Source organism: Notamacropus eugenii, chromosome 5 (genome assembly GCF_028372415.1).
Source record: "Notamacropus eugenii isolate mMacEug1 chromosome 5, mMacEug1.pri_v2, whole genome shotgun sequence".
Classification (NCBI taxonomy): Eukaryota; Metazoa; Chordata; class Mammalia; order Diprotodontia; family Macropodidae; genus Notamacropus; species Notamacropus eugenii.
In genome coordinates, this window is record NC_092876.1 from 88345386 (window position 1) to 88459824 (window position 114439).

The 114439-nt window shown below is 38.0% G+C and overlaps 1 pseudogene; it reads right to left on the reverse strand.

The window, feature by feature from the left end:
- Window positions 1–7250: 7250 nt before the first annotated feature.
- LOC140504796 (interferon-induced very large GTPase 1-like) lies at window positions 7251–96427 on the reverse strand (annotated as a pseudogene).
- Between the last annotated feature and the right edge of the window lie 18012 nt (window positions 96428–114439).

Here is a 114439-nt window from a genome sequence, read left to right on the forward strand (position 1 = left end):
ATCTGGCCTAATTTCCCAAATGCAATCAGTTACATTTCCCCTTTAGGGCCCTGATCAAAGGTCAGTTGCATCTCCCCTTTAGGGTTTGGGGTATTTTTCTACAATGCTGCTTTCAAGCCCTAATTTTGGCATTCTTCCCCCCACTCCAGCAGTGAGGTTCCAGTGATAACCACACCATTTGCTTTTAACTAGTTTACATTTGTTATCTCAATGGATAAATGCTCAAAACATATGAAAAAACAGTTTCCTAAGGAATCAAAGCTATCTATACTCATACTAAAAAATGTTCTAAATTGCTATTGATGAGAGAAATGCAAATCAAAACTACTCTGAAATGCTACCTCACCCCTGTCAGATTGGTTAATATGGCAGAAAAGTAAAATGACAAATATTGGATGGGATGTGGGAAAATTAAAACGCTGCTGTACTATTGCTGAAGGTGCATCCTGACTCAACCATTCTGGACAGCAATTTGGAACTGTGCCCAAATGGTAACAAAGTCATGCACACCCATTGACCAAGCAATCCCACTAAAACATGGAAAGATTTCCATGAACTAATGAAAAGTGAAATGAGAAGCACCAGGAGAACACCGTACAAAGTAACAGCAATGTTGTGTGATGATCTGCAGTGAATAACTTCGCTATTCTCAGCAATACAATGACTCAAGACAATTCTGTAGGATTTATGGAGAAAGATCCTGTCCATCTCTAGACAAAGGACTGGTAGAACCTTAATGAGAATCAAAGAAATTTTTACTTTACTTTATTTTTCTTGGGTTTTTTGCTTGTTTGTTTTTCTTTCACAGAATGCCTTGCATGGAAATATGTTTTGCATAACTGTACAAGTATAACCTATGACAAATTGTTTGCCTTCTCAGTGCAGGGGAAGGGTTCAAGAAGTGCAGAGAGGAATACAACATCAACCTCAAAATTTGAAAGAAAAAAAGGATGTTAAAATTGTCTTTACACGTAATGGGGAAAAAATAAAATATTAAATAAGATTTTAAAAATGCAAGTTTATTTCCAGAAGTGGTGTGAGGTATGGGTGCATGAGTGTGTATCTCTGCTACTTCTGGGCTAAGTTAAACACGTTCTTTTGAGAAACTCATTCCACACCATGTGACTTCTAACATATCTTGCCATGTATTCAAACTTCTAAATTGGTGTATCACAGTCCCTCTATACTTGATATACATCACTCTAGTCCTTTTACATTCTCAAAAGCATATCTATTTCCAATCTTAATCTAAACTTGCCAAGAACAAATCCAAAGAGGCCAAGGACCAAGACTTATATTCATTGACTGAATGATGATCTCACATGAAGAAGACTTGAGACACCTATACTAAAACATTGTCTTTTTCAGTGAGATACAAGTACGTAGGAAAGAGATATACCAAGAGCAAGGCACAGTCTGACCAGTGTCTTTGGAGCATACCCCTGATTGAGTTACAGAGCCAGTCAATGGGCTGTATTCGCATCAAAAGATTAGCAAACTGGAATCAACAGCTGAATATCTACATATGTTCCAAGTATTGGAGCAAGGCACTTCCATTATATATTAGCATACATTTTTAGAAGAAAGTATTAATTGTATGGATTTCTGTTTCTTGATTGTTACTTTTTGTTTTAATTGATAGTATCCTCGTAGTCCATTTGATTGCTTTTTATAACACTGTGAAGTTTTTTTAAAAATTCAAATATTGAACTGTTTAGTAACAAAGACAGAGAATAGTTATATTTATTCATTTTCGTTTTATCATTATAAAATGTCACAATTTGACTCCAATTCTCTTCTAAACTGAATTCTACTTGGTCAGATAGCATTATAGTTCCTCCTGCTTTTTCACACTTGCCTCTTAATAACACATTTTACACCAGCACTTCAATGTTAGTCTAACTATGGCTCCCTCTTTAAAATGTGTTTTCTGCATTCAATAATTAATGGGCTTTCCTGTTTGATTCTTTCCAGAGCTCTTTTTCCTTTAATGGGAGAAATCAGATCACTCACATTTCCTGCTCTGTCTAATAAATAAGTTTTCTGCCACTTCCTTATCATTACTCTTGTTGATACCTGAAGACAGTGAAATTTCTCTAATCCTTCAATAAATATTTCCACTTTTTTAAAAAAATAGACATAAGATTTCATTGGTATGGGAAATTCCCTGGGAAGAAATCTCATGACAAAAGATAAATGGCATGTACTTTGTGATTTATTCTGAGGGAGCTGCATGTGGACACTTGGAAATTAAATGCTATGCACAGTCAGCAGGTAGAAGAGGCAGGATCCGATCTAAGATGTTGCTGGCTTAGGTCAGATCTGCCCCTCATCAAATGAATTTTGCTATTAAAATCTAAAGAAGAATACACCCAATTTCCATCTTTAACCTTTTTGCATCCTTTAGTCTCACTCCCTCCCATTATACTTAGAATTTTGCCTTTTACGTGTCCTGCTTTTGTCCCTTTTTCTCTTACTTTTTTCTCATCTTACTGAAGTACCTTTTTGTTAGAAAAAATGGTTGTATTTTAATGTTTTTCATACCTGTTTCTATTAATCATAATATACATTTTGTCCCAAAGGCTACTTTGATTGTTTGTCACTCCTTTAAAAGGTTGCATACCTTAATAATACACCTCCAATCATGACCAAAAGGAGCGGCAGGGTTGAAACCTATTGTCTTCAGTGCATCACTTCCCTTGGGTTTCTCCCTGTCCTGATTTAAATTTTCTTCTCTGTTGTGAATGGTTTATAAACTTTTCTGGACATGCGTAGTGATAGTGTCTCTCCCCTCAGTAAAAGAGTGCATGCTATCAGTTTTCTGTTCCAGGCCTGCTCCAAAAATGTGGGAATGAAATACAGTGAGCTTGCCAACTTTTTGTTCCAGGGTGTAGCTGGCTAGCCAGGGAGCACAAGGTCCCAGCATTGTTAATAAGCTAACATTTATTAAACCCCTGCAATGTGTCAGGCATGGTGCTAAGATCTAAAACCACAGCAGCAGGAGCACCAGTAGCAGAAGAGTAGAAGCCTGGGATGGGCTCTTTTTGGGATCTACAGATTCAAAAATTTGTCTGGAAAAGCAAGACCTGGCAATGTACCAAAATCCTGGAAAGATGATGAGGAGAATGTACCAACTAAATATTGTCTGCAGCTGAGCAGGTGGGAGCAGGCATTCTGCAGCACACAGAATGTTCTCTCAATTTTATCTCCTCTTGATGTTGACGTCTTCAGCCATCACTCTCCTTTTACTGCCTCAGATAGTTAATTTTCGGTAGTCCCATCAGTTTGTGATCTGAATAAGGAAATTCTCCTTACTCAAATTTCATTCAAGCCTGGTATCTATGGGTGACCTGGAGAACTTTTCCACCACATCTGGGTCTGATTAGGAATGATCCCTCCTACCTTATACCTATCATACTGTCTAACACGATAGAAAAGGAAAGCAAGAAATGTTCAAGATGTTGAAAAATAGGTACAATATTGCACTGTCGGTGGAGAAGTGAATTGGTGTAACCATTCAGGAGGACAATTTGGATGTATTAGCAAAGATTTATAAAACTGTGTTTACTCTTTGACCCAGCAATACTCTCCTGGATCAGTTTCCCAAAGAGATCAAAGAAAAAGGTAAAGAACCTGTGTGAAAAAAATATGTATAACACCTGTTTTTGTGACAGAAAAGAATTAGAAATTGGTAAGATGTCCTTCGACTGGGGAATGGCTAGACAAGTTGAGGCTTAGGACAGTGATAGAATACTGCTGTGCACTTCATTAAAAAATGATGGGGTAATGGTTTCAGAAAAACCTAGGAAGATTTATGTGAACTGAGGCAAAATGAAGTGAACAGGACCAGAAGAACACTGTACACCGTAACAGAAATATTGTAACAGTAATGAACTGTGCCTCGGGTACTCTAAACAATACAATGATACAACAAATTTACAAAGGGTTCATGAAGAAAAATGCTGTATAAAACTGAAGACAGAACTGATGAACTCTGAGTGTGGTTAAAAGTATTTTTTATTTTATTTTTCATGTTTTTTTAATAATAGGACTGATATGGAAATATGTTTGGCATGACTTGCCATATGCAATTAAAATAATATTGCTTATTCTCTCAGTGTGTGTAAAGGGGGAGGAAGGGAAGAAAAACTGAGAAGTCAAAATTTTTTAATGAATATTTAAATATATAACATATATTTATACTTCAGTAAAAATGCTCCCTTGTACAACTTGCACTAATCATTTCTTCTCCGCCAAGCCTGTTCTTAGGGTTTATAATTTTGTCACCTGAACCACAACTTTGAGTACATTCCCTCCCCAACTTGTCGCCCTAACCCTCTGACTCAGGTGAGTTTCTTGTTTGCAGGAAAAAACTGTCTGTATTGCCATTGTGTGTGTGTGTGTGTGTGTGTGTGTGTGTGTGTGTGCGTATGTGTGTGTGTGTGCGTCTCTGTGTGTGTGTATATATATATATATATATATATATACACACACACACGCACACACACATATATGTTTTGCCCGTTGTTGTTCCTTGTAACAATCAAGTTTGTGATTGAATTATTTTCCTAAGTACTAATTTTCTGGAAATTCTCCACCCTAGGTAATTTTTTTAATCCAAGGTGTGTGGGCAAATACAGCAATTGTTTGTTCAATAATTAAAACCATTTGTTGAAAGGAAAATCTGACCCTAAAGCCAGGAAGACCCAAGATTAAATACCACTTCTACTATATGTTGGCAATGTGACCTTGGGTAAGTCATTTAGTCTCTCCTTGCTCCCAGGAAACTCCCTTTAAAACATGTAAAACAGATGTCAATCATCAGTGACAAGGAGTTATCTATAACAGTGAAGTCTTACGTCTCCTTTTTAAAAAAATAGAAATATTTATGGAACATTAAGATCAATTTCACTCTCTTCTGTCGTCAAAAAGAGTAATAAAAAGGAAGTCACAGAAAATATATCAAGTTTATTAGATATACCAATATATTTAAGTGACGTTAATTCTCCCATTAAAGGAGTAAGTATAATAGAATGAATTAAGAAACAAAACTCATCAATATGTCACTTATAGGAAATACATTTTTTTTAAATGGCTGATTCAAAATTAAAACACTACAGTAAAATATACAATGAAATTGCAAGAGTAAAAAAGGATGGGTCATAATAAAATGAAATTCAAGTTAGAAAATATTTTAAAGAGACAAAAGAGGTCACTATATTAAAGTGAAAGTAAAAATGAACACTAGAAAATGTAACCACTCTGAATTTACACTCATCAAACAGTTCAATAGTTCAATTCATAAAAGGTAGATAGTAGTATGAAAAGAAATAAGTGTAAAAATGAAGGTTTGTTTTATCAACATGCTATGAGTATGACAAATTAAAAGAAATATAACAACAATGAAACAATAAACCCACATTTCATCTACCAGCTTCTGGACATGCCTGGTGATGTGTGATGGCAGGGTCTTTGCTTTCCACTTTGGAACGTGTGCAGACTGCAGCTGTCTCTGGTATCCTATCATTTGATGAGAACAGAGACAAATGATTGGCTGTGTCATCAGGCCTGGGGTACACTTCAAAAGCATTTGTCACCCCGGGACTTGCTCTTTGTCAATCTTCTTCCTACCTGCTTGCACGACATTGAGAGAGACAGTGCTGTAAGGGGAGAACTCTTCGACCTGAGACGAATATTTGTCCTGTGAATACAGGCCTAGGTACTCTTTGCATTTGTCCTTTTCTTTTTTAGATGGAGATTAGAAATGGCTATGACCTTGTGAACTGACAAAGTCAGGCATATTAAATACTAGAATCTGGAGGTTGGAATTCATATCAGAAGATACAAAGTGAGGTGTGAGGTTCTAAGCAACTTAATTGCCCTAGGCCAGCAGGAGCAGAGATCTGCATCTCCTCCATTGCCCATACCACATCTGGAAACTTACTACTATGATAGTTATGTAGAAACTTAGTTAAGAGTGATGCCTCTCTGCCCACACGTAGTATGTGTCCACGCTTTGGGAGAAGGGGTTGGTGAGAAGAGGAATGCTTGTACTTCTGTTTTACCTGTTATTTAAAAGTGAATATCCCTTTGCAAAAGCAAGTCTATAATAATTGGAGTAACTGGTGTGCTTATCACTGGGTGCTAACTGCTGAAACGGAACTAAGGATAGACCAGAATGAGGGCTTGAGACAACAGCATTGCTGGAAGTCATCCCTAAAAGGGAGATATAGCTGACCACCCCCTAGAATCATGAAGAGCAAGTATAACTCATCTAATTGTGGAACAGAAAGGCCAAAGTATCACCACAATTTTATGGATCATAATAATTTGTTGGGTTTTGGTTGTTTGTTTTTTCATGGCTAAACCACTCTATTCATGTACCACAATTTCTTGCAATTCCCTAATTAGTGTGCGTTTTCTGAATTCTTTGCTACACAAAAATGTATTACTATAAATAATTTGATAATGTCTAGGATACAATATATCGTTTTATCATTGCCTGTCTTATGGTATATGCCTAGCAATAAGATCTCTGGGTCACCAGAGATGGTGAGAAATATTCGTTTACTTCTCATCATAATTCCAAATTGTTTTCTTGACTGGGAGACCATTTCAAAACTCTACCTGCAGTGTATTAGATTTCCTCTTTCCAAAGTATATGTAGAATTTACTTTTCTCATCTTTAATAATCATTATCAATTTGCTTTGTTTGAGGTAAAATATAAGAGGTCTTCTGATTAACATTTTATTTATTTTTAGGTATAGAATTTTTGTAGATTTTTTTTCAAAATCACCTGGATTTCTGCGCTGTATATTAATTACCTCCTCTCCTCTCTCAGAGCATCACCTTTTGGAATAAAAAATAGTTTTAAGAAAAAGAGGAAAGAAAAATTCAAAGTAACCAATGAATACATTGAAAATATCTGAAAATATATTCCTGTAGACCACTGCCCACCTCTCCTAAGGAATGGGGAGAGATATATTGCATGTTTGCTTTGGACCATTGAAAATTTGAAATATTGATTTTGATTTTCATATCATTTTTTCCATTTCCATTGTCACTGCACACATATACGTGTCTGCATGTGTATGTATACACATATATACTCATTATAGTTTTCAACACAAAACTTTATATCACTTCATAAACTCTATGATTCTCTGTTTTCGGCATGATTGTCATTTTTATAGCACTACTAGATTAAGATTAAAATCTATGAATAAAGAAAATTGAGGCAAAAAAACCCTGAAGAACAATCACTTTATTAGCCATCCCTAGCAGTTTGCCAATAAAATGGTCCAAGACCACCTCAGTTGGTACAGGGACCCTGAACTGAGTTTACAGAGAACTTTTAGACACAGATGAGAAGCATCAGAATGAGGAACATTAACACTGAGGAACATTTATCCCAAACTGAGGGACATGATATTGATTCTCATAGAGATTTACATTTCTGCTTGCTTGGGGTGCTTGTGTACAGTTTAGTATCATCACAAAAGTCTTTCTTGGGAAGAATAGGGAATTTTGAGAATTGGGAACTTTGACAGGTAAGCAATATTCATGAGAGTTTCCATCTTCATGTGACTTATATTTGATCATGGAGTGATTATCACTACAGTCTATGCAAGGCTCTTAATAGAAATAACAAGTTTAACTGGACAAAGGCCTTTAATGGAAATGAGAATTTTGGTTAATAAGAAAGCTAACTGGAGCCAATGCACTGTCAGGCTGCACAGAATCTCATACACATTTCTTAATCAATTATGAGTCATAAGAGCTAAATTATGTGTACTTAAAGAATATGATTAAAGTAAATAATTGATCTATAACTGATTAATATTTCACAATAATAGATCATTATATTCATGCACCACAATTTGTTCAGCCATTATGCTAATGATAGATTCTATTTGCTTTCCAGTTTCTTGCTTCTATAAAAAGTGGTATTACAACTATTTTTGTGCAGAAGAAACCTTCCTTTGTGCTTCATGACTTCATCAGGACTTATGCCTCTCAACAGAATCACTGGATCAAGGGGTCAGGATATTTTAGCCACTTCATTTCCATAATTTAAAATTGCATTCTAGAATAGCTGTGTGCATACAAAGTCCCACCAACGATGATTTAGTGCAACATGTCAAACTCAAATAGAAAGGCAGATCAATAAGCCATAAATGTCCTTCTCTATAGGTACGTATTAATTTAGGAAACAAAATATTAACATTATTTGTCTTTTATTGTATTTCATTTATTTGGCTAAATGTTTCCCAATTCCATTTTCATCTGGTTATTTTACTGTATCTGCCTGTCCACAATACCTCGCATCAAAAATTAAATTTTGATTATTGCTCTCTGTTGTCATCTATTCCAGTGGGCTGGATGTGATGGAATGCTCTGCATTGTTTTGATTCCGATTTCTCTTAGTAGTGGTTTTAAGGATTTTTTCTTATGGTACCTAACAGTTTACAACTTTTCTTTTGAACACTGTTTATTTTCATCCTTTCTATAATTAAGCATCAGACAATGGACCTTTTTTGCTTATGGATTTGTTAATTGCCTCTGTTTTGTATCCTTGTCCAAGACATTTCATACAAACGTTTTTCCCATTTTAATACTACTCCTCTTATGCTAGCAATGCCATTTTTTCTTGTGTAAAATGTCTTCCATTTCACGTGCTCTTATGTTTTAACTGTCAGTCTTTCTTGTTTATTTAAGTTTTGCACTCCTGGGCATGGATAAGAAAAGTACCTATTTGATTTCTTTCCTAATTTTCTAGTGATATGAACTTTAAACATCGAGATAACATATTCCCTTTTACTTACACAAGTATTTTGTGTTACCTGGTACTCTAAAACTAATTTCCATGAAGCTCCTTTAGAGATTTTCCAACAATTCTTGCAAACAGTACTTCTTGCGGAAATAATTTATATTCTTGCTTATTGAAAACTGAGAGATTAAAATCAAGTGTTTCTGGTTCTTTCTCCACTCTATGTCACTAAATCTCGTTTTATTTATTTTTTAAGCAGTGATACAAAGTTTTGATGATTACTGTATAATAATATGTACCTCCAAACATTCATATTTGAAAAAATCATTTCTGAAAGAACAGGTTCTTGAAATGCTCTACAATCAGGTTCACTTAGAATTATTACTTATTCAGGTCATTCAGCACATCTTGCTTGGTGATTTGGAACCATGCCTGAGGAATCTGACCTCTTCCCTTGAATCTGAGATTATAACGCTCTTCTAATTGTGACCTGAAGCGACATATAAACCATTTCCAGTATGGCTGAGCAGATGTATCTGAAGTGATGTTCCATGTGGCATATTCACCACCTGCCTGACGATAAGTCTTGTAAGGGATTTCCCTACCATCCTTAAAGATAAACTGAGAATCACTTGCCACATAGCTGGTACAGAAATCAATTGCAAACTCATCATTCTTGTGCCACCTCATACCTGTGACAGCCTGAGAACGATGAAAAGGAACACTGTGGTCCTCAGAATGATTTCTGGCTGTATTTGTACAAATTGCTTTGCAAAATGGACATTGTTTCCAGCAGCCACTTAAGTGATCAGAGAGCATGGCCTGAATCTCAGGTACAAATTTCTTTGTAGATGTAATTTCACGGGACTCTCCTACCTTTTTGATTCTGGTATCCAGGAGTTCACTCATGGTTTCCTTGAGGAATTCGATGTCCGCTATCTCCTGGTGTTCAATGATTATTAAGTCTCCTCTTGGAAGGGTCAAGTGACACCCAAGGTGATTACACAATGAGTCTAGCCATACAGACGCAGAATTGTTTTGGTCCTTAGCAACCAGAGTTGATTCCTGAATAGCAGAAAGGATGACTTTCTTAAAAAAATCCAAGGTATTACTTAAAAAATTCTTCAGTTTCTCATTTTCTTTACTTATATATGTTTCAATCTCTTTCTCAAGGTAATGCTTAAAATATAATTCTGGTGTATGTATGTATTGCTGATAATTCTCAAAGTTTTCTTCCTTAGCCAGAGAGATGAGAATGTGTTTCTCCAGATTGGAACGGTTTCCATTGAAGGCAGGGCAGTTAGCCCTTATCTCCCCAGCTAGGTCAAGGGCTATCTTTTTCTGGATGGCTACAAGTAGGGAAGTAGTGAGCTTGCCCCACAGGAAGTCAACAAATGCTGTGATAGAAGTTGCACCTTGGCAGGAAATCTTAAAACTCATAAAGAAGTCCTCTTTCTTGTTTTCTAGATATGTGACAGGATCATGTGCTCTCTTGAATGCTTTGTGCATATCCCAAAATGTAGCAACCGCTCTATGGCATAAATATAAGGACAAATCTATTTTATATTCGTTTGTGAATGTGTACCGTTCCTCCTCAGATGCCAAATCAGTGTTCTTGTCGATCAACCAGAGTATTTCATGGAAGTAACCTTTATTATAATCCATTCCCATTCTCAACTTAGATTCAATCTTTTCAGTGACCAATGAGATAATGTTTTCAGTAGTCTGCCCTATGGTGTTCTTAGCACTCTCTTCTATAGAGGGCCTGTAAAGTCGGAATTTTGTCTTCCTTATGACATGTTTCTTATAATTAAGGAAAAACTTTTTTGTTCTGGAATGATCTTGAAGTTTGCCTACCATGTTGTGCTCTTGTTTAAAATATTCCAAAAAGACATTCTCCAAATCGACATCAATATTGGGATCTTCAGCAGGAGGCGATGTTGAGGACACTTCATAGACCCACTTTGTCCAAAGCTGACTGAATATCTCTCTCAGCTGCTCCTCACTTAATTCTTTACCCATTAAGGAAAGAGCCACACCTCTGCTGTTTAACAACAGCTGTTTTTCATACTCTGCTTTTTTATTAAACAATTTATCTTGACGTTTCCTGGAACTAAGGAAATCACTGGACTTTCTAATGATATCTGAAACAACTTCCTCCTTAAGACCTTTCAGTTTGTTCTCAAAGTTTCCCTTCCACTGAGTAACGATTTCATTCTCTTGATCTTCATCAAAATATCTTTGAAGCTCTTGCTTGATGGCGTCATATTTTTCTGCAATGTTAGCTTCACTAGAACTTCTTGGCAAATCCTGAATTTCCCCATTCTGAATCTGATTGGTCACTTGGTTCTGCAAACTCAACACATGACTTCTTAGATTCCAGGTCCAGTTGTTATACATTGTCTCAAGCTTTATCATGGCCATGATCTCTCGGGTATTCCTAAAACTGAACATGAAGTTTTCATTCACCAAGACTTTCCACAAATCATGGATCCGGACTTTCACCTCAGACATCTTCAGGATACTGCCTTTGGATTCTTTTTTGGCAGCCATGAGAATTCCTCTTTTTAGTTCCTGGATGTTGTGACTATAACTAGGGTGAGGAGGGGCCATTGGAGGATCCCCTTCCCATAGATGAGCAAAGTAATGGACATGGGTGTTGACATCAAACTGAATGACATCACTGAAGCGAGTAATACCAGAATATTGTTCCTGTTCTGCAGCTATGACTGCCATTTCATCCAGTCTCTGCTGTAGTCGCCTTCTTCCTTCCATGTTTTGATCTTTAGCAGTGATTTCTCCCACATTCTGATGTACAAAGAGACAGCTTGGGGAAATGTTCATTTGTTTCATTCTCAGAAAGGCCTGGACAGCAATTTGCAAGATATCTTGCATTTCTGAAGGATTTTCTCCAAATATATTGATCAAGGTAAAGTTTCCAAGTCCAATAACAAAAGTGACCAAGTCATTGTCCCGATTCTGTGATTCACCAGTGAATTCTGGGGCCCTCAGTCCTTCTGTGTCAACCACGAGGACAAAGCCAAAGCCTAGCTCCTCCCACAGTGTCTCCTCCACTTTCAGTAACTGCATGTAAGCTCCTTGTGTACATCGCCCTGCACTGACATTAAATTGCAGGCCAAACATAGCATTCAGCAGAGTAGATTTCCCTGTGCTTTGGAGGCCAAGAACAGAGAGAACAAAGAGCTTATGGTCTCCAATTTTCTAAATCAATCTGTCAAAAACAGCTGCCACCCACTTCAGAGGTACGTAGGAAGCATCCCCATCCATCACTTCAAGGGGATATCCAGAGATCATCAGGTCAGCAGCAATTCGAGGAAGGGAGAAGAACACAGTGTTCATTTCAGATGAAGTTTCTTCCAAAGCTTCATAGATCTGGCCAATCTCTCTCAGGAGATGTTCAATACCCAAAGAAGAATTCCTCATCTCCTTGGACACAGCTTCTAGTTCCACTTGGTGGCATTTCAAGGAGCCATTCTTGGTTTCCTTTTGATTTTCTGCCAGCACCAGGGACCACAAGTGGCTGTACCTCTTCTGGAGTTTTTCCAGGTGACCTCTGGTCAGGTTGTCCATGAATGTACTTAGCCACTGTAGGAAGTACAGCTCAGTGCTATTGTCTTTCTCTGAGTGAGACTGGAGGATTTCAAGCACAGATCTCATCAAGTCATTGAGAGGAAATGCCCTCCATAGCTGTATTTGTCTAATTATTTGCTTTTCTGTCTCAATCTCACTCTTGTGCTGTTCAAGGCTGCTGTTCCCCTTCTCTCTAAGGTGACAAAGCTCCCTGTCCTTCTTACACCACTGGTGCCAAAGCTCTCCTTGAAGGGGGAGTAATCTCTCCTTCATTTCAGACAATTTCATCTCTTCCATGATGGCCAGCAAAGCCTGTGCCTTTCCCTTAGCCTCCTGACACTCCTTCTTGTCCACATCTACAAGAAAGCCATGGTGCCGAGCAACGTCAGCACACTGTTCCAGACTGAGAAAGCGACCTGAAGACTTCAGCAAGTGATTGAGGACACTCATGAGTTCATCCATTAATTCAGCCTCATTTCTATTCCTAATCCCAATCCTCACTTTCTGACCAGAATGATTGAATGCATTCTCATCTTTGTCATCAAATAAATAAACCAAAGGTTTTGTTGATTTCCACAGGTCCCGAAGCATTTGGACAGTCCTCTCACTTTTATCGGAAGCAGACACAAGAACTACTGTGACAGAAGCAATTTCCTGGAGAAATTTGAACTGTTTCTCATAATCTTTGGCATCTCCACGGAGATTGGTGAATGCTACACACCTTTCAAATCTGTCCTCATATCTTCCCCCTGGACAGAACCAGGAGATCTCTACCATCCCTCCCATTAAGAGGCAGGATTTGCTGCTGCCTTGGCAGTGACGGTGAAAAAAAGCATCATGTTTGTGCTTACTCAGCAGAGAGTTCAAAATCTGAGATTTGGAAGAAGAAGCAGAACTCACAACTCTTATAAAGGACACAATAGGGATGGGTGCCTGGCAGATGAGTTGGTTATTAAAATTAAGGACTCTGTCTTCTCCTGATGATTTCTCCACCTGTCTCCAGCTTCTCTTGATTTGGCTGAGAGACCACAGGGGGAATTCTATTACAGAAGTGCAGGGATTGGGCACCACAAGGGGAAGAGCAAATTGACAAATGGAAAGTTTGTTTGAAATGTATTGTCTCATGAAATCATCAGCACAGTGAAAAATCATCATCTGGGTGTCCATTGGGTGAATGTGGGGTGGGCCTGTGGACAAGAGAAGAGAGGGTGTGATCCTGTCATCAGATAAATCATCATAAGGATCTGAAGTGTCATCCTCAAGATTTGTCAGAGTCAGTGCCCCACTGCACCTTGTGTCTCCATCACTTTTACAGGTCAGGTATCTCAGTCGGGAATCCAGCATCAACAGCTTCTGTAGGAAATAAAATGGCAATTGTTTTTCTGTATCTGGCTGACTGTCATGTATAGAGGCCTTGTGAATCAGATGGAAATTGTCACGGCATATCATCCTTGGGTAGTAATGCTCCAGACCAAGTCTCTTGGCTAGCTCTATAAACTGAGAATTTTTTATCACTTCCTTATGTGTGGTGGTATTTGGTTCTGCTTCAGAGCTCTATTTCTTTCTCTGAGAAACACTGTCCTGTTCTTTCTTCACCTGATCCATCTGTATACAGTTCATTGTAGCTTCATAGTCTCCAGTGATGAGGAAAGTCATATCTTTCTCCAGAGTTTCCCAATCATGACTGATCCTAGCTTTGAAGAGGACAGAAAGTACTTCTTTGGACCATGACTGTCCCATGTGAGATTCCATCCGCATAAAACGTTGTATTTTTTCTTCTGCAGACACAGCCATAGGTCCAGGAGTTACTGTGAGCCCTGTGAACAATAGGAATGTTTGAGCCCTATGGTCACATTCCTTTTTAAGGTAAAAGTATTTTTCATGGGCTTCTTTCATTTCACATAACAGGAAATTTATTTCTTCATATCCTAGGAGATGGTGGAAGGTTTGGTTTTCCTCCTTGTACCCTGCACCAGCTGCAATGGAAAGTAGCAGCAGGTGTGTGCCTGTCTCCCCTGCCTGTTTCAGGGCCTTTAGAAAGGAGCTGAGAGATGAACTGATTTCATAGGTAACCTTTATTTGAGTTTCTTTCATTTTTCCTAAGGAATTTGAGTTGTAATTTAATTCAAAAAGATTATTCTTTGCCTTTTCTAGGAGCTGAATGAAGTTAACAAACTCTGTGACACAGATATCCTGTTGTTCCTTTGCTGAGTGGAAAACCCACTGCATAATTGAGTGACCCTGTGGGAAGTCTTTCACTTGATAGACATGAGGATACAGAAGGCTACGCAACTGGGATTTAATGAATTTGCTTTCATGAACTGAGAAGTCCTTGCAAAAATTGACAATGTTCACCAAGAACTGCTGCAGAACTAAATTTTTGAGACAGATATTAATCCAGGTGTTAGAGTTCTCAGTTCTTTCCCTCAGCTTTTGCTTGAAGTCAAGGAGTTTCATCAGTTTCTCTTTAGGCTCAGTGATTTCCCAGGATTTCACTTCTTCTACAAAAGACCTGGCATCCTCCATGACACTCAATAACTCCTCTCCATCCTGGATCCTTGCACATTGGCCATTCAGGGCTGTGTAAACGTCCATTAGGCAGTGAGTCAATCCAAGAGGATCCTGAAAATCTTGTCTATGGTTAGACAGAATTATGTCCCAGACAGGCACTAGGTGATGACCTCGGTCAATGACACACCAGGTGTGGTTACTGGCCACAAGAACAGCTTTCCATTGTGGGAGAGAATCCACCTCTGGGGGACCTCCTGTTTGGTACACAGATATTTGGAATTTTGCTAGCAAGTTAGTGGAGTTTCTTTTGTGAGAAGCCATTTGGGACTGAGAGTTCAATGCATTTACTGTGGCTGTAGCTGTCACTCTAAATCCACTGTAGCTTCCTCCAATGTACATATCAAGTACCTCTGAGGCTTGTTGCTTCACATCTTGCAGATCCTCTGACCTGAAGCCCTCAGCTACAGCTTTCCACCAGAACACTCCTCCCAAGTGCAATGGGCCCTGGTTCACATGAGAGCCAAACCTTTGGAAAAATGCCTCACATCTATGCTTCAGCAGTTGATGGGTTTCTGCACCACTGGAGTGATTCAGAAGATGCTCCAGCTGTTTTAACTCTTGAAGAGCTGACCTGGACAGATGGAGCTGGTCCTGTGAAAAGTGGCAGGAGGCCAATGGGATATAGCAGAACCTGGTGGTACAGCTATAAGTATGCTCACAGCATGACTTATGGACCTCTCTAGAGTCAGAAGATCTGGTGTCATTGGTGCTGGCCTCCAGGTTAAATCCCCAACCTCCACCTTTACCCAAGAAGCTCACACTGAAGCCTAGTTTCTCCATGCTTTCAATAAACATAGCTTCTTTCTGAGGAGACAAAAATTCCTTTGTTTCCATCCTTGTGCCCTGGGCTGGCCTAAGCAGGAAGAAGTTCTCTGGGAGGCTGAGCAGTTCTTCTCTCTTCCCCAAAAGATCCTCAGCATGGTTGGTTTGGTAAATGCCCTGCAGGGCAAGGCCTCCTGACACCCTTTTGAGGAGCTCCCTGTGAGGAAGATTCTCCTTTTGAGAGAGTGTGCCTTTCATGAGACTGAGGTATCTCTCCATGTATTCTATGAACTCCATTAGGGGTTTCTCAGGGAGTGGCCAGTGCTTGGGTGGGATCTCCATGACCTGCCTCAGTTCCTCTTCTTTCACCCTCACAATCTCCTCCTGGCGGCTTTTACCAGTTGCCTGCATCTCCCTCAGCTCCTTCAAGACTGACTGTGCCCACTCTTGTCTCTCCTTCACTGTCACAAAGTGTTTCTCTCCCATCTTCTCTGAGCACAGGCCACCAGATAAATAAAGCAGTTTCTCCAATGCCCTTTTCTCCCAAGGATGATTTGCCTGGAATTTTAGTGTCAGGATTTCCCTCTGTTGTAGGTGTTGTAAAGCTTGGGCAGAGGTCACACCTAGGTATTCCTAGGGCTTAGGTCCCCAATACTGGACATCTAGGCCCAATTCTCTCAGCTTCTCCTTCAGTTCACTTCTTCCTGGGTCTCTGTGGGTTGGTTCTTCACCATTATCCCCTGGAGTTGACATGGCTGCAGGAGAAGACAAGCACACTGTTAATCATGTTTCCATAGACTAAGGTTGGGCTGTATCTGAGCTACTATAATAAAATGTGTGTTAGATTTAAGCTATTGAACCTAAAATTAAATTCTTTCTATACCTTAAACAACTTAGTAAATGGGTATTAGATCTTTTTATCTGCCTATTACTACCTATGTATGTACCTCTATGAAATAAAATCCTTATATGTTTCAAAATGATGTAAGAATAATTGGATATTGGTACAATTGACTGAGGGACCTCACTTTTATTCTAGTAATTACTGATAATAAATCAGAAATATCTTTAGTTTGCTTTGGAAAAAGAATTTCAATGCAATCAATTTTCTTAAAGGAAGTAACTTATGAAATAAAAGTATAAACATTTTACTACAAACAACTTATTGATGTGCACTGTTTTAGAATTATTACTTAAAGTGTCCTCCCCAGTCTTTTGTTACAACTGGAGTAAGTTAACATCAGAAGCAAATTCATTTGGATAACTCTTGAACCCTGGGGTGGAAAGCTCCTACCTGCAAAAGTGTTGTTACTTATATTTTCATGTATGAGGTTGGATCCTCAGTAGCATCAGATTCTCCTAAAGGAATTTAAATCAGTATGGAAACATTTTGGGAAAGTAACAAGATCAGATAATCCTGTGTGTCAAAGTAAATACGGCACCATGGGGCTCTTGGTTTCTTTCTCCATAATTCTGGGGCCCTGCATATAAACGTCCCTATCAGATTTCTGACTTCCAGACAACAAGCGATTCACCTACAGGTGGAAGCCCATACTCACCCATTGTCCCCTGAATATGGCCTATGCTGAGTTTCAATCAACCTCATCCTCAGAACTCATCAAAACAGGGACAGGTCTTTGTCCCTTTCAGCCTGAAGAAGCTACAGAAGCCTAGACCTTCCTCTGGTTTCACAAATGAATTTTGGTGCCATATCTTTAAGCAGGGAGTGATAGAAACCTAATAAAACTTCTCCCAGCTCCAATATTCCCACTTCCTTATGCGCCCCCACTGAACAACAAGGATGTACTGATTTAACCACACCATCTGGCTTTGATCACACTACAGGCCCCCAGATTCAATATAGCCATTGTCCCTCAGATCAGGTATATTCTTGTACTCAAGCACAATCACATCATCCATTTAGCACAAGACAGGACTTAACTGTATAGCACAATACCTAATTATCCATCTTGACCAAGGAAGACCACAATAATTAGCCAGTCAGAAAGCAGCACAACCAGGATGTTTGACCACCAAACCATAGAAGAGACCCACCCCCTCCTCCATTATGTAATTCCTTAACAAATCCTTCCTGTCTTTTTTATATTCATGATTTCTGCTGTGCAATCATCATCATTACATTCCAAAAATGCCTAGCTTTTCTTACTAAGTTACTGGTTCTCTTGGAACTCAGGCTGCTTCTTGAGAGGTGTCAATTTCTGTAAATGCCTATACTTGGATTAGAGGTGGTCTGACTGAATTCTTTTGATGGTCCTGACACAATAGACATAAAACCATAACACACCTGCTCATCATTTATTTTGGATTAATAGTATTCCATTACATTCATATACTATAACTTCTTCAACCATTCCCCAATTCATGGATGTCCCCTCAATTTCCAATTTTTTGCCACCACAAAAATATTTTTGTATAAGTGGGTCCTTTTCCTTTTTTTATGATCTCTTTTTTATATAGACCAATTAGTGATTATAGCTGGATCAAAAGTGTAAACAGTTTTACAGTCTTTCAGTATAGTTCCAAATTGCTGTCTAGAATGGTTGGATCAGTTCACAATTCCACCAACAAAGCATTGGTGTTGCAATTTTCCCACAGCCTCTCCAACATTTCTCATTTTCCTGTTTTTTCACGTTAACCATTCTGATAGGTGTGATATGGTACCTCCACTGACCATTATCCAATTCCAGGTCACAGGTACAAGATGGAGAGGATTGCTTGTAATCACAAAGTAAAAGGACCAGGACACAAAGAGAGGGTACTAATTCCTAGTAGTAGTCCTAGGGCTAAGAAAGGAGTGGTGAGAGGTCAAGGAAGGACCAGAACAGAGACCAGCAGAGCAGTGACTATACTTTTCACTAGATCACTTATCTTGAAAGCACCAAAAACTTAAAGACCTCCCAGAACTGTCTGTGAAAACAGCAGGGCAAAAAAGCTTGAAGCTTGGGATAGTGACCACAATCTCCAATCAGAGGTGAGCAGAACCCACCTCCAACACTAATTTAAAGTCAAGAAATAGGGTGGAAAATGAGCAAGAACAACAACAATAAAAAAACCCTGGTAATAAAGAGCTATTATTTTGACAGGAACCCATAAGACATCAACTCAGAAGAAAGCTAAAGAAGAAAACATCTACAAACAAAATCAGAAAGGAAAAACACAGATTAGACACAACCCCAAAAAGAATTCATAGAAGAGATAAATAAAGAGATTTTTTATTTTCTTCAGCATTTGGGGGAGGGGGTCTCCTTTAGCAAGCTGTTGACTCACTTTTCATGATTTTCATCACTCTCATTCCTCTTCCTAATTTTTCCTCCACCTCTCTTACTTCATTTTCAAAATCTTTCTGAGTTCTTCCATGGTCTGAGACCATTGCATAATTTTTTGGAGGTTTTGGATGTCAAAGCTTTGACTTTTATGTCTTCCTCTGATGATATGCTTTGTTCTTCATCATCCAAAAGGATGGAAGAAAATACCTCTTCACCAAGAAACTAAACATCTATAGTCTTATTTTTTTCCCCTTTTGGAGCAGTTTTCCAGCCAGTTTTTTCAATTTTGAATCTTTTGTCAAATGGAGGGTATACTCTAGGGACCTGTAAGTTCTCAGTTCCTCCAAGGTGGCACAATCAAGGGAAAGAAGTTTACTCCTTTCCTGGCCTGCTCTCTGGTCTGGAAGGAGCAAGCACTTTTTCTGCCTTGGAACTGTGAGTAGGATTCCTTCCCCAAAGCTTCCACTAGATCCACCACATCAGTGCTCCTTTTCACCCCAGGACTGCCACTCACAACTGAGACCCAGACCAGCCACTTCTTGATTCCCTCAGGTTCTTTAGTCTCAGGAATCCAAAATTGAAAACTGCTGTGGCAATGGCTTCTGCTGCCCTGGACCTGGAGTTGAGACAGAGTTTTCTCACTAACCTCTAAAACTGTCTTTGGTATTTATGGATTGAGAAATCTGGGAACTGCAGCAGCTGCCCATGATTTCATGCCCTTTAGCCTTCTCCAGTCCTGTCCTTGCTGGGCTGTGCCTGCAAGGCTGGACTGCACTCCACTCTGAGCCCAGTGTGATAGCTCTTTCCTTTTGGCTTTCCTGGTTGTCTTGGGCTGGAAATCTCTTTCACTCTGTCGTTTTGTGGCTTCTGCTGCTCTAGAATTTGTTTAGTTATTTTTACAGTTATTTTAGGGGTATAGCTACAGCATGTCCATCTTTCTACTCCACCATATTGGCTCTGCCCCCAAAAGACATTTTTCAAAAAGCAAAAAAAAAAAAAAAAAATGTTACAAATAAAATCAGTGTAATAGAAGAAAAATTGGGCAAAAAATGAAAGCAACACAAGAAAATTATGAAAAAAGAATTAAGAGACAATAAAAGAGGCAAAAACCTGAAGAAAATGAATTCTTGAAAAGAAGAGCTGATTAGATGTAAAAATAAGAATAAAAGCTCGTTAAAAAAAGAGTTCCTCAAAAACTAGAAGTGGGCAAGTGTAAGCTAAGGATTTAATGAGACTTCAAAAACAATAAGACAAAGTCCAAAGAATGAAAAAATAGAAGAAAAAGTGAACCATTTCATCAGATAAACAAACAACCTAGAAAAGATATTGGAGGGAGATAATCTAAGCATCACTGGGCTAGCCTAAACACATTATCAAAGAAAGCATATACAGGACACCTTTCAAGTAACTATAAAGGAAAACTGCCACAATACACTGGGAACCAGAGGGTAAAATAGAAATTGAAAGAATTCTCTGATGACCACCTAAAAGAGATTGCAAAATGAAAACTCTCAGTAATATTAAAATCAAGTTTCATATCCCTCAGAACAAGTAAAAAATACTTCAGGCATCCAGAAAATAAAAAAAAACCACATTCAAATAATGTGGAGCCATAATCAGGTTCACAAAAGTGTCAGTAGTTACCACTATAAAGGAGCAGAAGGCAAAGGAGGTCAGATTATTAGCAAGAACATCATGCCCAACAAAATTGAGGTAATCCTTCAAGGGAATTAAAAGTTGATATTCAATGAAATGAAGGAATTGTAAGCATTCTAGATGAAAAAACTAGAGTTGAATAGAAATTTAGACTTTCAAACACAAGACTCAAGAGGAGCATTAAAAGGTAAATGAGTGAGAAATCACAAGGAACTTAACAAAGTTAAAATATTTACATTCCCAAATGAGATGAGACTTTGGAAAATTATAAGTATTAAGAAAGAAGAACTTTACATAGACAGAGAGCATGAATGTGAACCGATTATATTAGAATAATCTCAAAAAAAAAATGAATGGAAGGGTGGGAAATGAAGATACTCTGCAAGAAAAGGGAAGGAAGAAGAGAAATAGGTAAATTTTTTTCCCACATAAAAGAGGCATTAAAGGAAGAGTATTTACAGTTGAGAGGAAAATAGGGTGAAATGGGCAATGTCTGAAATTTACTTTCATGTGAACTGGTTCAAAGAGAGAACAATATGTTTAAATATGGATATACACACAATTACTCAATTACATATGTATATATAGATATACATATACACTCAGTTGGATATAGAAATCTATTTGAATGAAATGGGAAGTAAAAGGTAATGGGTCTAAGATAGAGTGAGGAGAGGTAATAACAGATTAAGGGAAGCAATGATCAGAAGCAAAACAGAATTTTAAGGAGAGACAGAATAAATGAGGGACAGAGAGAGGGAGGGAGAGAGAGAGAGAAAATATTCAAATTCTTAAAGGAAAAGTTAGATTGTTCATAGAGGAAATAAAAGGTAAACTATAGCTCTGGGGAGGGGGCTCAATTTGCACCTTTCAAAACTAGAGAAATCTAACCATAAAATAAAGAAGAAAGAATTTAAGGAAATGAAAGACTTCTAGAAAAGTTAGAGATGATAGGCTTCTGAAGAAAATGAAATGGGAACAGAAATGAGTATGCCTTTTTCTCAGTTATATATGACATCTTCATAAAACATTTACTATGCATGGCACATAAAATCCTCAGAAACAAATGCAGAAAATGGAAATATTAAATTCATTCTTTTTGGACCATAATACAATAAAACTTATATTCAATAAAGCTCCTTGGAGGCTTAAATTAAAAATCCATTCAGTCATTCATTCAGTCATTCATTTAATCTAATCTTAAATCTATGGAAACAATCACTAATTTCATTAAATACAAAACAATGACACAACATACCAAAATTAAGGGAGAAATATGTTTGTATGTATGTATGTATATATGTGTCTGTGAGGGGGGTGTTAGTGGGGTAGGTGTGCATGCTTACATCAATAAAAAAGTGAAAGGACAGATTAGTCAATTAGCCATACAATTTTTAAAAATTAGAAAAAGAAGGAAATAAAAATCCACATTAAACACCAAAAAAAATTAGAAATAAAAGAAAAATTAGTACTTTTTGAAATAAATAGACCACTGAAGTAATAAAAAAAAAACTAGCAGACATTTTTATTGAGGAAATAGAGAAACACCAGTTCACATTAATTTTTGGAAAAGAAAAGAAAATATTGTAAATATCAAAAAGTGACAAGGTTAATGCACCAAAAAGGCAAATGAAATTAAAGTAATATTTGTTAGCTATTTTGTCCAGTTATGTGTAAAAAAAAAAAAAAAAGTAAAAAACAAGCTAAGTAAAATGGGTGAGTATTTATAAAAATATAAATTCCGGGATGGAGAGGAGCACTTGTTGTCAGTCACAGGGGAGCAAGGTACCTAGTTCCAGTTCTAAAGAAAAGAGGAGCATTAGCACTTGTGACTGCAGAATATAAATGAACTAGTCATAGTTCCAGAACCAAGCACTCACTCACACATGTTGGTAGAAGGGAGCAAGGATCCTTCATGGGTAAAGACCAGAGCACAAACCCTACCTCTCCCCAGACCACACCATGTTGGAAACACCAAAAACTTGTAGATGCCCAAAACTAGTTCTGAAAATAGCAGCATGCAAAAACTTAAAGCTTGGGACAATGCCTCCCCAAGGCCAGGACACCAGAGTCCAACTTTAGCACAAAGTTCAAAGTCAAGAAATAGGTTGGAAAAATGATCACACAACACCAAGGAAAAGAAGGCAACCATAAAATCTTAGTATGGCAGCAGGAGAAATCAAGGCACACTAAGATGAAGACAACAATGTGAAAACAGCTACAAGCAAACCCTCAAAGAAATATCCTAATTGGAAACAAGCCCAACAAGAATTCCTGAGAGAATTAAAGAAAGAAATGAGTGATAGAGGGGGAAAATGGGAAAATAATTTTAATGACATAAGAAAATGATGAAAAGAGAATTAATAGCTTAGTAAGAGAGGCACAAAAATACTGAAGAAAATGACACACCTTAAAAAAGTGGAATTGGTCTAATGGTAAAAGAGACACAAAAATTCACCAAAGAAAAGAAATTCTTAAAAAGCACAGTTGACCAAATTGAAAAAAAAAAAGAGGTAGAAGAACTCACTGAAGAAAATAATTCCTTAAAAATTAAAATTGGCCAAGGGGAAGCTAATGACTATGAGACATCAAGAAATGATAAAAATAAAGTCCAAAAGAAAGGAAAAACAGGAAAAAAATGTGACATATCTCATTGGAAATGCAATTGACTCGAAAAATTGATTAAGGAGAGATAATTTAAGAATTGTTGGACTACCTCAAAGCCATGATCAAAAATGTAGCCTAGTCATCATATTTCAAGGAATTAAAGAAAAAACTGTCATGATGTTGTAGATTCAGAAGGTAAAACAGAAATTGGAAGAATAAATTGCTCTGAAAGAGATCTCAAAATGAAATCTCCCAGGAATGTTATAACCAAATTCCAGAGTTTCCAGGAAAAAGGGACAATATTTCAAGGAGCCAAAAAAAGCTTCCAAATAATGTGGAGCCACTGTCAGGATCATGGAACATTTAGCAACTACCATCTTAAAGGACCAGTGGCCCTAGAATATTATATTTCAGAAGGCAAGGGAGCTAAAATTACAACTAAACAATAATACATCAAGCAAAACTGAGTATAATCTTTCAGAAGGAAAAAACCAGACACATTGAAATAGAAGGTATGAAAACATTCCTGATGAAATCCCCAGAAATGAATAAAAAACTTCAAACACAATATTCAAAGAAGCATGAAAAAAGTAAACATGAAAGAGTATCATAGCATAAAAGAGTAATCATAAGATATTCAATAAAGTCAAACTGTTTACATTTCCATACAGGAAAAAAAGGTATTTGTAACTCCCAAAAACTTTATCATTATTCAGGCATTGTGAAGGGGTATACATAAATAAAGGGCATGAAAGCGAGTCATTATACTAGGAAGATCTCACAAAAATGAAAAAAAATAAAGGGGGAGAACAGAGGGATACACTGTGAGAAGGGGAAATGCAGAATAAGGTAATTTTTTTTCTTGCGTTAAAGAGAGATGCAAGAAATATCTTTCACAGTGGATGGGAAAATGGGGGTAATGGCAGGAAATGCTTGAATCTTGTCCTTATTGTAATTGGTTCAAAAAGGGAAGAATACGAGGGCGGAGCCAAGATGGTGGAGTAGAAAGACTCACATACACATAGCTCCGAACCCACAACCCACAGAACGGCTACAGGGGAGTAACTCACGGCGAATTCTGCACCCAGAGGCCACGGAATATTGGAGCGAGGGAGATTTCTGTTCCGGAGGGACCTGCAAACCTCTCGCGGGGGGTCCTTCGCACTGCGGACTGCGCGCCAGGACTGGGAGCTGAGGGCAGCCCTGCCGCAGCCGCGGCACCGAGAGAAAAAGATCCGAGCAGGCTTCGGGGACGGGATCTCCAGCGGCCACGCGAGTCCCTCCACCCAGAGAGGGACCTGCAAACCTCTCGCAAAAGGTCCGTCGCGCTGCAGACGTGGAGCCCAGCCCAGCCCAGACCCGCTGCGGCCACGGCACCAAGAGAAACAGACCCAAGCAGGCTTCAGGGACGGGATCTCCAGTGGCCACACAAGTCCCTCTGCCCACAGGTGACGGGGGTCGGTGAGAGAGTCTCTTTGGCAGGTCGAGAGGGGAGTGGGGTGCCCCCATGATTCGGGCCCCCCACCCCGGGAGGTAGAAGCTGAGAGGCGGCTGCAGACCGGGGCTCCCCAAGCGGGCAGGAGCCTGAATCCATTGTGGAAGGTTTGTGCATAAACCCTCTGAGGGAACTGAGCCTGAGAGGCGGCCCTGCCCCAACCTGACCACCTGAACTTAATTCTCACACTGAATAGCAGCCCTGCCCCTGCCAAAAGCCCTAAGGCTGGAAGCAGCATTTGAATCTCAGTCCCCAAACGCTGGCTGGGAGGATCAGGAGGCGAGGGGGGTGTGAGGAGAATATTCAGAGGTCAAGTCACTGGCCGGGAAAATGCCCAGAAAAGGGAAAAGAAATAAGACTATAGAAGGCTACTTTCTTGGAGAACAGACATTTCCTCCCTTCTTTTCTGATGAGGAAGAACAATGCTTACCATCAGGCAAAGACACAGAAATCAAGGCTTCTGTGTCCCAGCCCACACAATGGGCTCAGGCCATGGAAGAGCTCAAAAAGAATTTTGAAAATCAGGTTAGACAGGTGGAGGAAAAACTGGGAAGAGAAATGAGAGAGAAGAAAGAAAAGCATGAAAAGCAGATCCGCTCCCTGCTAAAGGAGACCCAAAAAAATGTTGAAGAAATTAACACCTTGAAAAATAGCCTAACTCAATTGGCAAAAGAGGTTCAAAAAGCCAATGAGGAGAAGAATGCTTTCAAAAGCAGAATTAGCCAAATGGAAAAGGAGATTCAAAAGCTCACTGAAGAAAATAGTTCTTTCAAAACTAGAATGGCACAAATGGAGGCTAAGGACTTTGTGAGAAAGCATGATATCACAATACAAAACCAAAAGAATGGAAAAATGGAAGATAATGTGAAATATCTCATTGGAAAAACAACTGACCTGGAAAATAGATTCAGGAGAGACAATTTAAAAATTTTTGGACTACCTGAAAGCCATGATCAAAAGAAGAGCCTAGACATCATCTTCCATGAAATTATCAAGGAAAACTGCCCTGAGATTCTAGAACCAGAGGGCAAAATAAATATTCAAGGAATCCACAGAACACCACATGAAAGAGATCCAAAAAGAGAAACTCCTAGGAACATTGTGGCCAAATTCCAGAGTTCCCAGGTCAAGGAGAAAATATTACAAGCAGCTAGAAAAAAACAATTCAAGTACTGTGGAAATACAATCAGGATAACACAAGATTTAGCAGCCTCTACATTAAGGGATTGAAGGGCATGGAATAGGATATTCCAGAAGTCAAAGGAACTAGGACTAAAACCAAGAATCACCTACCCAGCAAAACTGAGTATAATACTTCAGGGGAAAAAATGGTCTTTCAACGAAATAGAGGATTTTCAAACATTCTTGATGAAAAGACCAGAGCTGAAAAGAAAATTTGACTTTCAAACACAAGAATGAAGAGAACCATGAAAAGGTGAACAGAAAAGAGAAGTCATAAGGGACTTACTAAAGTTGAACTGTTTACATTCCTACATGGAAAGACTATATTTGTAACTCTTGAAACATTTCAGTATCTGGGTACTGGGTGGGAGTACACACACACACATGCACACATGCACACATACATAGAGACAGAGTGCACAGAGTGAATTGAAGAGGATGGGATCATATCTTAAAAAAAAAATGAAATCAAGCAGTGAGAGAGAAATATATTGGGAGGAGAAAGGGAAAAATTGAATGGGGCAAACTATCTCTCATAAAAGAGGCAAGCAAAAGACTCATTAGTGGAGGGATAAAGAGGGGAGGTGAGAGAAAAACATGAAGTCTACTCTCATCACATTCCACTAAAGGGAAGAATAAAATGCACACTCATTTTGGTAGGAAAACCTATCTCACAATACAGGAAAGTGGGGGACAAGGGGACAAGCAGGGTGGGGGGGATGATAGAAGGGAGGGCATGGGGAGGAGAGTGCAATTCGAGGTCAACACTCATGGGGAGGGATAGGATCAAAAGAGAATAGAAGTAATGGGGGACAGGATAGGATGGAGGGAAATATAGTTAGTCCTATACAACACAACTATTATGGAAGTCATTTGCAAAACTACACAGATTTGGCCTATATTGAATTGCTTGCCTTCCAAAGGGAAGGGGTGGAGAGGGAGGGAGGTAAAGAAGTTGGAACTCAAAGTGTTAGGATCAACTGTAATGTTCTTACTACTGGGAAATAAGAAATACAGGTAAAGGGGTATAGAAAGCTATCTGCCCCTACAGGACAAAAGAGAAGACGGAGACAAGGGCAGAGAGGGATGATAGAAGAGAGAGCAGATTGGTCATAGGGGCAATTAGAATGCTTGGTGTTTGGGGGGGAGGGATAAAAGGGGAGAAAATTTGTAACCCAAAATTTTGTGAAAATGAATGTTGAAAGTTAAATAAATAAATAGATAGATAGATAGATAAACAAATAAATAAATAAAAAGAAGAAAGCATTCAGGTACTTGTAACAAATGCTTAGAAGAATTTCTATCCAAGACAGATTTTTTTTTTAAATTAGATAATTCTAACCACATAAGATGTGTACGTTTGAATAAAATAAATGAAGGTCAAATTAGAAATTATAGAGTAGAGAATATATAAAATATTACATTAAAATGAACAAGGAAAGTCATTTGTATTCAAGATATTGAGAAAACCAACACTCAGGTGTACCAGGAGCCACTGGCAACAGATGAGTGCTGGAAGTTTTCCAAAGTCTTAAATAACCATAAATGACATAAGTTCCAAAACACTGATAAAAAGCTAGTCATATGAAAATAATTTTGCCATCTCAAGTCATGCCTTCAAAATCAGTGAGAATGGAAAAAGAAAACCAATAACTGATTTTTGAAAAATTTTGAAATTCATGAATGTGAAATAAAAGGGCCATCTTATATAAATCATAAAATAGAAAGAAAAAAGAGGATTGTACATGAAACAAATTCTAACATACATAGCATGACTTTATTTTTGAATAATGAAAATTCAACATGACACTTTCAAATCCGTTCTCATTCCTTCTGACCTTCCTTCTCTTTAAAAAAAAAAAAAAAGGGAAGAATACATAAACACACTCAGCTGGATACAGAAATCTATCTTACCCAATAGGGAAACGGGAATGTAAGGGGATAGGGGACTTGAGAGGGGGGGAGCTGATAAAAAGTAGGCAACATACAATTTATAGAAGCAAATATATATATATAAATATTGTAATGTCATATTTGACAAAAATAAAGACAAGATTTGGGGATAAAAAATTGTTATTTGGTAAAAATTGTTGGAAACACTGGAAAGCACTGTGGCAGAAATTAGGCAGAAACCAATATCTTACTCCATTTACCAAGATAATGTAAAAATGAATAGATGACTAGATGTAAAGGGAGTAACTGTAAGAAAATTTAAAGAATATGGAACATATTACTCATCAGACTTATAGATAAGTGAATAATTTATGAATAAACAATAGAGAGCAAAATCAGGTATAAAATGGATAATTTCAATTACATTAAATTGAAAAGGAATTGTAAAAGTAAAGTAAATATATCCAAGATCAACAGGAAAGAAAACAATTGAGGGAAAAAATTTATAGCCCTTCACAAACTGAAGGGAGTAGAAGCAGTAAAACAATACAGAGTAACAGCAATATAGTTAGAACAACCAACTGTGAAAGACTTAGCTACTTTCATCAATACAATGGTCCACCACCATGCCGAAGGACTCATGATATAAAATGCTGTCTTCTTCTAGGTAGAGAACAGAGATCAGTTTTGTGCAATTATATATTTATATTGAATATATTTTAAGTATTTCTTACCTTCTCAAAGTATGAGGGAGGGGGCAAAGAGAGAGAGAGAGAATGTGGAACTGAAAATAATATTTTTTTAAAAAGAATGTAAAGATGGTGGAAATTGCCTGGCTTTCCCAAATTCTCCCATAAATAATTTAAAATATTGCATCAAAGTGAACTTCAGAGTGGTAGAAATGATTACAAGTCAAAATAAGTAGCTGTACAACCTAAAACAATTTGCAAGGCTAAGAAAGACCTGAATTCCAGGAGTAGTGGCCTAGCCTGATTGAAGCTAGGCAGATAATTGTGTTCATCCTTCATTGCTGAAGAAGACCAAGCCATCAGAGAAATGATGACATGACTTGCAATTGACTTTGTTTTGAGTGAGGGAGTCACCAGCCTCACTTCTCCTCCAGAGCCATCTGGATCCAGTGATCAGATATTCATCAGGATGACTGGAGATGACCCAGGGTGCACTGCGAGACCTTGGGTCCTTTAGGTCAAGGTCTTTGCAGGTACTCACTTAGGGTGAAGCAACGCCCATTCATTGAATAAGCCTGTTTAAGAAGTAGCCAGGGCATGGCCCCTTTAATGAGGCCTAGAAAAAGAAAGACTTCAGGCTAGGAGGGAAACAACAACAGTTACTATTGATAATCACTCTAAATCTAGGATGGTCCAGAAGAGCCCTTAGGCAGAGGACCATTAGTGTCCCAGCTTCAGAGTCCGTAGATTTAAGGTTTTGGGACAGGACAGGACAGGGAAAAGGGAAGGGAAGGGAAGGGGAGGGGAGGGAAAGGGAGGGAAGGAGCCAGTAAAACCCAAGTCACCTGGGCATCTTTTGGCCGTTCAAATTTACTTTCCTTTGGAGAGGAGAAGGAAGGGGAAGGGGAAGCAGACAGGAAAGGAGAAGTTGAGTTACCCAGTTAGCTGGGTCCCCATTCAGTGGGCTGCATCTGCTCACATGACTGTGTTCATCCTTTTTTGCCAAAGAAGACTATGCCATCAGAGAAATGATGACATGACTTGACCTTGACTTTGTTTTGAGTGAGGGAAGGCTGTGCAGGTCACCAGCCTCTCTTCTCCTCCAGAGTCATCTCAGGCAAATAATACCAAATCAACAAATAACAAGCCCTGGGGGTGTCTGTGTAGGAGGCAGCTTCAGTTGCAAGAACTTTTACCCCATGATCAATGTAGGGGTCAGGGAAAAGACTGCACGGCACTACACTTTCTAGTGTTGGACCTAGGATGTATGTGCACTGATGAGATGCAGTCCCAGGCTGTGGCAGTGGTCAAGGAGGAAAAAGTACACACTGGTGAATGTAGCTGGAGAAGAGTGAGACTCTGATGGCTGTGGTCACTTACAAGAGAGTGGAGTTACTGGTTCTGATTCCAGGGCAAAGGGTGAGGTGAAGCCATGAGCTGCTGAAGGGAAGCACAGGGATTAAGAATATTTGTGTTGACAGCATTGCTGAGGGCCCTGGTTGCTGCTCAGGGACAGAAAAGAGCACATGAGGTTACTTATAGAAAATGCTGTGAGCTGGAGGAACACTGACTATACCTGGCCCTGGATTCTAAAACATTCAAGAACCAAGAGATGAAAGGCCCCCAGATAGAGCTCAGAAAACAACAGCCCAAAAATCCTGAAGCCTGAGACATTATCCCCCACACCTCAGGACTACAGCCTGACTCTAACATAAAGTAAACAGCCAAAAAAATAGACCACTAAAAAAATGGGTAAGCAAAGGAAAAAGAATCAAACCATAGATAGCTACTCTGGTGATATAAAAGATCAGGAATCGAACTCAGAAGGCAGAGAAGCCAAAAGGTCTACTTCTAAAGTTTCAGAGAAAAATATAAAATGGTCAGAAGCCCAAAAAGAGTTCTTGGAAAAATTTTTAAAGCACTGTGATATTCAGAGAAGTTGAGAAAAATTAGAGGAAAAAATAAGAAAATCAAGATAATTATGAAAGTCAACTAATTGGAAAGGGAGATCCAAAAACTTAAAGAAGAAAATAATTTTTAAAATTTGAATTGAGGAAGATAAGAACTAATGGCTTCATATGCTAATGACCCCAAGAAATACCAAAATGAAATGAAAAGAATACATAGAAGAACATGTGAAATATCTCATCACAAAAACAACTGATCTGAAAAATAGATCAAGGACAGACAAATTAAGAATTGTTGAACATCCTGAAGGTTATGATTAAAAATAACTTAGACACTCTACTTCAATAAATTATTAAGAAATATTACCCAGAAGTGTCAGAACTAGACAGTAAAATAGAAGTTGAAAAAAATCCACTGAAAGTGACCACCACCTGAAAGTGATCCCAAAATGAAAACCCACAGGAACATTGTAGCTTAGTTCTGCAGCTCCCAGGTCAAGGAGAAAATAATACCAGAGGAAAAAATTGAAATACTGTGGAACTTCAGCCAAGATAACAAAGATTTAGCAGCTTCTATGTTAAAAGATCAAAAGACATGAAACTGGGTTTGCCACCAAGAATAACTTCACCAACAAAGCTGAGTGTAATCCTGTAAGGGAAAAATGGACATTTATTAAATTAAAGGACTTTCAGGTAGCCTTGAAGAAAACACAAGAACTAAACAGAGAGTTTGACCTACAAGAATCAGAAGAAACACAAAAAGGTAAAGATGAAAATTATAAGAGGTTTTATTTCTTATATGGGAAAAAGTCATCTGTAATTTCTAAAAATTATCATTACTAGGATTGTTTGAAAGGGCATGCATAGAAGTCTTGGAGTTGAGTTGACTATGATGTGATGAACCTAAAAATAAAATTGGGTAAGAAAAAGTAATTATCTCATAAAAACAAGACGTTTTGGAAGAACTCTTATACTGGAAGGTAGAAGGGGGTGGAGGGCTAGTAGTGCTACAACCTTATTCTCATCAGAACTGGGTTAAAGAGGGAACAACATATTCCTCTAGAAGGGTATAAAAGTCTTCTTACCTTACAGGGAAATGGAAAGGCAAAGGAATAGAATAAGGGAGGGTGTCTTAGAAGGAGAACAGATGCTGGAGGCAGTGATCAGAAGTAAATTTAGATGTGTGGTGTGTGCATACTATGGTTTTATATAAACATGCATGTGTGTGTGTGTGTGTGTGTGTGAGAGAGAGAGAGAGAGAAAGAGAGAGAGAGAGAGAGAGAGAGAGAGAGAAATGGTTGCCATCTCAAATATAGAGTGAGGAAGGAGGAAGAAAGAGAGTTCAGAATTTTAAAGAGAACTAAAAAAATTTAAAATAAATTTTAAAAAAGGGAATATGAACTCCCTGAGAAGAGGAATTGGCTTGCTTTTCACTTTCCATCCCAAGCTCTATGTGTTTTGCCAATAGTAAGTGATTATTATCTGCATTATTCATTCACTCATTGCATGCATATATGTGTATATATACATGTGCAAACACACACAAATACACACACACACACACACGGTGCCCAAAAGCAAAATCTTGGTACAGTTTTAAGGTTAAATAATTTATATGTGCATAAATATTTGTGTGTGTATATATGTATAGTCAGCATTTACATAGCACATTGAGGTTTGCAAAGTGGTTTCCATATGTTAACTTGGGTGATCCTTACAACAACCACATGAGGTGGGTTCTTTAACTATCCATATTTTCTATGTGAGGGAGACAAAGAGAAGTTAAGTATGATTTGACCAGGGTCAGAGCCATAGAAAGAGTTTGAAGCAGGATTTGAATTAGTCTTTTCCTGACTCCACACCCATCACTCTCTCCACTTAACCACCTTTGTACCTCCCTCTCTCTATCTCTTCCTAGCTCTATATCTCTAGTCTATATCTTTACTACTTTCTGTTTCTGTTTCTCTCTCATGCTCACTGACTCTAGAGGTGTCCCTCTATTTCCCTGTGTACATTAGTGGGTCTCCACCCTGCTCTTTGTCTCTTGCCATCTCTGTCTCTCTATAAGCCCTCACTCCACCAACACCTCATTTTGTGAGCTGAACAAGCCACTTTTCCTCTCAGGGACCCTGTACCATCAGGAGGTGGAAAGAGATCCATCGTATGCCCCCGTTCCTCTTAACATGCCAGGGAGTTAATGTCAGGCTCTTTCTCAAACCAGACAAAAGAGAGTTCTGCAGAATTTAAAGCTCTGTATCACTGTCAGGCTTGCTATGCTTGTTACTCTTTCAATAAATGACTCAGTCTAACAGATATGCATACAAGCCTTCTGCAGCCCATGTAATGGGAAGCAACTGTATTACTATTTGTCAAAGATGTGTTGATGTTGTTCTCATCAGTAAGATGCAAATTCATTTGGGAGCATCACTGAGTTCACTGTAGCTTTTTACCATCGTGCATTTTCTTAATCACTAGATATTCAAAGCATAACAACTATTATGGGGCTTAATGATGTTTTTCAAAACCAAATGGGAGTCTTCATTCTCAAAAAGGCTGGAAAACCACCAAACTAGAAGGAAGGGGGAGGAATGGGGAATATCTGTGATGATCTGCCCACCCTTTCCCCTCCTGTTATATACTCCACTCCCATAACAACAAGCACAAGTCCTGGTTTGAAGATAGGAGTTGCATGCCTATATGCAGTCAAACTCCACAAACACAGAGATTTTATTCTTTTTTTCAGACTCCCTCTCTTTCCCAGACGGGGCAGCAGAGGACATGGCATCAGAGGAAATACATGAAACTAGTCTGACAAGGCGAACCAAGAAAGAAAGGACCAAAGATAACTTTCCTGGATGAAGGGAGAGCAGCAAAGCACCGCAGAACCACCCATAAGTGAATCTCCCATGGAAGCATTGTAAAGGTGTGAGTCTGGGTGCGGAGGAGAGAGAAAAATGGAAGAGAGAATACAATGATACTCTACCTGAAAGTCAGCTAGGTGCCCCAGTGTCCCCTGAAGCATATGCCTTCCTTGAAGCCTGTGACCCAGGTTCCCTGAACCACTTGATTCCCCCAAACATTTTGACCTCCCTCCTTCCCTGATTATTCTGACTCCAATACAATTCCACTCTGAGTCCTTTTTCTTTCTTTCTCTCAGCTTTTTGCAACCTGACCATCACTCTCTTTGTTTTCTTTCTAGGCTACATTTCTGTTTCTGCTAATGTTTTTCTGTCTGTCACTCTCTCTCTGTCTCTGCTTTTCATTCTTTTGCCCCACCTCATTCTGCATCTCCCCCTAATCCCCAGAACATTTTTCCAAACCCATTTTTATCTCTGTCTCACTTTCTTATGCATCCCTCATGCCAGGCTCCTGACCTACGTGTCTCTCCCCTTTGTTCTATCTTCTTGTCTCTTTTTCTCACTTTCTCCCTGAAGCACAGACTCTTTCACTATTGCCTGTGTCTCCCTAACACACAGCACTGTGCCTGGCACACAGCAGGTGCCTAATAAATGTTTAATGATAGATTAACTGTGCCACCTTTGTTCTCTCTCTGTTTCTTTCTCTTATGCTGAATCCTGGCTCGACTATTAATGCAACCTAAGTCCCTTTTCTTCTCTGAAACTTGATTTCCCCATTGTCACGATGAACAGATTGACCTAGATTGTCCCTAAGGTCCCTCCCAGGAGTCCCTTTCACTCCTACTATAGTTCCCGTAGTTTCAGCTCCATCCTCTCTCTGTTTCTTCCCTCCTCCATGCCTGAAGCCCTTTAATCCCCATCAATCTTACTCTCCAGGCCACATGTTGTCTCCGCGCCCTCTCAGATGCAGGAGCTTATCCAAGCCCCTCTGTCTTCAGAGATGCTGGCTACAGCTAGCGTTCCACAGGACAGTAGTTTCCTTTTCCTGAAGTCTGAAGTCCACAACACTGAAGAGACTTTATAAAGGTGAGGCAGGGCACATGATGAAGAGAAAGCAAAAGCATTTTCAAAGAAACAGAAAGGAATATTAAGAGAAACTTACAGGAAAAGAAAAACAAGGAGGAAAGTGCAACTTGTACCACCACCACTCAAAGTATAAAGTGCTAATTAGCCAGACTTTGAGACACCATAATTTTTTTTTTTAAACGATCAAAGAAAGGTAGTCCAGATTTAGAGCCAAGGGCATACAGCTTTCATAATAATAATAATTTTTTTCCACACCAGTGACTCAATTTTTATAGAGAGCTCCCTCCACCAGTAAAGAGCTACCTTTAATGTGCAATTTTTATTCATGCAGTGTTGCCTTGGAATTAGAGAAGTTTGGGGACTTACCTAAGATAATACAGACAATTTGTATCTGAGGCAGGACTTTCATCTTCTGGGCTCTTCAGGTGGTTCTCTTTCTGCTATACTTCCATAGTTCCCATATATTTAATGATTGTGTCCAAGCTGAAAACTACCAAATCTTTATTTCTAGCCTTGGTCTCTCTCCTGACCTCCAAACTCACATCAGGAACTGCCTAACATTCATTTAGAATAATTCATTTAGATAACTGCTTGGCTTCATTTTCAACTTTACAGGGTGTCAGATTATATACAAACATGAACTCTCATTCCTACAAACACAGACATATATACAGACAATGAAAGGAAGAATCCAAAAGTTCAGAGAAGATTGTCAGAAATCCTCTGCAGAAATCAGATACTTTTGCTAGGTTCTCCAGATCATAATGGAGCCCAGGTAAAACACTCTTTAAGGCCTTGGAGACCAAGTTTTTTTTCTACCTGTTGTCTAAGAGATATCCTATGGGTGAATGGGGGGAGAGAGGTTTGGACCATCCTTTTACCTGTAAGCCTTAGAGATGGGTGTAGAAGGAAAGATAAAGGTACCAATAGAGCTCCTATAGTCCTTCCCTCCTAGCATCCTAAGGAGGGACTGAAACACTAATATTCCCAAAATAAGGCATTTCTTGTCAAGAGGGAAGTATCCCAGAGCCTGTTGAAGGTTCCTCCCAAATCACAGGAAGCTTTCCTAGGTACTTAAGGGGTGAACCTCAACTACAGGGCTTGAGGAGAGGGGAAGTTTGGGAAGCTTAAGGGAAAAGGGAAGCTTGGAGGAGAAGAGAAGACAGGGGAAGCTTACCTTGACTTCAAGAATGCCTGAGACCTCAGGCTGTGCCCCACATTGGGCACCAGAAATATGATGAAAGCTAGGAAAGTACAGGAACCCCAAGACTGGCATTCCCTGGGTGGCCTGTCTGGAAAAGAATTCAAGGACTCAAGCATTCTCGCAGTCAAGGTGGTAAAGATTTATTACATTTTTCAGTGAGCAAGAGTTCTTAGGGACTCTACAACCTTAGAAGGGTACAGGTTAAGGATTATGTAAAGAACATGTGCTGAGTATGCTAACTAGGTGATTCAGGGTGGGATTAGGGAGTGGTTAAGGAGTGCTTGGTTCTTAAAGGAAGATGCACTTTTAGTATCTACTGCACAGGTATTTTACCCAGATTTCTTCAGGAAATAGACCAAGGCGGGCTGCATGGAGGTCTGGTTTTAAGCCTCAGAGGACACTAAGTCAACTAATGATCAAGGCTGACTAAGGAATACCCAAGTTGCTCCTATGGATGTCTTGTTAGACAAGATAAACATGAGGGAGTATGTACTAAATCTAGGATACATATGACTGCTCAGTGAGTAGTAAATGTCATTACAACCCAGTACACAGCCAGTTCAGTCAGTACATAACTGATTCAAATTAACAAATTCTGTAGGTGCAGCTGGCTTTTGTATCAGGAAGAGAGATCTAGGGCAGGCTGTACTTGAGCTGGGGAGAAACTGCCTGGGACAGTGTTTTGAGTCTGGGGAGAAATGTGATTTTGAGACAGAAATGTCATTTTTGAACTGAGGTCCAAACATGGGCAACCAAGCACCCCATCAGAGCCAGGTGATGTTGAGGGCCACAATGACAGGGCAGTAAAGAGGAATAAACTGGGATGGGCTGGTGCCTCAAGACTGCAAAAGGGACTGGGTGCTGTGGGAAAGTTCAGGGGGGTTGTTTTTGGGGGTCTACACTACAATGACAGGTTATTTTCCTTTTAGGGGTTCAGATCCCATCCCCATCAATCACAACATGCTTGGACTGTTTCATGATGGTTGGTTTCCCTCCCTTAAATCTCTTCACATTCCAAGGATCCTCCACTCAGCTTCCAAATTAATTTTCTTAAAGTGCAACTCTTACCATATCACCTCAACCTCTGCTCTCACTCAATCAACTGCAATGGCTCCATGTTGCCCATAGGACCAAATGTAAAATCTATTTTGCACAAAATTCTTCACAACCTGGCCCACTCCTACCTCTGCAGTTTTCTTTCATCTTCTCACCAAATACTGCCATCCAGTAACTCTGAGCTCATTGTTTTCCTCCTGATTGTTCCTCGAGCAAAAGTGTCCATCCTCATAAGCCAGGCATATTCACTGGCTATCCCACATGCCTGGAACTCTCTCTCTCCTCATTTCAGTCTCCTCTCTATTCTGGTTTCTAACTAAAAGCTAAAATCCCACTTTCAAGGAGAAGCCCTTCCTGATCCCCTTTAAAGCTAGTGGTGTCTTTGTCTCTCTCCCCCCTTTCCTCTTCCCGATTTCTCTCTCTCTGTCTCTCTCTCTGTCTCTCTCTCTCTCTCTCTCTCTCTCTCTCTCTCTCTCTCTCTCTCTCTCTCTCTCTCTCTCTCTCCTCGCTCTCTCTCTCTCTCTCTCCTTTTTCTCTCTTTTTCTCTCTCCTCTCCCCTCCCACTTTCCCATCATTCTTTTCCCTTCTCTTTCCCTCCTGTGAATTTTTTCTTGCTCCATGCTGAGGAGAAAAATCAAAATTCATTCCCAGCGTGGGTACCCCATTGGGTACCATGCATTGAACCAAGGAGGGGAAGTGACATTCTTGCCTTTCTCTCCCTCTCTTTTACTTCTGGTCACTGAGGGATATTTGTTTCTCTTTGGTATCAATTGTCAGCAGTTTTGGGTGCCACGGGTGATCCCAAACCATCTTTCAGTTACTTTTGGGAGCTGAAGTAATGACAATAAAATTGCAGGTAAGGTAGTGCAGCCAACCAGGTTGCCAGGAAAGCCCAGAGAAACAAGGACAAGTAGAATTGGAGCTTGTTTATTCACTAGCTGACTACACTTGTTTTTTTTAAGGGTATATGGGATTCAACATGATAGTAAAACACAAAACCTGATCTCCTTCTCTGGATTTCATTTGCTGTGATGCCATGTCTCCCTACACACTGATAGCAGTCTGTATTTGTTGACTGAACAGTATCTGCTGCTAGACTAGCAATTCTAGGAAAGAGAAGACTAAGAAAAGAAACAGATAGTTGGCTTCCTTTGTGGATGATAGAGGGAGGCAAGGCAAATCAGTGAGTGGGTGTGTTTACTTAATTTAGTTTGTTTCTCCCTCTGTGAATGTGCCTGTATATTAAAACCTCTGTGACTCATAACAGACTATATCTCCATGTCCATCAGATAGGGCTGTTCCCACAAGCCTCCACATCAACTTATATACACAAAGGAGAGTGGACAGGAAAGGCAAAAGAGAGGGCATTCTTGCAGTCCTCAACCCACCAGCTGAAACCCGATCATCCTAATCTTTTTCCTTCAATTTCCCCAAAGGAGTCAGAGGGGTAAAGCCTAAAATGAAATGGCTTTTTTTTCCATACCTTAAACCATTCACTACCTCAGCTTGACCTGGTTTGGATGAGACCCTGGGGAAGGTATTTGATTCCATAGGAAACACATCTGGGGCCTGCAATCCTGGAGCCTGAGTGAGCAGAGGCAGAAAACCTAGAGGCCAGGGTAGAAAATAGGAAGTAGAAAGAGAAGGATCAATGGAGGAGAGAAACAGAAAAGAAAGAAAACAGAAAAAAGAGTGGAAGAGAAGTGATAGAAACAGAGAAAAAATTAAGGAGAAAAGAAGGGCTTTACCATTAGTGCAAAAGGACTACAGTAGTGTTAAAGCTCACAAGTTCCCACTCAGTCAGATATAATTAGCTTTTCCAAAGTTATTTAGTAAGCAAATATAAAAGGAAAAATTGATATGAACAGTTATAAAACTGCAGGAGGAGCTAGGTGCTACACTGGATGAAGTGATATACCTGAATTCAGGAGGATCTCACTTCTAATCCAGTCTCAGATACTTACTAAAAGTGTAACTGGAGGAAAAACACTTAAATTCTATTTGCCTCAGTTTTTTTTCTTCATCAGTAAAATGGGGATAATAATTGCACCTGCTTAAACAGAGAAGAGTACTGGAATAAGAACTAGGATAACTACAAGGAGAATGTGGAGGAAAATGTCTTGAACCACAAAGGAGCTAAACAAAGTACATAAGAATGATGGGGCTCTGAGGAAAATGTGACTGAATTCTGAGATACCGAGACACTATTTCTCATTTTCTATCCCAATAGTTTCTCACAGAGAAAAAGAGAAAAATCTAAGAAACTATCAAAGATAATACTCTTATCTTCCTCAGTCTCCCTTTGTTCCTTCAGTCTCATCCTGAATCCCTTCTACTGCCCTCATCCATGAACACATATAATTTTTTAAAAGTATCTAACAAGGACTTTACAAAAGTGTACAACAAAATGACTTGAGAAGTCAAACTTTAGGCAGAAGATTGTAATTCAGATGATACCCCACTGGAATGTCCCAGGCATCTGACTTCAATTCTGTGCTCTTCAACATTTTGTCAGAGACTTGTTAGACACAACTTTGTCAGAAATGAAGATGATCCAAAAGTAGGAAGTAGTTAACACGGTGGATGGCAGACAAATCAAACCCAGATGCTGGAGGCACAATCAATGTGGCAGAGTGAGAGCAACTACTCACCTGAGCTCCAAGACAAACATCTTCAGATACCTCTAAAAAGAGAATTTGAACAAACCTTTGAGTGGCCAAATTCAAGAGAAGAGTGTGGCAGATTTTCAACCCAAGACAGACTGAAAGATCGATGGGAAGGATCTGTTTCACAGGGCTGGAGGAGCACACAGTGCACAGGCTGTACCAGCACAGACCCTGCCATAAGAAAGGCCAGCAGGAAGCCCTGGGGAGTCTAAAGCAGTAGCACTGCAGACTCTCAAACATATCAGCCCAGGAATGGAGTCCAGTGGGACTGAGTGAGAGAGAACAGCAGAAACCCAGGTAATTGCAGCAGATGCTCCTGAGCTATTGGCCCACAAATTCAATGTCTGTAAGTGATCTATTTGAACTTCTGGGAGCTAAGATGATGGAGTGATTGGTAAATGCTCTACTTCTCCCTTTTCCAAATTCCAGAACTATCAAGTGAAAGAGAAAATATTACAGGTAGCCAGAAATAAACAATCCAAATATTGAGGAGCTACAGTTAGTGTCACACAGGATCTTACAGCTTCTACATTAAAAGACTGGAGAGATTGGAATATGATATTCCAAAAGGCAAAGGAGCTGGGACTACAATCAAGGATCAATTACCCAGGAAAACTGAGCATAATATTTTAGGCAAGGAGATGGATATTCAATGAAATAAGGGATTTCTAGATCTTCCTGATGAAAAGGTTAGAGCTCAATAGAAAATTTGATCTTCAAACACAAGTCTCAAGAAAGGCATAAAAAGGTAAACAGGGGAAGAAAATAACTTGCTATTCTATATGGGCAAACTGTTTACAGACCTAGAAGAGAAGGTGATACTTTTTAACCTTGAAAATTACATATTTATTATGTTATATAAAAGGGAAATACATTGGTAGAGGGCGTGGCTACAAAGGAAATGATGTGAAAATAAAACTGTGATTTAAAGGTGCAAAAGGATTGTAATAGGAGATGTCAAAAGGAGGAGGCAGAAAAAGGTAAATTACATCACAATAAGAGGAAAAGAAACATATTACAGAAGAGGGAGAGAAGGGAGGGAGATGAGTACTGTTTAAGATTTACTCTCATCTTATTTGGTTCAAAGAGGGAACAGCAAACTCAGGTAAGTATGGAAACCTAACTAGTTTTACAGGCAATAGGAGGGGAAAGGGGAAAGCAAAGGGAGGGGAGGATAAAAAAGAGGGAAGAAGTAATGAGGGGAAAGCTTAGTAAAAAGGAAGGGGCCTAAAAGAAGAGAGAGAAGACTGAGGGAGGCAGTGGTCAAAAATTAAAACTCTTTTGTGAAGGGGAAGGGAGACAGGAGAACTAAAACATAAATGGGGGAAAGAGGATGGAGGGAAAGACACAGATAGGAATCATAACTGTGAATAAGGATGGGATGAACTCTCTCATAAAACAGAGGCAGATAGCATAATGGGATTCAAAACCATAATCCAACAACATGTTTACAAGAAACACATTTGAAACAAGACACACACAGGGTAAAGGTAAAAAGTTGGAGAATATGCTGTGCTTCAATTGATGTAAAAAATAGCAGGAGTAGCAATCGTAATCTCAGACAAATCAAATGCAGAAATAGACTGAAACAAAAGAAATAAGTATGAAATCTATATCGTGCTACAAGGCACCATAGACAACGAAGCAATATCATTACTAAACATATATGCTCCAAGTGGTATAGCATCCACATTTTTAGAGGAGAAGTTATGGAAGTCACAGGAAGAAATATACAGCAAAACTATACTAGCGGGGGACCTCACATCCCCCTCTCTGAATTTGATAAATCTAGCCTCAAAATAAACAAAAAAGTAGTTAAGGAGGTGAGTAGAACTCGGGATAACATGGAAATGATAAATCTCTGGAGAAAATTGCATGGGGAAAGAAAGGAATATATCTTTTTCTCAGCAGTACATGGCACATATGCAAAAATTGACCATGTACTAGAGCATAAAAACCTCACAATCCTATGAACAAAGGCAGAGATAATCAATACATCCTTCTAAGACCATAAGGTAATAAAAATTATTTGTAATAAAAGGCCATGGACAGCAACTTATAATGTGAATAATACATTATGATCAGGTAGGATTTATACCAGGAATGCAGGGCTGGTTCAATATTAGGAAAACTATCAGCATCATAGATCATACCAATCATAAAACTAACAGAAACTATATGATTATCTCAATAGATGCAGAAAAAGCCTACAACAAAATACAACACCCATTCCTATTGAAAACACTGGAGAGCATAGAAATAAATGAAGCCTTCCATAAAATAATAAGCAGTATCTACCTGAAAGTATTACATGTAATGGGGATAAAATGGATGCATTTCCAATAAGATCAAGGGTGAAACAAGGATGTCTGCTATCAGCATTGTTATTCAATATGGTTCTAGAAATTGTAGTTTTAGCAATAAGAGAAGAAAATGATAGTGAAGGAATAAAAATTGTCAAAGAAGAAACTAAGTTATCACTCTTTGCACATGATATGGTGTTATACTTAGAGAATCCCAGAGAATCAAGTGAAAAACTACTTGAAATAATAAACAACTTTGGAAAAGTTGCAGGTTACAAAATAAACCCACATAAATCATCTATCTTTCTACATATTACTTACAAAGCCCAAGAGCAAGAGCTAGAAAGAGAAATTCCAATTGAATCCTATTTATATATCATAATAAAGATAAAATATCTGGGAGTCTACCTGCCAATAAAAAAACAGGGTCTATATGAACACAATCACAAAACATTTTTCACACAAATAAAATAAGATCTAAATAAGTGGGAAAACATCAGATGCTAGTGGATAGGCTGAGTTAATATAACAAAAATGACAATTCTACCTGAATTAATTTATTTATTCTGTGCCATACCAAACAAACTACGAGATAATTACTTTCTAGAGGTACAAAAAATAATATCAAAATTCATCTGGAAGAACAAAAGGTCCAGAATATCAAGCAAACTATTGAAAAGTAATGCTAGGGAAGGTGGCGTAGCCCTACTAGATACCAAATTGTATTATAAAGAAGAAATCATCAAAACCACTTGGTACTGGCTAAAAAATACAGGGGTAGACCAGTGGAATAGGTTAGGGACTCAAGACATAATAGTCAACCAATATAGCAATATACTATTTGATAATCTCAAGGACTCCAACTTCTCTGAAAAGAACTCACTGTTTGACAAAAATTGCTGGGAAAACTATAACTGGGCATAGACCAATGCTTAACTCTGTATACAACAATAAAGTTCAAATGGATACATGATCTAGATAAAAAGAATGACATTATATAAAAATTAGGGGAGCAAGGATTAGTGTATTTGTCAGATTTATGAAGAATGGAGAACCTTTTCACTAAACAAGAGATAGACAACAATATGAAGTGCAAAATAGACCATTTTAATTACACTAAACTGAAAAGTTTTTGCACAAGCAAACCCAATGCAAACAAGATTAGGAGGGAAGCAAAAAACTGGGAAATCATTTTTGCATCTGGAGTCTGTGATAAAGGTCTCATTTCTAAAATAAATAGAGAGTCAAATTTACAAGAACACAAGTCATTCACCAATTGATAAATGGTCAAAGGATATGAACAGGCAGTTTTCAGAGGGAGAAAATAAAACTATTTATAGTCATACGAAAAATGCTCTAAATCACTACTGATTACAGAGATGCAAATCAAAACAACTCTCAGGTACCACATCACACCTCTCATACTGGCTAACAGGACAAAACAAGAAGATGATAAATGTTGGAGAAGATGTGGAAAAGTTGGAACACTAATTCGTTGTTGGTAGAGCAATGAGCTGATCCAACCACTCTGGAGAGCAGTTTGAAACTATGCCCAAAGGGCTACAAAAATCTGCATACCCTTTGACACAGTAATATCACTTCTAGGACTGTATCCCAAAGGCACCATAAAAATGGCAAAGGGTCCCACAAGTACAAAAATATTTGTAGCAGTTCTCTTTTAAGTGGCTAAGAACTGGAAATGGAGGGAATGCCCATCAATTGGGGAATGACTGAACAAGTTGTCACATATGAATGTAATGGAGAACTATTGTGCTATAAAAAATGATGAAGAGGAAGACCTCAGAGAGGCCTGAAAGGAATTATGTGAACTGATACTGAGTGAAAGGAGCAGAACCAGGAGAACTGGTTCAACCACAGTGTGGGAGAAATTTTTCTGGTAGACTAAACCCTTCGCAACAAGGTAAGGAACTAAAAAATTCCCAATGGACTCTTAAGGCAAAATGCCTTCCACATCCAGAGAAAGAACTGTGCAATTGGATTGCACAATGAAACAGATCATTTTCTCTTCTGTTCTGTTTTGTTTTGTTTTCATGGTTTCTCACATTCATTTTAATTCTTCTATGCAACATGACTAAGGTGAAAATGTATTTAATAAGAATGTATGTGTCGAACCTATGAAAGATAGCATGCTGTCTTGGAAAGGAAAGGGGAAGGGAGAGGGGATGGTGGGGAAGGAAGAAGGAAAAATCTAAGATATATGGAAGTGATTGTAGAAAACTGAAAACAAAGTAATCAATTAATTTTTTAAAAAAAAGCAGAGGTCAACAGACTAAGGTGACCACAGGTAGCACTGCTTGGAACTATCATGATGTTATTAAATAACAAAGACCAATATCTGGGAGACCTTTTTACACACTGGAGATTCTGGTGCATTCTGCCAAACAGAAATGTTGGACAGGCGCTATGTTTTCTAAGATTCTCAGATAATGGATCAACTTCTATCCCTCAGATCCAACTCCCTGTGTGTGACCACACAGATGTGATACCTTAACAGGTAGATGGGAATGATATTTACCATGGATTGACCCAATCAGAAACAGTTCCAAGTCCCATGGCACCTGAATACCCCTTGGTTCCTTTCACTGACACTTATTCACATGGCCCTGGTCTAATGTAATGGAGCCCAGGCAGAAATGAATAGTGATACTTTGATACACTTTACTCAGTATTGAATCAATAAAGGCAATTTGAGAAAACCTATAAAGAAGCTTGTACTATATATATCACCCCTCTAAGACCCAGAGGACCCCAGGTCATGCACATACTGTTAGAAACCCAGGAATTTCAGGAAAATAATAATTTGGTTTGCTAAACCTCCTACAGCTACTTCTCCAAATAGGCAAAGGAATGTAAACAGTAGAATATAACCTATAAATTATGTTGAACCCTTGATTCCTGTGGAATTGGTTTTTAGATGAAGATTCAGCAACTTGAGTCCAGGTCTCAATTTCTCCTCATGGCACAGGGCAAGGATACAGTTTCTAGTGCTCTAAATGTTCAGTATCTTTCTAATGACATAGACCTTCAAATGCTTCTTTTCACTCAGCTAATCCCGTCTGGAAGAGTAGGTGAATTCAAGAAAAGAATCCAGAAAGGTGAGCTGTGTCACAGACCACAATCTTACACCAGCATTGCTCTGTCCATGCAACAGACATTAGAAGGTATCCAGATGAGGGTGAAAAACACCGGAAGATTTTACGTTACACTGGAAATGCTAAAATAGGAGCACTGATTGAAAGAACTAAAGAGAGTAGGGATTAATGCCTAGAGAACAAAAAGACAAGGGGATATGGATATGACCGTGGTCTTCAAGAGTTTAAAGGGCCAAGACGTGCAAGACACATTATATTTCTGTCCTTGACCTCTTGGACAGAACTATGAGCAAAGGATAAGACTAGAAGAGAAATCGCTTTAAGATTAGGAAAAGAAACAGAGGTAGTATAAAGAATAGTTCTCTAATAACAAAGTCTTCTCAAAAAGGACCAGAACTTTGTGTTGATGCATGTTATAGGTGGACATCGAGGACCTTCTGGGAGAGGACAAACAGGAAATTCTACCTACATGTAAGGAAATGTAATGATGAATTTAAAGCATAATTTCATAGTAAATCTCTAGTCAGGAATGCTTACTACCCTTTGAAGAAGCCTATTCCCCTTTCTATCAGTCTGAATTGTCAGCAAGTCTCTATTTGCAACAACCCCAATCTGGACTCTTAGCAACTTCCATGAACAGCCCACCTCCTAGGTCCTGCCCCTTGGACAAAGCAAAATATACCTTATCCTTCTCCCACAGCACAGACATTCTAACGCTTGAAAATATTTAGAAGTCCCTTCTTTTACCCCAAGCCTGTCTACCCTCATTTCCTTCAAACAGTCTTTCTATGTCATGATCTCAAGATATATCCGCATCTTGATATTTTGCTGTGTGCATTCCAATCTAGCAATGTCCATTTCCCACATTTCCCAACTGGCTGCTCTCCTTTAGACTTCATTATGTTCCCCACAGACTGTGCCTTCCTCCAAGATCACATCAGTTCTGGAACTCACACCTCCTTATGCCTCCCTGATCCTAGGGCCCCTTCCTTCCTCTGATTGGCGAGGCTGAGGATGCAGAAAAGAAAGCTCCTTTCACAACCTCCATTTAAAGAAGGTGCCCAAGCCACCCATCAATTCATTTCTCACATTTCCTGTTTGCCTGTTCTCTTCCCAATTTCATCATTCCTCCAGCACGGGGCACCCCAGCACCACTTCTTTCAGTTTATTTGTCATTGTTGTCTTTCCCTAGTAGTTCCTTAATGCCTTGGCAAAAATTGTGTTAAACTTCTCTCAATTTAAACCACTACTGGTAAAGTTTAGTAGGAAAACAGATTTGGGGATATTGTCCACATGATTATTATGGATCATTGCTATATACGATTATTAGAGAGAAGGTCTGGAACAGATAAAGAAATTACATGATAATCACTGTAACCTCTAGTTATAATGGGAGAAGTGAGATTATGAAAACAGATGATTACCTTGCCAAAGTCAAAGGTATTACAGGAGTCTTGGTCTGAGTAATACCGAAGGGATGAGATGGTAGAGGTGTACTAACAGCTAACAAGACAGACTGCATCTTGGCATACTGTTCTCCCTAGGACATATTGATCTTAAACAAAATGTAGTCTCTCCTTAGGGAGGTAAAAGTTACTGGTCTAGGGCTGGTCCAGTTTATCAAGCTTCTCTTTGGGGCTTCCAAGATACAGTGAGTTACAGTGATAACTCTAAGTCTCCATGTCAAGGATGAGGCAAACTCAGATCTTGGTTGTAGGATGGTGCCATTCTCTGTGACATGGACAGTTTCCCATGGATCCGGGTCCCCTTGGTATACGTCATGACACAGCCAATTCCCAGGAAATCCAATAGCTTTAAGGTGCCACAGAATCTGCCCTACCTCACCATGTAGTTTAGTAATAGCATTAAGCCTTTTTCAGTTCTCATGGGAAGAATGAATTGGGAAGGAAATACAAGCAGAATAATGGAAAACAAGCAAAGTGAAAGCATGGAGAAGCAATGTGAGCTTTCACATGGTAGCAATATATCCAGGAATGCTTTTTCCACAATTTTGATTGTAGTCCGTGTAGTTAGTAGTACTTGCAAAGGGCCTTCCCAAATAGGCTAAGTTCTCTTGGTCTACTGAAAGTTCTTGATATAGACCTTATCTCCAGGATGAAAATTGTGTATTGAGAAGTCCAAAGGCCCAGTCTGTACTGCAGCTTCTGCATTATGAAGTTCCCCCTCAGGTATTTTCTAGTTCCTGTGTATGAGAAGCAACAAAAGTATCTCCTCTCAGTAACAATGTATCTATGAGGGAGTAAGGAGTCACTTTTATAGGAGGGTGGCCAGAAAGCATTTCCTAAGGAGAAGCTTTCAGAAAGCAAGAGTAAGTACATTAGGCCAAGGAAGGTGGATTTCACAACACAATTTACCAATCAGGGTCCTAAGGTCCTTCTGTTCATAAGTACAACCACACCTGAACTCTGAGAGTAATAAGGACTGTAAAACCTAGGAGTCACCCTGAGACTAGAATAAATTTGGGAGACAACTGGGGTCAAGGAAATGAGACCTTTTGTCTGAGTCCATGCAAACAGGAAAGCTAAAGCAGGACACAGTTTCTTTAAGAATAATTTTAGCCACAAAACCCTCAATGCCTTGGAACCAGACAAGACCACAATCCAAGGAGAGAGCTGATCTAAGATAATGAAGCAGACCCTACAGTGGCCCTCATCTCTCAAAGAGCCAATAATAGGTCAAATACCTTCAATAGTTTCCCTTGACAAAGGATACTGAGGAAGGCTGGTGACAGGAACAGCAGAATTTGACAATCGCATTTCTGAAGGGGAAGTAGCATAGTTAGACACGCTAGGATAGAACATTGCCCCTCTTTAAACCTGGGCTTACTCTCACATAAATGCATCTAGATTCAGTGGAAAGAAGAGGAACTCATAGGAATAATAAACATGGGATTCAAAGGTATGGAACACACTTGGTTAGGACACACAGAGTACATGTATGGGGGGATCACTTGTGCCTCTCTAATGGTGCAGAACCAGAAAGTTCCCCTGTGATTCCTACTGGTCCTGCAGGAATTTTATGGGTTGGAGTCAGTCAGGTGTTACCCCGCATCCACCTTCTGGGTCCATCTCTTCCTTTCCCATGACAGTTCCTTTCCTGAAGAAATTATTACTTTACACTCCCACGGGTGGAGGATGGATTGATGGAGATAAGGGGGAGAATCTTCTCTGAAATGCACACTAGTATCCTCTGATATGTTCATAGACTTTCTTAAGATTCACACCCTGCTTGTATATGAGCTCTCAGACAAGGTCATGGACCTTCTTGAAACTATGCCTGTGCCCTGACAGGATGTGAACTACATCCTGTATGAATCATCCTGAATGCATCAGGATCCCAAGGCTCCCAATCAGATTTCGACCAAAGGCCACCAGCAGGCACCTAGGGACCACAGTTCAGCCCTGGAGTCAGGAAAATTCATCTCCCTGAGTTCAAATATGGCTTCAGGGGTTTACCAGCTATGTGACCCTGTGCAAGACACTCTGCCCTGCTTGCTTCAGTTTCCTCATCTGTAAAAGAAGCTAGAGAAAGAAATGGCAAACACTCCTGTATCTTAAATGAAGAGTTGGTAACAACTGAAAAAACAAAACACCCCAACAACGCTGTTATATCATAGATAAAAGCTTGTATTTGTGGAGGATTTGGGGGAAAGGCAGTTTGGTCACAAGAACCTGTTCTGGCCTGATGAATTCTGGGAAATGGATGGACCATCTCTCAGAAGTATTTTCGAGTTTGGCGTGGAGAGGGGGACACCCAGTGGAGTACTGAAGCAAATAAAGGGATAGTTTTCTTAAGATTTGAATAGGAACTGAAAGAACCTTTAGTTCAGTTTCCCAATGAGGAAATAAAGGACTAGAGAATCAAGGTGCCTTGGCCAAGGAGTCTGGGAACACATTTACAAATGAAAACAAGGTCTCTCTCTCTCTCTCTCCCCCCTTTTCCCCCCTCTTCTCTCTCCACATATATGGGTGGATGTATATGTGTGTGCATATAACTATATGTACATACACATACATTTGTCTGCATATATGTGTATAGATAGTATGTGTATATATATACATATATGGATATACATAAACATATATATATATAAATCTAGATATATTCACATAAATATATGTGTAAATATATGTATATTTTTACATAGCTATATACCAAAAAGCAGTAGAAAAGTTTTGGGGATGTATATTCAGCATTCAACAGAACACACAATAGTGTTACATATATAAAACAAAAAGGGGGAAATCCTCATGAACTTTAAGATGTCTTAACAAGGTGAAATAACCATCACAGCATTTGCTGACTACTTTTGGAGAAAACTAACTACTGTCCTTCCTACAGTCATCTGGAAAAAGATAGTTCTTAACCTGACCTGAGAATTTTGAATTAACTGCCCAGCTTTCTTTGACAATGGAACCAACCAGCACAGTCTGGTATAGTTAAAGAGAATTACAAGGAATATATTCAATCTTAAAAAAAAATTACTTGTTGAGAATTGCACTGAGTTATCAAATTGGGTATCATAACCCCAAAAAAGTGAAATGATAAATGCTGGAGAGGATGTGGGACATTTGAGACACTAATCTATTGTTGGTAGAGTTGTGGACTGATTCAATCATTCTGGAGAGTAATTTGGAACTATGCCCAAAGGACAATCAAACTCTGCATACTATTTGATCCAGCAATACCACTACTATACCTGTATCAAAAAGAGATCATTAAAAAGGCAGGAGAAGGGTGGAATGAGTGGGTGTGGTGAGGACCTACATGAACAAAAGGTATAGCATGTCTTTTTGTAGTGGTAAAAAATCAGAAATTGAGGGGGTGTTTATCAAATTGGAGAATGGCTGAACAAGTTCTGATTATATGAATGGAAAAGAATCTTATTGTGTAATAGGAAATGATAGGCAGATTGCAGAAAATGTTGAAAAGACTTGTATGAACTAATACAAAGGGAAATGAGGAGAATGAAGAAAACATTGTGCACAGTAACAGCAACATTGTGGGATGATCAGCTATGAATGGCTTAGCTCTTCTCAGCGATACGATGATCCAGAACAATTACAAAAGACTCATATTGGAAAATGCTATCCACATTCACAGAAAGAACGTATGGACTCTGGGTGCAGGTCAAAGCATACTATTTTCACTTCCTTATTTTTGTGGGTTTTTTTCCCTTTAGTCTCTTACTTCTTTCACAACTGTGACTAATATGGAAATATGATTTAAATGATTATACATAAGTAAACTGTATCAAATTGCTTGCCATTTTAGGAAGAGAGGATGGAAGAGAGAGGGAAAAAAACTCGGAACTCAAAATTCTGTAAAAATGAATGCTAAACGTTGTCTTTACATATAATTGAAAAAATAAATACTATTAAAAATGTTTAATTACACTGAAAAACATGTTAAAGAATATTGTTGAAATAGAGAAAATGAAGAAATTTTTGACCAAAATTCAATTTTTTCCAAGAAAGTCATTCTCCTTACTATTCACAAGAGGTCAACACTGACTATGGACCAAAATAAATCTGTGTCTGTATGGTTGAAAAAATGTATTCATTTGACCCTACGAAAAAACAATTTTGTATTTGTATGGCTGGACGTATTGTGTAGTCACCTGGGAAGTCATTTGACCCTTCCAAAAAGAAAGTTTGAGAACCAGTAAACACCAGGAAACAACAGTCATCAAATTCCTCTTGGAAGCCAAGAATGGAAAGCTGGATACCTAAATCTAGAAGGAAGATTGTAGAGCATTGTCTTTAACCAACTAGCATCAGGTAACTTTTATAAAGTGATATTCACTTGGCAGATATTATAAGAATAGAAGTACAAATATTTCTCCAAAACAACTAGAGACATACCACATTGTCACATGAGGAAAGTGGGATCAGTCTATTATCTCTTTCTCTGAAAATAGGTAGAAAGCTGCATCATGAATCCCCTGGAATTGTGATTATTCATTGGGTTGATTGGAGCTCCTAAGTATTTCAAAGTAATCTTTAAAATATTGTTTTTATTGCATAAATTATCCTCTTGAGTCTGCTCTTTTAATTTTATATCACTTTATATATGTCTTTTCAGTTTCCTCTAAAACAAATCCCCTCATCATTTCTTATAACACCATAATAATTTGTCATGTTCATCACACAGAAACTGATCAGAAATTGACAAGTTGAAAGGTACCGCCTCCATTTCTAATCTTTACAACCACCAAAAAGAGCTGCTATTCGTATTTTTTACATATGTGTCAATTTCCTCTTTCTTGAATTTCTTTAAGAAACAGACTTAGTAGCAACATTGCTGAGTCCAAGACTATGAACATTTTAGTAGCTTTTTGGATTCAGTTCCAATTGCTTTCCAATATTGCTGGACCAGTTCCTACTGTAAACAGTATTGCATTAATGGTACTATTTTTCAACAGCCCTTCTAGCATTTCTCATTGTCCTTCTTTGAAATGTTCCAGTCTAATTAGTATGGGGTCATACATCACAGTTGATTTAATGTATTTTATCTAATTATCTAAGATTTAAAGCAATTTTCATATTGCAATTGATGGATTGGATTTCTTTCTCTGAAATGTGTCAATTCTTAACCTTTGACCATTTATCAATCAAGAAGTGACTCCTATTCTTATAAATTTAAATATATTACCTACATCTTTTACAAATAAGACCTTTTTAAGAAAAACTTGCTGCAAAGATATTTTTTCCTAATTCACTGCTTCTCTTTTCATTCTAACTGAATTCATTTTGCTTGTGCACAAACATTTTTAATTCCATGCAATCAAAATCATCTATTTTACCTTTAATGAACCTCCCTATCTCTTGCCCAGTTGTGAATTTTCCACCTAACCAAAGATCTAAAACTTATTTTTCCAATATTTTATAGTTTGTCTGTGATTTTACCCTTTACACCTAAGTCATGTTTCCATATGGAGCTTGTCTTTACATACAGTGTGAGATTTTGATCTGTACTTCTTTTTTGTCAGACTGCATTCCAGTTTTCCCAGCAGCTTTTGTTCAATGGTAAGATATTTTTCCAAATAGCTGGGGTCTTTGGCTTTACCAAAAACTGTCACATTCTACTCAATTGTTGCTCTATATTGAATCTATTCCATTGTTCTGCCACTCTATTTCTTGTCCTGTACCAAAGAATTTGGATGATTATGGTCATAGTATACTTTGAAATCTGGTACTCTAGCTTTCATTTGTTTCTGCTTCTAAAAGTTAATTTCCTTGATATTTCTAACCTTTTATTCCTCCAAAAGAATCGTTTTCTTTCTAACTCTACGAAGTAATCTTTTGCTAGTTTAATTGGTATGACAGTTCTTAGATTTATTTATTAATCCAACAGATTTTCTTTTCTTTTCCTTTCAGTGTGTATCTGGCCTAACTTTCCCAAATGCAATCAGTTACATTTCCCCTTTAGGGCCCTGATCAAAGATCAGTTACATCTCTCCTTTAGGATTTGGGGTATTTTTCTACAATGTTTTCAATTCCTAATTTTGGCATTCTTCCCCCCACTCCAACAGTGTGGTTCCAGTGATAACCACACCATTTGCTTTTAACTAGTTTACATTTATTACCTCAATTGATAAATGGTCAAAACATATGAAAAAATAGTTTTCAAAGTAATCAAAGCTATCTATAGTCATACTAAAAAATGTTCTAAATTGTTATTGATAAGAGAAATGAAAATTAAAACTACTCTGAAATACTACCTCACACCTGTCAGATTGGCTAATATGACAGAAATGTAAAATGACAAATGTTGGATGGGATGTGGGAAAATTAAAACGCTGCTGTACTATTAGTGCATCCTGATTCAGTCCTTCTGGAGAGTGATTTGGAACTGTGCCCAAACGGCTATAAAGCCATGCATACTCCTTGACCAAGAAATCCCACTAGAACAAGGAAAGATTTTCATGAACTGATGCGAAGTGAAATGAGAAGCAACAGGAGAATACGGTACAAAGTAACAGCAATATTGTGTGGTGATCTGCAGTGAATAACTTCACTATTCTCAGCAATACAATGATCCAAGACAATTCTGCAGGATTTATGGTGAAAGGTCCTGTGCATCTCTAGGCAAAGGACTGGTAGAATCTTAGTGAGGATGAAAGAAACTTTTACTTTACTTTATTTTTCCTGGGTTTTTTGGCTGTTTGTTTTTCTTTCACAGAATGCCTTACATGGAAATATGTTTTGCATAATTGTACATGTATAACCTATGTTAAATTGTTTGCCTTCTCAGTGCGGGGGGGGGCGGGGAAGGGACCAAGAAGTGCAGAGAGGAATACAACATCAACCTCAAAATTTGAAAGGAAAAAAGAATGTCAAAATTGTCTATACAAGTAATTGGGAAAAATGAAATATTAAATATGATTTTAAAAATACAAGTATACTTCCAGAAGTGGTGTGAGGTATGGATGCATGAGTATGTATCTCTGCTACTTCTGGGCTAAGTCAAACAAGTTCTTCGAGAAACTCATTCCTCACCATGTGGCTTCTAACAAATCTTGTCATGTATTTAAACTTCTAAACTGGTGTATCACAGTCCCTACATAATCAATATACTTGATATACTTTACTTTAGTGTTTTGTTTGTTTGTTTTTTTAATTTATTTATCTAACTTTTAACTTTCATTTTCACAAAATTTTGAGTCCTAAATTTTCTCCTGATTTGTCCCCTCCCCCACCCCAAAACACCGAGCATTCTGATTGACCCTATCACCAACCTGCCCTCTCTTCTATCATCCCTCCCTTCCCTTGTCCCCATCTTCTTTTTTGTCCTGTAGGGCCTGATAATTTTCTATATCCAATTACCTGTACTTCTTATTTCCTAGTAGCAAGAACAGTACTTGACAGTTCCTAAAACTTTGAGTTCCAACTTCTCTTCATTCCTCCCTCCCCACCCATTTCCTTTGGGAAGGCAAACAATTCAATATAGGCCATATCTGGGTAGTTTTGCAAATGACTTCCATCATAGTCTTGTTGTGTAAGACTAATTATATTTCCCTCCATCCTATCCTGCCCCCCATTGCTTCTATTCTCTCTTTTGATCCTGTCCCTCCCCAACAATGTTGACTTCAAATTGCTCCCTCCTCCCCATGCCCTCCCTTCCATCATCCCCCCCACCCTGCTTATCCCCTTCTCCCCCATTTTCTTGTGTTGTAAGATAGGTTTTCATACCAAAATGAGTGTTCATTTTATTCCTTCCTTTAGTCGAATGTGATGAGAGTAAACTTCATGTTTTTCTCTCACCTTCCCTCTTTGTCCCTCCACTAAAAAGTCTTTTGCTTGCCTCTTTTATGAGAGATAATTTACCCCATTCCATTTCTCCCTTTCTCCTCCCAACATATTTCTCTCTCACCGCTTAATATCATTTTTTTAAGATATGATCCCATCCTATTCAATTCATTCGGTGCTCTGTGTGTGTGCATGTGTGTGTAATCCCACCAACTACCCAGATACTGAAAAGTTTCAAGAGTTACAAATATTGTCTTTCCATAGGAATGTAAACAGTTCAACTTTAGTAAGTCCCTTATGACTTCTCTTTGCTGTTTACCTTTTCATGCTTCTCTTCATTCTTGTGTTTGAAAGTCAAATTTTCTTTTCAGCTCTGGTCTTTTCATCAAGAATGCTTGAAAGTCCTCTATTTCATTGAAAGACATGTTTTCCTCTGAAGTATTATACTCAGTTTTGCTGGGTAGATGATTCTTGGTTTTAGTCCTAGTTCCTTTGACTTCTGGAATATCCTCTTCCATGCCCTTCGATCTCTGAATGTAGAAGCTGCTAGATCTTCTGTTATCCTGATTGTATTTCCACAATACTTGAATTGCTTCTTTCTAGCTCCTTGCAACATTTTCTCCCTGACCAGGGAACTCTGGAATTTGGCCACAATGTTCCTAGGAGTTTCTCTTTTTGGATCTCTTTCAGGAGGTGATTGGTGGATTCCTTGAATACTTATTTTGCCCTCTGGTTCTAGAATCTCAGGGCAATTTTCCTGGATAATTTCATGAAAGATGATGTCTAGGCTCTTTCTTTGATCATGGCTTTCAGGTAGTCTCATAATTTTTAAATTGTCTCTCCTGGATCTATTTTCCAGGTCAGTTGTTTTTCCAATGAGATATTGCACATTATCTTCCATTTTTTCATTCTTTTGGTTTTCTTTTGTGATTTCTTGGTTTCTCCTAAAGTCATTAGCCTCCATCTGTTTCATTCTAATTTTGAAAGAACTATTTTCTTCAGTGAGCTTTTGAACCTCCTTTTCCATTTGCCAATTCTGCTTTTGAAAGCATTCTTCTCCTCATTGGCTTTTTGAACCTCTTTTGCCAATTGAGTTAGCCTATTTTTAAAGATGCTATTTTCTTCAGCATTTTTGGGGTCCCCTTTATCAAGGTATTTACCTGCTTTTCATGCTTTTCTTGCATCTCTCTCATTTCTCTTTCCAGTTTTTCCTCCACCTCTCTAACTTGATTTTCAAAATCCTTTTTGAGCTCTTCCATGGCCTGAGCCCATTGAATATTTATTTTGGATGTTTGGGATAGAGAAGCCTTGATTTCTATGTCTTTCCCTGATGGTAAGCATTGTTCTTCCTCATCAGAAAGGATGGGAGGAGATATCTGTTCCCCAAGAAAGCAACCTTCTATGGCCTTATTTTTTTTCCCTTTTCTGGGCATTTTCCCAGCCAGTTACTTGACTTCTGAGTTTCCTCTCCACACCCACCTGGCCTCCAGTTCTGCCCAGCTAGATCTTGGGGGCTGAGATTCAAATGCTGCTTCCAAGTCTCAGGGCTTTCGTCAAGGACAGGGCTGCTATTCAGTGTGAGATTGAGTTCAGGTGCTCAGGTGGGGACAGGGCCACCACATGGGGCTTAGTTCCTTTAGGGGGTTTATGCCAAGACCTTCGACAATGGATCCAGGCTCCTGCCTGCTTTAGGAGCCCTTGTCCACTGCTGCCTCCGCTGCTGCCTCCTGAGGGGGCCTGAGCTATGAAGACACCCTGCTCCCCTCTCAGCAAGCTGAAAAGACCCTCTCACTGACCTTTGGCACCTGTGGGTGAAGGGACCTGCGTGGTCACTGGAGATTCTGTCCCTGAAGCCTGCTCAGATCTGCTCCTCTTGGTGCCATGCAGCCAAGGCAGGGCTGGGCTCTGCTCTGGGTCCGGTGAGCAATGGAACTTTCATGTCAGTTTTTCAGGTCTCTCTGGAACAGAAATCTCTTCCACTCTGTTGTTCTGTGGCTTCTGCTGCTCCAGAATTTGTTGGGAGTTCTTCTTTACAGGTATTTTATGGGCTGTGGGTTAGGAGCTAGCATATGTGTACCTTTCTACTCCACCATCTTGGCTCCTCCCCATCTTTTTACATTCTCAAAATCATATCCTTGTCTAATCTTCATCTAAACTTGGCAAGAACAAATCCAAAGAGGGCAAGAACCAGGACTTATATTCATTGACCGAATGTTGATTTCATATCATGAAGACCTGAGACACATATACTAAAACATTGTCCCTCTCAGTGAGATACAAGCAACTAGGAAAGAGATATACCAAAACCAAGACGCAGTCTGACTGGTGTCTTTGGAGCATACCCCTGATTTAGTTACATAGCCAGTCAATGGGCTGTATTCTCATCAAAAGATAAGCAAACTGGAATCAACAGCTAAATATTTACATATGTTCCAAATCTAAGAGTAAAGCACTTCCATTCTCTACTAGCATACATTTCCAGAAACAAGAATTAGTTGCATGAATTTTTGTTTCTTGATTGTTATGTTTTGTTTTAATTGATAATATTCTGATAGTCCATTTGATTTCTTTATATAACACTGAAGTTTTTTTTGAAAATTCAAATATTGAGCTGTTTAGTTACAAAGATAGAGAATAGTTGTATTTATTCATTTTTCTTTTATCATTACAAAATGTCACAATTTGTCTCTAATTTTTTCTAGACTGAATTCTACTTGGTCAGATAGCATTATAGTTCCTCCTGCTTTTTTACACTTACCTTTTAGTAACACATTTTACACTAGCACTTTAATGTTAGTCTAACTAGGGCTACCTCTTTAAAATATGTTTTCTGCATGCAACCTATTAATGGGCTTTCCTGTTTGATTCTTTCTAGAACTCTTTTTCCTTTAATGGGAGAAATCAGATCACTCACATTTCCTGCTCTAATAAATAAGTTTTCTTCCACTTCCTTATCATTACTCTTGTTGATACCTGAAGACAGTGAAATTTCTCTAAACCTTCAATAACTATGTCCACTTTAAAAAAAAAAAAAAACAGACGTAAGATTTCATTGGTATGGGAGAGTCCCTGGGAAGAAATCTCATGACAAAAGATAATAGGCATCTATTTTGTAATTTATTCTTAGGGAGCTGCATGTGGATACTTGCAAATTAAATGTTATGCACAAGGTCACACAATCAGCAGGTAGAAGAGGCAGGATCTGATCTAAGATCTTCCTGGCTTAGGTCAGATCTGCCTCTCATCAAATGAATTTTGCTATTAAAATCTAAAGAGGAATACACCCAATTTCCATCTCTAACCTTTTTGCATCCTTTAGTCTCACCTCCTCCCTTTATACTTAGAATTTTGCCTTTTACGTGTCCTGCTTTTGTCCTTTTTTCTCTTACTTTTTTCTCATCCTACTGAAGTACCTTTTTGTTAGAAAAAATGATTGTGTTTTAATGTTTTTCATACCTGTTTCTATTAATCATAATATACATTTTGTTCCAAAGGCTACTTTGATTGTTTGTCACTCCTTTAAAAGTTTACATACCTTAGTGATACACCTCCAAACATAACTAAAAGGAGCAACAGGCTTGAAGCCTGTTGTCTTCAGTGCATCACTTACCGTTCAGTCACCTTGGGTTTCTCCCTGTCCTGATTGAAATTTTCTTTTCTGTTGTGAATGGTTTATAAATTATTCTGGGCATGCATAGCCTCTCTCACCGCAGTAAAAGCATGAAAAGCAGCAGTTTGCTGGGCCAAGCCTGCTCCAAAAATGTGGGAATGAAATACAGTGAGTTTGCCGACTTTTTGTTCCAGGGTGTAGCTGGCTAGCCAGGGAGCGCAAGGTCCCAGCATTAAGTTAATCAACTAGCATTTATTAAACCCATGCTATGTGCCAGACATTGTGCTAGGATCTAAAACAACAGCAGCAGGAGCACCAATAGCAGAAGAGTAGAAGCCTGGGATGGGCTCTTTTTGGCATCTACACATCCACTAATTTGTCTGGGAAAGCTGGACCTGGAAATGTACCAAAATCCTGGAAAGTTGATGAGGAGAATGTACCAACTAAATAGTGTCTAGAGCTGAGCAGGGCATTCTGCAGTATACAGAGTATTCTCTTTTTTTCTCTCAATTTTATCTCCAATTGTTGTGGTTGGTCCTTCATTCAGAACAGAGGGCGACTGCAGTCATCACCTATTCTACCTTTTAACTGAAAACTAATCAGCTCTACATTATGCTCTATAAATAATCATTTGTTGCTCTCATTTAAGCTTAATTCTCAAAGAGGACCAATGACATTATCAGTGACACCTTGACTTGAACATGAAGTGGAAGTAAGTGAGCAGTGATCACACTTACTCTCCCTTCCAGAGTCATAGAAATCCAGTGGCAAGACAAAAGGGAGGATACTCTCAATGGCTTAGGATGCAGTGAATGACTTTGGTATTTTTGATGTCTGACAATGCTCTATGCACACCACAGAGTGGCTATGGAAAAAGAAAAGTCTCAGTCTGCCATTTGAGTACACTACTAAGTACTGTGAAATTGGAAATTGATACCCCACCTTATTTAGTATTACTTATTCATTGATGGAGAAGTTTATCTAATCAGTGTATCAACACTAATAGATCAATTTTGGACTTAATTATATACGTTTCATTGGTGACAGACTTTGTCTGACCTGGAGACTTGTTGGTTGGGACATTCAAGAGATCTTTACCAGTCTACTTTCATGTTTGGGATCAATTTTTCTGGATTCTACATGTGGGGGTACTCCAGCTAAACTACTATTGTAAGAGATTGCTATTCTGATATAATTGCTTTTTGTGTGCAATTGCCACTAAATTTCTTTGGCAATATCTCCAAGTCAAAATTCTTAAGGATTCTGTTTTTTTCTTTGTTTCAGTCATATCTGACTCTTGTGAAGCCATTTATGGTTTTATTGATAAAGATATTGGAATGGTTTGCCATTATCTGTGCCAGCTCATTTTATGGACAGGGAAACTGAGGCAAACAGGGTAAAGTGACTTTCTTAATCTCACAAAGCTAGTAAATGTCTAAGGCCAGATTTGAGCTCAGGAAGATGAGTCTTGCTGACTTCAAGCCCAACACTACACCACCTAGAGATCCAGGGATTTCTACCACTAAACTATTAGTAAAATGTGACATGTATGAGCCTATTGTTGCTAGTTTACTGGTCATTAAGGTCAAGGAGTGGATTGTGATAATTGTCAACCTTGGCTGGACAACTAGGTGATGCAGTGGGTAGAGATCTATGCTTGGTGTCAGGAAGACTCATCTTCCTGAGTTCAAATATGGCCTCAGACACTAGCTTTGACCCTCAGCAAGTTACTAAATCCTCTTTGCCTCAGTTTCTCAATCTTTAAAATGAGCTGAAGACGAAAATGACAAGAAAATCTCAAATGGGGTTACGAAGAGTCAAACACAACTAAAATGACCCAACAACAACAAAAACTGTTATGGTTTGATAGCATAGATTCCTAGTGATTGGACTTCAATGTTGAGTCACTTAGATTAAGTGGTCCTAATATCTATAGAAGGTTAGCTGAAACAATTTGTATTTTTTCTTCTCTTAACTCTGTGTCAGATAGATAAGACTTGCAACCTTTGATTAGATAAATTCTTGATCTATTGCAGAGGTCTTTAGTCATCATTCTCCTTGTACTGTCTCAGATAGTTAATTTTGGATAGTTCCATCAGTCTGTGGTCCAAATAAGGAAATTCTCCATACCAAACTTCATTCAAGCCTGGTATCTATGGGTGACCTGGAGAACTTTTCCACCACATCCAGGTCTGATTAGGAATGGTCCCTTCTACCTTAAACCCATCATACTGTCTAACACAATAGAAAAGGAAAACAAGAAATGTTCAAGATGTTGAAAAATAGGTACAAGATTGCACTGTTGGTGGAGAAGTGAATTGGTGTAACCATTCAGGAGGACAATTTGGATCTCTTATCAAAGATTTATAAAACTGTGTGTACTCTTTGACCCAGCAATACTCTCCTGGATCAGTATCCCAAAGAGAGCAAAGGAAAAGGTAAAGGACCTATATGAACAAAAATATGTATAACAGATTTTTTTGTGGTAGAAAAGAATTAGAAATTGGTAAGATGCCCTTCAATTGGGGAATGGTTAGACAAGTTGAGGCTTAGGACAGTGATGGAATATTACTGTATACATCATTAAAAAATGATGGGATAATGGTTTCAGAAAAACCCAGGAAGATTTATGTGAACTGAGGCAAAATGAAGTGAACAGGACCAGAAGAACACTGTACACAGTAACAGAAATATTGTAACAGTAATGAACTGTGACTCGGGGACTCTAAACAATACAATAATACAAGAAATTTACAAAGGGTTCAGGAAGAAAAACATTATATAAATCCAAAGAGAGAACTGATGAGCTCTGAGTGCAGATAGAAGTATTTTTTACTTTATTTTTCCTGCTTTTTTTTAATAAGGGGACTGATATGGAAATATGTTTGGCATGACTTGCCATATATAATTAAAATAATACTGCCTACTTTCTCAGTGGGTGTAAAGGGGGAGGAAGGGAAGAAAAACTGAGAAGTCAAAATTTTTAAATGAATATTTAAATATATAACATATATTTATACTTGAGTAAAAATGCTCCCTTGTCCAACTGGCACTAATCATTTCTTCTCAGTCAAGCCTATTCTTAGGGTTTATAATTTTGTCACCTGAACCACAACTTTGACTATGTTCCCTCCACAACTTGTCTCCCTAACCCTCTGACTCAGGTGATTTTCTTGTATGCAGGAAAAAACTGTCTGTATTACCATTGTCTATATATGTATATATATGTATGTATGTATGTATATACACACACATATACATGTATATATACATATATATATATATATGTTTTGCCTGCTGTTATGCCTTATAATAATAAAGTTTGCGATTGAACTATTTTCCTAAGTGCTAATTTTCTGGAAATTCTCCACCCTAGGTATTTGCTTTAATCCAAGGTGTGAGGCCAAATAAAACAACCGTTTTTTCAATAATTAAAACCATTTGTTGAAAGGAAAATCTGACCTTAAAGCCAGGAAGACCCAAGATTAAATACCACTTCTACTATATGTTGGTAATGTGACCTTGGGTAAGTAATTTATTCTCTCCTTGCTCCCAGGAAAATCCCTTTAAAAAATGTTGAACAGATGCCAATTATCATTGACAAGGGGTTATCTATACCAACGAAGTCTTGTGTCTCCTTTTTTAAAAATAGAGATATTTATGGAACATTAAGATAAATTTCATTATCTTCTGTCCTCAAAAAGAGTAATAAAAAGGAAGTCACAGAAATTATATCATTAATTAGATAAAACAATATATTTCAGTGACACTGATTCTCTCGTTAAAGGAATAAGTATAATAGAATGAATTAAGAAACAAAATTCATCAATATGTTGCTTCTAGGAAAAACCTTTTTTTCAAATGGCTGATTCAAAATTAAAACATTACAGTAAAACATACAATGAAATTGCAAGAGCGAAAAACGATGGGCCACGATAAAATGAAATTCAGTTTAGAAAATATTTTGAAGAGACAAAAAGCAAAAATAAACATAAAAAAAATGCAACCACTCTGAATTTATACTCATTGAACAATACAATAGTTCAATTCATAAAAGCCAGATAGTAGTATGAAAAGAAATAAAAGTGTAAAAACGAAGGTTTGTTTTATCAACATGCTATGAGTATGACAAATTAAAAGAAATATAACAACAATGAAACAATAAACCCACATTTCATCTACCTGCTTCTGGACATGCCTGGTGATGTGTGATGGCAGGGTCTTTGCTTTCCACTTTGGAGTGTGCAGACTGCAGCTGTCTCTAGCATACTATCATTTGATGAGGACAGAGACAAATGATTGGCTGTTCTCATCAGGCCTGGGGTACCCTTCAAATGCATTTGTCACCCCGGGACTTGCTCTTTGTCCATCTTCTTCCTACCTGGTTGCATGGCATTGAGAGAGACAGTGCTGTAAGGGAAGAACTCTTCAACCTGAGACGAATATTTGTCCAGTGAATACAGGCCTAAGTACTCTTTGCATTTGTCCTTTTCTTTTTTAGATGGAGATTAGAAATGGCTATGATTTTGTGAACTGACAAAGTCAGGCATATTAAATACCAGAGTCTGGAGGCTGGAATTCATATCAGAAGATACAAGGCGAGGTGTGAGGTCCTAAGCAGCTTAATTGCCCTAGGCCATCAGGAGCAGAGATCTGCATCTCCTCCATTACTCATACCACATCTGGAAACTTACTACTATGATAGTTATGTAGAAACTTAGTTAAGAGTGATGCCTCTCTGCCCACACGTAGTATGTGTCCCCACTTTGGGAGAAGGGGTTGGTGAGAAGAGGAATGCTTGTACTTCTGTTTTATCTATTATCTAAAAGTGAATATCCCTTTGCAAAAACAAGTCTATAATAATTGGAGTAACTGGTGTGCTTATCACTGGGTGCTAACTGCTGAAACGGGACTCAGGATAGACCAGAATGAGGGCTTGAGACAACAGCATTGCTGGAAGTCATCCCTAAAAGGGAGATATAGCTGACCACCCCCTAGAATCATGAAGAGCAAGTATAACTCATCTAATTGTGGGACAGGAAGGACAAAATATCACCACAATTTTATGGATCATAATCATTAGTTGGGTTTTAGTTGTTTGTTTCTTCATGGCTAAACCATTCAATTCATGTACCACAATTTCTTGTCATTCCCTAATTAGTGTCCATTTTACTTTTTTGAATTCTTTGCTACTACAAAAAAAGTAGTACTATAAATAATTTGATAATGTGTAGGATACAATATATCTTCTTGTCTTTGCCTGTCTTATGGTATATGCCTAGCAATAAGATCTCTGGGTCACCAGATACGGTGAGAAATATTCATTTATTTCTCATCATAATTCCAAATTGTTTTCCAGACTGGGAGACCATTTCAAAGCTCTATCCACAGTGTACTGGGTTTTTTCTTTCCACAATACATGTAGAATTTAATTTTCTCATCTTTTATAATCATTATCAATTTTCTTTGTTTGAGGTAAAATATAAGAAGTGTTCTGATCACCATTTTGGGTTTTTTTAAGTATATAATTTTTGCATGTCTTTTTCAAAATCACCTAGATTTCTGCCCTGTATATTACTTCCTATCCCATCTCAGAGCATCACCTCTTGGAAAAAAAAATAATTTTAAGAAAAAAAGGAAAGAAAAATCCAAAGTAATCAATGAATACCTTGAAAATATCTGAAATTATATTCCTGTGGACCACTGCCCACCTGTCCTAAGGATTGGGGAGAGATATAGTACATGCTTGATTTGGACCGCTGGAAATTTGCAATATTCATTTTGATTTTTTTGTGGTTGTTTTTTTTTTCCATTTCCATTGTCACTACACACACATATGTGTGTGTGTATTACAGCTTTCAACACCAAACTTTACATTATATCAATTCATAAACCTTTCTATGATTCTCTGTATTCAGAATGGTTGTCATTTTTATACCACTACACTGTTAGGATTAAAATATGTGAATAAAGAAAATTGAGGCAAAAAAATTGAAGAACAATCACTTTATTAGCCATCCCTAGCAGTTTGCCAATAAAACGGTCCAAGGCCACCTCAGTTGGTACAGAGACCCTGAAGTGAGTTTATGGAGAACTTTTAGACACAAATGAGAAACATCAGAATGGGGAACATAATCAGTGAGGAAAATTAATCCCAAATTGAGGGACATGATATTGATTCTCGTAGAGATTTACATTTCTACTTGGTTGGGGTACTTGCGTACAGTCCAGTGTCATCATAGAAGTCTATCCTGAGAAGAACAGGGAATTTTCATGAGAATGGGGAATTTTGATTGGTGAGCAATATTCATGGGAGTTTCCATCCTCATGTGACTTATATTTGATCATGGGGTAACTATCACTATAGTTTACAGTAAGGCTCTTAATAGAAATAAAAAGCTCAACTGGACAAAGGCATATAATAGAAATGAGAATTTTGGTTAATAAGAAAGCTAGCTGGAGCCAATGCCCTGTCAGCCTGCACAGAATCTCATACACACTTTTTAATCACCTGTGATTCATAAGAGCTAAATTATATGTAATTAAAGAATATGATTAAAAATAAATGATTGATCGATAACTGATTAATATTTTACAATGATACATTATTATATTCATGTACCACAATTTGTTCAGCCATTCTGCTAATCATAGATTCTACTTGCTTTCTGGTTTCTTGCTTCCATAAAACGTGGTGTTATACCTATTTTTGTGCACAAGAAACCTTCCTTTGTGCTTCATGACTTCATCAGGACTTACGCCTCTCAACAGAATCACTGGATCAAGGGGTAAGGATATTTTAGCCACTTCATTTCCATAATTTAAAATTGCATTCTAGAATGGCTGTGTGCATACACAGTTCCAACAACTATGACTTAGTGCAATGTTTCAAACTCAAATAGAAAGGCAGATCAATAAGCCATAAATACCCTTCTGCATGGGAACACATTAATTTAGGAAACAAAATATTAACGTTATTTGTCTTTTATTGTATTTTCATTTATATGGTTAAATATTTTCCAATTACATTTTAATCTGGTTATTTAACTGTATCTGCACGCCCACAATACCTCCTACCAAAAATTAAATTTTAATTCTTGCTATCTATTGTCATCTATTGCACCTGGCTGGATGTGATGAAAAGCTCTACATTGTCTTGATTCTGATTTCACTTAGTAGTGGCTTTAAGGATTTTTTTTTTATGATTCCTAACAGTTCACAACTTTTCTTTTGAACCCTATTTATTTCTATCCTTTTATTCCTATCTAATTAAACATTAGAAAATGGACTTTTTTTGCTTATGTATTTGTTAATTGTCTCTGTATTGTATCCTTCTCCGAGACATTTGATCCAAATGTTTTTCCCATTTTAATGCTAATCTTTTTACATTAATAATACTATTTTTTCTTGTTCAAAATGTCTTCCATTTAATATACTCTATGTTTTAACTGTCAGTCTCTCTTGTTTATTTAAGATGTGCACCCCTGGACATGGATAAGATAGATACCTATGAGGTTTCTTTTCTAATTTTCTAATGATATTACCTTTCATTATAGAAGTAGCATCTTCCTTTTTACTTACACAAGTATTTTGTGTTATCTGGTAGTCTAAACCTAATTTCCATGAAACTGCTTTAGAGATTTTCCAAGAACTCTTGCAAACAGTGCTTCTTCTGGAAATAATTTATATTCCTGCTTATTGAAAACTGAGAGATTAAGAACAAGTGTTTTTGGTTCTCCTTTGTCCAGTCTGTGTCAATAAATCTCATTTTATTTATTTTTTAACCAGTGATACAAAGTTTTGATGATTACTATATTATAATAAGTGCCTCCAACATTCATATTTGAAAAAATCATTTCTGAAAGAACAGGTTCTTGAAATGCTCTACAGTCAGGTTCACTGAGAATTATTAGTTATTCAGGTCATTCAGCACATCTTGCTTGGTGATTTGGAACCATGTCTGAGGAATCTGACCTGTTCCCTTGAATCTGAAATTATAACGTTCCTCTAATTGTGACCTGAAGCGACATACAAACCATTTCCAGTATGGCTGGGCAGATATATCTGGAGTGATGTTCTATGTGGCGTATTCACCACCTGCCTGATGATAAGTCTTGTAAGGGATTCTGCTATCATCATTCAGAACGAAAAGAACATCACTTGCCACATAGCTGGTACAAAAATCAATTGCAAACTCATCAGTCTTGTACCAGTTTCTATCTATGAGAGCCTTAGGATGGTGAAAAGAAATACTGTGGTCCTCAGAGTGATTTCTAGATGTATTTGTACAAATTGCTTTGCAAAATGGACATTTCTTCCAGCAGTCACTGAAGTTATCAGAGAACATGGCCTGAATCTCAGGTACAACTTTCTTTATAGATGTAATTTCACAGGACTCTCCTACTTTTTGGATTCTGGTATCCAAGAGTTCGTTCATGGCTTCCTTGAGGAATTCGATGTCAGCTATCACCTGATTTTCAACGCTTATTAAGTTTCTTCTTGAAAGGGTCAAATGAAGTGCAAGGTGATTACAAAATGAGTCTAGCCATACAGACACAGAAATTGTTTTGGTCCTTAGAAGCCAGAGTTGATTTCTGAAGAGCAGAGAGGTGACTTTCTTTAAAAAAATTCTTCAATTTCTCATTTTCTTTACTTATATATGTTTCAATCTCTTTCTCAAGGTAATTTTAAAAAATATTCTGGTTTCTTTATGTATTGCCAATAATTCTCAAAGTATTCTTCCTTACCCAGAGAGACGAGAATGTGTTTCTCCAGATTGGAATGGTTTCCATTGAAGGCAGGACAGTTAGCCCTTATCTCCCCAGCTAGGTCAAGGGCTATCTTTTTTACAGATGTTTATAAGTAGGGAAGCAGTAAGCTTGCCCCACAGGAAGTCAGCAAATACTGTGATAGAAGTTGCACCTTGGCAGGAAATCTTAAAACTCGTAAAGAAATGCTCTCTCCTGTTTTCTAGATATATGAGAGGATTATGTGCTCTCTTAAATGCTTGTGCATATCCTTAAAAATAGCAACTGCTCTATGGCATAAATATAAGGACAAATCTATTTTACATTCATTTGTAAATGTGTACCGTGCCTCAACAGAAGCAGAATCAGTTTTCTCGTCAGTTAGTCGTAGAATTTCATGGAAGTAACTTACTTATATTATAATCCATTCCCATTCTCAACTTAGATTCAATATTTTCATTGACCAATGAGATAATGTTTTTGGTAGTCTGTCCTGTGGTGTTCTTATACAGCTGATAGGTCAAGAGGTCAGTCTAAAGGAAATGCATGATTCACAAAAGAGTGAATGTTGTAAAGGAGAAGAAAGTGGAGATGACAAGTAATGTCTATGCCTTCCCTTCAAGTATCAATCAAGAGACAAAAAACACACTACCACTTTAGATAGCTCATTGTATTTTTAAACAGTCAGCAATGGTTAGGAAACTCTTTCAAATTTGTCTTCCTCTGAGAGAAATAAGGCACTGCTCAGTGGAGCAGTAGAGAGAGTACTGGACCTGGAATTCAGGATTCAGGAAGACTTGTTCTTCATGAATTCAAATCTGACCTCAAATGCTTAGTAAGCTGTGTGAATCTGGGCAAGTCCCTTAACATTGTTTGCCTCCATTTTCTCATCTGTAAAGTGAACTACAAAAGGAAATGTCAAACTACTCCAGCATCTTTGCCAGGAAAAACCCAACTGGGGTCATGAAGAGTTAGACATGACTGAAAAATGACAGAACAAAATATTAGTACATTGATCTTTCTTCTTCACTCACAGATGAATGGTTAGATAACCAATACTGTGTAACACAAAAGGGAAGAGAATGTAAAGGTGATCAATAATGTTATGTATGATGGAGAGATTAGGGAGTGTGAAGATTATGAAGAGGTATTTTAATTTATGGATTGTGTGATCACTAGTGATTTATTTGGTGAGACCAACTTCCACAGTATAGTGTATAAAAATGCCAGCTTTCAGGAACCTCAAGAATAAGTAGACTGGTAAAGTAGTGAAGGCAGCAAATAAGGAGAGATTGCTGTTTATGGAGGTTGGGCAGAGAAAGATAGAATTTTAATAGGATAGTAGGTTAAGGGGAAATAATGACCATTGAAAGTTTGCTGTAGGGAGGTGAAGCCAAGCTGGAGCAATAAAGGGAGCTCCAGTTGAACTTTCTCAATATTCCCCTCCAAACAACTTTAAATTAGTGCATCAAATCAAATTCTTGAGTGATACAGCTGACAAAAGATTGGAGTGAGATATTCTTCCAGTTCAAGACAACTTAATAGGTTAAAAGGAAAGACCTTTCCCACTGAGGAGGAGACTAGCATAGATCACAGTATGGAGTAGTGGACGAGTCAGAAAGAGTTTACAAGGGACAGTGCAGACACTGAGCACAGGACTGGGTGTTCTTGGATGTGCTTAGCAACTCCATTGACCATTATCCAATGGCAGGTCACAGTTCCAGGGTGGAGAAGAGTGCTGGCAGTCATAAGGGAACAATTTTAAGGCATAAAAACAGCAGGGGCACCAGTTGCTGGTAGTAGTTTTAGGGCTGAGAAAGGAGCACTAGCCACTTTAGTGGAGAGGGAACAGGCCTTCCCTGTGTAAGGACTAGAGAGCAGTGACTACAATTTTCCCTAGATCACCCACCTTGGAAGCACCAAAAACTTAAAGACCCCCAGAACTAGCTATGAAAATAGAAAAACAGCCTGAAGCTTGGAATAATGACCACACCCTCCAATCAGAAGTAAGCAGAACTCAGTTTCAACACAAATTTAAAAGTCAAGAAGTAGAATGGAAAAACGAGCAAAGAACAACAAAAACCTGATCATAAATGGCTACTATGGTGACAGGGCCATGTAACATACAAACTCCGAAGAAGGTAATGGCATGAAAACATCTTCAAGCAAAGCCTTAAAGGAAAAATGCAGATTGGACACAAGCCCAACAAGAATTCCTAGAAGAGATACATAAAGATATAAAAAGAGCAAAAAATTATTTTATACATCAAATCAGTGCAATAGGAGAAAAAATTAGGAAAAGAAATGACAGCAATGCCAGAAAATTATTAAAACAGAATTCACAGATAGGTAAAAGTGGAATATATAACTGATGAAAAAGAATTCTTGAAAAGCAGAAATAGCCAGACATAAAAAGAGGGATAAAAGCTCACTGAAGAAAATGAATCCTTAAAAACTAGAATCAGCAAGTGGAAGTTAATGATTCTATGAGACATCAAGAAACAATAAAACAAAATCCAAAGAAGAAAAAAATATAAAATATGAACTATTTCATCAGATAAACAACCAATGTAGAAAAGAGATTGAGGGGAGATAATTTAAGTATGGGTTGACTAACTAAAAGTCATTATCAAAGGAATCACATAGACAACATATTTCAAGGAACTATAAAGGAAAGCTACCACAATACCCTAGATGCCAAAGCATAAAATAGAAATTGAAAGAATTCACTGATGATCACCTAAAAGAAATTCCAGAATAAAAACTGCCAATAATATTATAACCAAAGTCCAAAGTTCCTAGGGAAAGGAAAAAAATACTTCAGGCATCTCGAAAGAAAGCATTCAAACAGTGTGGAGCTGCAGTCAGGTTCACAAAAGATTTAGCAGTTAACACAATAAAGGAGTAGAAGGCTTGGAATATGATATTCCAGGAAAAAAAAAGAAACTGAGATTATAACCAACAATATCCTACCCACCAAAACTGAGTGTAATCCTTCAAGAGCATAAAAAAGTCAACATTCAATGAAATAGAAGAATTTCAAGCATTCTAAATGAAAAGACCAGAGCTGAATAGAAATTTTGATTTTCAAACACAAGACTCAAGAGAAGCATTAAAAGGTAAACATGAGTGGGAAATCACAAGGAACTGAATAAGGTTAGAATGTTTGCATTCCAAAATGAGAAGGTGAGACTTTAGAACTTTATGATTACAAGAGCAGTTGAAAGCACTGTACATAGACAGAGGGCATGGGTATGAGTTGTGTTCAGATGATCTCAAGAAAAGAATGAAAGGGTGAGAAATGAAGATGCACTGAAAGAAAAGGGAAGGAAGAAGAAGAATTGGGAAATTTTTCTCATATAAAAGAGGCATAGAAGGAAGAATATTTACAGTTGAGAGAAAAAAAGGTTAGCAATGTTTGAACTTCACTCTCATCTGAGTTGAGAGAACAATATGTATAAACATATATATATATATATATATATATATATATATATATATATATATATATATATATATATATATATATATATATATATATATATACATACACACACATATACTCAGTTACATACATATACACATACACTCACTTGGGTATGGAAATCTGACAACCTGGAAGTAAAAAGTAATGTGTCTCAGATAGAGTGGGAGGAGGCAATAAGAACAGATTAAGGGAAGTAATGATCAGAAGCTAAACAGAGTTTTGAGGAGGGACAGAATAAATTTGTGTGTGAGAGACAGACAGAGACAGGAAGAGACAAAGAGAACATCTAGATTCTTAAGAGAAAACGTAAAATAGTTAATAGAGAAAATAGAAAGTAAAACTATACTAGTGGGAGACCTCAGTTTACCCCTCTCAGAACTAGATAATCTAACCATAAAATAAAAATGAGAGAAATTAAGGAGATGAATAGAATTTTAGAAAAGTTAGAGATAATATGTTTATGAAGAAAAACAAAGGGAAGAGAAAGGAGTATTCTCATCTATTTTTCTCAGCTATTCATGATACCTTCACAAAAAAATTTACCATTATTAGAACATAAAAGCCTCAGAAACAAATGCAGAAGAGCAGAAATAGTTGCATTCTTTTGGGACCATAATACAATAAAACTTACATTCAATAAAGCACCTCAGAAGCATAGATTAAAATTTCATTCATTCTCATTCTAATTCACCTCCAGGGAGAGAACTGATGAATTGAATGAATTCATTCTTGTTAATTCTATAGAAACCATCAATAATATATAAAAACAATAAGATTAGATGATATATAGCTAGAGAGACATATAGATCGATATAGATATATGTATGTGAATGTACGTATATACATATTTGTATGCATGTATGTATGCTTACATAAATTAAAACTAGAAAGAACAGATCAGTGATCTGGGCATTCAATTTTTTCAAAAATTGAAAAAGGGCAAAATAAAAATCCACAATTGAATACCAAAAATATTTTTAGAAATAAAAGGAATGGTTAAAAATTAAATTAAAATAATAAATAAAACTAGAAGATGTTTTTATGGGAGAAATAGAGGAACAGTTGATTAACTGAAATTTTTGAAAAAGAGAAGAAAAATATTATCCAAATCAACAATGAAAAAGATGAAGATGCCACCAAGGGAGATGAAATTAAAGCAATAGTTTGTAGCTATTTTTTACAGTTACCTGCCAATAAAAATAGCAAGCTAAATGAAATAAGTGAACATTTACAAAAATATAAACTGCAAAAATAAACAGAAAAGAAATAAATTTTTAAAATAATCCTATCTTAGAAAAAGAAATAGAACAAGCTATAAATCAGTTTCCTAAGAAAATAGATGTACTTAAAAATGAATTCTATCAAGCAATTAATTCCAATACTATATAAACTATTTGGGAAAAATAGGTAAACTAGAAGTCTTACCAAATTCTTACCATAGTATAAATATGTTTAAAGCAGACTATATGTTTATACCAGAAAGAAGACTACAGATATGTTTCTCTAATGGATATTGGTGCAAATTTTTTTAAATGGCAAGGAAATTACAACCACCACAAAGATGATGAAATATGATCAGGTGGAATTTAAATTAGAAATGGAAGGCTGCTTCACTATTGGGGAAAACTTAGGCATAACTGACCATGTCAAAAAATAAAAACAATAACAATTATGTGATTACTTGAACAAATAAAGGAAAAGGCTTTTGACAAAATATAACACCTATTCCTGTAAAAACTTTGTGTATGTGTGTGTGTGTGTGTGTGTGTGTGTTCATCCTTCGTTCCCAAAGAAGACCATGCCATCAGAGAAATGATGACATGACTTGTATTTGACTTTGTTTTCAGGGAGGGAGGGCTGTGCAGGTTACCAGTCTCACTTCTCCTCCAGAGCCATCTTAAACCAGTGACCAGATACTCATCAGGCTAACTGGGGATGACCCAGTATGAGGCAATTGGGGTTAAGTGACTTGCCCAAGGTCACACAGCTAGTGAGTGTCAAGTGTCTGAGATCAGATTTGAACTCATGAAGATGAACCTTTCTAGCTCCAGGTTCAGCATTCTATTCACTGTGTCATCTACCTGCCCCTGTAAAAATCTTAGAAATTATATGAATAATTGGAACTTTTCTTAATATGATAAGTAGCATCTTTAAAATAAGGAGCAGGCATCATTGGTATTGGGGATGAATTAGATGCCTTCCCAATAAGATCAGGGGGTATCCATTATCACAATTAGTATTCAATATTGTATTAGGAATGAGAGCTGTAGCAATAAGAGTATGGAAGGAATAAGAATTGGCAATGAGGAAACAAAACTATTACTCTTTGCAGATGATATGATAGTGTGGAGAATGAATTTGAAAAACAAGTTGAAGCATTATCAACTTTAGGAAAATTTCAGGGTAAAAAATAAACCCACATAAACTTTGAAACATCACTATGTTACCAAGAAAACCAAACAGAAAGAGATAGAAGATAAGTTCCATTTAAATTAACTGAAAAAAAAAAACTTAAAATACTTGAGAGTATTCCTGCCAAGACACATCAAGGAACTATATGAAGGCAATTACATAAATAAAAACAGATCCAAAGAATTTGAGAAATATTAATTGCTCATGAGTGGGCCAAGCCAATATAATAAAAATGATAATTCTATCTAAATTTATTTACTTATTCAATGCCATACTATTCAAACTACCAAAACAATTACAAACCTGGGAAAAAATAACAAATCCTTCTGGAAGAAAAGAGATGAAGAATTTCAAAGAAATTAATGAAAAAAGTATGAAGGAAGTACCAGATTTTGAACTATATTTCCAAGTGATAATCATTAAAACAATGTGATATTGACTAATAAGTAGAGTAGTTGATCAGTGGAATAGATTAGGTACATAATATATGGAGGCAAATGACCAACATAAACTCTTTTTGTTATGTCCAAAGGTCCAGATTTTAGGGGTAACAACACACCATTTAACAAAAATTGCTGGGGGAAAAATAGAGTATAGTTTGACAGAAACTAGGCATAAACCAATATTTCACACCATATACCAAGCTAAGGTACACATAGGTATGAGATTTAGACATGACAGGTTATCTCATAAGGAAATTAGTGAAACATGAGGGGAAAAATCTGGTCAAATCTATGGATGAGGAAAGATTTTATGCCCAAATAGAGTGGATCATGGGAAGCAAAGTAGATAATTTTGGTTACATAAAATTAGAAAATATTTCAGAAAAAACAAATGCAAAGAAAATTGGAAGGGATGTAGGAAATGAAGGAGAAATTTTACAGAGAGTTTCTCTAATAAAAGTCAAATTTATAAGAATAAGAGCCATTCTCTAGTTGATAAATGATCAAAGGATATGAACAAGTAGTTTCAGAAGAAAAATTCTAAGCTACCAATAGTCATATTTAAAAAGCTCTAAAAAACTGAAACAATGCTGAGATACCACCTCACACCTGTCAGATTAGCTAACATGACAGAAAAGGAAAATGACAGAAGCTGGAGGTGATGTGAAAAAAAAAAAACTGGCACATTTTGCATTGCTGGTGGAGTTGTGAACTGCTCCAACCATAATGGAGAACAGTTTCAAACTATAGCAAAAGAGTTATAAAACTGTGTATACCCTTTGACCTAGCAATACTTCTGCTAGATCTGTATCCCAAAGAGATATATAATTTTAAAAAAGGACATATATGTAGTATATGTACAAAAATACTTATAGCAGCTATTTTTGTGGTGGCAAAGAAATGGAGATTGAGAGGATACTCCTCAGTTGAGGTATAGACAAAGAAGTTGTGGTACACAATTGTGATGGATTACTATTGTGCTATAAAAATGACAACCAAGACAATTTCAGAAAAACTTGGGAAAACCTATATGAATTGATGCAGAGTAAAGTGAGTAAAACCAGTAGAACACTGCTCACAATAATAGCAACATCGTAATGATGATTTAGTGTGAAAGACTTAGCTACTTTTATCCATGACAGTTCTTAAAAGCCCTATAATAAAGAATGCTGTCCACCTCCAGAAACAGAACTTATGAATTCTGAATGCAGATTGAAGCAGATTGGGTTTTTTTCTTTTTTTCTTGCTTTTCCTTTTCTTGTAATATGGCTGATATGGCTGATATGTTTTGCATGACTTACAAGTTTAATGAGTATCATACTGCTTACCTTCTCAATGCATAAAGGAGGAGACAGAAGAAGGGAGAGAATTTGGAATACAAAATAAAACAATGAATGTTTTATTAAAAAAAAAAACTAAGGAAAATTTACTGTGTAATAGAGGAGATCTGAGCATGCTTGTAATCACAGAAGGAAGAATCAAAGGAGAGGAGAGATTGAAAATGGATGATGGAAAGTTGATTGCTGGAGCAAGGTTCCAGAGGGAAAAAGAGGCATTGAGATCAAAAGAACAGATGAAGTGATTAGCTTTGAAATGACTCTGAGTATAGAGGAGATGGTAGAAGACTAGTCAACCACTTCTGAATATGCTTAACTTAACTGTTCTTTTATATATAAAACATTTCTCCACTGAAAAGATATTATGAAAGCCTTTGTAAAATGCTTTGATGAAATGTAGATATTGTCGTAGATGCTAATAAGATTAAATTTGAAAAGAATATGAATAAATTACTCTATTTGACTTCAAAAAACTCACCTAATAAAAGTACGGGAAGGGTTGGTCCACAATACTATGAAAAAGACTTGGATGTTTTAGTGCATGCTAAACTGAGTACCAGTAAATAGTGAGGTATGGTAATAAGAGAAGGTGGTGTGTTCTTTTCAATGCCCTAACACTAGTAAGGCCAAGAAAAGAGGAGATTTTGAGCTCTCTACTTTCTGTCCTTTGGAATACTATATCTGGAATATTATGTTCAATTTGGGACAGCATATTTACAGTATAAAGAGATATTGACAAGCTATAGAACGTTCAGGGGAAGGTGAATGCAGTGGTCAATGTTAGAGGAAATAGGATGGTTATCTCCAAATATTTGAAGGACTGTTCTGTGGAAGAGGACTTAAACTTTTTTTTTCTTCTTGGCCCCAAGAAAAAATGCTGGGGAAAAAATTGTAGGGACAAAGATCTTGGTTCAATAGAAGAAAAATAGTCCTAACATGCCTACCAAAAACTAGAATGAATTGCTTCTGAGGTTGCAGTTACCTAGTGGAGAAATTCAGTTAGAAGTTGGATAACTGCTTGGTGAAGATATTTTGATGCAAAATATGTGTAGAAGTGAGCATAGTTAGAAGGATCCCTTACAACTCTGGAATTCTACACCTTTAAGATTGTGTTACTTTTTATGTAAGCCATGGCCCAGAATGGAGGCTGTAAGTTTATATGGACTGGGTTCATACCTGGGGGTTTCTCCCTTTTGACCCCAGCTAAGGTTTCCCTTGGGAACATTTGTATTTGAATCATATCTATATCTCCATCACTAAAGGGAAAAGGTCTTCAGGTTTCATGAGTATTAATGAAAACAATACATCAAATATAGAACAAACTTTATTTTATCCAACCAAATATATAAGATTCAATGGTGAACACAAGTAGTCAAGACCATATTCCCTTACTATACAATGGGCTTCTACCTTCCTAAAGACGTTTTAATCTTCCAAAATAACATCATCACTCTGGATAGATCCCCTCCCAAAGGAGAAAGAATTAGAAGATGATGGCTGATCCCTTTTTCCTCAAATAAGCTGCATTCCCAGAGATCTAACAGTCATCCAGCCTTAAGAGAACTACTTTGATGTCCCTGAAAGCATGTTCAAGATTAATCTCTTTCTGATATGTCATGAACATATCTCACAGGATTAATTGAAAATAAGGTCTTGGCTGCAGAGAATCACAAATTTTGAGAAATAGAACAGAGCCATTGTCCAATTAGTCCAGCACATACATAAAAGGAAACTTCATTATAATATACCCAATAATTGATTATTTATCCTCTGCTGGAAGACTACCAAAAAGGAGAACCCACAGCTTTTCCAAGAAGCTCATGCTGCCTTTGGATAGCTCTAATTGTTAGGAAGTTTTCTGTGACATCAACATTAAATTAGAGGGTGGAGTGAAACCAAGATGGCAGAATACAACCAGCAACCCAGCTGAACTCTTCCAACATTCCCCTTCAAACAACTTTAAAAATAACTCCTCAACTTATATTTTGGAATATCAGAACTAACAAGAGGTCAGTGACATATTTCTCCAAGATAACTTGGGAGGTCAGCAGGAGAAGTGTATAACACAAGGCTAGAATCCTGTCCAGAGCACATATGGTAGCAGCAATAGTGGTGGCAGTACAGCTGGCAATGATTGGCAACTGTATTGCCCAAACACAGTTCTGGAACACAGTTCTGGATCACAGTTCCAGGAGAGAGAGAGGAGCACTTGAAGTCAATCACAAGGAGCAGGGTACTTGGTCTCAGTTCCCAAGCAAAGAGGAGTGCTAGCACTTGTGACCTCGGGACAACAGGGGACCTGGTCACAGTTCCAGTCAAGCACTTGCACTTGTGGCTACGGGGATGAAAGGACCCTTACTGGGTAAATACCACAGAACAGACCACAAGATCAGGGACCACACCTCTCCCCAGAATACACTGTCTTGGAAACACCAAAAACTTGCAGACCCTTCAGAACTAGTTCTGAAAATAGCAGCATGAAAAAGCCAGAAGTTTGAAACAATGACTCCCCCAAGCCCAGGTCGACAGACTTTAACTTCAACACAAAGTTCAAAGTCAAGAAATTGGTTGGAAAAATGATCACACAAAAGCACCAACAAATAATTTAACCATAAAAACCTAGTGTGGTAGCAGGGAAAAACAAGACACAAACTCAGATGAAGATAACAATGTGAAAATAATTATGAGCAAAGCCTCAAGAAATATGCTAATTGGACACAAGCTTAAAAAGAATTCTTGGGAGAACTAAAGAAAAAATAAGCGGTAGAGGAAAAATGGAAAAAGATATTACAATTATGTAATAAAATTATGAAAAGAATTAACAGCTTGGTACAAGAGGCACCAAAAATACTAAATAAAATACCTTTAAAAACAGAACTGGCCCAATGGTTAAAAAAAAAGAGAGAGAGAGAGAGACAAAAATTTACTGAAGAATTCCTTAATAGAAAAGACCAAATGGAATAGAAGATATAAGAATTTACTGAAGAAAAGAAAGTCTTAAAAGTACAATTGACCAAATGGGAAAAGAGGTACAAAAGCTTACTGAGGAAAATAATTTCTTAAAAATTAGAATTGGCCAAGGGGAAGCTAATAACTCTATGAGACATCAAGAAATCTTAAAAAAAATTAAGTCAAATAAATGAAAAAGAAATAGAAGAAAATGTGAAATACCTCATTGGAAAAGCAACTGACATGGAAAAATGATTGAGGAGAGATAATTTAAGAATTATTAGATTACCTGAAAGCCATGATCAAAAAAGAAACCTAGACATCATATTTCAAGGAATTGTAGAGAAAAACTACCATGATATATTAGATTCAGAAGGTAAAACAGAAATTGAAAGAATACACTAATCTGAAGGAGATCCCCAAAATGAAAACTCCCAGAAATGTTACAACCAAATTCCAGAACTTTCAAGTCAATGAGAAAATATTGCAAGAAGCCAGAAAAAAAAGATACATTCAAATAATGTAGAACCACCATCAGGAGCATGAAAGATTTAGCAACTACCACCTTAAAGGACCAGTGGGCTTAGAATATGATATTCTAGAAGACAAAGGAGCTAGGATTACAACCAAAAATAATCTACCCAGCAAAACTGAATATAATTCTTCAGAAGAAAAAAATGGACATTTACTGAATTAGAGAACTTTCAGGCATTACTGATGAAAAGCTAAGAGATGAACTAAAAAAACTGCCATTCAAACACAAGGTTTAACAGAAGCATAAAAAGGCAAACATGAAAGAGTAATCATTAGGGACTCAATAAAGTTAAACTGCTTACATTCTTATATGGATAAAATATACTTGTAACTCCAAAGGATTTTATCATTATTCAAGTAGTTTATTAGTAGATTATTCAAGTAGCCCATAAATAGCGGGCATGAATATAAGTCATTATATTAGGATGATCTCACAAAAATGAAAAAATATAAAGGAGCAAGATAGAGAGATGCACTAGGTGAAGGGGAAAGGCAGAAGTAGAAGAGGAAAATCTTTCTTATTTAAGAGGTGAGCAAGGAAGAGCTTTTGTAGAGGATGGAGAAATGGAGGCAATGGCAGACAATGCTTGAATCTCACTCTTATTGGAATTGTTTCAAAGAGAGCAGAAAATATAAATACACTCAGCTGGGTATAGAAGCCTATCTTACTCATTAGGGAAATAGGAGGGGAAGGGGATAAGAGATATTGGGGGGCACCGATAAAATGTAGGGCAACATGCAACTTACAGAAACAAAAAAACATATACAAATGAATATAACAACCTCAGACTCAAAAAATGTATAGACAAGATTTTGGAATAAGAATTCATTATTCAGTAAAAATTGCTGGGAATACTGGAAATAAGTATGGCAGAAATTAAGTATAGGCCAATATCTTACACCATTTACCAAGATAATGTAAAAATGAAAACATGACATAGATACAAAGAGAGATATTATAAGAAAATTTAAAGAACATGGAATATATTACTTATCAGACTTATAAATAGATGAACAATTTATGAATAAGCAAGAGATAGAGAGCAGAATGAGGTGCAAAATGTATATTTTCAGTTAAATTAAAAAGGATTTGCACAAATAAAACAAATATAGCCAAGATCAGAAGAAAGGAGGGGAAAAAATGTATAGCCTTTCATAAACTGAAGTGAGCAGAATGAGGAGAACAAGACACAGTAACAGCAATATTGCAAGAATAACCAACTGTGAAAGACTTACTGTGAAAGGTACTTTGATCAATACAATGGTCCACCACAACTCCAAAGGACTCATGATATAAAATGCCATCCCCTTTCAGGTAAAGAACTGATGGATTCAGAGTGCAGATTTATTTTTCAAAACACAGCTAATATGTCTTGCATAACTATAGTAAGTATATTTGAAGTACTTCTTACCTTCTCAAGGTATGAGGGAAGGGTCAAAGGGAGAGAGGGAATGTGGAACTGAAAATAAAAATAATGTTTTTTTAAAAAGAATATAGGAAGAAATAGCAGAAATTACCTGACTTTCCCAAATTGCCCCACAAATAATTTAAAATAATGCCTCCAAATGAACTTCAGAAGAGTGATAGAAATAATTAAAATTCAAAATAAAGCAGTTATCCAACCTAAGGCAACTTGGGAGGACTAGGAAAGACCTGACCTCCAGGGGTAGTGGTCAGGCCTCATTGAAGCACAGATATGTCCAGGCAGATAATGCTCAAATAATAAATAACAAGCCCTGGGGGCAAGTGTTTAGAAGGCAGCCTCAGCTTCCAGAATTTTTACCCCACTGTGTGGGGGCCAGACAGATAATCAGAGAAAGAGGAGGGCCCTTCATTGGCTGGTGCTAGACCTGGGTCCCATGGGCACTGACCAGATACAGTCCCAGACTGTGACTGTCAGTAAAGATGAACAAGTAGACATTGGTGAGTGTAGTTGCAGAAAAGTGAGGCCCTGATGGCTGTGGTCACTCACAGGAGAGTGGAGTCCTGGTTCTGGCTCCACGTCAAAGGGTGAAGTGAAGTTTACAGTTTCTGGAGGGACCAAAGGGAGTAAGTGGCATTTGTGGTATTGCTAGGGGCCCTAGCTGTATCTCAGGGGCAGAGAAAAGTGCATGAGTTTGCTCTTAGACAATGGTATGAGCTGGAGGAACAGTGAGCATACCTGGCCTTGGATTATAAAACACTGGAAGAACAAGAGATCAAAGGCCCCCAGACAGAGCTCAGTAAAGAAAAGTACAAAAAAACTGAAGCCTGAAACATTTTCCTCCATACCTCTGGACTAGATCTTAAATCTAACATAAAGTTAACAGTCAGGAAATAGGCCACTAATGGGTAAACAAAGGCTAAAGAACCAAATAATAGATAGTTACTATGGTGATAGAGAAGATCAGGGATCAAACTCAAAAGACAGTGAAGTCAAAACATCTACATCTAAAGATTTAAAGAAAAATGTAAAGTAATATGTAAAAATGTAAAGTAATATGTAAAAATGTAAAGTAATATGTAAAGCCCTAAAGAGATCTCTGAAGAACTTTAAAGGGACTTTTAAAAGCAGAGAGGTTAAATAAGAAAATCAAGGAAATTATGAAAAGAAAGTCAATTAGTTAGAAAAGGAGATCCAAAAACTTATGGAAGAAAATAATTTTTAAAATTAAAATTGGGCAAGGGGAGGCAAATGACTTCATATACTAATGACACCAAGAAATAATAAAACCAAAAGAATGAAGATAGAAAAAAATGTGAAGTCTCATCACAAAACAATAGACTGAGGAGACAATATAAGAATTGATGAACTACCTGAAGGTTATGATGAAAAAGAGTTTAGATACTACACTACAAGAAATTATTAAGGAAAGTTGCCCTGAAGAAAACTAAAGGGCAAAATAGAAATTGAAAAAATCCACTGATCACCACCCGAAAGAGACCCCAAGAGGAAAACTCACAGGAACATTATAGCTAAGTTTTGAAACTCCCAGGTCAAGGAGAAAATATTACTAGGGAAAAAAAGTTAAAACTCCAGTCAAGATACAAGATTTAGCAGCTTCTACATTAAAAAAACCAAAGGTCCAAAGGGGTGTGTATGTGTGTGTGTGTGTGTGTGTGTTTGTGTGTGTGTGTAACAAAATTAAAATTTTAATTTAAAAAAATTTAATTAAAAAAAAAAAGAACGTGTACTCCTTGAGAACAGGGATTGAGTCACTTTTCACTCTGTATCCTAAGCTCTATGAGCTTTACCCATAGTAAGTGATTATTTTATGCATTTGATGCTGTTTATACCTTCGATATATCTGTATATACAAATTTACACATACACATACGATCCCAAAAAAAGTCTTCGTGCAGTTTTAAGGTTTAATAATTTGTATGTGTACAAATATGTGTGTGCATATCCATATAGTCAGCACTTCCATAACACTTTAGATTTGCAAAGTGTTTCCATATGTTAACTCATTTGGTCCTTACAACAACCCTATGAGATAGTCTCTTTTACCATCAATATTTTCTATATGAGGGAGACAAAGAGAAGTTAAATATGACTTGATAAGGGTCACAGACATAGGAAGAGTCTGAAGCAGGATTTGAATTCATGTCTTCCTGACTCTGTGGCCTCTCCACTTAACCATCTTCCTGCCTCCCTCTATCTATCTCTTTCTAGCTCTATATTTCTAGTCTATACCTTTACTGCTTTCTGTCTCTGTTCCTCTCTCATGCTCACAGACTCGGCGTCCCTCAATTTCCCTGTGCATGTTAGTGGGGCTCCATCTTGCTCTTTGTCTCTTGCCATCTCTGTCTCTCTATAAGTCCTGTCTCCACCAACATCTCATTTTGTGAGTTGAACAAGTCAATTTCCCTCTAAGGGACCATGTACCATCAGGAGGTTGGAGTAGTTCCATCGTCTGCACCCTCCGTGCCTCTTAACAAGCCAGGGAGTTATTGCTGTGGCTCTTTCTCAAATCAGATGAAAGACAATATGTACCACACCCTGAAGAATTTAAAACTCTACATTACTGTCAAGTTTGTTATTCTTGTTACACTCTTAATAAATGACTCAGTCTAACAGATATGTAAGCAAGTCTTCTGTAGTCCAAGTAATGGCAAGCAACTGTATTACCCTTTTTCAAAGATATATCAATGTTGTTATCATCAGTAACATACAAGTTATTTTGGCAGTATCACTGAATTCCTTGTAGCTTTTTGCCGTCATAGATTAATTATTAGATATTCAAAGCACAACAACTATTGTGGGGCTTGATGTTGTTTTTCAAAACCAAATGGGAGTATTCCTTCTGGAAAAGGTGAGGAAACCAACAAAATGTACATGCAAGGTGTTCCACTCCCATAACAAACATCAGTCCTGGTTTGGAGACAGGAATTGCATGCCTATATACAGGTAAATTCCAAACACACAGAGATTTTATTCCTTTTTTCAGATTTCCTCTACTTCTCTGAAGAGGCAGAAGAGGACACAGCATCAGAAGAAATACATGAACCTATTCTGACAAGCCCAACTGAGCAAGAAAGGATCAGAGATAACTTTCCTGGATGAAGGGGAGCCCAGCAAAGCCCTGATGAGCCACCCATAAGTGAATCTCCCATGGAAAGACTTTAGAGGTGTGGGTCCCAGTAAAGGGGAGAGTGGGAAATGGAAGAGAGAATGCCCTGGCTTGTTAAAAGAGGTGCCCCAGTGCCCCCCTGAAGCGTATGCCTTTCTAAAAGCCTTGAAGTCTGTGACTCGGGATCCCTGCACCACCTGATCTCCCTAAACATTCTGATCTCCCTCATTCTCAGATTAATCAGACTCCAAGAAAACCCTGAATATTTTTGTCTCTCTGTCTCTCTTTTTTCTGTCTTTCTCTCTGCCTTTTGCTACCTGTTCTTTTGTCTTCTTTCTTTACTACATTTCTATCTCTGCTAATGTTCTTTCTCTCTGTCTCTTTCTCATTCTCTCCCCGCCACTTCTTTCCACATCTTCTTCCACCAGTCCCTTGCCCCCCAAGCATTCCCCCTGCCCCTGCCTTCTCCCCACTCAATTTTTGTCTTATCGCTTCTCTTTCTGTTTGTATAGATGTCATCCCAAGCTCAAAACTTATGTTTCTCTCCCTTTCCTTCTATGTTCTGATTTCTTTTTTCTCACTTTGTCTCTCAAACAGATTCTTTCACTATTGCCTGTATCTACCTAGAATATAGCACAGTGCCTGGAACACAGCAGGTGCCTAATAAATGCTTAATGGTTGATTAACTATGCCTCCTTTGGTCCCTTTCTGATCCTTTGTCTCTCTTGCTCTGAATCTTGGCTCCACTATTAATGCAACAAAAGTCCCTTTTCTCATTTTCACAATGAACAGATTGGCCTAGATTGTCCCTAAGGTCCCTTCCAGGAGTCTCTTTCACTCCTCCCATGGCTCACTTAGTCTCAACTCCATCATCTCTCTGTTTCTCCCCTTTCTCAGGATGCCTGCATCCCTCCACTTCCCACCAACCTTGTTCTCCTGACCACATGTTGTCTGCTCTCCCTTTCAGATGAAGGGGTTTATCCAAGTCAATCTGTCTTCAAAGATACCAGCTGCAGCTAGCCTTCCACTGGACTGAAGCTTTGTCTGCCTGGAGTCTGAAACACATAACACTGGGCAGACCCTTTAATGGTGAGGCAGGGCAGCCTGAAGGACAGAAAGTGAAAGCATTTTCATGTAAATAGAGGTGTCCATTAAGAGATACTTATAGGAAAAGACAAACAAGGAGAAAAGTGGGACTTGTCCTACCATCACTGAAATGATAGCCTTAAGGGATAATCAGCCCGATTTTGGGACACTTAATAAAAATATTTTAAAAGATCAAAGAAAGGTAGTCCAGATTTAAGGTCAAGGGCATACAGCTGTAATAATAACAATATTTTTATTTTTCCAAGACCAGTGAGTCAAATGTTATACAGAACTCCCTCCACCAATAAAGAGCTACCTTTAATCTGCAACTTTTATTCATACAGAGTTGCCCTTAGAGACTAAGAGGTTAAAGGAACTGTGTAAGGTAATATAGACAGTTTGTATCTGAAGCAGGACTTGAACTCTGATCTGGGCTTTTCAGTTGGCTCTCCTTCTACTATATTTTAATAGTTCCCATATGTTTAATGATTCTATCCAAGCTGACAACTACCAAGTCTTTATTTCCAGCCTTAGCTTCTCTTTTGACCTCCCACCCCACATCATGAATTGCTTACTACTCATTTAGAATTTGATGTCCCACATACACTTCAAACTCAACATTTTTAAAACTACCCTCATTATCCTACCCCACTCCTCTTCTGATCTTCCATTTTTTCTGTTGAGGGTATCAGCATGCTGCCAGTTAACCAAGGTCACAACCTCAGTGTCATGCTCAACTCTACCTTGTCGCTCACCCAATGTGCCCACTCAGTTGCCAGATCTAGTGGTTTCTTTCTCCCCAGTATCTCTCATAGGAGACCCCCTTCCCCCCCTTTACACATACAGCCCCAGTTCATCACCCATCATCTGGACTATTACAGTAGTATCCTCATTGGACTCACAGATTCATCCCTCTTCCCTCCCATCCATTATCTGTACAACAACCAAAGGGATTATTCTCAGGTCCAAGGCTGACCATGACACTTCTCTACTCAGTAAACTGGACTACATCCTTATTACCTAGAGGTTCAAATACAAACTCTGCTGTCTTTTCATTTAAAGGCTCTTGATATAAATAGAAACTCTTTGACTGAGTGACTGACAAACGAGGCCTGAATGACCTTTTGAAGGCACAATAAAAGTCAGAATAAGATGTTAGCTTTACAACCTCATTGTCATTCCTAACTCCTCACTGACACTTACCTCATATGCCACGCGGTTGCCAGATCTCATGGCTTTTCTCTTTTTATGCTGGCTTGCAAATTTCATATTGAAAAGTGTTTGGTCTTAATACACAAAATGGCACTTCGAACCATAAAAAAAAATATTCAAACCAAGGCAACATTTAAAAAAATTTCTTTCCTCCCAACATTACTTTGCCTCATCCAAAATAAAGAGCGCAAGATGGGAGAGGGAGCTCTGTTGTCTTCTTTTTTATTAATTTATTTTAAACAAATACAAAACAAGAAAAGGAAAAAAGCATTGCCACGTGCACAGCAGAGCATAAGAGAGGATTCAAAATATACAGCGATAAATTTCCATATCCAGTAGCCTATATCATAAATACTACACATTGTGTTCAGAGCTTTCTATCTTTTTATTCGATTACTTGTAAATTTTCTTTTGTTCTCTGATGTGTACTTTTTACTTCATTCTTTTTTTCCCCTCCTCCCCCAAGAAGGCTACAATTAAGGAGTGATAGATAGATATAGACATAAATACATACATACATACATATATATATACACATATATACAAATACACACATATACATATACATACATATACATACAAGCACATATATTCATACACATATACATACATGCACACTCTTGCATCCACATACATATACTCATGAGTATAATCATAGTCATATGTTGACATATACATTCATATGCATCTATGCAAGACTACGTGTACTATACTTGTTTGTCCTCTGTTTCTCTGAGGGTAGATGATTCAGAGGTTCAAGTCTTTCCATATTTTTCGAAGTCTACCAACTCATCATTTCCTATACCACAACAATATTCCGAACTTATACTGTCTAGTTGTTTTAAATAGTCTAAAACAATGCTGACATATAATGTAGTTTCCCTATTTCTCTCTTTTAATGATTTTGTTTTAAACTGACAAATCTAAAGTGGTAAATCTTTTTATCCAGAAATAATTTCACTGCTCTAATTCTTACAAATCACTTAAACATATCATTTAATTAAGATTTTAGCATATATACACAAATATATATACATATATATATATTATATATATATATATACATATACAAACACAACTGGATTGACAATTTTTACTCCAGTGTACTCTGTAGGGTCACAAGGATTGGCAGTGTGTTCCTCCCTGGGGTCTTCCCTTTGACTCAAAGCCAGTATTCCTACTATAGGCACAGCAGGAAATAGGACCAGGACAGTACTCAAGTGACCCAAGTGTATTGGGAGGAGGGAGGGAAGGGAGTCTCCAGGAACACCGAAACCAGCACAATCACTAACATGTCACTCTTTCCTTCCTCTGTAATTCCCAACTGGAAGCTGACTTTTCTCTTGTTGTGACCCTAAGTGGCCACATGGTTCAGGGCTATCCTCAGAATCAGACAAGTGATTACAGCAGAAAGTGAGGCTTGTTCTCAGCTGTCCCATCAATAAGTGTAGGACAATGTCAGACTACACAGGGAAAAGGAAGAAATGACCTGCCTATCCTACACAATAGTACAAGCCTGGTCCTGGCACAAAATCATAATCCAGGAACTGAAGTTATAGATATGAGTAAACAGAAGACAGCTCTGAATATAATGAAGAGATACCATGAGTTAAGAGAACCCCAAGAGCTGAACCCAGAAAAGAATAACACAAAAAGGATAAGGCACATAGGTGATAAGGTAGATTCTACATAGAATCAAGAAGTCCTGAGTTCAAATATGGTGTCAGATATGTAACCCTGGGCAAAGTCATTTATCATCTTTATGCTTTTTTGTTATTGTTCAATCATCTCCAACTCTTCATGACCTCATTTGGAGTTTTCTTGGCAAAGATATTGGAGTGGTTTGCCATTTCCTTCTCCAGCTCATTTTACAAATGAGGTAACTGAGGCCAACAAGGTTAAGTGATTTGACCAGGGCCACACAGTTAGTCAATGTTTGAGGCCAGATTTGAACTCAGGAAGATGAGTCTTCCTGACTCCAGACCCAGCACTCTATCTACTGTGCCACCTAGCTGCCCCTAGCTACCTTAATTTCCTCAAATGTAAAAAGGGCATGATAATAGCACCTCTCCCAGAAGGGTTGTGAGGATCAAATGAAATAAGACTTGTAAAGTGTACAGCACACTGTCAGGCACAACATTGGTCCTTAATAAATTCACCCTTCCTTCCTTCCTTCCTTCCTTCCTTCCTTCCTTCCTTCCTATAAGTAAAGCCTTAGAGAAAAGAATGGCTAGGCCATAAGGACATCAAGAATGACCCAAAGAAACAAAGCAATACCTTATTTTTAAAATATGTAGAGAATTGAGTCAAATTTATAAGATTATAAGTCATTCCCTAATATAAACAGGCAGTTTTCAGATGAAGAGATTAAAGATATGTATAGTCTTATATGAATGCTCTAAATCATTACCGATTAGAGAAATGCATATTAAAATAACTCTGAGGTACCACATCACACCTATCAGATTGACTACTATGACAAAAAAGGAAAATGACAAATGCTAATGCATAGTTGGTGAAGTTGTCAATAGATCCAACCAATCTGGAGAACAATTTGGAACTATGCCCAAAGGGCTACAAAACTGTGCATAACCTATGATCTAACGATACCATTACTATTGTCTATATCCCAAAGCGATCATAAAAAAGAAACAGGTTACATATGTACAAAATTATTTGTAGCAGCTCTTTCTGTGGTAGCAAAGAACTGGAAATTGAAGGGATGCCCATTGACTGGGGAACAACTGAACAAATTGTGGTATATGAATGGAATGGAATGCTATTATTTTACAAGAAACGATGAGCACATGGATTTCAGAAACACCTGGAAAGATTTACAAGAACTGATGCTGAACGAGTGAGCAGAATGAAGAGGACGCTGTACACAGTAAGAGTCACAAGTAAGATAGTGCGTGTGTGTGTCCGTCCTTTGTTGCCAAAGAAGACCATGCCATCAGAGAAATAAGGACATGACTTGCACTTGACTTTGTTTTGAGTGAGGAAGAGCTGTGCAGGTCACCAGCCTCACTTCCCCTCTGGAGTCATCTGGATCCAGTGACCAGATATTCATCAGGATGACTGGAGATGACCCAGGATGAGGCAGTTGGGGTTAAGTGACTTGCCCAAGGTCACATAGCTAGTGAGTGTCAAGTATCTGAGATGAGATTTGAACTCAGGTCCTCCTGACTCCTGCACTGGTGGTCTATCCATTGCACCACCTAGCTGTCCCCCAAGACAGTATAACCTGTAGGAAAGAGAAACCAGCGCACCTAAGATTGGAGTCCAAGGAAGAGTTTTGGACTTGGAACACAGGGCTGCTCTTTATAAGAACTGAACTAAGCAGTGAACCTAATCTCCACCCCTTCCTAGAGATCAAGGTGGTAAAAGAGAAAGATTACGCCTTCCATGTGTTGGGAATCTATTTGTATGTTTGTTATTATACATTTTGAAGTAAATATTTGAAAGCTAAACTGTTAGTGAGTAAATGAAACTGGAGTGCATAAAATGATCCCTACAATCAAAGAGAACCTCTATTAGGACTATAGCCATTGACAGAGAGCCCAGGCTACCCCAATACCCTAAAAAGTACTAGAGAACCCTGTGGGAGTGGTACAATAAAACTTCCCAGGCCCACAGGCAGTTAGGGCAAGAGTAGCCAATGTTATGTGATTATCTACAATTTATCTTGAATGTATCTTACTGGTACATAGTTGTTTTTATATTAGAGAGTGTTAGAAAGAACTCATTAAGAAGAGAGGCTGTTTTCTGTCTTTCTTTGTATCCACAAAACTGATGAAGTCTGAATGCAGATCAAAGCATACTATTTTCTCTCTTTTTTTCTTTCTCATGGTTTTTCCCTTTTGTTCTGATTCTTCCTTCACAACTTGACTAAGGCAGAAATATGTCTAGTAGGATTGCACATGTATGGCCCATATCAGATTGAGGAGAAGAGAGGGAAAAAAAAAATTAGAACTCAAAAAAAGTGAATGTTGAAAATTATCTTTGTATGCAATCAGAAAAAATAAAATACTATTAAGTGGGTGATGAGGGTAGAAATAAAGCCAGAGCAAAGGAAGCCAGATGAAATTAGAGCTGCTGGGAAAAAAAGAAATTGGAAAGAAAATAGATTAGAACCGAAGATAGAGACCATTGCTTAAGCAGTGCACTCCCTGAAGAAATTCCAAATGCAGGGCCTAGGTATAGCTTATTCTGTTTTATTACTTTTAAGAGATAAAATAAAAGGGAATTTTAAAATGGCCTAAGAAGGGCATAGGAACTTACTATTTCTGACAATTGAAGTGCTTGAGAAAACAAATATACCAAGATGAAAAATCAAAAAAGGATGTGGACATCTCATGTGTGTAAGATCAACCTTCATTGAATTGGGAAAGAAAGGGTCTCATATATGCACATAGAGTTTGTTGTACAAATACATAAAAATGCAGCAGGAGAGCAGTCAAGGAGAGGAAGAAAGAAGGAAAGGTTGGCATCAGGAATAGGGAAACGGTAAGGGGTCTCAGGTATGGGACTTAGAGAGCTAAGTACTCAGAGAGAAAAATACAGTCCTACATACAAGCACACTGTACTTGCATACTTTACTCAGAACCCAGTAAACTGGGTGTCAGGTTCATTTTACTTTCATTTTCCAGAATACTATTGTGTCCCCAAATTAATCCATTCAGCAACAATACCACAGATCAGATGCTTAAGGGCCTTGTCTTCAACATCATTCAAAAGTGGCATCAGAGGAAATATAAAAGAGCCTCTTGGTCTTGATTCTTTGGGTTAAAGAAAGATCCTACTCCATTGTCTTTCTGACTATATTCTTCAGAACTGTGAGTGTGTGAATGCATGCAGGGGCAGCTCTAAAACAGTTTTATATTTCACAGATATTCCATTCTAAGACCCTCCCATTTTGACTGAGGAAGATAAAAAACTCCCAGGTAGTGACTGAATGAGTCTAATAGCAAGGGAGAGTGTGTATAATCCAATGAGCCTGGGTGAAAGGAAAGCTTTCTTTATCCTTTCTATAGGGTTGGGAAGCAGATGTGTAAAGCTAAACCTCTGAGGAGAAACTTAATTGCTCCTAGCCAACATGAGAAAATTCATGAAGACTCTCAACTAGGTAAAAGTGATAAAGCTGAAATTTTACAAAATGTTTTGTAGTTGATTTTGAGGTTCTTATCACCCTGTGTTCTTTGTTTAGATGTGTAATAGTCTAAGGATTTATCTTAATCAGTAGATCCTGCACAGTAAAGGAAGGCGGGACCAAGAGATCACAAAGAATTCTCCCAGAAGTGCTTGATTTCTTACTCAGGAGACCCATCCTTCTGGTCATTTTGGAGTACTTGACACATACTGGTCAATGGACGTTCCTACCTGAATGTTGGTGATTAAAAGAAGTGAATCCTCAGGAACGGGAAACATATTTCGAAATGTATCTACATGACTAGGTTCCCTACTATAGGTAATGGAAATAGAATTGGGCTCCTGTTGGTCGATGGGAATTTAAAACAAATGATGAGGTCAGTCCTGAGCACTGCACTTGAGAAAAGTCAGGGAACATCACATTGAGGAACAGCGAATTGAACAATGTCTCTGTCCTTGACAAGATGGCATTAAATTCTTCCCCACTAGATAAATGGACCATTTAAATATTTGGATAAAATGACTTGGCTGAACTTTTTCTTCTATAGAATCCTTGAGTATCTTGAAGAAGAATATATGCTGTGGATTTTTCTGAATTAATATTGTCAGCAACGTAAATGTTTGTACTTATCTTTTCTGTGAGGTTCTGTTGATATCTGTCCAGGTAAACAGCCCTCAGTCAGTAAACAGTTTAAATGGAACCTAATTGAAAAGTACTTTTCCTCCAGTAACTCTGAAGAGGAAGAAAACAAGTGGTCTCAAAGTTAAGCCCTACCTGACATTCTCTTCTCTTTTACTTGAATTATGTTGAGCAAAGTTTAAACTGAACTGAGACTTTTCCTCAGAAAAGTTAAATAAAGTAATTTTTCAGGGGAAGGCAGAATTTCATTTTTAGGAATTTGGTTGAGCTAATCAGCATGAGCTTCTGGTTTATTTGCAGGATTTAATTGCCTAAGTAAATCAGAAATAAATCATCTAGAAGGAATTAGGATAGACTATGTATTGGAAAGTTCTTAAGGAAAATAATAAACCTGAAAAGGTTTACATGGAAAAATGAAAAACTTTCTGGAAACCTATAAGTTTCAGCTCTGATCATCTAAAAGTAAAAGTTGCAAAGAATTCTACATCACACCTTCTAAAAGCTGAAATGCCCAGCACTTTGTCATGAGGGCTCTTTCTCTTCTCCCTCAATACTATTTTACCTTGGTGATCCCATCAGCTCCCACCAATTCAATTATCATCTCTTTGATAATGATTATTAGATCTATTTATCCGGCCCTAACTTCTCAATTAACCTGCAGACTAATCTCCAACTGCTTGTCGGACATCTTGAAATGGACATCCTGTACATATCTGAAACTCAACATATCCAAAACTGAACTCATTTTCTTTCCCACAAACCCTCTCTTCTTGCCTTTCCTATTTCTGTTGAGTACACCACTATGCTGCTAATCACCAGGCTAGCAGTCCAGGTGTCATCCTCAGCTCCTCACTTTCTCTCTCACTCCTCCTTCCCCCTTCCAGTCTGTTGCCAAGTTTACCTTCTTTACCTTCACAACATGTCTCATCTCTGCCCTTCTCTCCTTTGACACTAATACCACCCAAGTTCAGGCCTTCATTACATCATGCTTGGACTATTAATCTTCCTTAAATCACTACCTAATCTAAAACATTCTCCACTCAGCTGTCAAATTAATTTTCATAAAGTGTACATCTTACCATGTCATCTCAAACTCTACTCTTACTCAATCAACTCCATTGGCTCTGTGTTGCCTGCAAGATCAAATATAAAATCCACTATTATTCAAAAACCTTCACAACTTGGCCCACTACTATCTCTGCAGTTTTTTTCACCTCATTCCTCACCAAGTACTCTGCCATCCAGAGACACTGAACTCCTTGTTTGCCTCCTTGTTGTTCCTTAAACAAAAAGCTACATCTTCACACTCCAGGCATTTTCACTGCCTATACCCCATGCCTGAAACTCTCTCCCTCCTAATTTCAGTCTCTAAGTTGTAGCTAAAATCCCATCTTTAAGGAGAAGGCTTTCCTGATGCCCCTAAATGCTAGTAACCACTCTCTTCTTCTTCTTCTTTTTCTTCTTCTTCTTCTTCTTCTTCTTCTTCTTCTTCTTCTTCTTCTTCTCTCTCTCTCTCTCTCTCTCTCTCTCTCTCTCTCTCTCTCTCTCTCTCTCTCTCTCTCTCTCTCTCTCTCTTTCTCTCTCTCCCTCTCTCTCACTGTTTCCCTTTCTCTTTTCCCCTCCTCTCATGCAAACTCTTTCCTGCTCCATGCTGAGGAGAAAGATCACAGTTCATTCCCAGCATGGGTACCCCATTGGGTACCACGAATTGAACCAGGGAGGGGAAGTGACATCCTTGCCTTTCTCTCTTTGACCTCATTTGTCAGCAGTTTTAGGTGCCAGTGGTGATCCCCATCCATCTTGTAGTTAGTTTTCAGAACTGAAACCATGGCAATGATTGCAGGTAAGATAGTGTAGCCAACCAGCTTGCCAGGAAAGCCTAGAGAAACCAGAACACCTAATACTAGAGCCCAAACAGATGTTTTGGACTCAGAACTTAGGGTTGCTCTTTATAAGAACTGAGCTAAGCAGTGAACCTAATCCCCATCCCTCTCCAGAGACCAAGGTGCTATATAAGAAAGATTATGTCTTCCATGTGTTGGGAATCTGTTTGTATGTTTGTTATTAGACATTTTGAATTAAATATTCCTTTGAAAGGTTAAACTGTTAGTAGCTACATGAAACTGGGGTGCATGAAATTATCCCAACATTCAAAGGGAAAAACATCTGTTGGGACTATAGCCACTGACAGAGAACACAGGCAACCCCAACACCCTTAAGGGTACTAGAGACCCTGTAGTAGTGGTGAAATAAAATCTCCCAGGCCCTCAGGCAGTTAGGGCCAGGGCAGCCAATGTTATGTGATTATCTACAATTTATCTTTGTATGTATCTTATTGGTACATAGTTTTGTGTTTTTTTCATGTTAGATAACATTAGAAGGAGCTTCTTAAGAAGAAAGGCTGTTTTCTGCTTTTCTTTGTGTGAAGAATGCCTGACACATAGTAGGCCCTTGATAAATACTTGGTGACTGATTGACTAGCTGACTGACAATGAATTTGAGATATATAAGAATACTGGGGTTATTTGCAAAGGAGATTCAATTGAATAAAAGGAAATTAGACTTCAGAAGAATCTGAAACATGGTTTGCGAGCAAAAAGCATAAGGCTAAGAAATTTACCATGTTTGAAAGAAAGTGAACTATTGAATCAACATATAAAGAGAAGCAAAATTCTGTGATTTGCAGAGATTGGTTGGGGGTAAGCAGGCTTAGTGACTGAAAGGCAATTTAAAAAATTACTGACAAACTGTAGACATGAAGCTCAGTCAACAGATAACAAGAAATGTCCAAAGGTGCTCTTCAAAGCAAAAAGCAAATTCTAAAAAAGTAAATGCAGAAAGTAGAATTAACTCATTTGGAATCCTGAGAAATAGTTTCCATTTCCAATTCCTCAACAGGAATCACTCAAGACAAAACCATGTGAGGGCCTCATTTTTACCAGAGGTCAAAGTCTCCAGCCAGGGTCAACTTTAAAAAAGGGCAGAGGAAAAGAAAATCTGGGGGTTTCTGAAAGGAGCAATCAGTACATGATGAAGATAATTGTAGATCTTGTTATGATAATAGGAGAATAGTGAGACTGATGTGCCTGGAAATCTGTAAAAGGCATAGGGGAAAATTCTTACTTCCTCCTCAGAGTCACAGTTTTTATCAAGTTTCCAACCTGAATTTTAGATTCTCATAACCTTGAGGATGCAGAAAAGTGACATAACCTAAGAGACTTGGTCTGTCCTGCCTCCCATGTCCTCTCAGATCCCACTGCACAGACTACTGGCTGTTTCTTGCGTAGGATGCCCCATCTCCTGTCCCTTTTCCTGGCCACTGGGTTGTCTATCCCCTGTGCCTAGAAGACTCTCTCTCCTTGTCTCCATCTCTGGCTTCCTTGAAGACAACTCAAATCTCACCTTCTGCAGCACTCCATTCCTGATTTCCTCTTGTCCCTTTCTCCATCTGCTCCATCCTTTCCTTCTGAGATTACTTTCTGCCTTCCCTAGATATCACTTAGACATATCCAGATCTTGGACATTCTGTCTCTCCCATTAAAATAACAATTCCTTGAGGGCGGGAAACATTGACCTTGTGTGTGTGTGTGTGTGTGTGTCTCTGTGTGTGTGTGCGCATGCGTGTGTGTGTGTGTGTGTGTGTGTGTATCCACAGCTCTTAGCAGAATGCCTAGCACTGAGTCAACAACAGTTAAGTAATGCTTGTTCATGGGCTGGCTGACTGCAATTCAGTTTTTTAAGTGTATATGAGATTGAACATAATAGTAAAACACAAAACCTGCTATGATGCCATATCTCCCTGCACTCTGGCAGCAGTCTGTATTTGACTGAACAGTAACAGCTGCTAGAAGAACAATTCCAGGAAAGAGAAGACTAAGAAAAGAAACAGAAAGTTGACTTTCTTTATGGATGATAGAGGAAGGCAGGGAAACTCAGCAAGTGGGTGTGTTTACCGACTTTGATTTGTTTCTCCCTGTGTGACTGTGCCTGCATATTAACCTCTCTGTGACCAATAAGCCAGACTCTATTGCCATGTCCTTCAGATACGGCTGTTCCCACAAGCCTCCAGATCAACTTATTTACACAAAGGAGAGGGGAAAGGCAGAAGAGAGGGCATTCTTACAATCATCAGCCCTCCAACTCAAACCTGCCCATCCTCATCTTTTTCCTTCAATTTAGTCAAAGACGTTGGAGGGGCAAAGCCTAAAATGAAATGGCTATCTGTTCCACATTTTAAGCCCTCCTCTACCTCAGCTTGACCTGGGTGGAGTGAGACCCTGGGGAAGGTATTTCATCCCATAGGAAACACATCTGAGGCTGGCAATCCTGGAGCCTGAGTGAGCAAAGGCAGAAAATGTAGAGGCCAGAGCAGAGAATAAATTGGAGAGAAAGAGAGGGAGAGAGAGAGAGGAAGAGAAGAGAGAAAGAGAAAAGAAAGAAAGCAGAAAAAAGAGTGGAAGAGGAGAGAAACAAACAGAAAATAAAAGAGAGAGTGGAGGGACTTTACTGTTAATGCATTATGGTTCACAAGTCCCCACTGGTACGCTCCTTGTTAACAATCACTCAGACATATTAGCTTTTCAAAAGTTATTTAATAAGCAAATATAATAGGAAAAGTTGGCATAAACAGGAGTAAAACAGCAAGAGGAACTAAGTGCTTCAGTGGATGGAGTGATATACCTGAAGTCAGGATCCAGTCTCAGATACTTACTAGATGAGTGACCCTAGGCAAGTCACTTAAATTCTGTTTGCCTCAATTTTTTTATCTGTAAAATGGGGATAATAATTGCATCTGTGAGAGAGGATCTCTCAGAAGTGAAGCCTCCTCAAAGACTTAACTGTTTCTTGTACTGTTGAAGCATACTCCCTTGAAAAACTACATCTGCAACCAGCTGACCTTGTAGAGAAGCACACTTTGTAATAGATCTTGTACTGTGCCCAACTCCCCCTTGGTCCTGACCTTGTTTCAGACACATAGTTTGTTGAGGAAGATTTCTGCGAATAGATGGTACCCCCTGAAGCCCAGTCAATGGGATAAGGGGAAGGAGGTTACGGAGGGGGAGCTCCCGTTAGCGTATAATAGACCTTGCTTTCTGTACTCCCTTGTACTCCCCTGGCCATGCTATTGGTGCTGGGGGGGGGGGGGAGATGCCCTTTCTCATGAGAAAGCAATAAACTCCTTTTTTGCCTTTCTTAAGACAAGTCTCTGAACGATTAGTTTCGGGGCTCTCAAGACCCATATCACACACACACCTACCTCCCAGAAGTAACCTAAATGGAGAAAAATACTGGAAGAGGACTTAGGATAACTACAAGGAGAGTCAAAGGTAATGAAGCTGACCCTAGAGGGGCCGTGATCCCTCAGAGAGCCGATAACAGGTGAAATACCTTCTAAGCTTCCCTTGACAAAGGACAATGAGCAATGGATGGCAGGGTGGTGCCAGGAAGAGCAGAACGTGACAGTCGAACATCTGAAGATGAAGCAGCAGCTGGACACGTCTGGATCGAACGCTGCCCCCCCTTAAACCTGGGCTTACTCTCACATAAAAGCATGAAGACTCCGTGGAAAGAAGGGCCACTCAGAGGAAGAACACCCGCGGGACCCAAAGGTGGGGAACACACGTGGTTAGGACACACCGAGTGCATGCGTGGGGGGCCCACTCGTGCCTCTGATGCTGCAGAACCAGCAAGTTCTCCTGCGATTCCTGCGGCTCCTACGGGAGTTTTCTGGGGTGCAGTCCGTCACGTGTTCCCCGCCCCCATCTCCTGGGTCCATCTCTTCGTTTCCCAGGACAGCTCCTTTCCTGGAGATATTACTACTTTACATTCACACACGCTCCTCCGGGCGCAGCATGGGGTGGCGGCGACGAGGGGGAGGGAATCTTCTCTGACATGCGCACTAGCGTTCTCCGATCTGCTCACCAAGCGTCCTCAGGGCACCCTCCACGGTCTGCCAGTTCTCAGACGAGAGCCCCGATCTGCTTGAAACTGCGCCTGCGCCCTGACAGAATCTGAACTACATTTCCCAGAATGCATCAGGATCCCAAGATTCCCAAGAATTCTTCCAAAGGCCACCAGAGGGCAGCTAGGGACCGCTGTGAATACAGCGCCCGCTATGGAGTTAGGGAGATTCATCTTCCTGAGTTCAAATATGGCGTCAGAAGCCTACCAGCTGTGTGACCCTGCGCAAGCCACTCAACCCTGTTTGCCTCAGTTTCCTCATCTGTAACATGAGCTGGAGAAAGAAATGGCACACACTCCTGTACCTGAAATGAAGAGTTGGAAACAACTGAAATGACCAAACCACCCCAACAACGCTGTTACGTCATAGACAAAAACTTGTATTTGTGGGAGAATTGGGGGCAAGGCAGGCTGGTCACCGGAACCTGGTCTGGCCCGATGAATTCTGGGAAGTGACTGGAGCATCTCTCAGAAGTGGTTGAGTTTGGCGGGGAGAGGGCGCCACCCAGCGGAGCAGGAAGCAAATAAAGGGATAGTTTTCATGGGCTTTGAATGGGAACTGGAAGAGCCTTGAGTTCAGTTTCCCCCTGAGGAAATGAAGGCCTGGAGAGTCAAGGTGCCTTGGTCAAGGAGCCTGGGAACACGTTTACAGAGGAAGACAACCTGCTCTCTCTCCCTCTCTCCTGCCTGTCTGTCTGTCCATCTCTCTCTCTCTCTCTCTCTCTCTCTCTCCTTTTCCCACCTTCATATATATGCATGTATGTCTACATGTATATACACATACACAATGTACATACACATACATATGTGTGTATGTGTGTACACATACATATACCAAGATATATACATGTGTGCATGTATACATATGTAGAGATATACAAACACGCATGCATCACACATATGAATATACATGTAGTGTGTGCATGTGCATGTATGTATATACATATATGCAAAAAAGCAATAGAGAAGTTTGGGGAATATGTTCAAGAGAAGGAACAATTTTATCACATATATAGAAAACAAAAAGGAGGATTTACGCATGAACTTTAAGATTTCCTACATTGGTGCAATCTTCCACACAGCACTTGCTGACTTCCTTTGGAGAAAACTAACTGCTCTCCTCCATACAGCCATTTGGAAGAAGATAGTTCTTGACTTGACCTGGGAATTTTGGACTAATTACCCAGCCTTCTTTGGCTATAGAGCCAACTTCAAGAAAGACAGTCTCATCCATATAGTTGAAAAGAATTACCAGCAGTATATTCAAGGAAAAAAAAAATTTTAAGAATTACACTGATCTGGCTAATATAACCAAAAAAAAAAAAAAAAAAGAAAGGAAAATGATTAATTCTGAAGAGGATATGGGAAAGTTGGGACACTAATTCATTGTTGGATGAGTTGTAGACTAATCCAACCATTTTGGAGAGCAACTTGGAACTATGCCCAAAGGACAATCAAAGTGTGTATACCCTTTGATCCAGCAATACCACTACTAGGCCTGTATCCCAAAGAGATCATTAAAGGGGGTGCCTAGGAGGGGGCACACGAGAATCTACATGAGTATAGCAGTTCTTTTTGTGGTGGCAAAAATTAGAAATTGAGGGTATGTTCATCAGTTGTGGAATGGCTAAACAAGCTGTGGTCTGTAAAAGTAACCAAATGCTATTGTGCAATAAGAACTGATAGATTTCAAAAAGTGCTGAAAAGATTTGCATGAACTAATGCAAAGGGAAATGAGCAGAACCAGGAAAATGTTGTACATAGTAACAGCAACATTGTGTGATGATCAGCTATGAACGACTTAGTTCTTCTCAGCAATACAATGATCCAAAACAATTACAAAGGACACATCCAGAGAAAGAACTGATGGACCTTGGATGCAGATCAGAGCATACTATTTTCACTTTATTTTTATTTGTGGAGCTTTTTCCCTTTGTTCTGTTTCTTCTTTCACAACTTTGACTAATGTGGAAGTATGATTTGCATGACTATATCATGCTTGTCATATTAGGAAGAGGTGAGGGAAGAGAAGAAGGGAAAAAAATTGGAACTCAAAATTTTGTAAAAATGAATGTTATAAATTGCCTACATATAATTGGAAAAATTCCAATAAATAGATGTCAAAGAATATTGTTGAAATAGAGCAAATGAGAAAATGGAGACATTTTTAAACAAAAGTTTACATTTTTTCAAGAAAGTCATTCTCCCTGCTATTCATGAGAGGACCACAGTGGCTGAGGACGAAAACAAATCTGTGTCTGTATGATTGAAAGCCTGTGTAATCATCCAGGGTATTCATTTGACTCTACCAAAAAAACTGAACATCATGAGATAATGGACATCAAATTCCTCTAAGAAGTCATGAATGGATGCCTGGATATCAAAATCTAGAGGGAAGATTGTAGAACATTGTCTTTAATCAACTAGCAGCTGGGTTTTACAAAGTAATAATCACTTAGCAGATATTGGAAGAACAGAGTACAAACATTTCTCCCCAACAACTGAATACATAATCCATACTATACCACATTGTTACATGAGGAGAATGAGGTGTCTACTATCTCTTTCTCTAAAAATAGGTAGAATGCCTCATCATAAATCCTCTGGGATTGTCATTATTCACTATGTTGATTAGAGTTTCTAAGTATCTCAAAGTTGTTTGTCTTTAAAATATTGTTTTTATTATATAAATTGTTTCCTTGGGTCTGCTCTCCTAACTTTTCATCACTTTATATATGTCTTCCCAGCTTTTTATGAAACCATCTCCCTCATCATTTCTTACAACACAACAGTAATGTGTCTTCCAACACAATAGCAATTCATTGACTGCAACTTGTTCAAGAATCTCCCAATTGAGAGATAAGTCCTCAGTTTCTAATCTTTACAACCACAAGAAATAACTACTTTTGATATTTTCTACATATTTATGGTTTTCCTCTTTCTTCAATTTCTTTGAAAAACAGATTTAGGAGCAGCATTGCTCAGTCAAAGATTATGCACATTTTAATACTTTGGGAGTTCAGTTCTAAAATGCTTTCAAGCATGGCTGAACCAGCTCACACTGACATCAGCATTGCATTAATGGTGCTATTTTCCAGCAGCCCTTCCAGTATTTCCCATTTTCCTTTTTTGAAATTTTCCAGTCTGATAAGTATGAGGTCATACCTCACAATTGTTTTAATTTACTTTTCTCTGACAATTGATAGCTTGGGATGCTTTCTTTAAAAAGTGTCGATTCTTAAACTTTGACCATTTATCAATCAGGAAATGACTCTTATTCTTACAAATTTAAATATATTTCCTATATATTTTACAGATGAGACCTGTATTAGAAAAGCTTGCTGCAAAGATTTTTTTCCTAATTTTCCGCTTCTCTTTTAATTCTAATTATTGTACTCATTTTTTTAAAATTCCATATAATCAAAATCATTCATTTTACCGTTAGTGAATCTCCCTATCTCTTGTCTGGTTATGAATTCTCCTCCTAGCCAAAAATCAAAGTATTTTTTTCCAGGATCTTCTAACTTGTTTATGATGTCACACTTTATGCCTAAATCATGTCAAAATTTGAAGTTTCTTTTAGTACACAGTGTGAAATTTTGATCTAAACTTCATTTTTGCCAGATTTCTTTCCAGTTTTCCCAACAGTTTTTGTTCAATAGTAAGTATTTTTCTCAATAACTGGGATCTTTGGGTTTATCAAAAACTCGGTTACATTCTGCTCATTTCTTTCTCTATATTAAATACCTAAGCTGTTTCATTGATCCACCATCCTATTTTTCATCCTGTGTGAAACTGTTTGGATTATTATGGCTTTGTAGTATAGTTTGAAATCTGGTTCTCTAGGTCCTATTTATTCCTATTTTGAAAAGTTAATTCTCCTGATATTCCTGATCTTTTATTCCTCCAGATGAATCACTTTATTGTTTTTTTCCTCGCTCTGTGAAGTAACCCCTTGATAACTTGTTGGGTATGACAATACCTAGTTTTATTTATTAACCCAATAGGTTTTATTTACTTTTCATTTTTACTTACTTTGGTTGTTTTTTTTTTTTTTTTGGTTTCAGTGCTGTTCTTCTTGTCTAAATTTCCCAATTGCAATCACTTACATTTACCTTTGAGGGCCCTGATGGGAGGCCAGTTACCTCTCCCCTTTAGGGTTTGAGGTTTTTCTATATTGCTCTTTTCAAGCCCTAATTATGGCATTCTTCCCCCCATTCCTACTGTTAGCCCCAGTGATAAGCATACCAGCTGCTTTTAACCAATTCACATTTATTACCTTTCACAAAATGACTTTATAAATATTGAAAACAATGAATGCTAACATTAAGCCTCAACTGAAGACACCCTCTGCACTGTACTATCTCGATACATGGTAAGAGTAGGATCATACTTGATTCAGTTTCTATATATCATTCACAATACCGAGTACATATGTCCAGAGAGAGAACTGATAAACTCTGACTACAAATTAAAAAGCAATTTTTTTCACTTTCCTTGTTTTTCTTACTTGTTATTTATTTATTTGCAACATAGCTAATGTTGGAAATAACATGGATATAAAATTTACATTAAAAGAAAACCAAAGGGGAGCCAAGATGGTAGAATAAAAGTAGGGACTGACCTGAGCTCTCCCACAAACCCCTCCAAATTCTTTTAGATAATGACTAAATTAATTCTAGAGTAGCAGAATGCACAGAAAGACTGAATGAAACAACTTTCTAGCCCAAGACAACTTGTAAGGTCAGTAGGAAATATCTGTTGCAACACGGTAAGAGAAATTTCAGTCCAGCACAGACTGAGCCAGTGTAGAACCGTCCAGCCGAAACTGGGGCCCCAGCAAACCAGGAGCAGTCCTCAGGGTGACTAAGTCAGTAACAGCATTGGCGGTCTCTAGACCTTCCTGCCCACAGATGATAAGAAGATGAAACAATGGGTCAAAATATTTACAGGGGTCCCTTTTGAGGCCTGAGCGCAGGACTCTGTTGCATTGCCTATACTTAGATCTGGATCACAGTCCTGGGACTTAGTCCAAGTACAACAAAGTGCACTATCATACCAGAGCTTGCAGGCTTCAGGGGAACAGGGAACTTGGTCACAGTTCCAGGACTGAAAAGAGTAGCTTGTGATAGCTCACAGACCAGTGCACAGTACAGGAGAGTAGTAAATACACCTCTCTCTAGATCATACCACCTTTCTTGAAAGAGCCAAAAACTAACATCCTCAGAATTACCTCTGAAAACAGCTGCACAAAAAACCTAAAGCTTGGGACAGTGCTCCTCCCTCTTTAACACAGAGTTAAAAATAAAGAAATAGGCAGGAAAACGGGTAAACAACAGAAAGTTGGTGACAAATAAGATCAAAACACACACTCAGAAGAAGACAGCAAAGTTAAAACTCTAACATCCAAAGGCTCAGAGAAAACTATGAATTAGTCTCAGGTCATGATAGAAGTCAAAAAGGATTTTTAAAATCAAAGAAAAGAGGTACAGGAAAAAATAGGAAGAGAAATGAGAGTCATGTGAGAAAATCTTGAAAAAAGTCAACCGAAGATGGCAGAGTGAGAGCATGTACTCACCTAAGCTCTAAGAAAAACTCCTTCAGATACCTCTAAAAATAATCAGAACAAATTTTAGAGTGGCAGAATACAATAGGAGACAAAGTGTGGCAGATTTCCAACCCAGGACAGACTGGAAGGTCGACAGGAAGGATCTGTTGCACAAGGTTGGAGTAGCACACAGCAGGCTGTACCAGTGCAGACCCCACCATAGCAAAACCAAGCAGGAAATCATAGGCAGTCTGAAGTAGCTGCAGCACTGCAGATTCTCAAACATATCAGCCCAGGATGGCAGTCCAGGGGAAACGAGTGAGAGAGAACCACAGAACCCCAGGTAACAGTAACAACCTCTCCTGAGACTATCATCCTGCAGATTAAATATCTGTAAGTAATTTGCTTGAACTTCTGGGAGCCGAGATGATGGAGTGATCAGGAAAGGCTATCCCCCTCCCCTTGTTGACCTTGAAAAATCCAGAGAATAATTCCCCAGGAAAAATCCTGGAACAGTGGGAACAGCCAAAGGGGTAAACAGTCTCTTAGCCTGTGAGGCTAGGAAAATCACAAAGGGGAATCCCTCCTACTGTGGCTGAAGGAGAACAGTGCAGGACCAGAACTGTCCCAGACAACCCCACCTCAGCGAACCTGGAAAAGATCTTGAGCCCCAGGGGAATGGATCACATAATTGCCAACATTAGGACCCTAGGCATGCCTCAGCACAATCAAGGGAATGGAGAAGATGAGTACAAAAACATCTGAGCTTGCCTATTCCCTAGCTAAGGAGACTAGACCTCCTGCAGCCAGATTACCTCTCCCCCACACAATGCAGCTAACTCCAGGGAAACTCAACAAGACTTCATCTGGCCTCTTTTTTGGCACACCAGATGGCTCAGTACCAGGTAAACTGCAGAATTTTAGTTTCTAGCTGAAAGAACCAGAGGCCACAATACACAAAGCCTCAAGTTCCAAGCACAAGAATCATGGAACAGAGCCCCCTGTCACTCAGAAGCAGAGATCCACTTTAAAAACCAGGAAAATTATGATCATCATGGGCAAGAAGCAAACCAAAAAAAAAAAAAAAAAAGACCATAGAATCTTTTTATGGGGACAAGGACCAAAACACAAATACAAAAGAGGTCAGCACTGAGACTGCACTCCCATTTGAAACTTCAGAAGGGAATATGAATTGGTCTCAAGCCCAATTCCTGGGAAACCTCAAGAAGGATTTTAAAAGTCAAATTAGAGAAGTAGAAGAAAAACTGTCTAATGATTTTTAAAATATGAAAAAAGAAATCATGGAAGAATTTAAAAGGAAAATTAGACTAATGGAAAAGTAAATACAAAAACTAACTGAAGAAAATAACTCCTTAAAAGGAACAATTGGAAAAGGAGTTGCAGAAGTTAAATGAAGAAAATAATCTATTAAAAATTAGAATTGGTCAAACAGAAGCTAATGATTCTATGATATATCAAGAATCAGTCAAAAAGAATTTAAAGAATCAAAAAATAGAAGAAAATTTAAAATATCTCACTGGAAAAACATCGGACCTGAAAAATAGATCCAGAAGAGAAAAAATATAAGAATTATTGGTCTACCAGAAAGTCATGATGAAAAAAAGAGCCTGGACAATATCTTCCAGGAAATCATCAAGGAAAACTGACCCAAAGTCCTAGATCCAGAGGGCAAAATAATCATCAAAAGAATCCACCATTCACTTCCTGAAAGGGATTCCAAACTGAAAACACTAAGGAATATCATTGCCAAATTCCAGAACTAAGAAGTGAAGGAGAAAATACTGCAGGCAGTCAGAAAGAAATAATTCAAATATCGAGGAACAGGATCACACATGACCTTGCAGCTTCTACATTGAAAGGTTGGATGGATTGGAATGTGTGTTAGTCCTTCATTGCCAAAGAAGACCATGCCATCAGTGAAATGACTTGACTTGCACTTGACTTTGTTTTGAGTGAAGGAGGACTATGCAGGTCGCCAGCCTCATTTCTCCTCCAGAACCATCTGAATCCAGTGACTAGTGACCAGATATTCATCAGGATGACTGGAGATGAACCACAATGAAGCAATTGGGGTTAAGTGACTTGCCCAAGGTCACACAGCTAATGAGTGTCAAATGTTTGAGGTGAGATTTGAACTCAGGTCCTCCTGACTCCTGCACTGGTGCTCTATCCACTGCACCACCTAGCTGCCCACATGGATTGGAATGTGATATTCCATAAGGCAAAGGAGCTGGGACTACAACCAAAGATCAAACACCCAGCAAAATTAGGCATAATATTTTAGGCAAGAAGATGGACTTTCAATGAAATAAGGGATTTCCAGACCTTCATGATGGAAAAGCCAGAGCTCAATAGAAAATTTCATCTCCAGAGACAAATCTCAAGAGAGTCAGAAAAAGATAAACAGAGGAAAAAAACTTGTTATTCAATATGGGCAAACTGTTTACATCCCTATAATGGAATATGATACTTATAAATCTTTAGAATTGTATATTTATTATGATATTTCAAAGAGATATACATAGATAGAAGGAGTGAATATAAATTAAATGATATCATGATAAAAATGTGATTTAAGGTTGCTAAGGGATTGTAATGGGCGATGTGAAAAGGAAGAGTCAGAAAAAGGTAAATTACTTCATAGAAAGAGGCACAAAAACATATTACAGTACAGACAAATAAGGGAGGGACATGAGTATTGTCTGAGATTTACTCTCATCTGATTTCTGTCAAGTAGGGAACAACAAACTTATTTAAGCACAGAAATCAAACTAGCTTTACAGGCATTAGGAAGGGAAAGGGGAAAATAAATGGAGGAAAGGCTAAAAGGGAGGGAAGAAGTAAGGGAAAGGAGGAGTAAAAGGAAGCGGGGACTGAAAGAAGGGAAGGAAGACTGAGGGAGTCTGTGGCCAAAAATTAAAACTCTGTTGGGGAGGGGAAGGGAGGAGAACTAAACAGCATAAATAGGTGGAAAGAGGATGGAGGGAAAGACACAGTAATCATAACTATGAATGTGAATGGGATGAACTCTTCCATAAAATGGAGGTGAATAGCAGAATGAATTAAAACCATAATCCAACACTATGTTGTTTACAAGAAACACATTTGAAACAGGGGGATACACCCAGGGTAAAGCTAAAAGGGTGGAGCAGAATATATTATGCTTTAGCGGATGTAAAAAAAGCAAGGGTAGCAATCCTACTTTCAGACAAAGAAAAAGCAGAAATAGTTCTAATCAAAAGAGGTAAGGAAGGAAACTATATCCTACTAAAAGGCACCATAGACAACAAAGCAGTATCATTACTAAACATATGTGCTCCAAGTGGTATAGCATCTAAATTCTTAGAGGAGAAGTTAAGGGAGTTAAAGGAAGAAATAGAGAGCAAAACTATACTAGTGGGGGACCTCAGTCTCCCCCTCTCTGAACTTGATAAATCTAACCTCAAAATAAACAAGCAAGAAGTTAAGGAGGTGAATAAAACTCTGGATAACATAGATATGATAGATCCCTGGAGAAAAATGAGTGGAGATAGAAATGAATATACTTTTTTCTCAGGGGTACATGGTACATATACAAAAACTGACCATGTACTAGGGCATAAAAACCTCACAATCCAGTGCAGAAAGGCAGACATAGTGAATGCATCATTCTCAGATCATAATGCAATAAATCTTATATGTAATCAAAGGTCATGGAAATACAAACCAAAAACTAATTGGAAACTAAATATTGTAACTCTAAAGAATGAGTGGGTTAAGCAATAAATCACAGAAACAATCAACAACTTCATTTAAGGGAATGACAATAATGAGACAACCTATCAAAACTTATGGGATACTGCAAAAGCAGTTCTAAAGGAAGTTTTATATCATTGAACACCTACATAAATAAAATAGAGAAAGAAGAAATCAATGAATTGGACACACAATTGAAAAAGCTAGAAAAAGAATAAATTGAAAATCCCCAAGTAAATACCAAATTAGAAATACTGAAAACCAAAAGAGAGATTAATCAAATTTAAATTTAAAAAACTATTAAACTAATAAGAAAACCAAGAGTTGGTTTTATGAAAAAAACAACAAAATTGATAAGTCTTTGGTCAATTTGATTAAAAAAAAAGAAAACCAAATTGCCAATGTCAAAAATGAAAAGGGTGAACTCACCTCCAACAAGGAGTAAATTAAAAGAGTAATTAGAAATTACTTTGCACAAATGTATGCCCATAAATTTGGCAATCTAAATGAGATGGATGAATACTTTAAAAAATATAAATTGCCCAGATTAACAGAGGAGGAAGTTGAATACTTAAATAACTCCATCTCAGAAAAAGAAATTCAACAAGCTATCCTTGAACTCCCTAGGTAAAAATCTCCAGGGCCAGATGGATTTACAAGTGAATTCTATCAAATATTTAAAGAACAGTTAATCCTAATACTATACAGACTATTTGGGGAAAGGGGGCATAGGATGCATTCAGAGAGGACCAGTACCTTTGGTGTGATGGCTGCCAAGACCTTTTCGGGGCTCTTTCCAACTTTGATGTCCACTTGTTCCACCCAACTCTCACATGTGGCTCCAAGAAGCTGCAGCATGCACAGTGGCCCCAACCTGGTAAACCATTTCAGCAGAGGGGCCAAACCAAGTTGAGGGTAACCAATGGGTCTCAAAGCCATTGGTGAGTTAGGGGGATGTCTACTCCAAGTATGTGGAATGAGTAGATGAGAACAATTTATTCCAATGGTCATGAAGGCAGCTGAAGCAGACAATGTGGAGACCTTAGAGCTTGATTAGACACCAAAGACACAAAGGTCATCCACTGCATCTCAGCCATCACCAGTCATCTTGACTCTGTCCTGCCACTGGACTATGATTACTCTGGAGGAGAGCATGAGGCTGATGACCTCGTGCAACCATGCCTTACTTAAATCCAATTTATACACAAATAAAAAGACATCACATACAATTTTACTATTATACCTCAAAGTCCTGTGGCAAAAAGCAAGTGATGAAGCAGCAGGTGCAGATACGCTGGGAGGTGTGGTCACAACCCTGTACACAGGTAGCCCAGGCCATAAGGTCGTTTCTCACTGGAAGCAGCAGTGGGACTTGGCAGACCCCTAGGTGTCTGAACAGCCTTTTAAGGATTGCACTGCTCACCTCCTGGTGTGAGGAAGGGGACGAGAAAAGGTGTCCTAAAAATTGTTCGCTTACCCAACTCTGGCCTGATCACCATGGCAGGTGGGGAATCCCACTATGTGGTCGAAACACAAAAAAATGAAAAAAATATACAAAAACAGCTGCAAAGACGATTCCACTCACCATCAGCACATGGAGTATGTGCACACTTATAGACAACACAAAATCCAATAGATCTGAAAGATGAGCTGTTCTTGTTACAAGAGAACTCACAGGTATAACATGAAAATAGCAGCCCTGAGTGAAGCAAGGGTGGCAAATGAAGGCCAGCTTACTGAAGCTGGAGCTGGAAACACATTTTTCTGGAAAAGTCAAAGTGAAGGGGAGCTCTATGAAGCTGGGGTAGGTTTTGTAATCAAAACTTCTCTAGTCAGCAAGTCACTGCCAAAAGGAGTGAATGAAAGACTCATGACAATGCAATTATCACTTGCAGAAAAATGCCATGCCACCATCATCAGTGCCTATGCTCCCACCATGACAAATCTTGATGAGGTCAAAGAAAAATTTTATAAAGACCTAGAGACCCTTATCAACAATGTACAAAAGGAGGACAAGTTTATAATTCTGGGTAACTTTAACGCTAGAGTAGACTCAGACTACCAGACTTGGCAGGGAGTCCTAGGAAGGAATGGAGTTGAAAACAGCAACAGCAATGTTCATTTACTGCTGAAGACTCATGCATTGCATGACCTTCTGATCACTAACACTGTTTTCCGTTTACCTAAAAGCAATAAAACTTCATGGATGCACCCTTGCAGCAAACATTGGCATCCAATAGACTATGTAGTTATAAGGAGAAGAGAGAGACAGGATGAGAGAGTGCAAAGGCAATGTGAGGTGCAGAGTGCTGGACTGATCATAGACTTATCCTTTCTAATCTAAATATTTGCATTCATCACAAGTGCCACATCCAAGGCAAAATGACTACGAGAATTAATGTCAACAAATTAGAGGTCTTCTCTGAGTGCGAACAGTTTGTTGCTAACTTGGAGGGAAAATTGAGCCAGCACACAGTTGGCAACAGTGGAATAGAAAAGGAGTGGGCAGTTTTCAGAGATTTGGTGTACAGCACTGCATTAGCTCATTTGGGTCAGAACACTCGCAAACGCCAAAGACTGGTTTGATGAAAATGATGGGGAAATTCAGAAGCTGCTAAATGAAAAATGAGAACTCCACAGAATTTACCAGTAGGATAGTTCATCCACCTCTAAGAAGGCAGCATTTAATTCCATCAAGAGCAAAGTACAAGCAAAGCTTAGAGAGATACAGGATTCCTGACTCAGTAAGAAGGTAAATGAAATTCAGTTTTATGCTGACAGTAACAATCCAAAGTGCTTTTATGATTCCCTGAAAGCTATTTATGAACAAAAAACCTATGGTGCATCACAATTACTCAGTGTTGCTGGAGCCCCATTGATTAGTGACAAGGACATGATCCTAGAGAGATGGGCATAACACTTCCATAGTGTTCTCAGCACACCATAATCAATCAATGCTGAGGCCATTGACTGTTTACCTCAGGTAGAAGTCAATCCCTCCGTAGCTGAACTTCCAACTGAAAAAGAGGTTTTGAGGGCCATTAGTTTCCTTTCATTTGGCAAAGCACCTGGTGCTGATTTTATTCCAGCTGAGATTTACAAGGTAGGAGGACCATTGCTCATACAAAAGCTGACTGAAATTTTCCAGGTTCTATGACAAGAGGAGGATATTCCCCAGAAGTTCAAGGATGCCTCCATTGGCCATCTCTATGAAGGTAAAAGGAATACATTATCCTACGACAATCACAGATGGGGTCTCTCTCTTAGTCATTGCTGGCAAAATTCTTGCTAGAGTCCTCTTCCTGGAAGATGGTCATAAACCTGAGAGGCAGTGTGGCTTCAAAAAGGGCCGAGAAGCAGTTGATATGGTATTTGCTGCCTGACAACTCCAGGAGAAATGCCAGGAGCAGAACAGAGGAATGTACACAAAGTTTGTAAATCTGACCAAGGCCTTTGACACTGTTAGTCATGAGGGCTTATGGAAAATTATGTCAAAATTTGGTTACCAGAGAGGTTTATCAGAATTGTATGTCAATTTCATGATGGCATGTTTGCCCAGGTTCTGGATAGTGGAAAATGGTCTCATGCCTTCCCAGTCACCAATGGAGTGAATCAGGGTTGTATGCTTGCTCCGATGCTTTTTAGCATGATGTTGTCAGCCATGCTGTCAAATGCTTTCCATGAGGATGAACACGGTATCAAGGACAACTACTGTCCTGATGACAAGTTCTTCAACTTGAAAAGGCTACAACTCAAGACCAAAGTAGAGGGAGTGTTGGTGCATGATTTTCTGTTTGCTGATGATTGTGCACTCAGTGCAGCCCCTGAAGCTGAGATACAACAAAGTATGGATCAATTATCTGCTGCCTGTGCTAATTTTGGCCTAATAATCAACACCAAGAAAACACAGGTGCTCCATCAACCACCACCACACCATCCATATGTGGAACCATCAATTACAATAAATGGAGCAGTTTTGAATGCTGTGGATAAGTTCACTTACACTTACATTCCAGGGATGTACACATTGACAATGAGGTTGATGCACACATTGCCAGAGCTAGTTCAGTGTTTGGGAGGATCCAAAGAAAAGTTTGGGAGAGACGAGGTATTAGACTGACTATCAAACTGAAGGTCCACAGAGTCATTGTCCTGACCTCATTGTTGCATGCCTGTGAAAAATGGACAGTCTACCAGAGTCATGCCAGGAAACTGAATCACTTCCATTTAAACTGTCTTAGGAAGATTCTGGGGATCACCTAGCAGGATAAGGTACCAGACGCTGAAGTCCTTGCTCAAGCTGAACTGTTAAGCATTCAAACTATGCTTCAGAGAGCACAACTCTGATGGGCTGACCATGTTGTTTGAATGCAAAATGTATGCTTGCCAAAAAGACTACTTTGTGGAGAACTTGCATGGGGCAGGCAATCACATGAAGGTAAGAAGAAGTGACACAAGGACATTCTCAAGGTCTCTCTCAAGAACTTTGGATTTGACCATGCTGCATGGGAGACACTGGCACAGGACTGCTCAGCATGTCATGCCCACATAAAAAAAAGGTGCTGTGCTCTTTGAGCAAAGCAGAATTGAGACAGCACAAAGGAAATGTAGGATAATTGGAGTAACCACCCCAAATGTTCCCATGGATTATCTCTGCCCAATCTGTGGTAGTGCATTTTGAGCTCATATTGGTCTGATCAGGCACAGTTCAACACATTGAAATTTCACTTTATCATGGTGATGTCATTTTGGTCCTCTTTAAAAACAAAAGGACAACAAACAACCAACCATTTGGAAAAAATGGTGAAAAAGGAGTCCTACCAAATTCTTTTCATGATACAAATATGGTTCTGATACCTAAACCAGGAAAAGACAAAACAGAGAAAGAAAATTATAGATCAATTTCTTTAATGAATATAGATGCAAAATTTTCAATAAAACATTAGCAAAAAGAATATACCAACTTATCATGAGAAAAATACATCAGGATCAGGTAGGATTTACAACCAGAATGCAGGTCTGGTTCAATATTAGGAAAAGTATCAGCATTATTAATCATATCAACAACAAAACTAACAGAAATCATATGATTATCTCAGTAGATGTAGAAAAAGGTTTTGAGAAAATTCAACACCCATTCCTATTGAAAACCTTAGAAAGAATAGGAATAAATGAAGTCTTCCATAGAATAATAAGCAGTATCTACCTAAAACCATCATCAAGCATTATATGCAATGGGAAAAGCTAGATGCATTTCCAATAAGAGCAGGGATGAAACAAGGATGTCCATTATCACCACTGTTATTTAACATGATACTAGAAATGTTAGCTTTATCAATGAGAAGAAACAGAAATTAAAGGAATTATAATAGACAAAGAAGAAACTAAGTTATCACTCTTTGCAGATGATATGATATACTTAGAGAATCCCAGAGAATAAAGTAAAAAAGTTCCTGAAATAATAAACAACTGTTGCAAAGTTACAGGTTACAAAATAAACCCTCATAAATCATCCACATTTCTATATATTGCTAGCAAATATCAACAGCAAGAGAGAGAAAGAGGAAACCCATTTAAAGCTATGGTAGACACTATAAAATATCTGGGAGTCTAACTGACAAAAGAAACCCAAGATCTATACAAACACAATTACAAAACACTTTTCACACAAATAAAGTCAGATCTAAGTAAGTGGAAAAATATCAGCTGTTCATGGGTAGGCTAAGCTAATATAATAAAAATGACAATTCTACCTCAATTAATTTACTTATTCAGTGCCATATCAATCTACCAGATAGTTATTTTCTACAGCTAGAAGAAATAATATCAATATTCAAAGAACAAAAGGTCCAGAATATCAAGCAAACTAATGAAAAGTAAAGCAAGGGAAGGTGATATAGCCCTCCCAGATCTCAAATTGTTTTATAAAGCAACAGTCATCAAAACCACTTGGTATTGGCTAAGAAATAGATGGTTAGACCAGTGGAATACGTTAGGTACTCAAGACACAGTAGACAATGAATATAGCAATCAACTGTTAGATAAACCGAAAGACCCCAACTTCTGGGATAATAACTCACTGTTTAACTAAAATTGCTGGGAAAACTGGATAACAATGTGGTGGAAACTGGACATAAACCAATGCCTGACATCATACACAGCTATAAAGTCCAAATGGATACATGATCTAGGTATAGAGATTGATACTACAAACAAATTGGTGGAACAAGGAATAGTATATTTTTCAGATTTATGGAGAATGGAGAAATTTTTGACCAAACAAGAGATGGAGAACATTATGAAATGCAAAATGGATAATTTTGATTACATTGAATTGAAAAGTTCTTGCATAAACAAACCCAATGAAACCAAGATTTGGAGGGAAGCAGAAAAAAAACTAGGAGAGAATTTTTGCAACTGATGTCTGTGATAAAGGCCTCATTTCCAAAATATATAAAGAACTGAGTCAAATGTACAGGAATACATGGCCAATTGATAAATGGTCAAAGGAGATGAACAGGTAGCTTTCAGAGGAAGAAATTAAAGCTATAGATAGTCCTATGAAAAAATGCCCTAAATCACTATCGATTAGAGAGATGCAAATCAAAACAGCTCTGAGGTACCACATCACACTTATCAGATTGGCTAACTTGACAAAACAGGAAGATGATAAATGTTGGAGAAGATGTGGGAGAGTTGGAACACTAATTCATTCTTGGTGGAGCTGTGAGCTGATCCAACCATTCTAGAGAGCAATTTGGAACTATGCCCAGAGGGCTACAAAAATGTGCATACCCTTTGACCCAACAATACTGCTTTTAGGACTGTATTCCAAAGAGATCAAAAAATGGGAAAGTGTCCCACATGTACAAAAATATTGATAGCAGCCCTCTTTGTGGTGGCCAAGAACTGGAAGTCAAGGGAAGGTCCATCAATTGGGGAATGGCTGAGTAAGTTTTGATATATGAATGTAATGGAATACTATTATGCTATAAGAAATGATGAACAAGAAGACTTCAGAGAGGCCTGGAAGGACTTATATGACCTGATGCTGAGTGAAAGGAGCAGAACCAGGAGAACTTTATGCACAGCAACGACCACAGTGTGTGAGAGTTTTTTCTGGTAGACTTAGATTTTTGTAATAACACAAGAACTTCTTACAAAAAAAAAAAAATCCCAATGGTGGATCTGAAGGCAAAATGCCTTCCACACTCAGAGAGAGAAATATGGAAGTCACTCACATAATGTAGCAGATCATGTTTGTGTATGTGTATGAGTTTGTGTATCATGTTCTGATTTGTTATACGATTTCTTTCATTTATCTTAGTCTGACTACATAGCATGACTATAGTGAAAATATACTCAATAGGAAAGTATATGTAGAATCTATACAGAATTGTATGCAGTCGTGGGGAGGGAGGGAGGTAGTGGGGGGTAGGTGGGGGGGATAAAATCGCAGTTGTATGGCAGTGATTGTTAAACATTAAAAAATAAAAATATAAAAAAATAAAAAATAAAATAAAATAAAATAAAATAAAATAAAATAAAAAGAAATGATGAACAGGAAGACTTCAGAGAGTCCTGGAAGGACTTATATGAACTGATGCTGAGTGAAGGGAGCAGAACAAGGAGAACTTTGTACACAGCAAGAATCACAGTGTGCAAAGAATTTTTCTGGTAGACTTAGCCCTTCACAGCAATTCAAGGACCTAAAAACTTCCCAGTGGATCGAGGCAAAATGCCTTCTATATCCAGGAAAGAACTATGGAATTGGATAACAGAATGAAGCAGACCACTTTCTCATGTGTTATGTTTTGTTTTGTTTTATTTTCATGGTTTCTCCCATTTGTTTTAATTTTTCTATGCAACATGACTAAGGTGAAAATGTATTTAATAAGAATTTATGTATAGAACCTATGTAAGATTGCACTCTGTCTTGGGGAGGGGAGGAGAGAGGGGAATGGAGGGGGAGGGAGGGGGAAAACTCTAAGATATATGAAAGTGATTGTAGACAACTAAAAACAAATAAATTAATTAATAATTCTTTTAAAGATAAAAAAATTCAACAGTCTGATAAGGAGGCACACAAAAAAATAAAAAACAGAATGCACCAAATGATTACAGATACACAAAAATCCAATGAAGAGAAGAGTGCCTTGAAAAGCAGAAATGGACAAATGAGGGAAAAAAAGGATATACAAAAAATTAACTGAAAAGAGGAACTTCTTAACAGTAGAACTGGCCAAATGAAAGAGGAGATGCGAAAGCTCACTGAAGAAAATAATTGCTTAAAAATTAGAATTGGACAAGTGATAGCAAATGACTTCATGAGACGTCAAGAAATAACCAAAAAAATAAAAATAAAAAGAATGAAAAAATTGATGAAACATGGAATATTTCATTAGAAAAACAACTGACTTGGAAAACAGAAGAAGGAGTAATAATTTAAGAATTATTGTACTACCTGAAAGTCACAATAAAAAAAAAGAACCTATGCATCATTTTTCAAGAAATTATCAAGGAAAACTACCCTGATATTCTAAAACCAGATGGTAAAATAGAAATTGAAAGGATCCACTGATCGCTTCCTGAAAGAGTTCCAAAAATGAAAACTCACAAGACTAGCATTGTCAAATTCCAGTCCTTCCAGGTCAGTAAGAAAGTATTGCAAGTAACCAAAAGAAAGCAATTTAAATACTGTGGAGCCACAGTTAGGATAACACAAGATTTAGCAACTTTATCTTAAAAGATTGGAGAGCCTGAAATATGATAATCCAGAGGGCAAAAGAGGTGGCAATGCAAGCAAGAATCACTTAACCAGCAAAACTGAGTATAATACTTCAGGGGGGAAAATGGATACAGCATTCATTATGAAAAGACCAGAGCTGAATAGAAAATTTGACTTTCAAATATAAGATGCAAAGGAAAAATAAAAAGGTAAAGAAGGAAGAAAAATCACACAGGATTCAATGAGGTTAAACTGTTTGTATTCCTACATAGAAAATGACATTTATAACTCCTAAAAACTTTCTCATTATTAGGGCAC